General features: G+C 46.3%; 1 protein-coding gene across 5 annotated transcripts; it reads left to right on the forward strand.

Moving 5' to 3' along the window:
- The first annotated feature begins 48,393 nt into the window (after window positions 1-48,393).
- LOC135914509 (uncharacterized) lies at window positions 48,394-89,887 on the forward strand. 5 transcript variants are annotated; one of them, XM_065447398.1, is made up of 7 exons: window positions 48,394-48,762; window positions 50,637-50,858; window positions 61,532-61,837; window positions 72,065-72,370; window positions 80,619-80,698; window positions 82,388-82,769; window positions 89,775-89,887. In XM_065447398.1, exons 2-7 carry the CDS (start codon window positions 50,679-50,681, stop codon window positions 89,811-89,813), a joined length of 1,293 nt encoding a protein of 430 aa, XP_065303470.1. In that variant the 5' UTR covers window positions 48,394-48,762; window positions 50,637-50,678; the 3' UTR covers window positions 89,814-89,887. The 5 variants fall into 5 exon arrangements, with proteins under 5 accessions (XP_065303470.1, XP_065303469.1, XP_065303467.1 ...); XM_065447397.1 differs by lacking the exon at window positions 89,775-89,887 and adding an exon at window positions 85,070-86,089; XM_065447395.2 differs by lacking the exon at window positions 89,775-89,887 and having other exon boundaries at window positions 82,388-83,432.
- The last annotated feature ends 48,748 nt before the right edge of the window (window positions 89,888-138,635 follow it).

A 138,635-nucleotide genomic window follows, 5' to 3' on the forward strand; every position in this document is an offset into this window, starting at 1 on the left:
ATTGGCGTTTGAAAAAAAGACTAATTACAAAGCATTGCATAGACTATTGTGTGAATTGCATGAGCTTGAATGCCTACATCCAGGTCAATATATTGATGATATTCATAAGGTCAAGGTGCAGTTACAAGCTTTGAACGCAGAAAAATACAGAGGTGCGCTTGTGCGTGCGCGAGAGCAGCGTTTCCTGGAAGAACAGCCTTGCAGTAGGGCCCTTGGTGATGAGCGCCGGCACGCGCTGTCTAAACAAATACTGGAGATAGAGTATGGTGGAATCATTGTTAATGAGCCTACTATAATAACTAAAGCGTTTTTTGAACATTATTAAAAACTATTTCGAGACCATAAGCCATTGGATACAGATGCTGCCAAAAAATTGTATCGTTGCTGCCCCAGTTAAATCAGGATGATTACGATTATACAAATGAAAACATTGATATTAATGAGGTAACTGCATGCATCGATTCGTTAGCGAAGGGCAAGACGCCCGGCCCGGATGGCCTTACTGCCGAATTTTATCAGTGTTTTCGTTCCCTCTTATCGCCATTACTACTTAAGGTGTACCGAGAGGCCTTGGAAGCAGGGTACTTAACCGCCACAATGTATGAAGGACACACCGTTTTTATAGCCAAAAGCGATGATGAGACTAAATTGCAAAAAGTGGACGGATATCGGCCTATCTCCTTATGCAATGTGGATTATAAAATTTTTGCTAAGGTATTAGCTAACCGTTTGCAAGTTGTAATAAGATCTGTGGTCGGTGATCATCAAACATGTGGCATCAGGGGCCGGTCCATTCAGACGAACATTCATGTTGCGAGATCGGTGCTAGAGTGCGTAGCTGAGGGGATTGGACAGGTGGCAATGGTACAGCTAGATCTGGCTAAGGCGTTCGACAGGGTGAATCACGCATTCCTGTTTACTGTACTAGAGCACACAAATATAATAATAATAATAATAATATTTGGGGTTTTACGTGCCAAAACCACTTTCTGATTATGAGGCACGCCGTAGTGGAGGACTCCGGAAATTTTGACCACCTGGGGTTCTTTAACGTGCACCTAAATCTAAGCACACGGGTGTTTTCGCATTTCGCCCCCATCGAAATGCGGCCGCCGTGGCCGGGATTCGATCCCGCGACCTCGTGCTCAGCAGCCCAACACCATAGCCACTGAGCAACCACGGCGGGTCACATAAATATCGGATCTCTGCTCGTTAGAGGTATCAGGACATGTTATGCTAATGGATCAACCAGATTAATAGTGAATAGCTCTCTCTCCGATCCAATTAGGCTTTTATCATCAGTACGACAAGGATGCCCTTTGTCACCGCTTCTGTTCTGTTTGTATTTAGAGCCACTTTGTATGAGCATTCTTAAAGAACAAAATTTCCAGGGGTTTAAATTACTGACTAATGAGGTTCGGGTTCTTGCGTATGCAGACGACGTGGCCTTTTTTTGTACCGATAAAAAGAGTGTTGAGACTGCTCTTGCAATTACAGAAGAATTTTGTGCGGCGTCTGGTGCAAACGTTAATTTTGACAAAAGTTCAGGTTTTTGGTTTGGATTATGGGCCACAGTGCCATCACATTACGCAGGCATTCAATGGAAAGAGGATCTTCGTTATTTAGGTGTGCCTCTCTCACAGTATAGAAATAGCAACGCTCATTGGTCGGGAGAAGTTGGCAAAATTCAACGTAAAGTGAACTCATGGCGAGGGCGGAATTTGTCAATGTTCATTCGTGCTGAGGTGTGCAACGTGTTCTTAGCTTCCCGTCTGATGTATGTGCTGCAAGTACTGCACTGCTCACGACTTCGCCTTCAGGCACTGCATCGCGTATTTGCAACATTTATTTGGAGTTCGAGCTGTGAATCGATGCGGCGCGACAATCTGTTCCTCCCCCTTGAACGTGGTGGCCTAGGATTAGTACACCTCTTTGTCAGACAAATTGTGTCTCGCCTGTTTTTCTTTCGAGACAGTGACCATCCGTTTTTGCGTGAAATGTTGCAACTCCGTTTAGTTCAGTATGTTCCTAATATAGTAGTGTCATCAAATGTAATGGATGTCCCACAGGCTCCTTGGGGCTTTCTCAAAGAGGTTGTTGACACATTTCTTTTCTTGAAAGTTAGATTCAGCCTGGAGTATGTGTTCACTGCCAGTCGAAAAGCAATTTCTGCGGCACTGGTGGACTCTATTTTCCCAGATCCTTTGTATCGTGCACCTTATTTAAGCCGACCTTATCAGGATGTACTTAAGCGCGTCCGAAAAATGTGTGTCCCTCCTGGAGTAAAAACATTTTTCTTTAAATTACATTCAGAAACACTTCCTGTGAAAACTTGGTTAAATTCGAGGGGTTGCTTTGTGCCATGGACAACAAACTGTCGGCTCTGTCCACGTGCCGAAACCATAGATCATTGCTTCATAGACTGTAGGGACGCTGTATTTTTTTGGGACATTCTCCAACGGACGCTTAAAAAGGACATTGACATAACTCCATATTCAATTAGGTTTCTGCCGTTTAACGTTCCGGGTGGTCCTCCCTATGACATGTTCATTACACTTGGCTTATATAGCCTGTGGAGAAGTAGACTGTGTGATCGCCATGCCGAAAGCCCGCGATCTACAAAGTCCTTCTTTCGTGAAAGTGCTGCCTATGTAAGAAGTGTGTACGCCGCGCAGGAATCTCCACCAGACTGGATGCACTTGTTGGACGCATGTGTGTGTTTGTCCGAGTTTTAAGTGTGTAGTTGTGTCAACATCGTAATACACTTTAAGTTTTGTTTTCCATGTAATAAAGAAAAAAAAAGAGCCATGACCGAGTGGGACAACCACCGCAAGGGCTCGGTAGGTGGCGGGTTAGAGTAAAGCAATGCCCGCTACCGGTGGCATCTGTGGCCCAGGTTGGCTCCGATCCCGGGGGTCAAGGCAAGCACCCTACTCACTGGCCGAGCCGTAATTGGTTGGCTGGTGGGCTCGGTTCGGAACAGTGCCACTTTATTTCTTTCGCTTGAACACCTTTTCTTTCCCCTCAATATTTGAGATTGCTTATAACTTGCTTATAGATTGTTTATGCTTATATTTTTTCAGCGCTGATATTTTTTTACATCGTGTTTAATGTGTTTAATGAACCCTACTCACTGGCCGAGCCGTGATTGGTTGGCTGGTGGGCTTGGTTCGGAACAGTGCCACTTTTTTTCTTTCGCTTGAACACCTTTTCTTTCCCCTCGATATTTGAGATTGCTTATAACTTGCTTATAGATTGTTTATGCTTATATTTTTTCAGCGCTGATATTTTTTTTACATCGTGTTTAATGTGTTGGGTTTTAAAGAAGTTTATTGGTGCTTCCTTTGTGAGAGCCTAGCCATTTTGACCATCCGTCCGTTGCCCTCACCCCACTCGCATTTCGGGAATCTGCCACAACCTGCGAGAAAACTTAAAAGGGAGCAAGCGCCATCTTCCGTAGTGGGTGTGTGCTGTAATTCACGTTCAACAGCAACCTCGGGTTCGGGTGTACGGCCTTTGCGCTGCCTTGTGCTGCTGGTCGCCATTGGCCTAAGCTTGATCCTCAGCAGTGGATCGCTGGTGGCATATAGCTTTGCTACAGCCTGTACGCCAAGCTTCGAAACGCTGCTATGTGCCCCGCATTCTTCTGCAACATTCTTTCCGTGAACATAAGAATGCCTTCTGCAAGAACGCAAGTTCGCACTTCTGGACAAACCATCGTCACCACGCATACAGCAGGGCAGTGGAGACCACACGCGGCTCGGACACATCAGTTGGCACGCCACGCCGGTCAAATCTTTCCGACCAATGGGAGCGCGCGCGTACTTGACGTGAAGCCGTATTTTCTGGTGAGCGCAGCGTTTTTGAACTTGTACAAAATGCAGTCGTCGTGTCCCTATTTGGATTCTTGCTGCACTCGTGTTATAACTGATCTTCCCTAAAGTATAGTATAAACTTCTTGTTATAAGTGTGCGTTCGATCGCGTTCATTTTTCCCTGGTCCTGCTACTTTAGATTGCAACGACCACAGGTGCGTGGTTCAATATATGTAATTACGTCGAAGAGTGCTGTAGGTTGTTCTGGGTTATTGACCATGCAACCGCATGAGGACGAATGACGATATCAACTGAAGAACAGACAAGGACTTCAACTGACATTGAAAATGTTGCATGTTGAAGTAAGGAAACAAAAGTCCAGAAACACGCAAGATGAGTAGCACAAGCTAAATTCCATTAGAAATTGAGACTTGCTATCGCGTATACTGCATGCCCATGCGTCATGAACAACGACAGATTTGTACGATAAATTCAGACTTACACGTGTTATGCTTTCCCGCTTCATCTCAGCTCCTTAGGGTGGCATGGGCAAGCTTGCGCATTTTTTTTTTTCGTTTCGCTGAGATCGCGCTTCCAGAGGAGGTGATTTTCAAGATCTCGCCTCTAGTAACGTTTGCCATAATCAAAAAAGACAACTTCACCTGATTACTCTTGAGATAAAGTTCTTGCACCTGGCCCATGCCTGCCTGGCCTGGCAAATCCTCTTTCGTTAGCGAATGCTTATTTCCTTCTGCGTTAAAGGATGCAGAACTTTTACAGATGCCATCTATGAGATCTGTGGAAAACGTTGTACTGATTGCATGGTTACTTGAGTTCGAGCTACGTATCATGAGACTCACCAAATAAAGCTAGCCCACCACGAAAAAGGAGTGAGCACTATTGCGAAATTAGACCGTCAAACCTTTACTAGCGGTCGCATAAGTTTTGCAGGCCAGCCGTGGTGGCGTAGTGGCTTTGGGGTTTCGCCCCAAAGCCCGAGGGCGCCGGTTCGCATCCTATCCGCATCTCGACGGGAGCGAAATGCAAGAACACCCATCTACAGTGTGATTGCTGCACGTTCAAAATATCCGACACAGCCAAACTTAGCCCGGAGTCCTCCGCTATATGGAGCGCTTCATAATCGTGTCGTCATTTCTGCACGTAGGGCCCCAATATTCATTCACCATGAATTAGCTAATCCATAAATAAATAAAACTTGTGTGCTTGGTTATGTCATTTCTGTACCTTAGGGCCCATCCAGACCCCGTCTGTCCGGAGCCAGGTATTCTTAGCACCCTCTGCAGCGTCACCGATCTGACCGCCGCCGTGGTCAGTTGCTTCGCGGCTGCTGTGGACTGAGGGCGGGGGTTTGGTTGTTGTATTCATATAGGAGGTTATGGCCAAGTACTGCACCAGGGTGGCCAATCCTGCTCTGGTGAGAGAGTGCGTTACCGGTTCTGGTCACTGGGATCAGGCCGCAATCCAGGCCTGTTTGTGCAATTTTCTCAACACACGGTTCTTTTTTTGTATTTTCCGGTGGAGAATTGCGCGGCACCGGGATTTGAATAACGGTCCCCTTGCACGGAAGACGGATACTCTACCGTCCCCGCAGGAGTTAAATTAAAAACTAAATTATGGGGTTTTACGTGACAAAACCACTTTCTGATTATGAGGCACGCCGTAGTGGAGGACTCCGAAAATTTCGACCACCTGGCATCTTTAGCGTGCACCTAATTCTAAGTACACGGGTGTTTTCGCATTTCGCCCCCATAGAAATGCGGCCGCCGTGGCCAGGATTCGATCCCGCGACCTTGTGCTCAGCAGCCTAACACCATTGCCACTGAGCAACCACGGCGGGTCCCGCAGGAGTTGTACGCCTCATTTAACCTACAGTGGTGCCCTATTTGATCAGTCAAGATGGACCAATCTGAGCTCGGTTATACCGCACGGATGGCACTCGGCTAGAGAACCTGGTATTTATGACCGGTACAAGGGTGGCGATACATAATACAGGCCGCCATTGGAACCTGAACCTGTCAACGTTTAACGTTAGAACGCTATCTAGTGAGGCGAGTCTAGCAGTGGTATTGGAGGAATTAGAGGGTAGTAAATGGGATCTAATAGGGCTCAGTGAGATAAGGAGGACGAAAGAAGCATATACAGTGCTAAAAAGCGGGCACGTACTGTGCTCATTTCGGCGAATGAGAAGTATTTACAAATATGTTTTATTGTTTTGATAATCACGTGTATCTCTTCTGTAACAAAATAGGCTTCAGTCAGTATAGCACAAGGTAATATTGCAAGCAGAAGTGCCTACGTCTAGTGTAGCACTGATTCCATGGCCTTAATTCTTGTCATGTATTCTTCATTACACTCGATGATCTTTTTATGGCGCAGCTTCAGTGTGCTCGTAAAAGTAACATGATTCGAGTAATGGTGAGGCCATGAAGCGAAAAAATCACGAACAGTTCGAGAACCTAGAATCCAACCTGGCAACCATGGCTAGACAAGTAATATAAGCTATAAGTGTAACGCTTCAAAAACGTGATTAAAAAGTAAATCCTTACAAAATCAACACCTCACGGATGCAACTACACAACTGTCGTCTGACTGTGATGACTTCGGTGCATTGCAGCGTACAAGTGACTCAAGCAACCCAGTTGTCACAAAAATAAAAGTTGAGCTGCTTCCTTCAGTGCCCATTGTGTGTTTATTAATTTTTTAACTATTCGAATTCTGTGCTTTGTGCACTAATAATATGCATCTTCGGAACCTTAGAATAAGGCAGTTGTTAAGGTGTTTATTTGATCGGACTAGGAGCAGCGCAGCGGCGATAGTCTAGGCGTATAGCACGGACTCCGAGCGCGAGCGGTGTTCACGAGCAAAAGCGCTGAGGAGGATCTACTATACCATTCCAATCCTTCTCTACATAGTTTACACAAATGTAAATTAGTTAATACTTATAGTGTGCGTCGCTCTCATAAGTTCTGTTGTTTGATTTCTACAAGACTGCCTGCATTTCTGTAGATATATCTGTAGTTATTGCATTATGCGAAAAAGAAGTGAGACGCGCAGACAGGACACAAGAATAGAAGAGTGGGCAACTCTGCTCTTGTGTCCTTTCTGCACGCCTCACTTCTTGTTTTGCATAATGAATCCTTACCAACTAGCTCAGCTGCCTCTCGTTCTAGATATTGAAATCACTTCTTCCATGTTTTCCTCATTCAATCGATTTTTGCGTAAAGTTATATCGCAGCACCAATTACACGGTGACTATATTTATATTGGGTTCTCAGAAAACAACTGGGCTTCATTTACACTGTTAGTTGCCATATCCGAAGGCTCAGTTATTCCCGCCGGTCGGACGCATGCAGCCGCAGTTTATATATATGTAGTTATCCTGGGCATGGAATTTCTGCAAACGCGCGGGGCAGCTGTCGATTGCAGTAGCAGTGAGCTTTCTCTCAACACCCTCTTTTTCTGAGGAATCGTTGATGGATGACGACGACAACATACATTTCCTGTTGTTGACGGGGTGACACTGCCTCCGTGGTCGCTAGCCATCGCTGTACTTGATACCAGCGTCTCATTGGACGCCATAGTTCAAACACGCACCGATTTCTGTGCTAAGAAGGACACATTGGTGCCTAGTAGCATTGGGTCCGTGATCAATCAAACCATGTCATTGTAGGCACTAAACTGTTCTGCCGTACCCGTGCTACTTCCCAAACGCACGAACTCGCGGTCTTCGACGACAACGTGTACAGTTTCGTTATAGTCGTCAGTGACAAAACGAATTTCCCAAATTAAAACAAATGTGCCCACTTGAACCAAGAATTAAAGAGTATGGTCAGCAAGCCTCTGTCTCGGCGTCAACTCGGCGACTTGGTACAAATGCTATCCCGACATTCTTCTGTGTTTGAACTCTTCTAACGTGAGAATTGTACCACTCTTCCATCTTCGTACGCTCGCCATCGGATTCATACCGCCTGAGCTCACTCTATCCTACAGAAACCTTATCGAGTCGCTTCATCGGAACGCAACATTATTGCTGAGAAACCGCAAGAGATGTAAACGAAAAATGCATTCCAACGTTCCCCGAGTCTGTGGGCAGCGCTAGTTTTACTGGTGAAGAAAAAAAAATGGCTGTGGCTTAGGTAAGGTTAAGCCCAGGATGCGAAGCATACTAGCCTTTATTTTAGTTGTTGAACCACTGTTTAGCCTGGTGAAGTGCTGTTGCTTGGCTATATTTGGTTCGGCTAGACGAAGAAACAACTCATGCATTACTGCTTCGCCTTCAAGAGTGGAACGCGACAGCGTTCCCGTCGACCCGCCAAGGAGTGTAAGACAATGGGCTACAGGGCAGCGACTACGCGCCCCGCATTGGACGCGGTGAGCGTCGAGCAAAGCAGCGTTCGGCGCGGCAACGAAATGTGCGCCTGAGCAAGAGACGCACGCCTTCGAAACAGCTCCTTTCTAAGGCAACACCGCATTCACTAGAGGCGCTTTTGTACCGCTTTGAAGCATCGTACTCGTGGCTCAGTGGTAGCGTCTCCGTCCCACACTCCGGATACCCTGGTTCGATTCCCACCCAGCCCGTCTTGCAAGAGTTGAGCCAAAGCCACTTCTCCTCTGTCGTGACGTCACGGTGTCACGTGGTTTCAAGGCGACACCGCCGCGCCTGAGGAGCTGGGTTGAGCTCTCGTAATATGCTTCGCATAAAAACGTGGCGCTTGAATGTTTGGCATTGACTACAGGAAGCTAAACGCAGTCAAAAAAATGTCTACTGGCTCCCGCAAATCGAAGACCTAATAGGCTGTCTGCGTTCTGCCCCTACTTTTCGTCGCTCGATATACGATCATGGGTATCTATTGGTAGATACCTATGCAACGCGCCGACAAAGAGAGGACCGCGTTTGTGAGACAGGAGAGTTTGTTAGAATTTATTCACAGTGTATTTTTAATCTCGGATTACATATTTATTTTACCTTTTTTGTGTTATTTATTTAGAGGTTTCATCATCATCGTCGTCGTCGTCGTCGTCGTCATCATCTAGCGTTATTTCGTTCGAGCTTCGTTCGTAACGCGCCCTCCACCTTTAAAACATTCAGGGACGCAATTCTTCGCAAACTCAAGTGGGAGATATGCCTGTGCTACCTGGATGATGTCATTTTCAGCCGTACGTTTCTGAAGCCCAGCACCCGCTTTAGCCTGCTTTTGGATTGTGTGGGGAAAGTTGGCTTGATTCCGAACTCTAAAAAGTGCCGATTTCTTAACTGCCAGACTTTGGAAATCAAAGGAAATGTAAGCACCAAGTTTCCCAAGAAGTTCTTGAGCAAGAAAGTCTTGCGGCTCTTTTCCTGTTCATAAATTCGGCTTTTATATTTACGGTCACGCATTCATCACCGACCAGCATTCTTTATGCTCCCTTGTAAGACTTTGAGATCCGTGTTGTCGTTTGGCAAGATCAGCTTTACGACTTCAAGAATGACTTTCCTGTAACGTACAGGAGTGACCGCCTTCGAGCTGATGCCGATTGCCTTTGTCGCGTATCATTGGCGACGACACACTCCGACTAAAACAGCTTCGATGGCTTTCTTACTCTCGTGCACGCTGGGATGGCTTGAAGGTCGTTCGTGACGTTGGCTTTATTCCAAGCTCAGCAAGAATCGCTTTCTTGTGTGACTCATCTGCGGCCAGTAAAAGTGCTCCTGGACCTGCTGCAGCGCGCGGGCAAATCCCAAATATCCGTGGCGTCATCATGCATGGCTGGTAGCACATAACTTCGAAATCTTTTTTGGCCAACACTAAGGAAGCGAGCCCCACTCGCTTAGTAGTTGGTTTTTTAAAGTAAGTCATCGCGTATAAAAAACCGGCCACTGGCTTTGGTAATGTAATGCACGACCAAAAGAGGTTCCAAGCTTATGTCATTACGATGTTCCTGTCGGAAAGCGGTAACAATATTAAGCTGCACAGATTCTGTCATTGCATTTTCCACTGCGTATTCGATAACCTGAGACGAGTTAGTTTAATTTATTGCACCCTGCTTCGCAGTGCCGTCAGAATATGCAAATGACCTACCCTTGACAACTGCAAAAGCTTCTCTCCGTGAATATCCTCGCCTCTGCAATAACTTTGGTATAGAATTATTTCTGAAGCTATTGCCGAGCGCCAAAAAGACAGGACCTTTGCAGCGACGTTGTGCCCTCATTAGGGGGATGACATTCGCCATGGGCGTGACAGCATGAACTTAAGTTACAACCCCCTGTACTATAGCCAGAATGCGAGCAGCTACGTCACAGAACAGAATTGGAAACGAAAGGTACAAGCGTAGTAACGAGCAGCCACACTATCATTCCGATAGGCAGAAGGTACCAGCAAACCTAGTGATAACCGCACATTGGTACTTTTTTCACCGTCTTCGAAGGGGTATGTCAGTATATAGCTAAGACGCCAAAAGCAGACACTTTATAAGAAGCCTGTGTCGGGCTTTACATGCCACGGTCGAAGCGATGCCTTTCGTACATGCTAAATGTGGCGGGACAAAAGCGCTCTTCGGAACAGATGCGAATGGCGCACATTCCAAGGTCTGCTACAAAGGTTCGATCTTTTGATGACATATGCACCAATCCACATCTTCTAAATTCACGCACATCGCTAACTATCTGAAAGTTGAATGCCAATAACTTTAGCTCCGCCTGGAAAACGTCCGTGTTGTTCAGCAGCAAAAATCCGCCGCTCGACGACACCAGTGCCACAGGAATATTGCTAATGCTGCTACAGAAGAACGATGCCAAGGTCAAACCGTCAGGCCGGTAGGAGGGCTAACCAAGAGCTGGGCCCACGAGAGAATTTACATGTCAGCGCTGACTTAATTGCCTCAAGAAGAATTAACGATTCAAGCTAACTGAGTTACACAAGAGGCCTAATCAACCAAAACTCACGCAAGCAATCGTCGAAGAGGTTGCTTTAGCTTAGGCTTTCTATGTTATTGTTGCTGTTGTATTGACAAAGCTGTGGTTATTGTCGCAGAAAAATGGCTCATACCCACAAACTAATCGACCAAATAGAAGAATTTGAAAACGATTCACGGTAAGTAAAAAAAAAACAAGAAACAACAGATAAAATCGTTAGAGATTGTTGTGAGGCACATTAAAGAAATATTTGCTCAGTGATCATGTCACCGCTTATTTTCAACTCTCTTCTTTCTCCTCTTTGGTTGATCAAGCTAAACACTGGGATCGATAAGCATATATATTACTGCAACATCAACTCTCTCACCAGAGCCATGACCGAGTTTGGACAACCACCGCAGGGCTCGGTAGGGGGCGGGTTAGAGTAAAGCAATGCCCGCCACCGGTGGCACCTGTGGCCCAGGTTGGCTCCGATCCCGGGAGTCAAGGCGAAAACGCTACTCACTGGCCGAGCCATGATTGGTTGGCTGGTGGGCTCGGTTCGGAACAGTGCCACTTTTTTTTTTCCCTCAATATTTGAGATTGCTCATAGCTTAGCATTCTCGCAGTGCCTTTTTTTTACACCGTGTTTGACTTGTTGGGTTTTAAAGGAGTTTAATGGTGCTTCCTTTGCGAGAGCATAGCCAATTTGATCATGCGTCCGTCGCCCTCACCCCACCTGCAATTCGCGAATCTGTCACAATTTGCCAGAAAATGTTGAAGAGAGCAATCGCGATCTTCCGTAGTTGGTGTGTGCTGTATTTGAGGTCCGACAGCAACCTCGGAGGTGTGGTCTTTGCGCTGCGTTGTGCTGCTGGCCTCCGTAGGCGTAAGCTTGAGCCTCAGCAGTTGATCGCTGTTGGCATATAGCTTTCTTACAGCCTGTACACCAAGCTTCTAAACAATGCGGTGTGCCCCCATCTTTGAGCAGCATGCCTTCCGAAAGAAAGCAAAGTCACGCTTCTGGACAAACCAGTTATCGTCACCGTGCATGCTGCAGGGCAGTGGAGACCACCCGTGGCTTGGACACATCAGTTGGCACGCCGCGCCGTCAAACCTTTCCGACAAAATGGGAGTGCGTGCATACTTCATGTGAAGCCTAATTTTCTGGTTAGTGCAGCGTGTTTGCACTTGTACAAAATACAGCCAGTCGTGTCCCGATTTTGATTCTTCCAGCACTCGTGATCTTCGCTGAACTCTACTATAAACTTCTTGGTATAAGTGTGCGTTCGACCACGTTCTTCCTTCCCTGCTCTTCCTAATTTAGATTGCAAGCGACCCCAGACGCATGCTTCAATCTATATACCTATATTGCGTCGAAGATGGCGCTAGGTTGTCCTGTGTGATTGAACGTGCAACCGCTTGACAACGAATGACGACATTAACTGAAGAACAGACAAGGACCAGAACTGATATTGAGGATGTATACACGTTGAAGTAAAGAAACAAAAGTGCAGAAATACGCAAGAAGTGTAGCACAAGTTAAATACCAATAAAAATCATGACTCGCTATTACGTATACTGCATGCCCAGGCCTCCCAAACAACGGCAGATTTGTTCGATAAATTCATGCTTCCTCGTGTTGTCCCTTCCCGTCATCCGAGCTTCTTAGGTGGCACGGGCAAGCTGGCGGAATTTTTATCCGTTTTCCTGAGCTTGCCCTTCCAGAGGAGATGATTGCCAAACTCTCGCCTCCAGTAACTTTTACAATATTTAAAGAACAGAACTTAAAATATTACCCTTGAGATCAAGTTCTTACAGCTGGCCCATGCTTTCATGGGGTGGCCAATCATGTTTCGTTAGCGAATGGTTATTTCCTTCTCTGTTAAAGGGTGCACGTCCTTTACAGATTCCATCCATAAAATCTGTAAAAAACATCGTACTGATTGCATGGTTACATGAGTTACCGCTACGTATCACAAGACTCTCGAAACGAAGCGGACCGACCACGAAAAAGAAGCGAGCATGATCGCTAAATTAGACCGTAAGATCTTTACTAGCTGTCGCAAAAGCGTGGCAGACCAGCCGTGGTGGCTTAGTGGCTTTGTCGTTGGGCTCCAAAGCCCGAGAGCGCCGGTTCGAATCCTGGCCGCGGCGGCCGCATTTAGACGGAAGCGAAATGCAAAAACGCCCGTCCACCGTGCGATTGCTGCACGCTAAAAATATGCGAGATGGTCAAAATTAGCCCGGTCTCCCCCGCTATGGAGTGATTCATTATCGTACCCCGGTTTTGGCACGTAAGACCTCGCATGTATGAAATAGATAATGCGTAAATAAATAAAACTAGCTCTTGCTCGACTTCCCCATTATCAAGGTAGAGAGAGGCCAACACGATACACCCGCCGTGGTTGCTCAGTGGTTATGGTGTTGGCTGCTGCACGAGGTCGCGGGACCAAATCCCGGCCATGGTGGTCGCATTTCGATGGGGGTGAAAACATCCGTGTGCTTAGATTTAGGTGCATCTTAAGTAACCCCAGGTGGTCGAAATTTCCGGAGTCCTCCACTACGGCGCGCCTCATAATCATAAAGTGGTTTTAGCACGTAAATACCACAGTTTTTTAACACGGCTCGTTTACTTGCAGACGCTGCCAGCTTCTTGAGATGCTCATACAACTGGTTTGATTCATGCAGAACGGTGACGCTGTCACCCGAAAAAGGAGAACCGGGGCCGAAGTTCCATAGCCCGTGAAAGTTATTCATGGATGGTCCTCGACGACTCCATCGATGGCTAGCTGCATTCCCGGCTCGAGCGCATGTCATGGCTGACATGCCATGATGCAGATCAGATGCAGCTCCTGAGGCACCTGAGCGCTCGCTGCACTGCGAACGACTTGCTCATGGTCGTCAGGCTCATCAAGCACAACATCCGCATACGCTCATGACCCAAGCACATCCTGGAGGCGCTGCACCCGGACGCATACACGGCGTTCCATGTGTCTCGGACCCTGGCGGACGTCGTGAAGTGGCACGGCCAAGCGTGAACAACTTGTGTTCGTTTGACTGAGATCGCGCTTGCAGAGGAGATGATTTTCAAACTCTCGCTATGGTTACTTTTGACATAATTAAAAAAGACAACTTCAGTTGATTACCTTTGAGATCAAGTTCTTGCAGATGGTCCATCCTTGCCTGGCGTGGCAACGTGGCAAATCCTGTTTCGTTAGCGAATGCTTATTTCCTTCTCTGTTAAAGGATGCACGTCATTTTCAGATTCCATCCACAGGATCTGTGGAAAACGTCGTACTGACTGCATGGTTACTTGAGTCCTTGGTAACTTCCGCTCCTGAGTCGACCTTCGAACTTGAGTGGGACTCCATTCACGTGTACCCATACAAACTCAGCCTTTGCCTCATGACTGCTCTTGAAAGCATGCATCTCGATGGTATGTGACTGTCGCCTTAGCGAGCGTTGTTTGGCTAAGCAAACTGCTTCGAGGTGTCCTTTTTTTTATGGAACTTGCAAACAGCTCTGTTGGCAGGACAAAATTTCCGCTGATGCTCTTCTCGTCCGCAGAAGTGACACGACCTGTGCACGCCGGTGAGGAGCATTTCTCTTGATCCCACTACGCGCCATGCGTCCTGTATATATATATGCTGTTGTCCAATAAAGGTCTGGGCATTCGTTCAGTCATCTCGGCTCCGAGTCACTTGGGTACACGCCGCTAGCGTCTTTCAGCACCCTACATCGTACATGCTGTCAAAGGTGGCCACCATTCGCTCTCTCTAATGGCGAGCAAGCCGGACGCTGCGTTTGCCCGTCTACCTGGACTCCAACAGCGATCGACATTCGACTTCGGCGACCCAAGTGCATTATCTACCTGGATTGAGCAGTTCAAGTACTACGCCTACCCTAGAGGATTGCACGAAGCTACCGGCGAGGTTGAGGTACGAACGCTTCTTTATTGCATGGGTGTTCAAGCTCGACACGTGCTGGCGTCTTTCAAATTGTCGGCCGAAGAAGTTCAGTCGTACAGTGTTGTTGAAAGCAAATTCACCTCGTATTTCGTGCACCCGCTAAACGATGTTCACGAAAGAGATTGTTTTCACAAGTGCACGCATCAAGGAGACGAAACCGTCGATTCCTTTTTATTCCACCTTGGGATACATCGTGAAAAGATGCAAACACGGCTCAGCGTCCATCGAAGACAGGCTCGTTCGAGACCGATATATCGTTGGTTTGTTGGACAGCAGTTCATTGAGACAACTGTGCCGCACTTCCGGCTTGCTGCTTGATAAAGCGCCTCTGCATGCACGGCTGCACGAAGATGCCCAACGAGAAAAACGTGAAAGAGAAAGCCAGTTATCTGGGCCAGTCACCGTTTATATAGCGAAACACTGGCCAACGAGAAGGCAGTCACGTAATCAAGCGTCCGGATCAAGGGAAACGATCCTTGCCGGCGCGCACAGGTCGTGTCACTAATACGGACGAGAAGAGCATCAGCGGAAATTTTGTCCTGCCAAATAACTGTTCGCAAGTTTTGCAAATACAAAGGACACGTCAAAGCAGTTCGCTTAGCCAAACAACGCACGCAAAGCCGACAGTCACACGCCATTGAGATGCATGCAATCAAAAGCAGTCATGTGGCAAAACCTAAGTGTGTTAGGATCCATGTTCCCAATCAAGTTCAAGGTCGACACAGGAGCGGAAGTTATCGTTGTTGCAAACACTTTTTAAGTAGTACCGTAGCGGATCATAAAACCGGAGGGCCATCTCACCGGTTCCGGAAATTGTCCTTTGAAAGTAACAGCTAGGCTATAGTTCACAGCTACGTTGAAGTGGAAGACGCAACTGTGTACAATAAGTGTACGTCATGACTCCGCAGTCTGCACCTCTGCTAGACTACCCTGCTATCCTCGCATTAGGAGTCGTGAAGTTCATCGACGCCGCACAGCGACCCGAAAAGCAAGCCAGCTCTGCAAGCGACGCAACCCCTGGCCAGGACATCTTCGAAGGGCTTGGTACTGAGGGGAGGAGTACACTATTCGACTCAAGCCAAATTCCAGGCCATTTGCTCTCAGTGTAGCTCTCACAATTCCCACTCCTTTGTACAACTAGGTAAAGCAGGAGCTGGACCATATGGGAAAACTACGTGTCATCAGGGGCAGTACGAAGCCGACGCCATCGTGTGTCGGTCTGGTCGCAGTACCGAAGGCGTGAGGCGACATCCGAATATGAGTGGGCTTAACGAATCTCAACAAAGATGTTCTCCGTGAAATACATATGCTTCCAGCAGTCGAATGGGTGCTCGGGAAACTGGGCGACGCCAAAGTGTTCTCGAAGCTGGACGCGACTGCAGAATTTCACAAAGAGCAGTGGCCCCAAGAATGCCAAGAATGACATTCATCCCACCATTTGGACGCTGCTGCTACTGTCGTCTACATTTTGGCTTGACTTCAGCACCGGGATATTTTCAGAAATAAATGGCTCGAATTCTGGAGGGGCAATTGAACGTCATCAACCTAATACACGACATCCTGGTTTTTTGGCGAATATCGAGGAGAGCATGGCTAGCGACTTCTGGAGGTTCTTGAACGTCAAAACACAGCCGGAGTTAGATTCAACAAGTCAAAATGATGCTTCGGTCGAGACATAGTAGAGTTTCTGGCTGTGGTGATCGACGCCAACAATATCTCGCCAGGTCCCAGCAAACACGAAGCACTGCCCAACTTGGAGCCACCCAAGAACGTTGCCGGGGTTAGGCGATTCCTCGGTATGGCTAATAATATTCGTCGCCTTCTGCCCAACCTTGTGCAGGCAACCGCCGCTATTCACGCCTTGCTATGCGAGAAAAATGCATGGCAATGGGGACCGCTTCTAGAGGCCGCTTTTAGTCGGGTAAAAGCGGTGCTAACATCGGACGTGTGCGTCGCTAAGTTTCATCCCGGTCGTAATAACATTGTCTCAAGCGATGCGAGCTCATATGGATGGGAGATGGTTCTTCTGCAGGAACAACCATCGGGCGGGCGACGCGCGGTAGCGTTCGCAGGTCGCTTAGTGAAGCGGAACAGCGCTACAGCCAAACAGAGAAATAGGCGCTGGCGGTAGCATGGGCAGTGTACCTTTTGACCAAGACGTGCTTGGCCTAAACTTCACTGTAGAAACCAATCACCAGCCGCTGGTAACACTACTTGGAAACGCTGATTTGGACACGATGCCCCCAATTATTCAAAGGTTTCGCATCGAACTTATGCGCTACCAATTGAGTGTATACTACGTTCCTGGCAAACAGCTAGCCACTGCGGATACTCTTTCCAGGGCTTCGGATGAGAAGTCGTAGATCAGTATGGTGGATGGTGGTAGAGGAGTTTCTGGAATTTCAAGTTGCTATGGCCACAGACACGAAGCTGGTTACTGAAGATGATGATCGCAGGGACCAAAAACTGGACTGGGAATACAATCAGTTCGTCAAATACTGCACTCAAGGCTGGCCTCGTCGAGAGAGGCTTCGGGAAGACGTCAAGAAATAGTGGTGCCATCGAGGTGATCTTTGTGCAACGGCGTTCTGCTAAAAGGTAATCGCTTTGTCGTTCCGGCTTTTCTGCAAATGGATACGCTCGAACTTATCCAAGCAGGCCACCAGGGGTTAACCGATGCCGCCTAGGGGCCCAGGATTCCGTATGGTGGTACGAACTTTCGCAGCAAATACCGGACAGAGTACCTCGCTGCAGACAGTGTGCAGTCAAACGAGCGCAAAGAAGTAACGAAGACTCCAGAGCAACCGTGGCAAGACGTAGGAATGGACTTGTTTAGTTACAAGGGACACAATTACCTACTAGTTGTTGATCATCGTTCTCGCTACCCTGAAGTCATCTACATGCGAAGCACGAACTCTGAGGCGGTCATCAATCCAGTCAAAAGCATTCTTGCTCGTTTTGGCATTCCCGCAGTAGTACGAAGTGATAACGGACCGCAATTTCCTTCACATGCCTTTGCAGTTTTCGCGAAATGATATGACTTTCAACACATCCCCTCAAGTCCAAAATACCAGCAGTAAAACAGGTAAGTTGAATGGACGGTGCGTACGATCAAATAATCGTTGGCGAAAGCAGACAATCTTTTTCTGGCTTTTCTGTCGTACCGAGAAACTGCTGGCGTCGCAGGGTTCAGCCCAGCGCAGCTACTGTTGGGTCGCAGCTTGCGAACCAGGCTTCCTAGGAGAGTGCACCACCTGGAACTGAAGTGGCCTGCGCCCGACAATGTCAAGTGCCAAGACGAAGAAGTTAGAAGGTGGCAGGAGAAATACTTCGATCACCGTCATGCCGCGACCATCCTTCCTCCGCTGCAGCCGGCAGATGCGGTGTGGATTCGAGACATCAAGGATAAGGCGTGTGTCCTCAGCCCAACCTCCAAGCCCCGCTCGTACATCGTGGAAACACCCAACGTGGTGCCTTTGCGTAATAGGATGCATCTAGTGCGCTACTCAGACCCAACGATGAGCCAGCTCAACGAGCCAACTCGGAGTAAAATCCTCGAGCAGCTCGAAGGTCAGACCACAGTAACAGACGTCACGGCAACAGAAACGCCCCAAATCTCCAATGATTGGCGATTGAGAGTCACCAGGTTTGGGTGCCGAGTCAAGACTCCGAGAAGACTTGCGAAGGGTTTGATGTTTCTTGTGAGGATATCTCGGGAGAGAGATGCAGGTGGTGCTACGTGCCATGCGTTCTTTATATGGTGTTGTGCAATAAAATTTGGGCATCCGTTTGGTCAACTCGGCTCCGAGTCATTCGGAAAGACGCGGCTAGTGTCTCCCAGCACTCTGCATTGTACACTCTGAGTTTACCGCTCGACGGCCCCATTGCGACATGAGTGTTGCTACCCCTGCTACAGAACAACGATGCCAAGGTCAAACAATCAAGCCGGTAGGAGGGCTAGCGAAGAAGTGGGATCTTGCCCACGAGAGAATTTATACGTTAGTGCTGACTTGATTGCCTCCAGAAGTACTACAGATTCAAGCTAAATACATTACATGAGAGGCCTAGTCAACCAGAACTCACGCGAACAATCGTTGAACGGGTTGCCTCAGCTGACGCTTTCTATGTTGTTGCTGTCGTATTGTCAAAGCTGTTGCTCTTGTAGTCGCAGAAAATGGCTCATGCCCACAAATGTACTCACCAAATAGAAGGATTTGAAAACGACGCACGGTAAGTAAAAAACAAAAACTAGAGATAAAATGACTACAGATGGTTCTGGGTCATAATAAACAAAAATAAAATATGCTCAGCGATTACTTCGTTTATTTTCCACCCTCTTCTTCGTCCTCTTCTACTTGGCAAAGCTAAAGACTGGGACAGATAAGTATATATAGTCCTAAAACATCAACTCTCTCACCAGAGCCATGACCGAGTGGGACAACCACCGCAGGGGCTCGGTAGGTGGCGGGTTAGAGTAAAGCAATGCCCGCTACCGGTGGCATCTGTAGCCCAGGTTGTCTCCGATCCCGGGGGTCAAGGCAAGAACCCTACTCACTGGCCGAGCCGTAATTGGTTGGCTGGTGGGCTCGGTTCGGAACAGTGTCACTTTTTTTCTTTCGCTTGAACACCTTTCCTCTCCCCTCAATATTTGAGATTGCTTATAACTTGCTTATATATTGTTTATGCTTATATTTTTTCAGCGCTGATATTTTTTTACATCGTGTTTAATGTATTGGGTTTTAAAGGAGTTTATTGGTGCTTCCTTTGTGAGAGCCTAGCCATTTTGACCATCCGTCCGTTGCTCTCAACCCACTCGCATTTCGGGAATCTGCCACAACCTGCGAGAAAATTTTAAAGGGAGCAAACGCCATCTTCCGCAGTGGGTGTGTGCTGTAATTCACGTTCAACAGCAACCTCGGGTTCGTGTGTACGGCCTTTGCGCTGCCTTGTGCTGCTGGTCGCCATTGGCCCCAGCTTGATCCTCAGCAGTGGATAGCTGGTGGCATATAGCTTTGCTACAGCCTGTACACCAAACTACGAAACGCTGCTGTGTGCCCCCAATCGTTGTGCAACATTCTTACCGTGAACATCATACAGCCTCCTGCAAGAACGCAAGTTCGCACTTCTGGACCAACCGGTTATCGTCACCACGCATGCTGCAGGGAAGTGGAGACCACACGCGGCTCGGACACAGCAGTTGGCACGCCACGCCGGTCAAACTTTTCCGATCAATGGGAGCGCGTGTGTACTTGACGTGAAGCCTAATTTTCTGGTGAGTGAAGCGTGTTTGAACTTGTACGAAATGCAGTCGTCGAGTCCCTATTTGGACTCTTGCTGCACTCGTGCTATAACTGATCTTCCCTTAAGTCTAGTATAAACTTCTTGGTATAAGTGTGCGTTCGATCGCGTTCTTCTTTCCCTGGTCCTGCTACTTTAGATTGCAACGACCCCAGACGCCTGGTCCAATATATGTAATTACGTCGATGATTGCGCTAGGTTGTTCTGGGTTATTTACCATGCAACCGCATGACGACGAATGACGATATCAACTGAAGAACAGACAAGGACTTCAACTGACATTGAAAATGTATGCATGTTGAAGTAAGGAAACAAAAGTCCAGAAACACGCAAGAAGTGTGGCACAAACTAAATACCATTAGAAATCGAGACTTGCTATCGCGTATACTGCATGCCCATGCGTCCTGAACAACGACAGATTTGTGCGATAAATTCAGGCTTACACATGTGCTTTCCCGCTTCATCTCAGCTCCTTAAGGTGGCACGGGCAAGCTTGCGCATCTTTTTTCTTTCGTTTCGCTGTGATCGCGCTTCCAGAGGGGATGATTTTCAAACTCTCGCTATGGTAACTTTTGCCATAATCAAAAAAGGCAACTTCACCTGATTACTCTTGAGATAAAGTTCTTGCACCTGACCCATGCCTGCCTGGCCTGGCAAATCCTCTTTCGTTAGCGAATGCCTATTTCCTTCTGCGTTAAAAGATGCAGATCCTTTACAGATGCCATCCATGAGACCTGTGGAAAACGTCGTACTGACTGCATGGTTACTTGAGTTAGAGCTACGTATCATGGGACTCACCAAATAAAGCTAGTCCACCACGAAAAAGGCTCGAGCGCTATTGCGAAATTAGACCGTCAAACCTTTACTAGCGGTCGCATAAGTTTGGCAGACCAGCCGTGGTGGCGTAGTGGCTTTGGGGTTACGCCCCAAAGCTCGAGGGCGCCGGTTCGAATCCCTGCCCCGGCGGCCGCATCCCGACGGGAGCGAAATGCAAGAACCCCCGGCTACCGTGTCATTACTGCACGTTTAAAATGTCCGAGACGGTCAAACTTAACCCGGAGTCCATAGCGCTTCATGATCGTGTCGCGATTTCGGCACGTAAGACCCCAGTATCTATTCACCATGAATGAGTTAATCCGTAAATAAATAAAACTTGTGTGCTTGGTTATGTCATTTCTGTACCTAAGGGTCCATCCATACTCCATCTCCGGCATGCACTCGACATTTCATGCACCTCATTACGGCTACGATCGCGATAGAGCCTGCCCACTTTTCTTCTTTAAGTTTTTTTTTTCACATTAGAACTGATAGTTCGTGTATCTTTGGTTAACGCATGCTGCAAAAAAAATGTTCCGTACGAAACTGTCCCGCTTGGCGTCCGCACAATATGAGCACGCTGAACTTCTCTCCCAAACGTCCAAAACGTGGTTTCGGTTCCAACTGTATAACGGAACCAGTCATTGCAAAAGCAGGCACAAATTTTCAGCGGGCTTTACCGGCCCCACCGACACTGGAAGTGCCTGCTCAAAGCAACGACAGACGTTCATTCTAACACAACTATCTAACCAGAACTGAAGACCAGAACTTGGAGCTAAAGTGATATTTGGGACTTTCTAACGTCTGCTGGTTTTTTTTTTCTTCTCACATTCAGGAACAGAGTAATAGCAGTCAGCATTGAGCGCGTTTTTACGTTTAGCCAGTGAAGTGCAACTTTCTGCTAGCCACCGGCAAAGACATGCGCTCTGGGAATATTTATTTATTTATTTTATTTACCTATGTACCTACGTACCTACGTACCTTACTTTACCTCACTCACTCACTCACTCACTAACTCACTCACTTACTTACTTTTACTTACTTACTTACTTTTACTTACTTACTTACTTACTTTTACTGACTTACTTACTTACTTTTACTTACTTACTTACTTTTACTTACTTACTTACTTACTTACTTTTACCTACTTGCTTACTTACTTACTTACTTACTTTTACTTACTTACTTACTTACTTACTTACTTTTACTTACTTACTTACTTTTACTTACTTACTTACTTACTTACTTACTTTTACTTACTTACTTACTTTTACTTACTTACTTACTTACTTACTTACTTACTTTTACTTACTTACTTACTTACTTACTTACTTACTTACTTACTTTTACTTACTTACTTACTTACTTACTTTTACTTACTTACTTACTTACTTACTTACTTTTACTTACTTACTTACTTACTTACTTACTTACTTACTTACTTACTTACTTACTTACTTACTTTTACTTACTTACTTACTTAGTTTTACTTACTTACTTACTTACTTACTTACTTACTTACTTACTTACTTACTTACTTACTTACTTACTTACTTACTTTTACTTATGCTATGTTCACACTACGGTCGTAACGCGCGTAACAGCTCTTTTGGCGTATCGAACGTAACGGCTGCAAAAAACGTTACGGCAGTTAAGCCGGCACCTTTGTTCACATTTACTGCTGCTTAAATTACGGCTTTTACAACAGGCCAATCAAATTTGGAGCTGCAGAATTGACGTCACCAGCGGCCCAATATGGCTCCTGCCAACATGCGAGCGCTAGCCGAGATCGAAGAAATTCACGCTCAAAACAAACTTATAGTCATGTAGTCAATCGCCCAAAGACGACGAAGGCGGCGCAGAAGGGTTTGGGTGCGGCAAGTATTTCTCGACAGGGCCGTGGACGGCGATTTTCACAACCTTTTCGCCAAGCTCCGAGTTGGTGACGCTGCGATATTTCATAACATCATGCGCATGTCGCCCCAGCAGTTCCGCTTCCTCGAAAACCCAATGAGACCACTCATCGAAGTTCGCAGCACGCATCTGCGGCCATCGATTTCCTCGGCGCATAAACCAGATGAACTGAAAACAGTCTCGCAAGGCGCACTGCAAACATTTTCACGAACACAGCCAATCGTGCGCACGGAATGGCGGAATGGCACTTCCCGCGCCCGGAGCTGTCTGCAGACGGGAAGACGGAAGTGTCGTCACCGGTTGTTGAAAGCCGAAAGCTTATCGGTCATTGGCTGTGTCGCAACGGTCGTAGCATAACAGTCGTAAATGTTGCCGACCCTTTAACACTCTCACCCACGATTTTTGCGAGAATTGCGCACGTTGGTACCTTTACGTTCGCAGTCTGAACTAGACGCATACGCTTGTTGCGCTTCCGCTTACGTATGTTACGAAAAATCGGCGCCTTACGAACGTAGTCTGAACATAGCATTACTTACTTACTAACTTACTTACTTACTTTTACTTACTTACTTACTTTTACTTACTTACTTACTTACTTTTAATTACTTACTTACTTTTACTTAGTTACATACTTACTTACTTTTACTTACTTACTTACTTACTTACTTACTTTTACTTACTTACTTTTACTTACTTACTTACTTACTTACTTTTACTTACTTACTTACTTACTTACTTACTTACTTTTACTTACTTACTTACTTTTACTTACTTACTTTTACTTACTTTTTCTTACTTACTTTTACTTACTTACTTTTACTTACTTTTACTTACTTACTTTTACTTACCTATTTTTACTTACTTTTACTTACTTACTTTTACTTACTTTTACTTACATTTACTTACTTACTTTTACTTACTTTTACTTACTTACTTTTACTTACTTTTACTTATTTTTACTTACTTTTACTTACTTTTACTTACTTTTACTTATTTTTACTTACTTACTTTTACTTACTTTTACTTAGTTACTTTTACTTACTTTTACTTACTTACTTTTACTTACTTTTACTTACTTTTACTTACTTTTACCTACTTTTACCTACTTTTACTTACTTACTTTTACTTACTTTTACCTACTTACTTACTTATTTTTACTTACTTTTACCTACTTACTTACTTTTACTTACTTTTACTTACTTTTACCTACTTTTACTTACTTTTACTTAGTTTTACCTACTTTTACTTACTTTTACTTACTTTTACCTACTTTTACTTACTTTTACTTACTTTTACCTACTTTTACCTACTTTTACTTACTTTTACTTACTTTTACCTACTTTTACACACTTTTACTTACTTTTACCTACTTTTACTTACTTTTACTTACTTTTACCTACTTTTACTTACTTGTACCTACTTTTACTTACTTTTACTTACTTTTAAATACTTTTACTTACTTTTACTTACTTTTACCTACTTTTACTTACTTTTACTTACTTTTACCTACTTTTACTTACTTTTACTTACTTTTACCTACTTTTACTTACTTTTACTTACTTTTACCTACTTTTACTTACTTTTACCTACTTTTACCTACTTTTACTTACTTTTACTTACTTTTACTTACTTTTACCTACTTTTACACACTTTTACTTACTTTTACCTACTTTTACTTACTTTTACTTACTTTTACCTACTTTTACTTACTTTTACCTACTTTTACTTACTTTTACTTACTTTTACGTACTTTTACTTACTTTTACTTACTTTTACCTACTTTTACTTACTTTTCCCTACTTTTACTTACTTTTACTTACATATACCTACTTTTCACACTTATCCTCTCTTAGAATATTTCCTTAAATATATAGATCTCGCTGCGGAGAAAATTTGTGAAGCACACACGCGACCGAAAAAAAAGAAAGAAAACAACGTATCGTACCTCTGGAACAATTAAACCCCTTACACACTGCAATAACACACAAGAGACATGATTACACTTTCGTTACCGGCCGTAAAGACAGAAGAAATGTGTACGTAAAATTTTCTCGACTAACAACGACGCCAACAAACTTAGCTGGCACACATCATTTATAAAACTGCAGTGCCCTGCAAACCTGCAGAAATACTGACAAGCTCCCACTGGCTTCCTTTTTCTTTTCGGCGAATGAAAAGTATTTACAAATATGTTTTATTGCTCTTATAATCACGTGTATCTCTTCTGTAACAAAATAGGCTTCAGTCATTTTAGCACAAGGTAATAATGCAAGCAGAACTGCCTGCTTCTAGTGTAGTACTGATTCCATGGCCTTAATTCTTGTCAAGTATTCTTCATTACCCTCGATGATCTTATTATGGTTCAGCTTTAGTGTACTCGTAAAAGTAGCATGATTCGAGTAATGGTGAGGCCATGAAGCCAAAAAATCACGAACAATTCGAGAACGTAGAATCCAACCTGGCAACCATGGCTAGACAAGTAGAGTAAGCCTTAAGTTTAATGCTTCTAAAACTTGATGAATTGTTAAATTCTTCCAAGATCAACCCCTCACGGACGCGCCTGCGTAACTGTCGTCTGACTGTGATGCCTTAGAGGCACTGCGACGTACAAGTGGCTCAAACAACCCAGTTATTTGCACAAAAATAAGAGTTGCGCTGCTGCCTTCAGTGCTGATTGTATGTTTATTATTTGGTAACTATTCGTATTCAGTGCTCTGTGCTCTAATAGTATGCATGTTCGGAACTTTAGAATAAGGCAGTTAAGGTGTTTATTTGATCGGAATAGGAGCAGAGCAGCGGCGATAGTCTAGGCGTATAGCACGGACTCCGAGCGCGAGCGGTGTTCACGGGCAAAAGCGCTGAAGAGGAGGACCCAGTATACCGTTCCGATCCTTCTCTACATAGTTTACACAAATGCAGATTAGTTAATACTTATAGTGTGCGTCGTTCTCATAAGTTCTGTTGTTTGATTTCTACAGGAATGTCTGCATTTTTGTAGATATCTGTAGTTATTGCATTATGCGAAAAAGAAGTGAGGCGTGCAGACAGGACACAAGAATAGAGGAGTGGATACCTCTGCTCTTGTGTCCTGTCTGCACGCCTCACTTCTTTTTTGCATAATGAATCCTTACCAACTAGCTCAGCTGTCTGTCGTTCAAGCAATTGCAATCGCTTCTTCCATGTTCGATTTTTGCGTAAAGTTATGTTGCAGCACCAATTACACGGTGAATATATTTATCTTAGTTTCTCAGAAAACAACTGGGCTTCATTTACACTGTAAGTTGCCATATCCGAAGGTTCAGGTATTCCCGGCAGTCGGACGCATGCAGCCGCTGTTTATATATGTAGTTATCCTGGGCATGAAATTTCTGCAGACGCGCGGGGCAGCTGTCGATTGCGGTAGCACTGAGTTTTCTCTCAAGAGCGTCTTTGTCTGAGGAATCGTTGATGAACGACCGCGACAACATACATTTCCTCTTGTTGGCGGGGTGACACTGCCTCCGTGGTCGCTAGCCATCGCTCAACTTGATACCGGCGGCTCATTTGACGCCATGGTTCAAACACTCACCGATTTCTGCGCTAAGAAGGATACATTGGTGCCTAGTAGTGTTGCGTCCATGATCAATCAAACCATGTCGTTGTAGGCACTAAACTGTTCTGCCGTACCCGTGCTACTTCCCAAACGCACGAACTCGCGGTCTTCGACGATTACGTGTACAGTTTCGTTATAGTCGTCAGTGACAAAACGAATTTCCTAAATAAACAACCAATGTGCCCACTTGAATCAAGAATTATTAGCATAGTCAGCAAGTCTCTGTCTCAGCGTCAACTCGGCGACTTGGTACAAATGCTATCCCGACCTTCTTCGGTGTTTGAACTCTTCTAAGGTGAGAATTGTACCACTCTACCATCTTCCCACGCTCGCCATCAGATTCATACCGCCTGAGCTAACTCTATCCCACACAAACCTTATCGAGTCGCTTCTTCGGAACGTAACATTATCGCTGAGAAACCGCAAGAGATGTAAACGAAAAATGCCATCCAAAGTTCCACGAGTCTATGGGCAGCGCTAGTTTTACTGGTGAAAAAAAAAAGATGGCCCTTGAAGGTTTGGCATTGACTACAGGAAGCTAAACGCAGTCACAAAGATGTCTACCCGCTCCCGCAAATCGATGATCTAATAGGGTGCCTGCGTTCTGCCCCTACTTTTCGTCGCTCGATATACGATCAGGCTATTTGTAGATACCTATGCAACGCACCGACAAAGAAAGGACCGCGTTTGTGAGACAGGAGAGTCTGTTAGCATGTATTCAGTTTATTTTTCATCTCGTATTACGTATTTCTTGTATCTTTCTTGTGTTAATTATTTATTAACCAATTTCTTTTATTTATTCAATCATATTAACACCCCATTTGTGGCCTATTCACCATATTGGGTTTGTGCCATTGATTGAGGTTTCATAATAATAATAATAATAATAATAATAATAATAATAATAATTATAATAATAATAATAATAATAATAATAATAATAATAATAATAATAATAATAATAATAATATTAATCGTTATCATCATCATCATCTAGCGTTATTTCGTTCGAGCTTCGTTCGTAAGGCGCCCTCCACCTTCGAAACATACACGGACGCAATTCTTCGCGAACTCAAGTGGGAGATATGCCTGTGCTACCTGGATGATGTCATTTTCAGCCGTACGTTTGAAGAGCATAACATCCGCTTTAGCCTGCTTTTGGATTGTGTGGGGAAAGTTGGCTTGATTCCGAACTCTAAAAAGTGCCGATTTCTTAAGCGTCAGACTTGGGAAATCTGAGGAAATCTAAGCACCAAGTTGCCCAAGAAGAAGACCTTGAGCAAGAAAGCCTTGCGGGTCTTTTCCTGTTCATAAATTCGGCTTCTATAGTTACGGTCGCGCATTCATCACAGACCAGCATTCTTTATGCTCCTTTGTAAGACTTTGAGATCCGTCTTGTCGCTTGGCAAGGTCAGCTTTACGACTTCAAGAATGATAGGATAGGATAGGAATAAACTTTATTTGTCCAACGGTTGTCGAAGTTGGAATGACTTTCTTGTAACTTACAGGAGTGACCGCCTTCGAGCTGATGCCGATTGCCTTTGTCGCGTATCATTGGCGACAACACACCCCGACTAAAACAGCTTCGATGGCTTTCTTACTCTCGTGCACTCTGGGATGGCTTGAAGGTCGTTCGTGACGTTGGCTTTAATCAAAGCTCAGCAACACAGACAGACAGACAAGAAACTTTAATTGGTCCGAAGGGACTACGTTGTCAAGAATCGCTTTCTTGTGTGACGCATCTGCGGCCAGTAAAAGTGCTCCTGGACATGCTACAGCGTGTGGGCGAATCCCAAATATTGGTGTCGTCATCATACATGGCCGGTAGCACATCAGTTCGAAATCTTTTTTGGCCAACAATAAGGAAGCGAGCTCCACACGCTGAGTAGTTTGTTTTATAAAGTAAGCCATCGCGTATAAAAAACCGGCCACTGGCTTTGGTAATGTAATCCGCGACAAAAAGAGGTTCCAAGCTTAGGTCATTACGATGTTCCTGTCGGAAAGCGGTAACAATATTACGCTGCACAGATGTTGCCATTGCATTTTCCGCTGCTGACTCGACAACCTGAGACGATTTAGCTTAATTTATTGCGCCCTGCTTCGCAGTACCGTCAGAACATGCAAATGACGTACCCTTGACTACTGCAACAGCTTCTCTCCGTGAATATCCTCGCCTCTACAATAACTTTAGTGCACAATGATTTCATGAGCTATTACCGAGCGTTTCGAAAAAGCGGCTGGATAGCTTGATCCAAAAAGACAGGACTTTTGCAGCGACGTTGTGCCCTCATTAGGGGGATGACATTCGCCATGGGCGTAACAGCATGAATTTAAGTTACAACCCCCTGCACTATAGCCAGAATGCGAACAGCTACGTCACAGAAGAGAATTGGAAACGAAAGGTACAAGCGTAATAACAAGCGGCCACACTATCTTTCCGACAGGCAGAAGGTATCAGCAAACCTAGCGATAACCGCACAGTGGTACCTTTTTTCACCGTCTTCCAAGGGTTATGTCAGTATATAGCTAAGACGCCAAAAACAGACACTTTATAAAAAGCCTGTGTTCGGCTTTACATGCCACGGTCCAAGTAATGCCTTTCGTACAGGCTAAATGTGGCGGGACAAAAGCGCTCACCGGAACAGATGCAAATGGCGCACATTCCAAGGTCTGCTACAAAGGTTCGATCTCCTGATGACATACGCACCATTCCACATCTTCTAAATTCACGGACATCGCTCACTATCTGAAAGTTAAATGTCAATAACTTTAGCTCCGTCTGGAAAACGTCCGAGTTGTTCAGCAGGAAAAGTCTCCCGTTCGACGACATCAGTGCCACAGGAATATTGCTAATGCTGCTACAGAAGGACGATGCCAAGGTCAAACCGTCAGGCCGGTAGGAGGGCTAACCAAGACCTGTGCCCACGAGAGAATTTACATGTCAGCGCTGACTTAATTGCCTCAACAAGAATTAATGATTCAAACTAAATGAGTTCCACAAGAGGCCTAATCAACCAAAAGTCACGCAAGCAATCGTTGAAAAGTTTGCCTTAGCTTGGGCTTTCTATGTTATTGTTGTTGTTGTATTGACAAAGCTGTTCTTATTGTAGTCGCAGAAAAATGTCTCATACCCACAAATGAATCCACCAAATAGAATGATTTGACAACGACTCACGGTAAGCAAAAAAACAAAAGTAACAGATAATATCACTAGAGATTGTTGTGAGCCATAATAACGAAACATTTGCTCAGTGATCATGTCACCGCTTATTTTCAACTCTCTTCTTTGTCCTCTTTGGTGGATCAAGCTAAACACTGGGATCGATAAGCATATATATCACTGCAACATCAACTCTCTCACCAGAGCCATGACCGAGTTTGGACAACCACCGCAGGGGCTCGGTAGGGGGCGGGTTAGAGTAAAGCAATGCCCGCCACCGGTGGCACCTGTCGCCCAGGTTGGCTCCGATCCCGGGGGTCAAGGCGAGAACCCTACTCACTGGCCGAGCCGTGATTGGTTGGCTGGTGGGCTCGGTTCGGAACAGTGCCACTTTTTTTTTCGCTTGAACAACTTTTATTCGCTCTCAATATTTGAGATTGCTCATAGTTTAGCATTCTTCCAGTGCCCATTTTTACACCGTGTTTAACTTGCTGGGTTTTAAAGGAGTTTAATGGTGCTTCCTTTGCGAGAGCATAGCCAATTTGATCATCCGTCCGTCGCCCTCACCCCACCTGCATTTCGCGAATCTGTCACAACTTGCGAGAAAACGTTGAAGAGAGCAATCGCGAACTTCCGTAGTGGGTGTGTGCTTTAATTGAAGTCCGACAGCAACCTCGGGGGTATGGTCTTTGCGCTGCCTTGGGCTGCTGGTCGCCATTGGCCTAAGCTTGATCATCAGCAGTTGATCGCTGGTGGCATATAGGTTTCCTACAACCTGTACACCATGCTTCGAAACTCTGCGGTGTGCCCCCCATCTCTGAGCAGCATGCCTTCCTTAAACATAAGACTACCTTCCGAAAGAAAGGAAATTCACGTTTCTGGACAAACCAGTTATCGTCACCGCGCATGCTGCAGGGCAGTGGAGACCACACACGGCTCGGACACATCAGTTGGCACGCCACGCCGTCAAACCTTTCCGACCAAATGGGAGCGCGTGCGTACTTCATGTGAAGCCTAATTTTCTGGTTAGTGCAACGTGCTTGCACTTGTACAAAATGCAGCCAGTCGTGTCCCGATTTTGATTCTTCCTGCACTCGTGATCTTCTCTGAAGTCCGGTGTAAACTTCTTGGTATAGGCGTGCGTTCGACCACGTTCTTCTTTTACTGCTCCTCCTACTTTAGATTGCAAGCGACCCCAGACGCATGCTTCAATGTATATACTGAAATACCACGGTTGAGACGACGCTTTATTCCAAGAAGGAGAAATGGCGCCGACGCAAAAACGAACACGAGCCGATGATTGATGATGACTTTGTACAGATGAAGATGAAGTCCGCATAAATGCTTACACTAATTTCCCCCGTGGACGGAAGCGGCCAGCCTGGCCGCACATTAGACAGTGGAACGGATATGAAAGGGCTTCAGGCGAGAAACGTGCACGATCTCTGTTCCGCGGCAGCGTCGGTCGGTTGGGGCCTCAACAGGTGTAACGCGATAGTTCACCGGCGAGGTCTGCTCGATGACTTTGTAGGGGCCAAGATATCGAGACTCAAGCTTCTCACATAAACCGGGTGTTCGCGCAGGGGTCCATAGAAGCACATCGTCACCAGGGCGGTAGGAAACGGCGCGATGAGAGGCATCGTACCGATGTTTGCGATCGTCTTGGCTGGCTGCAGTGTTCATACGGGCGCGACGACGACATTGGGCAAGACGAGACACAAACTGGTCGCAAATGAATGGTGAAGCGTTGACGGGGCCAGAGAAGAAAGAAACGTCGAGTGATGAGGTTGGGTGGCGGCCGTATACTAAGAAAAACGGAGAGTATCCGGTGGTCCGTTGAACAGACGTGTTGTACGCAAATGTTACAAATGGGAGAATCGCATCCCAGTTACGATGATCAGGTTGAATATACATGGATAGCATGTCACACAGCGTGCGATGAAATCGCTCTGTTAGGCCGTTGGTTTGAGGGTGGTAGCTAGACGTTGTCTTGTGCACGGTGTTGGACGCTTGCAGAACTTGATGAAGAGTGCTTGAAAGAAATGTCTTGCCTCGGTCACTCAAAAGAACGTGAGGCGCCCCATGACGTAAGTAGATAGCCTGCAAGAAGAAGGCCGCTACTTCTGAGGCAGCTCCTGAGCGTATTGAGGCTGTTTCAGCGTACCGGGTCAAATGGTCAACAGCAGTGACGATCCATCGGTTGCCGTCTGGAGTAGGTTGGAGTGGCCCGAAAAGGTCAATGCCGACGACAGAGAAGGGTTGTGCTGGACAAGGAAGTGGTTGTAGGGTCCCGACCGGAGCAGTAGTAGGTCGCTTACGGTGTTGGCAAAGCGTGCACGAGGCAACATATCGAGCTATGCTCGTGGAAAGGCCTGGCCAATAGAATCGGCTGCGTATGCGCTCGTGTGTTTTGTTGTAACCCAAGTGGCCTGACGTCGGGTCATCGTGTGAGGCCTGCAGAACTGCAGCGCGAAGAGAGCGCGGTAGAACGGGAACCCATCGATGGCCTTCTGGGTGAAAAATGTACCGGTAGAGCACGTCGTCTTCAAACTTGAACAGTTTGAGTTGTTTCCGTAGCCTGGCATTGGGTGGAGATGAAACACCGCTAAGGCGATTGATGATACTATGGCAATAGGAATCGGCGCGCTGGTGAGTGGAAAGCACTGAAAGGCGGTTTGGTGAAGTCAAGGAAGAAATCGGTGTAAGAGACGAAGCGTCCTCCGTGCGGCCAATTTGACAAGGTGATGTGATGTGCTCCGATGATGGTGGTAATGGGCATCGTGAAAGAGCATCGGCATCTTGGTGCTTCCGTCCGGACTTATATATTACATTGAAATCATATGCTTGCAATCGGAGTATCCAGCGGCCAAGGCGCCCGGACAAGTTTTTGATCGTCGACAACCAACATAGGGCATGGTGGTCGGTCACAACCGTGAAATGTCGACCGTGGAGCTATGGACGAAATTTACGGATGGACCAGACAACAGCCAAACACTCTTGTTCGGTTATCGAGTACTTCTTTTCCGCGGAAGTGAGAGTGCGGCTTGCATATGCAACAACTTTTTCGCGAAATTCGTGGTCGCGCTGCAGCAGTACGGCACCAATTCCGTGACCGCTGGCGTCAGTATGCACTAATGTGGGCGCCTTGTCATCAAAATGACAAAGAACAGGTGGGGATGTTAGTGCGCGCTTGAGTTCTTGGAACGCGGTTTCACACTGATCGTTCCAATCGAAGGAACTGGAACTAGCAAGGAGCTTGTGGAGGGGCAATGCTGGCAAAGTTCCGGATAAAACGTCGAAAGTATGAGGCGAGTCCAATGAAGCTGCGCAGTTCTTTTGCACGAAGTGGACGTGGAAAGTTGAGCACCGCGGAAATTTTATCCGGATCGGGCTGGATGCCGTCTTTGCTAACGAGATGACCCAGGACTTTAATCGTTGTGCTAGCGAAACGGCACTTCCTCGTGTTTAGTTGAAGTCCGGCATTAGAAAGGCATGTCAGCACTTCATCTAAGCGTCGCAGATGGTCAGTGAAAGTCGAGGAAAACACGACGATGTCGTCGAGGTAACATAGACAGGTTTTCCACTTGAGGCCGCGAAGAACCGTGTCGATCATTCTTTCAAATGTGGCGGGAGCATTGCATAGACCGAAAGGCATTACATTAAACTCATAAAGACCATCCGGAGTAGAAAAGGCGGTCTTTTCTTTGTCCGCTTCGTGCATTGGGATTTGCCAATATCCGGAGCGAAGATCAAGGCTGGAGAAATATTGCGCGCCTTGCAACGAATCAAGGGCGTCATCGATACGGGGCATCGGATATACATCCTTACGGGTGATCTTGTTTAGCGCACGGTAGTCAACACAAAATCGTACCGATCCATCCTTCTTCTGCACCAAAACGACGGGTGATGACCAAGCACTGGCGGAGGGACGTATGACGTTTCTTTTCAGCATATCGGCGACGTTCTCCTCGATGATTTTGCGTTCGGCCAAAGAGACTCGGTAGGGACGACGGCGTACAATAGTCTGGCCATCGGTGTGGATACGATGGAAGGCAACGGAAGTCTGTCCGAGGGACGAAGTATCCATATCGAAGGAGGCCTGGTGCTTCGTAAGCAATTTTAGCAACGCTTCATGTTGAGCAGCAGTAAGGTCAGGGCTTATCACGGAAGTAAGGGCAGATGAAGCAGATTTGTCCTCTTGAGGAAGAGCTGGCGAGGCGGCAAGAGGAAGCAGGGAGACTGGTCGAAGTGGCAAAACAGAACGTCGGAGCGGCGATGGGGAGCGGCGTCTCGAGGCACGTGTGTTGAGTGCGGTTTGGGAGAAGTCGGCTGGAGATGGAGATCGGCGAACAGGAGGATTATCGTCATAAGTGCGGTAAACGCGAGGAGGTGGCTCATCGCGTTCAAAGGCCGCGTAACCACGACGTTCGTCTTGCTGGCGGCGTCGGCAAAACCGGGAGATATGTCCTCGAAAGCCGCAGTAGTAGCAGATAGGCCTCGACGAACGCCAGGCAGAGTAGTAAGACGGGTTCGGAGCTCGGGTGACTAAAGGTGCCAGGTGATCGTGAACAGGCGCAGATGGTGTAAGTGGAGACGGCGCGGCTGGCATTGCAGCAATCTGGGCGTAAGAAGCCGGTTGTGGGCAAGGAGAAGCGTTGGTAAGCTGGGCGGTCTGCAGGGAGGCCAATTCCTCCTTAATAATACCGCGCAGGTCAGTAGAAGCAGGTTGGACGTGAGCGCTGCTGCAAGCGGTTGAGCCATGCGCTTGCAATTCCTCACGAATTATGGCTCGAATGATAGACCGGAGCTCAATACTGTTTGCTAGGGGGTTGTCGGAAAAGTCCGGTTGCAAGCGGATTGACTGCAGGGCGTCGAGGCGCTGACAGACGGAGACGACGTCCGACACTGTCGAAGGGTTTTGAGCGGCGAGTGCGTTGAAGGCAGTAGACCCGATACCCTTAAGAAGGTGTCGCACGCGATCAGGTTCTGGCATGGCACTGTCGACACGGCGGCAGAGCGCGAGGATGTCCTCAATGTACGAGGTATACGATTCGCCATAATGCTGGACGCGCTCAGACAGCCTCTTTTTCGCAACTTCTGAACGAACCGTGGGCGTGCCGAAAATCCGCCGTAGGTGCTCCCTGAAAGACGACCAATCCCGGACGTCTCTCTCATGATTCAGGAACCATGTCTTGGCTACTTGAGAGACGTAAAATGTCACGTTGTTTAACCGCGATGTCTCGTTCCAGTTGTTGTATTCGCTGACACGATCGTAGTTGTCGAGCCAGTCTTCAACGTCCTCACCAGGCAAGCCAGAGAAGATTTCAGGGTCGCGATACCTGTTGTTGGTAGGGCTGGGATTGGGGGTGGCTGGCGCTTGAACCGAGCTGGTGGATGCTGCGCTCTGGTCTTGCGACATGGCGGCCTCTTGCCGTAAGCGGCGTCCCGAACGTAGCTCCAGGGGAGATCTTGAAGTGGATTGAGGTCGAAGGGATCTTAAAGCGCCTCCACCACTTGAAATACCACGGTTGAGACGACGCTTTATTCCAAGAAGGAGAAATGGCGCCGACGCAAAAACGAACACGAGCCGATGATTGATGATGACTTTGTACAGATGAAGATGAAGTCCGCATAAATGCTTACAATACCTATATTGCGTCGAAGATGGCGCTAGGTTGTCCTGTGTGATTGAACGTGCAACCGCTTGACAACGAATGACGATAATACCTGAAGAACAGACAAGGACCAGAACTGATATTGAAGATGTATACATGTTGAAGTAAGGAAACAAAAGTGCAGAAATACGCAAGAAGTGTAGCACAAGTTGAATACCAATAAAAATCGTGACTTGCTATTACGTATACTGCATGCCCAGGCCTCTCAAACAACGGCAGACTTGTGCTATAAATTCGTGCTTCCACGTGTTGTCCCTTCCCGTCATCCGAGCTTTTTAGGTGGCCCGGGCAAGCTGGCGGAATTTTGATCCGTTTCGCTGAGCTCATGCCTCTAGAGGAGATGATTTTCAAGCTCTCGCCTCCACTAACTTTTACAATAATTAAAGAACAGAACCTAAAATATTACCCTTGAGATCAAGTTATTACAGCTGGCGCATGCTTGCATAGAGTGGCAAATCCTGTTTCGTTAGCGAATGCTTATTTCCTTCTCTGTTAAAGGGTGCACGTCCTTTACAGATTCCATCCATGGAATCTCTAAACAAAGTCGTACTGATTGCATGGTTACATGAGTTCGCGCTACGTATCACAGGACTCTCGAAACCAAGCGGACCGACCACGAAAAAGGAGCGAGCACGATTGCTAAATTAGACCGTAAGATCTTCACTAGCTGTCGCAAAAACGTGGCAGACCAGCCGTGGTGGCTTAGTGGCTTTGTCGTTGGGCTCCAAAGACCGAGAGCGCCGGTTCGAATCCCGGCCGCGGCGGCCGCATTTCGACGGGAGCGAAATGCACAAACACCCGTCTACCGTGCCATTGCTGCAAGTTAAAAATATCCGAGACGGTCAATATTAGCCCGGTTTCCCCCGCTATGGAGTGCTTCATAATCGTACCATGGTTTTTGCACGTAATAGCTCGTATGTATGAATTAGATAATCGTAAATAAATAAAACTAGCTCTTGCTCGAGTTCCCCATTATCAAGGTAGAGAGAGGCCAACACGATACACCCGCCGTGGTTGCTCAGTGGTTATGGTGTCGGCTGCTGCACGAGGTCGCGGTATCGAATCCCGGCCACGGTGGCGGAATTTCGATGGGGGCGAAAACATCCGGGTGCTTAGAATTAGGTGCACCTTAAGTAACCCCAGGTGGTCGAAATTTCCGGGGTCCTCCACTACGGCATGCCTCATAAACATAAAGTGGTTTTAGCACGTAAATACCATAGTTCTTTAATACGACTCATTTACTTGCAGACGCTGCCAGCTTCTTGAGATGCTCATACAACTGGTTTGGTTCATGCAGAACGGTGACGCTGTCACCCGAAATAGGAGAACCGGGGCCGAACTTCCATAGCCTATGGAAGTTACTCATGGATGCTCCTCGACGACTCCATCGATGGCTAGCTGCATTCCCGGCTGGAGCGCATGTCATGGCTGACCTGCGAAGACGATCAGATGCAGCTCCTGAGGCACCTGAGCGCTCGCTGCACTGCGAACGACTTGGTCATGGTCGTCAGGCTCATCAAGCACAACATCCGCATACGTTCATGACCCAAGCACACCCTGGAAGCGCTGCACCCGGACGCATACACGGCGTTCCATGTCTCTCGGAACCTGGGGGACGACGGGAGGTCGCACGGCCAAGCTCGAGCAATTTTTGTTCGTTTCGCTGAGGTCGCTCTTGCAGAGATGATTTTCAAACTCTCGCCTCTGGTAACTTTTGCCATAATTAAAGAAGACAACTTCAGTTGATTACCTTTGAGATCACGTTCTTTCAGATGGTCCATGCCTGCCTGGCATGGCAAATCCTGTTTCGTTAGCGAAAGCTTATTTCCTTCTCTGTTAAAGGATGCACGTCCTTTTCAGATTCCATCCATAGGATCTGTGTAAAAAGGCCGTACTGACTGCATGGTTACTTGAGTCCTTGGTAACTTCCGCTCCTGTGTCGACCTTGGAACTTGAGGGGGACTCCATTCACGTGGACCCATACAAACTCAGCCTTTGCCTCATGACTGCTCTTGAAAGCATGCATCTCGATGGTATGTGACTGTCGCCTTAGCGAGCGCTGTTTGGCTAAGCAAACTGCTTCGAGGCCATTTGCTCTCAGTGTAGCTCTCACAATTCCCACTCCTTTGTACAACTAGCTAAAGCAGGAGCTGGGTCATATGGGAAAACTACGTGTCATCAGGGGTAGTACGAAGCCGACGCCATCGTGTGTTGGTCTGGTCGCAGTATCTAAGGCGTCAGGCGGCATCCGAATATGAATGGGCTTAACGAAGCTCAACAACAAAGTTCTCCGTTGATCGAGAAGAGCATGACTAGCGACTTGTGGAGGTTCTTGAACGTCTAAACAGAGCCGGAGTTAAATTCAACAAGTCAAAATGATGCTTCGGTCGAGACAATGTAGAGTTTCTGGCTGTGGTGATCGACACCAACAATATCTCGCCAGGTCCCAGCAAACTCTAAGCACTGCCCAACTTGGAGCCACCGAAGGACGTTGCCATGGTCAGGTGGTTCCTCGGCATGGCTAATAATATTGGTCGCTTCCTGCCCAACCTTCCGCAGGCAACCGCCCCTATTCGCGCCTTGCTAAGCGAGAAAAATGCATGGCAAAATGGACCGCTTCAAGAGGCCGCTTTTAGTCGGGTAAAAGCGATACTCACCTCGGACCTATGCGTCGCCAAGTTTCATCCCGGTTGTAATGCCATTGTTTCATGCGACGTGAGCTCATTTGGATGGGAGATGGTTCTTCTGCAGGAACAACCATCGGGCGGGCGACGCGTGGTAGCGTTCACATTCAGGTCGCTTACTGAAGCGGAACAGCGCTACAGCCAAACAGAGAAAGAGGCGCTGGCGGTTGCATGGGCAGTGTACCTTTTGACCAAGACGTGCTTAGCCTAAACTTCACGGTAGAAACCAAGCACCAGCCGCTGGTAACACTACTTGGAAACGCTGACTTGGACATATGTCCCCACGTATTCAAAGGTTTCGCATCGAACTTATGCGCTACCAATTTAGTGTAGTCTACGTTTCTGGCAAACAGCTAGCCACTGCGGATACTCTTTCCAGGGCTTCGGATGAGAAGTCGTCGATCAGTATGGTGGATGTGGTAGAGGAGTTTCTGGAATTTCAAGTAGCTACGGTCACAGACACGAAGCTGGTTGCTGAAGATGATGTTCACAGGGACCAAAAACTGGACTGGGAATGCAATCAGTTCTTCAAATACTGCACTCAAGGCTGGCCTCGTCGAGAGAGGCTTCCAGAGGACCTCAAGAAATAGTGGAGCCATCGAGGTTATTTTTGTGCAACGGCGTCCTGCTAAAAGGTAATCGCTTTGTCGTTCCGGCTTTGCTGCAAATGGATACGCTCGAACTTATCCAAGAAGGCCACCATGGAATTAACCGATGCCGCCTGAGAGCCCAGGATTCCGTATGGTGGTACGGACTTTCGCAGCAAATACGGGACAGAGTACCTCGCTGCAGACAGTGTGCAGTCAAACGAGCGCAAGGAAGTAACGAAGACTCCAGAGCAACCGTGGCAAGACGTAGGAATGGACTTGTTTAGTTACAAGGGACACAATTACCTACTAGTTGTTGATCATCGTTCTCGCTACCCTGAAGTCATCTACATGCGAAGCACGAACTCTGAGGCGGTCATCAATCCAGTCAAAAGCATCCTTGCTCGTTTTGGCATTCCCGCAGTAGTACGAAGTGATAACGGACTGCAATTTCCTTCACATGCCTTTGCAGTTTTCGCGAAATGATATGACTTCCAACACATCCCCTCAAGTCCAAAATACCCGCAGTCAAACAGGTAAGTTGAACGGACGGTGCGTACGATCAAATAATCGTTTGCGAAAGCAGACAATCTTTTTCTGGCTTTTCTGTCGCACCGAGAAACTGCTGGCGTCACAGGGTTCAGCCCAGCGCAGCTACTGTTGGGTCGCAGCTTGCGAACCAGGCTTCCTAGGACAGTGGACCACCTGGAACTGAAGTGGCCTGCGCCCGACAATGTCAAGTGCCAAGACGAAGTTAGGAGGCGGCAGGAGAAATACTTCGATCACCATCATGCCGCGACCATCCTTCCTCTGCTGCAGCCGGCAGATGCGGTGTGGATTCGAGACATCAAGGATACGGCGTGTGTCCTCAGCCCAACTTGCAAGCCCAGCTCGTACATCGTGGAAACACCCAACGCAGTGCCTGTGCGTAATAGCATGCATCTAGTGCGCTATTCAGACCCAACGATGAGCCAGCTCAACGAGCCAACTCGGAGTTAAAACCTCGAGCAGCTCGAAGGTCAGACCACAGTAACAGACGTCACGGCAACAGAAACGCCCCAAATCTTCAATGATTGGCGATTGAGAGTCACCAGGTTTGGGTGCCGAGTCAAGACTCCGAGAAGACTTGCAAAGGGTTTGATGTTTCTTGTGAGGATATCTCGGGGGAGAGATGCAGATGGTGCTACGTGCCATGCGTTCTTTATATGGTGTTGTGCAATAAAATTTGGGCATCCGTTTGGTCAACTCGGCTCCGAGTCATTCGGAAAGACGCGGCTAGCGTCTCCCAGCACTCTGCATTGTACACTCTGAGTTTACCGCTCGACGGCCCCACTGCGACATGAGTGTTGCTACCACTGCTACAGAACAACGATGCCAAGGTCAAACCATCAAGCCGGTAGGAGGGCTAGCGAAGAAGTGGGATCTTGCCCACGAGAGAATTTATACGTTAGTGCTGACTTGATTGCCTCCAGAAGTACTACAGATTCAAGCTAAATAAGTTACATGAGAGGCCTAGTCAACCAAAACTCACGCAAACAATCGTTGAACGGGTTGCCTCAGCTGGCGCTTTCTATGTTGTTGCTGTCGTATTGTCAAAGCTGTTGCTCTTGTAGTCGCAGAAAATGGCTCATGCCCACAAATGTACTGACCAAATAGAAGGATTTGAAAACGACGCACGGTAAGTAAAAAACAAAAACTAGAGATAAAATGACTACAGATGGTTGTAGGGCATAATAAACAAAAAAAATATGCTCAGCGATTACTTCGTTTATTTTCAACCCTCTTCTCCGTCCTCTTCTACTTGGCAAAGCTAAAGACTGGGATGATAAGTATATATAGTCCTAAAGCATCAGCTCTCTCACCAGAGCCATGACCGAGTGGGACAACCACCGCAGGGGCTCGGTAGGTGGCGGGTTAGAGTAAAGCAATGCCCGCCACCGGTGGCATCTGTGGCCCAGGTTGGCCCCGATCCCGGGGGTCAAGGAGAGAACCCTACTCACTGGCCGAGCCGTAATTGGTTGGCTGGTGGGCTCGGTTCGGAACAGTGCCACTTTTTTTCTTTCGCTTGAACACCTTTTCTTTCCCCTCAATATTTGAGATTGCTTATAATTTGCTTATAGATTGTTTATGCTTATATTTTTTCAGCGCTGATATTTTTTTACATCGTGTTTAATGTATTGGGTTTTAAAGGAGTTTATTGGTGATTCCTTTGTGAGCGCCTAGCCATTTTGATCATCCGTCCGTTGCTCTCACCCCACTCGCATTTCGGGAATCTGCCACAACCTGCGACAAAAAGGTAAATGGAGCAAGCGCCATCTTCCGTAGTGGGTGTGTGCTGTGATTCTCGTTCGACAGCAACCTCGGGTTCGGGTGTACGGCCTTTGCGCTGCCTTGTGCTGCTGGTCGCCATTGGCCCAAGCTTGAGCCTCAGCAGTGGATCGCTGGTGGCATATAGCTTTGCTTCAGCCTGTACACCAAGCTACGAAACGCTGCTGTGTGCCCCCCATCCTTGTGCTACATTCTTTCCGTCAACATAAGAATGCCTTCTGCAAGAACGCAAGTTCGCACTTCTGGACAAACCATCGTCACCACGCATACTGCAGGGCAGTGGAGACCACACGCACCTCGGACACATCAGTTGGCACGCCACGGCGGTCAAACTTTTCCGATCAATGGGAGCGCGTGCGTACTTTACGTGAAGCCTAATTTTCTGGTGAGCGCAGCGTGCTTGAACTTGTACAAAATGCAGTAGTCGTGTCCCGATTTTGATTCTTGCAGCACTCATGTTATAACTGATCTTCGCTGAAGTCTAGTATAAACTCCTTGGCATAAGTGTGCGTTCGATCACGTTCTTCTTTCCCTGGTCCTGCTGCTTTAGATTGCAACGGCCCCAGACGCCTGGTTCAATATATGTAATTACGTCGATGATTGCGCTAGGTTGTTCTGGGTTATTTACCATGCAACCGCATGGCGACGAATGACGATATCAACTGAAGAACAGACAATGACTTGATCTGGCATTGAAAATGTATGCATGTTGAAGTAAGGAAACAAAAGTCCAGAAATACGCAAGAAGTGTAGCACAAACTAAATACCAATAAAAATCGAGACTTGCTATCGCGTATACTGCATGCCCATGCATGCTGAACAACGACAGATTTGTGCGATAAAGTCATGCTTACACGTGTTGTGCTTTCCCACTTCATCTGAGCTCCTTAAGGTGGCACGGGCAAGCTTGCGCATTTTTTTTTTCGTTTTGCTGAGATCGCGCTTCCTGAGGAGATGATTTTCAAACTCTCGCCTCTAGTAACTTTTCCCATAATCAAAAAAGACAACTTCACCTGATTACTCTTGAGATAAAGTTCTTGCACCTGGCCCATGCCTGCCTGGCCTGGCAAATCCTCTTTCGTTAGCGAATGCTTATTTCCTTCTGCGTTAAAGGATGCAGATCCTTTACAGATGCCATCCATGAGACCTGTGGGAAACGTTGCACTGACTGCATGGTTACTTGAGTTCTAGCTAGGTATCATGGGACTCACCAAATAAAGCTAGCCCACCACGAAAAAGGAGCGAGCACTATTGCGAAATTAGACCGTGAAACCTTTACTAGCGGTCGCATAAGTTTTGCAGGCCAGCCGTGGTGGCGTAGTGGCTTTGGGGTTTCGCCCCAAAGCCCGAGGGCGCCGGTTCGAATCCCGGCCGCATCTCTACGGGAGCGAAATGCAAGAACACCCATCTACCGTGTGATTGCTGCACGTTCAATATATCTGAGACTGTCAAACTTAGCCCGGAGTCCTCCGCTATGATGCGCTTCATAATCGTGTCGTCATTTCTGCACGTAAAGCCCCAGTTCACCATGAATTAGCTAATCCATAAATAAGTAAAACTTGTGTGCTTGGTTATGTCATTTCTGTACCTTAGGGCCCATCCATACCCCGTCTGTACGGAGCCAGGTATTCTTACCACCCTCTGCAGCGTCACAGATCTGAGCGCCGCCGTGGTCAGTTGCTTCGCGGCTTCTGGGGACTGAGGGCCGGGGTTTGATTGTTGTATTCATATAGGAGGTTGTGGCCAAGTACTGCACCAGGGTGGCTAATCCTGCTCTGGTGAGAGAGTGCGTTACCGGTTCTGGTCACCGGGATGAGGCCGCACTCCAGGCCTGTTTGTGCAATTTTCTCAACACACGGTTCTTTTTTTGTATTTTCCGGTGAAGAATTGCGCGGCACCGGGATTTGAATAACGGTCCCCTTGCACAGAAGACGGATACTCTACCGTCTCCGCAGGAGTTTAATTACAAATAAATTTTGGGGTTTTACGTGACAAAACCACTTTCTGATTATGAGGCACGCCGTAGTGGAGGACTCCGAAAATTTCGACCACCTGGGGTTATTTAACGTGCCCCTAATTCTAAGTACACGGGTATTTTCGCATTTCGCCCCCATAGAAATTCGGCCGCCGTGGCCGGGATTCGATCCTGCGACCTTGTGCTCAGCAGCCTAACACCATAGCCACTGAGCAACCACGGCGGGTCCCGCAGGAGTTGTACGCCTCATTTAACCTACAGTGGTGCCCTATTTGATCAGTCAAGGTGGACCAATCTGAGCTCGGTTATACCGCACGGATGGCACTCGGCTAGAGAACCTGGTATTTATGACCTGCACATGGGTGGCAATACATAATACAGGCCGCCATTGGAATCTGAACCTGGCAACGTTTAACGTTAGAACGCTATCTAGTGAGGTGAGTCTAGCAATGGTATTGGACGAATTAGAGGGTAGTAAATGGGATATAATAGGGCTCAGTGAGATAAGGAGGACGAAAGAAGCATATACAGTGCTAAAAAGCGGGCACGTACTGTGCTCATTTCGGCGAATGAGAAGTATTTACAAATATGTTTTATTGTTTTGATAATCACGTGTATCTCTTCTGTAACAAAATAGGCTTCAGTCAGTATAGCACAAGGTAATATTGCAAGCAGAACTGCCTACGTCTAGTGTAGCACTGATTCCATGGCCTTAATTCTTGTCATGTATTCTTCATTACCCTCGATGATCTTTTTATGGTGCAGCTTCAGTGTACTCGTAAAAGTAACATGATTCGAGTAATGGTGAGGCCATGAAGCGAAAAAATCACGAACAGTTCGAGAACCTAGAATCCAACCTGGCAACCATGGCTAGACAAGTAATATAAGCTATAAGTGTAACGCTTCAAAAACATGATTAAAAAGTAAATCCTTACAAAATCAACACCTCACGGATGCAACTACACAACTGTCGTCTGACTGTGATGACTTCGGTGCATTTCAACGTACATGTGACTCAAGCAACCCAGTTTTCACAAAAATAAAAGTTGAGCTGCTTCCTTCGGTGCCCATTGTGTGTTTATTAATTTTTTAACTATTCGAATTCTGTGCTTTGTGCACTAATAATATGCATCTTCGGAACCTTAGAATAAGGCAGTTGTTAAGGTGTTTATTTGATCGGACTAGGAGCAGCGCAGCGGCGATAGTCTAGGCGTATAGCACGGACTCCGAGCGCGAGCGGTGTTCACGAGCAAAAGCGCTGAGGAGGATCTACTATACCATTCCAATCCTTCTCTACATAGTTTACACAAATGTAAATTAGTTAATACTTATAGTGTGCGTCGCTCTCATAAGTTCTGTTGTTTAATTTCTACAAGACTGCCTGCATTTCTGTAGATATATCTGTAGTTATTGCATTATGCGAAAAAGAAGTGAGACGTGCAGACAGGACACAAGAATAGAGGAGTGGGCAACTCTGCTCTTGTGTCCTGTCTGCACGCCTCACTTCTTTTTTGCATAATGAATCCTTACCAACTAGCTCAGCTGCCTGTCGCTCTAGATATTGAAATCACTTCTTCCATGTTTTCCTCAGTCAATCGATTTTTGCGTAAAGTTATGTCGCAGCACCAATTACACGGTGACTATATTTATATTGGGGTTCTCAGAAAACAACTGGGCTTCATTTACACTGTTAGTTGCCATATTCGAAGGCTCAGTTATTCCCGCCGGTCGGACGCATGCTGCCGCAGTTTATATATGTAGTTATCCTGGGCATGGAATTTTTGCAAACGCGCGGGGCAGCTGTCGAATGCGGTAGCAGTGAGCTTTCTCTCAACACCGTCTTTTTGTGAGGAATCGTTGATGGATGACCACGACAACATACATTTCCTGTGGTTGACGGGGTAACACTGCCTCCGTGGTCGCTAGCCATCGCTGCACTTGATACCAGCGTCTCATTGGACGCCACGGTTCAAACACGCACCGATTTCTGTGCTAAGAAGGACACATTGGTGCCTAGTAGCGTTGTGTCCGTGATCAATCAAACCATGTCATTGTAGGCACTAAACTGTTCTGCCGTATCCGTGCTACTTCCCAAACGCACGAACTCGGGGTCTTCGACAACAACGTGTACAGTTTCGTTATAGTCGTCAGTGACAAAACGAATTTCCCAAATTAAAACAAATGTGCCCACTTGAACCAAGAATTAAAGAGTATGGTCAGCAAGTCTCTGTCTCGGCGTCAACTCGGCGACTTGGTACAAATGCTGTCCCGACATTCTGTGTTTGAACTCTTCTAACGTGAGAATCGTACCACTCTTCCATCTTCGTACGCTCGCAATCGGATTCATACCGCCTGAGCTCACTCTATCCTACAGAAACCTTATCGAGTCGCTTCTTCGGAACGTAACATTATTGCTGAGAAACCGCAAGAGATGTAAACAAAAAATGCCATCCAACGTTCCCCGAGTCTCTGGCCAGCGCTAGTTTTACTGGTGAAGAAAAAACGTGGCGCTTGAATGTTTGGCATTGACTACAGGAAGCTAAACGCCGTCACAAAAATGTCTACTGGCTCCCGCAAATCGAAGACCTAATAGGCTGCTTGCGTTCTGCCCCTACTTTTCGTCGCTCGATATACGATCATAGGTATCTATTGGTAGATACCTATGCAACGCGCCGACAAAGAGAGGACCGCGTTTGTGAGACCGGAGAGTTTGTTAGAATTTATTCAGAGTTTATTTTTAATCTTGGATTACATATTTACTTTACCTTTTTTGTGTTAATTATTTAGATGTTTCATCATCTTGACGGGGGCCCGAACCCCCGTCAAGTGGACTAGCTTCCACTTTTTGTTCGGGCCTCCTTCCAAAGTTCTTTAGAAAAATAAACATGATTTTGATTTTGATTTTGATCATCATCATCATCATCATCATCATCATCATCATCGTCGTCGTCGTCGTCGTCATCGTCATCATGTAGCGTTATTTCATTCGAGCTTCGTTCGTAACGCGCCCTCCACCTTTAAAACATTCACGGACGCAATTCTGCGCGAACTCAAGTGGGAGATATGCCTGTGCTACCTGGATGATGTCATTTTCAGCCGTACGTTTCTAGAGCCCAGCACCCGCTTTAGCCTGCTTTTGGATTGTGTGGGGAAAGTTGGCTTGATTGCGAACTCTAAAAAGTGCCGATTTCTTAAGTGCCAAACTTTGGAAATCAAAGGAAATCTAAGCACCAAGTTTCCCAAGAAGTTCTTGAGCAAGAAAGTCTTGCGGCTCTTTTCCTGTTCATAAATTCGGCATTTATATTTACGGTCGCGCATTCATCACCGACCAGCATTCTTTATGCTCCCTTGTAAGACTTTGAGATCCGTGTTGTCGTTTGGCAAGATCAGCTTTACGACTTCAAGAAAGACTTTCCTGTAACTTACAGGAGTGACCGCCTTCGAGCTGATGCCGATTGCCTTTGTCACGTATCATTGGCGACGACACACTCCGACTAAAACAGCTTCGATGGCTTTCTTACTCTCGTGCACGCTGGGATGGCTTGAAGGTCGTTCGTGACGTTAGCTTTATTCCAAGCTCAGCAAGAATCGCTTTCTTGTGTGACTCATCTGCGGGCAGTAAAAGCTCTCCTGGACCTGCTACAGCGTGCGGGCGAATCCCAAATAACCGTGTCGTCATCATGCATGGCTGGTAGCACATCAGTTCGAAATCTTTTTTGGCCAACAATAAGGAAGCGAGCTCCACACGCTGAGTAGTTGGTTTTATAAAGTAAGCCATCGCGTATAAAAAACCGGCCACTGGCTTTGGTAATGTAATCCGCGACAAAAAGAGGTTCCAAGCTTATGTCATTACGATGTTCCCGTCGGAAAGCGGTAACAATATTAGGCTGCACAGATGTTGCCATTGCATTTTCCGCTGCTGACTCGACAACCTGAGACGATTTAGCTTAATTTATTGCGCCCTGCTTCGCAGTACTGTCAGAATATGCAAATGACCTACCCTTGACAACTGCAACAGCTTCTCTCCGTGAATATCCTCGCCTCTGCAATAACTTTGGTGTACAATGATTTCATAAGCTATTACCGAGCGTTTCGAGAAAGCGGCTGGATAGCTTGATCCAAAAAGACAGGACTTTTGCAGCGACGTTGTGCCCTAATTATGGGGATGACATTCGCCATGGGCGTAACATCTTGAATTTAAGTTACAACCCCCTGCACTATAGCCAGAATTCCGACAGCTACGTCACAGAACAGAATTGGAAACGAAAGGTACAATCGTATTAAAGAGCGGCCACACTATCATTCCGATAGGCAGAAGGTACCAGCAAACCTAGTGATAACCGCACAGTGGTAGCTTTTTTCACCGTCTTCGAAGGGGTATGTCAGTATATAGCTAAGACGCCAAAAGCAGACACTTTATAAAAAGCCTGTGCTGGGCTTTACATGCCACGGTCCAAGTGATGCCTTTCGTACATGCTAAATGTGGCGGGACAAAAGCGCTCACCGGAACACATGCAAATCGCACACATTCCAAGGTCTGCTACAAAGGTTCGATCTTTTGATGACATATGCACCAATCCACATCTTCTAAATTCACGCACATCGCTAACTATCTGAAAGTTAAATGTCAATAACTTTAGCTCCGTCTGGAAAACGTCCGAGTTGTTCCGCAGGAAAAATCCGCCGCTCGACGACACTAGTGCCACAGGAATATTGCTAATGCTGCTAAAGAAGAACGATGCAAGGTCAAACCGTCAGGCCGGTAGGAGGGCTAACCAAGAGCTGGGCCCACGAGAGAATTTACATGTCAGAGCTGACCTAATCGCCTCAACAAGAATTAACGGTCCAAGCTAAATGAGTTACACAAGAGGCCTAATCAACCAAAACTTACGCAAGCAATCGTTGAAGAGGTTGCCTTAGCTTAGGCTTTCTATGTTATTGTTGCTGTTGTATTGCCAAAGCTGTTGTTATTGTAGTCGCAGAAAATGGATCATACCCACAAATGAATTAACCAAATAGACGGACTTGAAAATGACGTCATGTAATTAAGTATCAATAAACAAGCAATAGAATCACAGCCTATTGTTGTGGGGCATAAAAAACAAAGAAACAAATATGCTCAGCGATTGCATCTCCATTTATTTTCAGCTCTTTTCTTTGTCCTCTTCTACTTGGCAAAGCTAAAGACTAGAACAGATAGGCATATATATTACTGCAAGATCAACTCTCTCACCAGAGCCATGACCGAGTGGAACAACCACCGCAGGGGCTCGGTAGGGGGCGGGTTAGAGTAAAGCAATGCCCGCTACCGGTGGCATCTGTGGCCCAGGTTGGCTCCGATCCCGGGGGTCAAGGCGAGAACCCTACTCACTGGCCGAGCCGTGATTGGTTGGCTGGTGGGCTCGGTTGGAAACAGTGCCACTTTTTTTTCGCTTGAACAACTTTTATTTGCCCTAAATATTTGAGATTGCTCATAGCTTAGCATTCTTGCAATGCCTATTTTTTTACACCGTGTTTAACTTGCTGGGTTTTAAAGGAGTTTAATGGGGCTTCTTTTGCGATAGCATAGCCAATTGGATCATCCGTCCATCGCTCTCATCCCACCTGCATTTCGCGAATCTGTCACAACTTGCCAGAAAACGTTGAAAAATGCAATTGCGATCTTCCGTAGTGGGTGTGTGCTGTATTTGAAGCCCAACAGCAACATCGGGAGTGTGGTTTTTGCGCTGTCTTGTCCTGCTGGTCGCCATTGGCCCAAGCTTGATCCTCAGCAGTGGATCGCTGGTGGCATATAGCTTTGCTACAGCCTGAACACCAAGCTTGGAAACGCTGCTGTGTGCCCCCAATCTTTGTGCAACATTCTTTCCTCAACATAAGACTGCCTTCTGCAGGAAAGCAAGTTCACACTTCTGGACCAACCGGTTATCAACACCACGCATGCTGTAGGGCAGTGGAGACCAGACGCGGCTCGGACACATCAATTGGACGCCACGCCGGTCAAAACTTTCCGACCAAATGGGAGAGGGTGCGTACTTGACGAGAAGCCCGATTTTCTGGTGAGTGCAGCGTGTTTGAAGCTGTACAAAATGCAGTAGCCCTGTCCCGATTTTTATTCTTGTTGCACTCGTGTTATAAGTGATCTTCCCTGAAGTCCAGTATAAACTGATTGGTATAAGTGTGTGTTGGATCACCGTTCCTCTTTCCCTGGTCCTCCTACTTTAGATTGCAAACCACCCCGGAAAGATGGTTCAATGTATATAGCTGCATTGCGACGAACATTGCGGTAGGTTGTTCTGGTTGATTGAACATCCAACCGCAAGACAACGAATGAACATATAATCTGAAGAATAGACAAGGACCAGAACTGACATTGAAAATGTATACATGCTGAAGTAAGGTAACAAACGTGCAGAAACACGAAAGAAGTGTAACAAAAATTAAATACCAATAAAAAAACATGACTTGCTATCATGTATACTACATGCCCATGCATCCTGAACGTCATATTTGTGCGATGCACTCGAGCTGTCACGTTTTATGCCTTCCTGCTTCATCTGAGTTCCTTATGATTGCAGGGTTAAACTGCCGCAACCTTTGTTCGTTTCGGTGAGACCGCGCTTCTAGAGGAGATGATTTTCAAATTCTCGCCTCTAGTACCTTTTGCCATGAATAAGAAAAACACCTTAGGTTCATTACTCTCGAGATCAAATTCTTGTAGTTGACCCATGCTTGCCTGGCCTGGCAAATCCGGTTTTGTTTGCGAATACTCGCTTCCTTCTGTGTTAATGAATACACGTCCTTTACAGATTTCATTCATGCGGTCTCTTCAAAACATCCTACTGATTGTAAGGTTACTTGAGTTCGCGTTACGTATCTTAGACTCTCCAAAGTAAGCGGGCCCGCCACTAAAAAGTAACGTGCACGATGACTGCGAAATTAGACCGCAAGACCTCTACTAGCTGTCGCTTAAGTTCGGCAGACCAGTCGTGGTGGCTTAGTGGTTCTGGCGTTTCGCTAGAAATACCCAGGGCACCGGTTTGAATCCCGACAGCCGCGTTCGCATTTCGAAGGGATCGAAATGGGAAAACGCCCGTTTACCGTGAGAATGCTGCACGCAATATCTGTAATAGTCACAATTAGCTCAGACTCCCCCTGCAATGGAAGAAAAAGTATGGGGTTTTACGTGCCAAAACAACTTTCTGATTATGAGGCAGGCCGTAGTGGAGGAGTCCCGAAATATCGACCACCTGGGGTTCATTAACGTGCACCTAAATCTAAGCACACGGGTGTTTTAGCATTTCACCCTCATCGAAATGCGGCCGCCGTGGCCTGGGCCCTCCAATGGAGTGCTTCATGATCGTGTCGTGGTTTCAGTACGTGCGACCCCGAATTTATTCACCATGAATTAGCTGATCCGTAAATAAATCAAACTTTTGTGCTTGGTTAGGTTACTTCTGTACCTCAGGGCCTATCCATACTCCATCTCCTACATGCATGTGACATTTGACTCACCTCATTGCGGCTGCAATCCCGATTGAGCCTACCCGAATTTTAAATATTAGAACTGATAGTTCGTGTACCTATGGTTAACGTATTTAAGAAAGTGTGCGTCCAACAGCTGTGCAATACTCTCCCATGTTGGCGTCCGCACACTATGAAAAAGCTGAACTTCTTTTCCAAACGTGCCAAACATGATTTCGTTACCCATTGTAGAAACGGAACCAGCATTGCAAAAGCAGGCGCAAATTTTCATCGTAAATTACTCTCCCCACCGACATTGGATGAGCGTGCTCGATAACATAACAGACGTTCATTCTAACAGAACTATGTAACCAGAACCAAAGAGCAGAACTGGAAACTAAAATTGGTGGGGCCTGGCAGCAAGCTAGCGATGGCCCGTGCTAACGTTACACGCTTATACCTGGTGCAGTTCCTCGGACTTTGGAGATTGCAGCTTCTGCAGCCTTGCAGCATGGGCCGTCCTGGGCTTGAGATCACCGGCTCACTGACAGGAGCACATCGTGGTCCACGCGATGTGCTTTGTACACGGCCGCCGACTATATCTCCAAGCATCGTTGCATTCACTCACTCAGGGCCCAGCAGCAAGCTACCGATGGCCCGTGCTAACGTTCCGCGCTTCCTCCTGGTGCAGGTAACGAACTCTTATCGCTTTTACGCAAAGCCTAGTAGCCACCGTGTACTGCCGGGCCCACGGCGCTATTGTTCCATGGCGTGTCAGTGTGCGCCAATGCTGTTAAAACTTCTCATGCTAGCTGGTGATATCGAATCTTAACTCCGGCCCCGACAAAGACATTCTTTTTGTTTTGAAGGAACTGCAATCTGGCCACACGGTAAAGCTTTAACAACTAAAGTCTATTAAAAAAACTTGCTGATCATGATAAAACGTTCAGTGAAATTAAAGCATGGCTAGACATAATTGAGACAGTCTGTGCTGGTATCGACGACATGCAGATTGAATCGGGCTAACTTCATGAGATAAGCACTGAAAATACGGCACTGATAGGCGCACTATCTTCCCGGATAAACGATGCTAAAAATAAATCTAGAAGAAATAACCTTGTTTTTTACAGCATCGCTGATAAAACAAAAGAATCATGGTCTGATCTTCAGAAAATCGTTTTTGCACATTGTAAACAATATTTAGATGTGCAAATTTAACCGCGTGATATTGAGCGTGCACATTGCATTGCGTCATTGCAAATCGGAAAGTGAAGGCCTATAATTGTGAGGTTCGCTCTCTTTTAAAGCAAAGATCTTGTCCTTTCTTCGGCTCGGAAGTTTAAAGATACGTGCTATGCTGTTGCACAAGATCTCGCCCCAAGCACGCACCTCATCGAACTTCATTTACGCCTCAACGAGTTTGCAAGCGACCGTTAAGTGCGATATAATTTGCGACATGAAAAGCTTATCGTAGTTGAAAAAACCTACTACTTCAACCACACTTCTAACCAGATCATTGAGGAACGCCTTTAGCCATCATTGAGACCAAATTGTACACCGCATCCAGGCAACTGTCAGCGTTTATCATTCCTGCTCGCTAACATTCGCAGTGTTGTTCCCAAGCGTGATGCACTGTGCAGTCTAACAGGCTCATCTTCTTGAGATGTTTTACTACTAACAGAAACATGGCTTAATAGATCAATCGATGATACCGAAATTCTCCCTTACCTCTCGTATTTTGACATTTTCCGGAAAGATAGATCCGATAACTAACGCGATGGGGGTGTATTATCATCATCATCATCAGCCTGGTTACGCCCCCTGCAGGGCAAAGGTCTCTCCCATACTTCTCCAACAACCCCGGTCATGTACTAATTGTGGCCATGTCGTCCCTGCAAACTTCTTAATCACATCCGCCCACCTAACTTTCTGCCGCCCCCTGCTACGCTTCCCTTGCCTTGCAATCCAGTCCCTCCTCATTACATGTCCTGCCCATGCCCATTTCTTTTTCTTGATTTCAACTAAGATGTCATTAACTCGCGTTTTTTCTCTCACCGAATCTCCTCTTTTCTTATCCCTTAACGTTACACCCATCATTCTTCTTTCGATAGCTCGTTGCGTCGTCCTCAATTAGAGTAGAACCCTTTTCGTAAGCCTCCAGGTTTCTGCCCCGTAGGTGAGTACTGGTAAGAAACAGCTATTATACACTTTTCTCTTGAGGGATAATGGCAACCTGCTGTTCATGATCTGAGAATGCCTGCCAAACGCACCCCAGCCCATTCTTCTGATTATTTCCGTCTCATGATCCGGATCCGCCATTACTACCTGCCCTAATAGATGTATTCCCTTACCACTTCCAGTGCCTCGCTACCTATTATAAATTGCTGTTCTTTACCGAGACTGTTAAACATTACTTTAGTTTTCTGCAGATTAATTTTTAGACCCACTCTTCTGCTTTGCCTCTCCAGGTCAGTGAGCGTGTATTGCAGTTGGTCCCCTCAGTTACTAAGCAAGGCAATATCATCAGCGAATCGCAAGTTCCTAAGGTATTCTCCATTAACTTTTATCCGCAATTCTTCCCAATCCAGGTCTCTGAATACCTCCTGTAAACATGTTTTGAATAGCATTGGAGAGATCGTATATCCTTGCCTGACGCCTTTCTTTATTGGGATTTGGTTGCTGTGCTTACGGAGGACTATGGTGGCTGTGGAGCCGCTATCGATATCTTTCAGTATTTTTACATACGGCTCGCCTACACCGTGATTCCGTAATGCCTCCATGACTGCTGAGGTTTCGACAGAATCAAACGCTTTCTCGTAATCAATAATATAAGGGTTGGTTATATTCACATTGTTCACTTGTAAGCCTCTCTTCACAACTGGAAATGATTTTGATTCGATGCATTGCTACATAGCCGCACACTCTGATTGGTATTTGCTAACGGTCCCCCAGTACCGACAGTCCTGTCACGCCTTTACTTCATGAAGCCTTAAATACGTTAACAAAAACATATCCTAACATTCCTGTCCTTCTGTCTGGCGATATTAATTTTCCAAGTAATGATTGGTCCTATCCTGCCTCCACATTAACTAAAAGTAGCACCGCTAGCGATTTCCTAAACATGTGTATAACATTCGGCTTAATGCAACTCGTCACTGACTCAACACGTGTTACTGATCACTCGTCCAACATTTTAGATTTTTTAGTAACAATTCACCCTGATAACTTTACCCCTGTCTTCTTATTGCGCGGTATGAGCGACCACCCAACAGTGCATATTACTTTTCATTGCAACGTACTGAAGAAACAAAAAAAAATCGAAAAACACTGACACTCTATGGTAACGGGGACTATGTCAACATGAACCGAGAATAATCTGAGTACATCGATAGGTTCGTTGCTAACTTTCCACTAAATTATCTCGAGTCGAGCGGGCTGCTTTTCAAAGCAGAGATGCATCGCCTTATACGTCTTTACATCCCCACCATTACAATAACAGAAAGAACAACATCACCATGGTTTAATGTATCCCTCAAAGAGGGTAAATAATAAAAAAAACGGCTCGTTCGATCAGCCCAACGTTCCAATTCTTCGTCCACATGGCGGAAGTATTATGCAGTGAAAAAAAAATATGACAAGTTAACCTGTCAAACTCAACACAACTTTCTTTCTACGACTTTACCAGCTATGCTACAAACTAACCCGAAGCGATTTTGGAAAACTATTTATCATAGTCAACGGAATGAGATATCACTTATCAATAGCTCCGGACTTCCTATCCCTGAGATTGCAGATCTTCTTAACACAACATTTAGTTCGGTTCTTTTTAATGAATTGCCTGACGGCTTGCCCCATCCACCATACTTCGCATATCCGCTCATGCAAAATATCACATTCGAATCTATTCGCATTGTCAAAGTAATTGAACCACTGAAGAACTCGTCCTCAACAGCAGTAGACGGTATCAATGCCAAAGTTCTAAAAAATACTAAACATGTGCGTATCCTGTTTTTACCACTCATATTCCAGGCATCGCTTAGCAGCGCTTCAATTCCACATGACTGGCAGGTGGGTAAGGCCATCACAGTCTTCAAGAACAGAAGCCGATCATCACCGAGTAACTACCGCCAAATTTCCATAAAAAGCATGCCTTGTAAAACAATGGAACATGTTTTATACTCGCCTATTGCTAACTTCCTAACATCCGTCAATTTGTTTCACCCAAGTCAACCCGCTTTCCGCAAAAATTATTACTGTGACACTCAACTTCCTCTCATCTTGCACGACTTACATTTAAACCTAGATCGTGATATGACGACTAACACAATATTTTTATATTTTGAAAAAAGCGTTCGATAAGGTCACACATGGTCACCTCTTAATGAAGTTATCCCATCTTGACATTGATTCTTGTGTTCTAAGCTTGGTTTCGAGGGTTTTAACTAACGGTCAGCAGTTCGTATGCGCTTACTCACACTCTTCATCCTTAACACCCGTGCTTTCAGGCGTTCCTGAGGGTACCGTACTTGGTCCCCTCCTTTTCCTAATATACATCAATTACCTGCCTTGTAATATTTCTTCTCATACCCGACCCTTTGCAGATGATTGTGTGGTTTACCGAGCAGTTACTAACCCCATCGACCACTTGATGTTACAAAACGACCTATCGCGCTTACAAAACTGGTTTAAAACTTGGCTCATGTCATTAAATGTAGCTAAAGCCGTGTTAATGTCTATTCATCGTCGTCATAATTACGATTTGCCTAAATATAGCATCAATAACACGGAGATTGAAACAACTGATTCATTCAAACATCTTCGTCTGCATATCTCGCATGACTAAACTTGGACCTGTCATGTTAGCCACATAATAAGTTCTGCTAATCGTACTCTAGGTTATCTACAACGTATCCTTTCCCTCGCTCCTCCCTCTAATAAACAACTTGCTTTTCTTACCTTTGTGTGGCCCAAGCTGGGGTTTGCCGATGCTATTTTTTACTCCCACCACAAAATAACCTTAGTAACACCCTCGAGTCGGTTCACCACCACGCGGCACGATTTATACTGTCAACTTGTTCGTTTATTTCAAGCATCTCAGCACTAAAAGCCCAAATAAACTCAAATTTTCTAGCCTCACGCCATAGAATAGCAAGTCTTAACCTTTTTCATAATTAGAGCAAATCGCATTGCCCGTACCAGTCACCCTAACACAGTATATCCCCCACAAGCTCTTGCCGTGACTTTTCAGCAATCATTGTTTCTGCGCACAACAGGCGACTTGAATGGCCTGCCCACCGAAGTTGCCAGTATCACGGACCCACTTGCATTCATGCGATTTATGGAGAATATCCGTTTGCAATTTTTGGTATCTATCTTTGTCACTAACCCCCCACTCCTTCATGTAATGTCTGAACAAGAGCCCTTTAGGAAATTAAGAAATAAATGAAGAAATTCATATTTGAGACTTTTTCACGTCCACTGGTTTTTTTCTTCGTACGTTCAGAAACTGGGCAATAGTAGCCAGCGCTCAGCGCGGTTTTCTGTTTAGCCAGTGAGATGTTGCTCTCGGCTAAGCACCGGCGAAGACATGCGCCTTCGGAATATTTATTTGCATACATTTGTGGGTTGTGGGTTCGGTTCCCACCTGCGGCAAGTTGTTTTTTCATCCACTTTACTTTCCATTAATTTATCGTTTCTTTATTTCATTTATTAGGCACAAGTAATTTCCCCTATGTTGTCCTTGGTGTCAGTGTTTGTTGGCTTCTTATAATATGACAAAGAAAAATCGGGACCCTTGGTTAACCCCCTCTCTTCTCGGTTATCACATAACGAGGGTCTCGAATCCGGCAACATTGATGCCTTCAGGTAGCATGTGTGGGTTTATTCACCAGTTGCCTTCACCCAAAAAGATCACGTTCTCGTGACGCCTGCGGCATGAATGACGTTCCACATCCGCCGCCAAGGTCTCTGACAGGCGGCGCTGGCTAACACTGCCGGGTTCTACTAGTACACGTAAATACCCAAGAAAGTGGATGGGGAAACAGCGCCGCGGTGCCTCACTTGGTAGAGCATCGGACGCGAAATTCGAAGGTGTGGGTTCGGTCCCCACCTGCGGCAAGTTGTTTCTTCATCCACTTTAATTTCCATTATTTTTTCGTTTCTTGATTTCATTTATTAAGCACAAGTAATTTCCCCTATTTTGTCCTTGGTGTCAGTGTTTGTTGGCTTTTTATGTTATGTCATGGAGCAAGAATGTCCTAGGTATAGTGACGCGGAATACATTTGAGGAAAAGGGAAAGAAGAAAGAAGACATACCGAAGCGCGAAATGTACTTTTCGCTAAATGTACTTCGTGCAACAGTCAAGTATACCTAGGAAATCTAAGCATCAACTTCCTATTCTGAAATTCTGAACAGTATTCCTGTTCAGAATTCGGGCTTTGATAATCACGGTCGCGCATTCAAGATCATGACCTACCAGCATTCTTTATACTTCCTTGTAAGTCCTTGAGATGCGTCTTTTGGCTTGGCAAGATCAGATTTATGACTTCAAGAATGACTTCCTTAAAACTTACAGGAGTGACCACCGTCGAGCCGACGCCGATTGCCTTTATCGCGTGCCACTGGCGATGACACACTGCGATGAAAACCGCTTCGATGGCTGCATGTAACTCTCCTGCAGACTGGGATGGCTTGAAGGTCGCTTGCGACGTGGCCTTTATTCAAAGCTCAACACAAATTTCTCTGTTGTGTGATGCATCTGCGGCAAGTAAAAGGGCCCCTTGACACGCTGCAGTGTGCGGTCGAATCAGAACGTATGTCGCTTCGTCATGCATGCCTGGTAGCACGTCACTTCGAAGACTTTCTACAACAACGAGACGGAAGCGAGTCCCAATGGCGAAGTAGTCGGTTTTACATAGTGAGCCATCGCGTATAGAGAACTGGCCACTAACTTTGGTAGTGTGATGCGCGACAAAAAGAGGTTGCAAGCTCAGGTCATTACGCAGTTGCTGTTGAAAAACGGTAGCAATATTAGGCTGCATAGACTCTTTCATCGCATTTTCCGCTACTGACTCGATAAGTCGGGACTATTTAGCTTAATTTATTGCACGCTGCTTCGCAGTAACGTCAGAATATGCAAAGGACCTAACCTTGACAACTGCAACAGCCTCTCTCCGTGAATATCCTGGCCTCTGCAATAAGTTGGGTATACAATAATTTCATGAGCTCTTGCCGAGCATTTCGATAAAGCTGCTGGATAGCTTAATTCAAAAAGACAGGACTTTTACAGCGACGTTGTGACCTCATTAGAGGGATCACATTCGCCATGGGCGTAACAGCATGAATTTAGGTTCCAACCTCCTGCACTATAGCCAGAACGCGAACAGCTACGACAAAGAACAGAACTGGTAACGAAAGGTCTAAGTCTTAAAATGAGCGGCTACACTATCTTTCCGATAGGCAGAAGGTACCAGCAAACCTAGCGATAACGACACAGTGGTACCTTTTTTAACCGCCTTCGAGGTGGTTATGTCAGCATAAAGCTAAGACGCAAAAACGGACATGTTATAAAAAGCCTTTGTTGGGCTTGGCACAACTCGGCGCAAATGTTGCTTTCGTACGTGATAAATGTGGCGGGACAAAACGCTCACCGGAACACATGCAAATGGCGCACATTCCAAGGCCTGCTATAAAGTTTCGATCTTCCGATGACATACGCACCTTACCACACCTTCCGAAATTAACGGACATTGCTTACCATCTGGAGTTTAAATGTCATTAACTTGAGCTCCGCCTGGAAAACGCCCGAGTTGTTCATCACAAAAATTCCCGCTCGATGGCACCAGTGCGACAGGAATGTCGCTAACTCTGCTACAAAATAACGATGCCAAGGTCAAACCATCAGGCTGCTAGGAGGACTAACCAAGAACTGGGCCCTTGCTCATGAAAGAATTTATAGGTCAGCGCCGACGTGATTGCCTTAAGAGGTATGACAGGTTCAAGCTAAATAATTTACATAAGAGGCCTAATCAACCAACACTCACGCAAACATTCGTTGAACGGGTTCTCTCAGCTGAGGCTTTCTATGTTGGTGCTGTTGTATTGCCAAAGCCGTTGTTATTGTAGTCGCGGAAAATGGATCATACCCACAAATGAATTGACCAAATAGAAGGATTTGAAAATGCCGTAAAGTAATTACAAATCAATAAACAAGCGATAAAATCGCAGCATATAGTTTTGGGGCATAAAAACCAAAGAAAAAATATGCTCAGCGATTACATCTTCATTTATTTTCAACTCTTTCCTTTGTCCTCTTCTACTTGGCAAAGCTAAAGACTGGAACAGAAAGGCCATGTCACCGCTTATTTTCAACTCTCTTCATTGTCCTCTTTGGTTGATCAAGCTAAACACTGGGATCGATAAGCATATATATTACTGCAACATCAACTCTCTCACCAGAGCCATGACCGAGTTTGGACAACCACCGCAGGGGCTCGGTAGGAGGCGGGTTAGAGTAAAGCAATGCCCGCCACCGGTGGCACCTGTGGCCCAGGTTGGCTCCGATCCCGGGGGTCAAGGCTTGAACCCTACTCACTGGCCGAGCCGTGATTGGTTGGCTGGTGGGCTCGGTTCGGAACAGTGCCACTTTTTTTTTCGCTTGAACAATTTTATTTGCCCTCAATATTTGAGATTGCTCATAGCTTAGCATTCTCGCAGTGCCTTTTTTTACACCGTGTTTGTCTTGTTTGGTTTTAAAGGAGTTTAATGGTGCTTCCTTAGCGAGGGCATAGCCAATTTGATCATCCGTCCGTTGCCCTCACCCCACCTGCATTTCGCGAATCTGTTTTACAACTTGCCAAAAACCGTTGAAGAATGCAATCGCGATCTTCCCTAGTGGGTGTGTGCTGTAATTGAGGCTCGACAGCAATTATTCTTATTCTTACTATTATTGTCTGATACCGGTTTTCTTCTCACTATTTTCTTTTTCTCCAAACACAAAACATTCACTTTTAAACTCCGATGCTCAAATTGTTTACTCCCTTGTTGTTATTATTATTTTTAGGCACCTAATTGAACCACCCGATTCTCGGCCAATCCCCCACTGTGGGTATGTGCCACGGCCACTCAGGACAACAACAACCACAACATCGGTCGTGTGGCCTTTGCGCTGTCTGGTCCTGCTAGTCGCCATTGGCCCAAGCTTGATCCTCAGCAGTGGATCGCTGGTGGCATATAGCTTTGCTACAGCCTGTACACCAGGCTTCGAAACGCTGCTGTGTGCCCCCAATCTTTGTGAAACATTTTTTCCGTCAACATAAGACTGCCTTCTGCAAGAAAGCAAGTTCACACTTTTTAAGAAACCGGTTATCGTCACCACACATGCTGTAGGGCAGTGGAGACCACACGCGGCTCGGACACATCAGTTGGCAAGCCACGTCGGTCAAAACTTTCCGACCAAATGGGAGCGGGTGCGTAATCCACGTGAAGCCCGATTTTCCGGTGACTGCAGCGCGTTTGAAGCTGTACAAAATGCAGTAGTCGTGTCCTGATTTTGATTCTTGCTGCACTCTTGTTATAACTGATCTTCCCTAAAGTATAGTATAAACGTCTCGGTATAAGTGTGCGTTGCATCGCCGTTCCTCTTTCTCTGGTCCTCCTACTTTAGATTGCAAACGACTCCGGACACATGGTTGAATGTACATAGCTACATTGCGTTGAAGATTGGGCTAGGTTGTTCGGGTTCATAGAACATCCAGCCGCGAGACAATGAATGACGATACAATTTAAAGAACAGACAAGGACCAGAACTGACATTGAAAATGTATACAAGTTGAAGTAAGGAAACAAAAGTGCAGAAACACGAAAGAATTGTAACAAAACTAAATACCAATAAGAAACATAACTTGCTATCGTGTATACTACATGCCCATGCATCCTGAACAACGACACATTCATGCTTTCAAGTATTACGCCTTCCCGCTTCATCTGAGCTCCTTATGGTGGCAAGGTTAAACTTGCGCAATTTTTGTTCGTTTCGCTGAGATCGCGCTTCTAGAGGAGATGATTTTCAAACTCCCGCCTCTAGCAACATTTGCCATAAATAAGAAAAACAACTTCAATTCATTACCCTCCAGATGAAATTCTGGTAGTTGGCCCATGCCTGCCTGGCGTGGCAAATCCTGTTTCGTTAGCGTATACTTACTTGCTTCTGTGTTAAAAATGCACGTCCTTTACATATTTCATTCACGCAGTCTCTTGAAAACATCGTACTGATTGTAATGTTATTTGAGTTCGCGTTACGTATCGTAAGACTCTCCAAAGTAAGCGGGCCGGCCACTAAAAAGGAGCGTGCGCGATGATTGCGAAATTAGACCGCAAGACCTCTACTAGCTGTCGCTTAAGTACGGCCGACCAGTCATGGTGGCTTAGTGGTTTTGGCGTTTCGCTAGAAAGACCCAGGGCACCGGTTCGAATCCCGACAGCGGCGGTCGCATTTCGAAGGGATCGAAATGGCAAAACGTCCGTTTACCGTGAGAATGCTGCACGCAATAATATCTGTAATGGTCAGAATTAGCTCGGACTCCCCCTGCAATGGAAGGAAAAGTATGGGGTTTTTCGTGCCAAAACAACTTTCTGATTATGAGGCACGCCGTAGTGGAGGAGTCCTGAAATTTCGACCACCTGGGGTTCTTTAACGTGCACCTAAATCTAAGCACACGGGTGTTTTCGCATTTCACCCCCATCGAAATGTGGCCGCCGTGGCCGGGGCCCTGCAATGGAGTGCTTCATGATCGTGTCGTGTTTTCAGTACGTGCGACCCCGAATTTATTCACCATTAATTAGCTGATCCGTAAATAAATCAAACGTTTCTGCTTGGTTAGGTTAATTCTGTACCTCAGGGCCTACCCATACTCCACCTCCTGCATGCATGTGACATTTCACTCACCTCATTGCGGCTGCAATCCCGATTGAGTCTACCCGAATTTTAAATATTAGAACTGATAGTTCGTGTACATATGGTTAACGTATGTAAAACAAGTGTGCGCCCAACAGCTGTGCAATACTCTCCCATGTTGGCGTCCGCACACCATGAACAAGTTGAACTTCTTTCCCAAACGTCCAAAACATGATTTCGTTACCAATTGTAGAAACGGAACCAGCATTGCAAAAGCATGCGCAAATTTTCATCGTACATTACTGTCCCCACCGACACTGGAAGGGCCTGCTCGATAACACAACAGACGTTCATTCTAACAGAACCATCTAACCAGAACCAAAGAGCAGAACTGGAAACTAAAATGGGTGGGCCAGGCAGCAAGCTAGCGATGGCCCATGCTAACGTTCCACGCTTATTCCTGGTGCAGTTCCTGGGACTTTGGAGATCGCAGCTTCTGCAGCCTTGCAGCATTCGCGCCCCGTGCCCCGAATCTGTCGCCAGGTTAACTACAGGCGCAAAACATCCGGTATGCGGGCGTATTGCGGTGGAGCCAATGGGCCGTCCTGGGCTTCAGATCACCGGCTCACTGACAGGAGCACATCGCGGTCCGCGCGATGTGCTTTGTACACGGCCGCCGACTATTTCTGCAAGCATCGTGGCATTCACTCACTCAGGGCCCAGCAGCAAGCTACCGATGCCCCGTGCTAACGTTGCACGCTTCCTCCTGGTGCAGGTAAGGAACTCTTATTTCTTTTACGCAAAGCCTAGTAGCCAGCGTGCAAGCTTTGTACTGCCGGGTCAACGGCGCTATTGTTCCATTGCGAGTGAGTGTGCGCCAATGCTGTTAAAGCTTCTCATGCTAACTGGTGATATCGCATCTAACTCCGTCCCTGACAAAGAGATTCTTAATGTTTTCAAAGAACTGCAAACTGGTCAGAAGGTAAAGCTTGAACAACTAAAGTCTATTGAAAAAAGACTAGTTGATCATGATAAAACGTTCAGTGAAATTAAGGCACGGCTAGACAAAATTCAGACAGCCTTTGCTGGTATCGACGACATGCAGATTGAATCGGGCGAAGTTCATGAGATAAGCTCTGAAAATTCGGCACAGGTAGGTGCACTGTCTGCCCGGATAAACGATGCTGAAAATTGGTCTAGAAGAAATAACGTTCTTTTTTTCAACATCACTGATAAACCAAAATAATCATTGTCTGATTCTAAGAAAATAATTTTTTCACATTGTAAACAATATTTAGATGTACAAATAGAACCACCTGATAATGAGCGTGCACATCGCGTTGGGTCTTTCCAAATTGGGAAAGTGAAGGCCTATAATTGCGAGGTTCGCATACTTTAAAAGCAGAGATCTTGTCCTTCCTTCCGCTCAAAAGGTCTAAGATATTTGCAATGCCATTGCATAAGATCTCGCCCCAAGCCCGCGCCTTGTCCAGAAACACCTCATCGAGTTAGGAAGGGCCCGTAAGCTGATGTACGAGTTGCGACATAAAAAGCTTAACGCAGGTGAAAAAACCTACTACTTCAACCACACTTCTAACCAGGTGATTGAGTAAGGCCTTTAGCCATCATTGAGGCCAAATTGTAGACCACATTCATGGAACAGTCAGCGTTTATCATTCCTGCTCGCTAACATTCGAAGTGTTGCTCACAAGCGTGATGCACTGTGCAGTCTGATAGGCTCAACTTATTGTGATGTTTTACTACTAACAGAAACATGGCTCAAGAGATAAATCGATGATACCGAAATTCTCCCTTACCTCTCGCATTTTGACATTTTTCGGAAAAATAGATCCGATAACTAACGCGGTGGGGGTGTATTAATCGCCATTCAAGTTGTTCACTTGTAAACCTCTCTTCACAACTGGAAATGATTTGCATTTGATGCATTGCTACACACCCGCACGTTTTGATTGGTATTTGCCATCGGTCTCCCCGTACCGACAGTTCTTTCACACCTTTACTTCATGAAGCCTTAAATACGTTAACAAAAACATATCCTAACAGTCCTGTCCTTCTGATTGACGATATTATTTTCCAACTATTGATTGCTCCGATCCTGCCTCTACGTTATCTATAAGCAGCCCCGCTAGCGATATCATAAACACGTGTATAGCATTCGGCTTAACGCAGCTCGTCACTGACTCATCACGTGTTACTGCTCTCTCGTACAACGTTTTAGATCTTGTATTAGCAACTCACCCTGATAACTTTACCCCTGTCACCTTATTGCGCGGTTTGAGCGACCACCTGACAGTACACATTTCGTTTCATTGCGATGTGCTGAAGAAACAAAGGAAAATCGAGAAACACTTACACTGTATGATAAAGTGGACTATGTCAGCATGAACCGAGAATTATCTGAGTACTGCGATGCGTTCGTCGCTAACTTTCCACTAAATTTTCTCTAGTCGAACTGGCTGCTTTTCAAAGCAGAGATGCAACGCCTTACACGTCTTTACATCCCCACCATTACAATAGCAGAAAGAACAGCATCACCATGGTTTAATCTATACCTCAAACAGCTAAATAATAAGAAAAAACGGCTTGTTCGATCAGCCCAACGATCCAATTCTTCTTCCACATGGCAGAAGTATTATGCAGTGGAAAAAAAATATGACAAGTTAAGCTGTCAAACTCAACACAACTTTCTTTCTACCACTTTACCAGCTATGCTACAAACTAACCCGAAGCGACTTTGGAAAACTATTTATCATAATCAACGGAATGAGATATCACTTATCAATAGCTCCGGACTTCCGCTCCCTGAGATTGCAGATCTTCTTAACACAACATTTAGTTCAATTCTTTCTAATGGATTGCCTGACGGCTTGCCCCATCCACCATACTTCGCATATCCGTCCGTATTTGGGTCCTTTTCGAAGCACGCCGCTGTCATCCGGGATCTGGGCGTCGTCCAAAACGTGTAGCCGTGAACGTGAACTGTGAGAGGCTTACGAAATCCAAATCACTGGTCTAGCCAGCGTGGGTCAAACTAGCTGTTACGCTTTATGATTCATAATTGAGATTCCTAAGCAATAAGAAGTCATAACAATGCCTTCGGCTGACTCGAGTCCTTTGCGTGTTTTATGCGTTTGCGCATATGTATATTTGTGTATGTATAGAGTGCTCTGTTTCCAGAATAAACAGTTATAAATGTAGCGAGCGCTCGTGTTTCCTTTCCTTTCGACTTTCGTTGTTTTCTTATTTTTTCGAGTTTCTTGCGATAAAAAGCATCGCGTCAAGTAAACACCAACTCGCCCCAAAAATGGTTATCCTCTCTTACAATAGGTTCTTAAATACACAGATTTCTGCGGAGAAAATGTATGTAGCAGACACCTAACCAAAAGAAAGAAAACAGAGCATCGAACATCTGGAACGATAACACGCCTCACACGCTGCAACAATGTGCGAGAGACATGAATACATTTTCGTTGCGTGCCGCCAAAACAGAAGAAAGAAGTATGTAAAATTTTGTCGACTAGCAACGACGCCACCAAACTTAGCTGGAAGACAACAGTTATAGAACTGCAGGGCTCGGCAAACCTGCAGAAATACTGACAAGCTCCACAGCCTTCCTTTTTCTTATCAGCGCATGAGAAGTAATTGATGATAGGTTTTATTGTTTTGATAACCACGACTATCTCTTCTTTAACGAAATGAGCTTCAGTTATTATAGCACAAGGTAATATTGGAAACAGAAGTGCCTGCTTCTAGTCTAGCACTCATTCCATAGGCTTAATTGTTGTCATCTCTACTTCATAACCCTCGATCATCTTTCTTACGGTTTAGCTTCAGCGTACTCCTAAATGTAACACGATTCCAGTAATGGTGAGGGCATGAAGCCAGGAAACCACGAATAGTTCAAAAACGAAGAAGCCAACCTGCTAACCATGGTTAGACAAGTAAAATAAGTTTAAAGTGCAATGCTTCAAGACCGTGAATAAAAAGTAAATCCTTAATAAATAAACACCACTGGTGCGCCTACACAACTGCCGTCCGAGTGTGACATCTTCGGTGCATTGCAACGTACAAGTCACTCACGGGACTCGGTTATTGGCACAAAAACAAAAGTTGTGCTGCTTCCTTCAGTGCCCACTGTATGTTTATTAATGTTGTAACTATTCGAATTCAGTTCTTTGTGCGCTAATAATATGCATGCTCGGAGCTTTAGAATAACGCAGTTCTTAAGGCATTTATTTGATCGGACTAGGAGCACCGCAGCGGCGATAGTCTAGGCGTATAGCACGGACTCCGAGCGCGAGCGGCGTTCACCAGCAAAAGCACTGAAGAGGACGACCCACTATACCGTTCCAATCCTTGTGTGCACACAGTTTACACAAATACTAATTAGTTAATACTCATTGCATGCGTCGTTTTCACAAGTTCTGTTTTGTGATTTCTACGGGATTGTCTGTATTTCTGCAAGTATCTGTAGATATTCCAATCGCTTCTTCGATCGAGTTGTGCGTAAAGATAGGTCGCAGGACGAAGTACATGGTGAATAATTTTATCTTGTGTTCTCAGAAAACAATTGAGGCTTCATTTCCACTGTTCGTTGCTATATGCGAAGGTTCAGGTATACCCGGTACTTGGACGTACACAGACGCAGTTTATATACATATGCGAAGACGTGGGATCGTTCCCCACCCGCGGCAAATTGTTTTTTCATCCACTGTCATTTCCATTTCCAGGCAAGGTTCCACAAAAGTGTCGTCCCCACTGCTGCTTGAACCCACAACGGAAGTTGGGAACTAGCTGTTCTTGCTTTTCTTTTCTGCCAAATTAAGACAAGGACCCTGTGCTGGTGGTGTGAGGGTAGAGACGATGAAGGATCCAACCAAGAAGGGTATCACAGAAAGAACACAAAAAAGCACTAAAGAAATTTCCTGAACAAGAAGAAAGCTAACAGAGGGCCCGACTTTTATTAGTAATATCATAAGGAGTCAAGAGAGAGAAGGAAGTTTAATGACACGAAATGCCGAGAGGTCGGCCTGAGGTATATTCCTCTAGCCAGCTACTCGGCATTGGGGGAAGGGGAAGAGGGAAAGAAAGAGGGAAGAAAGAGGTGCATGATGCGTGACGATGACGATAGAAGGAAGATGTAGAACATATGGCAAGCAATTTGGCATGCTCAAAGTCTGCAATCCAGGCCCGTAAGTTTTATAAAGTTCAGTAATGCCTTGATGACCTTGAACCTCGACAGAGCATCTGGCCAAGGGCCTAAAATAACGTCCTCCGACAACGGTGCGCTGTCGAGACGCCTAAGGCCTTGACCAACCTATCACGCTCTTCCACGTACTTAGGGCAGACACAAAGCACATGACCTATAGTCTCAGTCACATTGCACACCTCACAGTGTGGAGACTCGGTGCGTCGCATGAGGTGCACGTATCCACGCGTAAACGCTACCCCCAGCCTTAGTCTGTGCAGAAGACTGGCACAGCTTCGTTGAATTTTCGGTGGTAGCCTAAAATTCATGGTAGGGTCCAATCTCTGGAGTCATCTAAGGCGATTATTCGGATTGTCCCAGTGCTTTGCTGGCTAACATTTCCAGGGTTCTACTAGTACACGTAAATACCCAAGAAAGTGGATGGGGAAACAGCGCCGCGATACCTCAATTGGTAGAGCATCGGACGCGAAATTCGAAGGTTGTATGTTCGGTTCCCACATGCGGCAAGTTATTTTTTCATCCACTTTAACTTCCATGAACTTATCGTTTCCTTATTCCATTTATTAAGCACAAGTAATTTTCCCTATGTTGTCCTTGGTGTCAGTATTTGTTGCCTTCTTATGTTATGTCATGAAGCAAGAATGTCCTAGGAATACTGGCGCGAAATACATTTCAGGAAAAGGGAAAGAAGAAAGAAGACATACTGCAGCGCGATATGTACTTTTCGCTAAATGTACTTCGTGCAACAGTCAAGTATACCTAGGAAATCTAAGCACCAACTTACCGTTAGAACAAGTCCTTGAGCAAGTATATCTTGCGGCAGTTTTCCTGTTCAGAAATTGGGCTTTGATAATCACGGTCGCGCATTCAAGATCATGACCTACCAGCATTCTTTATACTTCCTTGTAAGTCCTTGAGATGCGTCTTTTGGCTTGGCAAGATCAGATTTATGACTTCAAGAATGACTTCCTTAAAACTTACAGGAGTGACCACCGTCGAGCCGACGCCGATTGCCTTTATCGCGTGCCACTGGCGATGACACACTGCGATGAAAACCGCTTCGATGGCTGCATGTAACTCTCCTGCAGACTGGGATGGCTTGAAGGTCGCTTGCGACGTGGCCTTTATTCAAAGCTCAACACAAATTTCTCTGTTGTGTGATGCATCTGCGGCAAGTAAAAGGGCCCCTTGACACGCTGCAGTGTGCGGTCGAATCAGAACGTATGTCGCTTCGTCATGCATGCCTGGTAGCACGTCACTTCGAAGACTTTCTACAACAACGAGACGGAAGCGAGTCCCAATGACGAAGTAGTCGGTTTTACATAGTGAGCCATCGCGTATAGAGAACTGGCCACTAACTTTGGTAGTGTGATGCGCGACAAAAAGAGGTTGCAAGCTCAGGTCATTACGCAGTTGCTGTTGAAAAACGGTAGCAATATTAGGCTGCATAGACTCTTTCATCGCATTTTCCGCTACTGACTCGATAAGTCGGGACTATTTAGCTTAATTTATTGCACGCTGCTTCGCAGTAACGTCAGAATATGCAAAGGACCTAACCTTGACAACTGCAACAGCCTCTCTCCGTGAATATCCTGGCCTCTGCAATAAGTTGGGTATACAATAATTTCATGAGCTCTTGCCGAGCATTTCGATAAAGCTGCTGGATAGCTTAATTCAAAAAGACAGGACTTTTACAGCGACGTTGTGACCTCATTAGAGGGATCACATTCGCCATGGGCGTAACAGCATGAATTTAGGTTCCAACCTCCTGCACTATAGCCAGAACGCGAACAGCTACGACAAAGAACAGAACTGGTAACGAAAGGTCTAAGTCTTAAAATGAGCGGCTACACTATCTTTCCGATAGGCAGAAGGTACCAGCAAACCTAGCGATAACGACACAGTGGTACCTTTTTTAACCGCCTTCGAGGTGGTTATGTCAGCATAAAGCTAAGACGCAAAAACGGACATGTTATAAAAAGCCTTTGTTGGGCTTGGCACAACTCGGCGCAAATGTTGCTTTCGTACGTGATAAATGTGGCGGGACAAAACGCTCACCGGAACACATGCAAATGGCGCACATTCCAAGGCCTGCTATAAAGTTTCGATCTTCTGATGACATACGCACCTTACCACACCTTCCGAAATTAACGGACATTGCTTACCATCTGGAGTTTAAATGTCATTAACTTGAGCTCCGCCTGGAAAACGCCCGAGTTGTTCATCACAAAAATTCCCGCTCGATGGCACCAGTGCGACAGGAATGTCGCTAACTCTGCTACAAAATAACGATGCCAAGGTCAAACCATCAGGCTGCTAGGAGGACTAACCAAGAACTGGGCCCTTGCTCATGAAAGAATTTATAGGTCAGCGCCGACGTGATTGCCTTAAGAGGTATGACAGGTTCAAGCTAAATAATTTACATAAGAGGCCTAATCAACCAACACTCACGCAAACATTCGTTGAACGGGTTCTCTCAGCTGAGGCTTTCTATGTTGGTGCTGTTGTATTGCCAAAGCCGTTGTTATTGTAGTCGCGGAAAATGGATCATACCCACAAATGAATTGACCAAATAGAAGGATTTGAAAATGCCGTAAAGTAATTACAAATCAATAAACAAGCGATAAAATCGCAGCATATAGTTTTGGGGCATAAAAACCAAAGAAAAAATATGCTCAGCGATTACATCTTCATTTATTTTCAACTCTTTCCTTTGTCCTCTTCTACTTGGCAAAGCTAAAGACTGGAACAGAAAGGCCATGTCACCGCTTATTTTCAACTCTCTTCATTGTCCTCTTTGGTTGATCAAGCTAAACACTGGGATCGATAAGCATATATATTACTGCAACATCAACTCTCTCACCAGAGCCATGACCGAGTTTGGACAACCACCGCAGGGGCTCGGTAGGAGGCGGGTTAGAGTAAAGCAATGCCCGCCACCGGTGGCACCTGTGGCCCAGGTTGGCTCCGATCCCGGGGGTCAAGGCTTGAACCCTACTCACTGGCCGAGCCGTGATTGGTTGGCTGGTGGGCTCGGTTCGGAACAGTGCCACTTTTTTTTTCGCTTGAACAATTTTATTTGCCCTCAATATTTGAGATTGCTCATAGCTTAGCATTCTCGCAGTGCCTTTTTTTACACCGTGTTTGTCTTGTTTGGTTTTAAAGGAGTTTAATGGTGCTTCCTTAGCGAGGGCATAGCCAATTTGATCATCCGTCCGTTGCCCTCACCCCACCTGCATTTCGCGAATCTGTTTTACAACTTGCCAAAAACCGTTGAAGAATGCAATCGCGATCTTCCCTAGTGGGTGTGTGCTGTAATTGAGGCTCGACAGCAATTATTCTTATTCTTACTATTATTGTCTGATACCGGTTTTCTTCTCACTATTTTCTTTTTCTCCAAACACAAAACATTCACTTTTAAACTCCGATGCTCAAATTGTTTACTCCCTTGTTGTTATTATTATTTTTAGGCACCTAATTGAACCACCCGATTCTCGGCCAATCCCCCACTGTGGGTATGTGCCACGGCCACTCAGGACAACAACAACCACAACATCGGTCGTGTGGCCTTTGCGCTGTCTGGTCCTGCTAGTCGCCATTGGCCCAAGCTTGATCCTCAGCAGTGGATCGCTGGTGGCATATAGCTTTGCTACAGCCTGTACACCAGGCTTCGAAACGCTGCTGTGTGCCCCCAATCTTTGTGAAACATTTTTTCCGTCAACATAAGACTGCCTTCTGCAAGAAAGCAAGTTCACACTTTTTAAGAAACCGGTTATCGTCACCACACATGCTGTAGGGCAGTGGAGACCACACGCGGCTCGGACACATCAGTTGGCAAGCCACGTCGGTCAAAACTTTCCGACCAAATGGGAGCGGGTGCGTAATCCACGTGAAGCCCGATTTTCCGGTGACTGCAGCGCGTTTGAAGCTGTACAAAATGCAGTAGTCGTGTCCTGATTTTGATTCTTGCTGCACTCTTGTTATAACTGATCTTCCCTAAAGTATAGTATAAACGTCTCGGTATAAGTGTGCGTTGCATCGCCGTTCCTCTTTCTCTGGTCCTCCTACTTTAGATTGCAAACGACTCCGGACACATGGTTGAATGTACATAGCTACATTGCGTTGAAGATTGGGCTAGGTTGTTCGGGTTCATAGAACATCCAGCCGCGAGACAATGAATGACGATACAATTTAAAGAACAGACAAGGACCAGAACTGACATTGAAAATGTATACAAGTTGAAGTAAGGAAACAAAAGTGCAGAAACACGAAAGAATTGTAACAAAACTAAATACCAATAAGAAACATAACTTGCTATCGTGTATACTACATGCCCATGCATCCTGAACAACGACACATTCATGCTTTCAAGTATTACGCCTTCCCGCTTCATCTGAGCTCCTTATGGTGGCAAGGTTAAACTTGCGCAATTTTTGTTCGTTTCGCTGAGATCGCGCTTCTAGAGGAGATGATTTTCAAACTCCCGCCTCTAGCAACATTTGCCATAAATAAGAAAAACAACTTCAATTCATTACCCTCCAGATGAAATTCTGGTAGTTGGCCCATGCCTGCCTGGCGTGGCAAATCCTGTTTCGTTAGCGTATACTTACTTGCTTCTGTGTTAAAAATGCACGTCCTTTACATATTTCATTCACGCAGTCTCTTGAAAACATCGTACTGATTGTAATGTTATTTGAGTTCGCGTTACGTATCGTAAGACTCTCCAAAGTAAGCGGGCCGGCCACTAAAAAGGAGCGTGCGCGATGATTGCGAAATTAGACCGCAAGACCTCTACTAGCTGTCGCTTAAGTACGGCCGACCAGTCATGGTGGCTTAGTGGTTTTGGCGTTTCGCTAGAAAGACCCAGGGCACCGGTTCGAATCCCGACAGCGGCGGTCGCATTTCGAAGGGATCGAAATGGCAAAACGTCCGTTTACCGTGAGAATGCTGCACGCAATAATATCTGTAATGGTCAGAATTAGCTCGGACTCCCCCTGCAATGGAAGGAAAAGTATGGGGTTTTTCGTGCCAAAACAACTTTCTGATTATGAGGCACGCCGTAGTGGAGGAGTCCTGAAATTTCGACCACCTGGGGTTCTTTAACGTGCACCTAAATCTAAGCACACGGGTGTTTTCGCATTTCACCCCCATCGAAATGTGGCCGCCGTGGCCGGGGCCCTGCAATGGAGTGCTTCATGATCGTGTCGTGTTTTCAGTACGTGCGACCCCGAATTTATTCACCATTAATTAGCTGATCCGTAAATAAATCAAACGTTTCTGCTTGGTTAGGTTAATTCTGTACCTCAGGGCCTACCCATACTCCACCTCCTGCATGCATGTGACATTTCACTCACCTCATTGCGGCTGCAATCCCGATTGAGTCTACCCGAATTTTAAATATTAGAACTGATAGTTCGTGTACATATGGTTAACGTATGTAAAACAAGTGTGCGCCCAACAGCTGTGCAATACTCTCCCATGTTGGCGTCCGCACACCATGAACAAGTTGAACTTCTTTCCCAAACGTCCAAAACATGATTTCGTTACCAATTGTAGAAACGGAACCAGCATTGCAAAAGCATGCGCAAATTTTCATCGTACATTACTGTCCCCACCGACACTGGAAGGGCCTGCTCGATAACACAACAGACGTTCATTCTAACAGAACCATCTAACCAGAACCAAAGAGCAGAACTGGAAACTAAAATGGGTGGGCCAGGCAGCAAGCTAGCGATGGCCCATGCTAACGTTCCACGCTTATTCCTGGTGCAGTTCCTGGGACTTTGGAGATCGCAGCTTCTGCAGCCTTGCAGCATTCGCGCCCCGTGCCCCGAATCTGTCGCCAGGTTAACTACAGGCGCAAAACATCCGGTATGCGGGCGTATTGCGGTGGAGCCAATGGGCCGTCCTGGGCTTCAGATCACCGGCTCACTGACAGGAGCACATCGCGGTCCGCGCGATGTGCTTTGTACACGGCCGCCGACTATTTCTGCAAGCATCGTGGCATTCACTCACTCAGGGCCCAGCAGCAAGCTACCGATGCCCCGTGCTAACGTTGCACGCTTCCTCCTGGTGCAGGTAAGGAACTCTTATTTCTTTTACGCAAAGCCTAGTAGCCAGCGTGCAAGCTTTGTACTGCCGGGTCAACGGCGCTATTGTTCCATTGCGAGTGAGTGTGCGCCAATGCTGTTAAAGCTTCTCATGCTAACTGGTGATATCGCATCTAACTCCGTCCCTGACAAAGAGATTCTTAATGTTTTCAAAGAACTGCAAACTGGTCAGAAGGTAAAGCTTGAACAACTAAAGTCTATTGAAAAAAGACTAGTTGATCATGATAAAACGTTCAGTGAAATTAAGGCACGGCTAGACAAAATTCAGACAGCCTTTGCTGGTATCGACGACATGCAGATTGAATCGGGCGAAGTTCATGAGATAAGCTCTGAAAATTCGGCACAGGTAGGTGCACTGTCTGCCCGGATAAACGATGCTGAAAATTGGTCTAGAAGAAATAACGTTCTTTTTTTCAACATCACTGATAAACCAAAATAATCATTGTCTGATTCTAAGAAAATAATTTTTTCACATTGTAAACAATATTTAGATGTACAAATAGAACCACCTGATAATGAGCGTGCACATCGCGTTGGGTCTTTCCAAATTGGGAAAGTGAAGGCCTATAATTGCGAGGTTCGCATACTTTAAAAGCAGAGATCTTGTCCTTCCTTCCGCTCAAAAGGTCTAAGATATTTGCAATGCCATTGCATAAGATCTCGCCCCAAGCCCGCGCCTTGTCCAGAAACACCTCATCGAGTTAGGAAGGGCCCGTAAGCTGATGTACGAGTTGCGACATAAAAAGCTTAACGCAGGTGAAAAAACCTACTACTTCAACCACACTTCTAACCAGGTGATTGAGTAAGGCCTTTAGCCATCATTGAGGCCAAATTGTAGACCACATTCATGGAACAGTCAGCGTTTATCATTCCTGCTCGCTAACATTCGAAGTGTTGCTCACAAGCGTGATGCACTGTGCAGTCTGATAGGCTCAACTTATTGTGATGTTTTACTACTAACAGAAACATGGCTCAAGAGATAAATCGATGATACCGAAATTCTCCCTTACCTCTCGCATTTTGACATTTTTCGGAAAAATAGATCCGATAACTAACGCGGTGGGGGTGTATTAATCGCCATTCAAGTTGTTCACTTGTAAACCTCTCTTCACAACTGGAAATGATTTGCATTTGATGCATTGCTACACACCCGCACGTTTTGATTGGTATTTGCCATCGGTCTCCCCGTACCGACAGTTCTTTCACACCTTTACTTCATGAAGCCTTAAATACGTTAACAAAAACATATCCTAACAGTCCTGTCCTTCTGATTGACGATATTATTTTCCAACTATTGATTGCTCCGATCCTGCCTCTACGTTATCTATAAGCAGCCCCGCTAGCGATATCATAAACACGTGTATAGCATTCGGCTTAACGCAGCTCGTCACTGACTCATCACGTGTTACTGCTCTCTCGTACAACGTTTTAGATCTTGTATTAGCAACTCACCCTGATAACTTTACCCCTGTCACCTTATTGCGCGGTTTGAGCGACCACCTGACAGTACACATTTCGTTTCATTGCGATGTGCTGAAGAAACAAAGGAAAATCGAGAAACACTTACACTGTATGATAAAGTGGACTATGTCAGCATGAACCGAGAATTATCTGAGTACTGCGATGCGTTCGTCGCTAACTTTCCACTAAATTTTCTCTAGTCGAACTGGCTGCTTTTCAAAGCAGAGATGCAACGCCTTACACGTCTTTACATCCCCACCATTACAATAGCAGAAAGAACAGCATCACCATGGTTTAATCTATACCTCAAACAGCTAAATAATAAGAAAAAACGGCTTGTTCGATCAGCCCAACGATCCAATTCTTCTTCCACATGGCAGAAGTATTATGCAGTGGAAAAAAAATATGACAAGTTAAGCTGTCAAACTCAACACAACTTTCTTTCTACCACTTTACCAGCTATGCTACAAACTAACCCGAAGCGACTTTGGAAAACTATTTATCATAATCAACGGAATGAGATATCACTTATCAATAGCTCCGGACTTCCGCTCCCTGAGATTGCAGATCTTCTTAACACAACATTTAGTTCAATTCTTTCTAATGGATTGCCTGACGGCTTGCCCCATCCACCATACTTCGCATATCCGTCCGTATTTGGGTCCTTTTCGAAGCACGCCGCTGTCATCCGGGATCTGGGCGTCGTCCAAAACGTGTAGCCGTGAACGTGAACTGTGAGAGGCTTACGAAATCCAAATCACTGGTCTAGCCAGCGTGGGTCAAACTAGCTGTTACGCTTTATGATTCATAATTGAGATTCCTAAGCAATAAGAAGTCATAACAATGCCTTCGGCTGACTCGAGTCCTTTGCGTGTTTTATGCGTTTGCGCATATGTATATTTGTGTATGTATAGAGTGCTCTGTTTCCAGAATAAACAGTTATAAATGTAGCGAGCGCTCGTGTTTCCTTTCCTTTCGACTTTCGTTGTTTTCTTATTTTTTCGAGTTTCTTGCGATAAAAAGCATCGCGTCAAGTAAACACCAACTCGCCCCAAAAATGGTTATCCTCTCTTACAATAGGTTCTTAAATACACAGATTTCTGCGGAGAAAATGTATGTAGCAGACACCTAACCAAAAGAAAGAAAACAGAGCATCGAACATCTGGAACGATAACACGCCTCACACGCTGCAACAATGTGCGAGAGACATGAATACATTTTCGTTGCGTGCCGCCAAAACAGAAGAAAGAAGTATGTAAAATTTTGTCGACTAGCAACGACGCCACCAAACTTAGCTGGAAGACAACAGTTATAGAACTGCAGGGCTCGGCAAACCTGCAGAAATACTGACAAGCTCCACAGCCTTCCTTTTTCTTATCAGCGCATGAGAAGTAATTGATGATAGGTTTTATTGTTTTGATAACCACGACTATCTCTTCTTTAACGAAATGAGCTTCAGTTATTATAGCACAAGGTAATATTGGAAACAGAAGTGCCTGCTTCTAGTCTAGCACTCATTCCATAGGCTTAATTGTTGTCATCTCTACTTCATAACCCTCGATCATCTTTCTTACGGTTTAGCTTCAGCGTACTCCTAAATGTAACACGATTCCAGTAATGGTGAGGGCATGAAGCCAGGAAACCACGAATAGTTCAAAAACGAAGAAGCCAACCTGCTAACCATGGTTAGACAAGTAAAATAAGTTTAAAGTGCAATGCTTCAAGACCGTGAATAAAAAGTAAATCCTTAATAAATAAACACCACTGGTGCGCCTACACAACTGCCGTCCGAGTGTGACATCTTCGGTGCATTGCAACGTACAAGTCACTCACGGGACTCGGTTATTGGCACAAAAACAAAAGTTGTGCTGCTTCCTTCAGTGCCCACTGTATGTTTATTAATGTTGTAACTATTCGAATTCAGTTCTTTGTGCGCTAATAATATGCATGCTCGGAGCTTTAGAATAACGCAGTTCTTAAGGCATTTATTTGATCGGACTAGGAGCACCGCAGCGGCGATAGTCTAGGCGTATAGCACGGACTCCGAGCGCGAGCGGCGTTCACCAGCAAAAGCACTGAAGAGGACGACCCACTATACCGTTCCAATCCTTGTGTGCACACAGTTTACACAAATACTAATTAGTTAATACTCATTGCATGCGTCGTTTTCACAAGTTCTGTTTTGTGATTTCTACGGGATTGTCTGTATTTCTGCAAGTATCTGTAGATATTCCAATCGCTTCTTCCATCGAGTTGTGCGTAAAGATAGGTCGCAGGACGAAGTACATGGTGAATAATTTTATCTTGTGTTCTCAGAAAACAATTGAGGCTTCATTTCCACTGTTCGTTGCTATATGCGAAGGTTCAGGTATACCCGGTACTTGGACGTACACAGACGCAGTTTATATACATATGCGAAGACGTGGGATCGTTCCCCACCCGCGGCAAATTGTTTTTTCATCCACTGTCATTTCCATTTCCAGGCAAGGTTCCACAAAAGTGTCGTCCCCACTGCTGCTTGAACCCACAACGGAAGTTGGGAACTAGCTGTTCTTGCTTTTCTTTTCTGCCAAATTAAGACAAGGACCCTGTGCTGGTGGTGTGAGGGTAGAGACGATGAAGGATCCAACCAAGAAGGGTATCACAGAAAGAACACAAAAAAGCACTAAAGAAATTTCCTGAACAAGAAGAAAGCTAACAGAGGGCCCGACTTTTATTAGTAATATCATAAGGAGTCAAGAGAGAGAAGGAAGTTTAATGACACGAAATGCCGAGAGGTCGGCCTGAGGTATATTCCTCTAGCCAGCTACTCGGCATTGGGGGAAGGGGAAGAGGGAAAGAAAGAGGGAAGAAAGAGGTGCATGATGCGTGACGATGACGATAGAAGGAAGATGTAGAACATATGGCAAGCAATTTGGCATGCTCAAAGTCTGCAATCCAGGCCCGTAAGTTTTATAAAGTTCAGTAATGCCTTGATGACCTTGAACCTCGACAGAGCATCTGGCCAAGGGCCTAAAATAACGTCCTCCGACAACGGTGCGCTGTCGAGACGCCTAAGGCCTTGACCAACCTATCACGCTCTTCCACGTACTTAGGGCAGACACAAAGCACATGACCTATAGTCTCAGTCACATTGCACACCTCACAGTGTGGAGACTCGGTGCGTCGCATGAGGTGCACGTATCCACGCGTAAACGCTACCCCCAGCCTTAGTCTGTGCAGAAGACTGGCACAGCTTCGTTGAATTTTCGGTGGTAGCCTAAAATTCATGGTAGGGTCCAATCTCTGGAGTCATCTAAGGCGATTATTCGGATTGTCCCAGTGCTTTGCTGGCTAACATTTCCAGGGTTCTACTAGTACACGTAAATACCCAAGAAAGTGGATGGGGAAACAGCGCCGCGATACCTCAATTGGTAGAGCATCGGACGCGAAATTCGAAGGTTGTATGTTCGGTTCCCACATGCGGCAAGTTATTTTTTCATCCACTTTAACTTCCATGAACTTATCGTTTCCTTATTCCATTTATTAAGCACAAGTAATTTTCCCTATGTTGTCCTTGGTGTCAGTATTTGTTGCCTTCTTATGTTATGTCATGAAGCAAGAATGTCCTAGGAATACTGGCGCGAAATACATTTCAGGAAAAGGGAAAGAAGAAAGAAGACATACTGCAGCGCGATATGTACTTTTCGCTAAATGTACTTCGTGCAACAGTCAAGTATACCTAGGAAATCTAAGCACCAACTTACCGTTAGAACAAGTCCTTGAGCAAGTATATCTTGCGGCAGTTTTCCTGTTCAGAAATTGGGCTTTGATAATCACGGTCGCGCATTCAAGATCATGACCTACCAGCATTCTTTATACTTCCTTGTAAGTCCTTGAGATGCGTCTTTTGGCTTGGCAAGATCAGATTTATGACTTCAAGAATGACTTCCTTAAAACTTACAGGAGTGACCACCGTCGAGCCGACGCCGATTGCCTTTATCGCGTGCCACTGGCGATGACACACTGCGATGAAAACCGCTTCGATGGCTGCATGTAACTCTCCTGCAGACTGGGATGGCTTGAAGGTCGCTTGCGACGTGGCCTTTATTCAAAGCTCAACACAAATTTCTCTGTTGTGTGATGCATCTGCGGCAAGTAAAAGGGCCCCTTGACACGCTGCAGTGTGCGGTCGAATCAGAACGTATGTCGCTTCGTCATGCATGCCTGGTAGCACGTCACTTCGAAGACTTTCTACAACAACGAGACGGAAGCGAGTCCCAATGGCGAAGTAGTCGGTTTTACATAGTGAGCCATCGCGTATAGAGAACTGGCCACTAACTTTGGTAGTGTGATGCGCGACAAAAAGAGGTTGCAAGCTCAGGTCATTACGCAGTTGCTGTTGAAAAACGGTAGCAATATTAGGCTGCATAGACTCTTTCATCGCATTTTCCGCTACTGACTCGATAAGTCGGGACTATTTAGCTTAATTTATTGCACGCTGCTTCGCAGTAACGTCAGAATATGCAAAGGACCTAACCTTGACAACTGCAACAGCCTCTCTCCGTGAATATCCTGGCCTCTGCAATAAGTTGGGTATACAATAATTTCATGAGCTCTTGCCGAGCATTTCGATAAAGCTGCTGGATAGCTTAATTCAAAAAGACAGGACTTTTACAGCGACGTTGTGACCTCATTAGAGGGATCACATTCGCCATGGGCGTAACAGCATGAATTTAGGTTCCAACCTCCTGCACTATAGCCAGAACGCGAACAGCTACGACAAAGAACAGAACTGGTAACGAAAGGTCTAAGTCTTAAAATGAGCGGCTACACTATCTTTCCGATAGGCAGAAGGTACCAGCAAACCTAGCGATAACGACACAGTGGTACCTTTTTTAACCGCCTTCGAGGTGGTTATGTCAGCATAAAGCTAAGACGCAAAAACGGACATGTTATAAAAAGCCTTTGTTGGGCTTGGCACAACTCGGCGCAAATGTTGCTTTCGTACGTGATAAATGTGGCGGGACAAAACGCTCACCGGAACACATGCAAATGGCGCACATTCCAAGGCCTGCTATAAAGTTTCGATCTTCTGATGACATACGCACCTTACCACACCTTCCGAAATTAACGGACATTGCTTACCATCTGGAGTTTAAATGTCATTAACTTGAGCTCCGCCTGGAAAACGCCCGAGTTGTTCATCACAAAAATTCCCGCTCGATGGCACCAGTGCGACAGGAATGTCGCTAACTCTGCTACAAAATAACGATGCCAAGGTCAAACCATCAGGCTGCTAGGAGGACTAACCAAGAACTGGGCCCTTGCTCATGAAAGAATTTATAGGTCAGCGCCGACGTGATTGCCTTAAGAGGTATGACAGGTTCAAGCTAAATAATTTACATAAGAGGCCTAATCAACCAACACTCACGCAAACATTCGTTGAACGGGTTCTCTCAGCTGAGGCTTTCTATGTTGGTGCTGTTGTATTGCCAAAGCCGTTGTTATTGTAGTCGCGGAAAATGGATCATACCCACAAATGAATTGACCAAATAGAAGGATTTGAAAATGCCGTAAAGTAATTACAAATCAATAAACAAGCGATAAAATCGCAGCATATAGTTTTGGGGCATAAAAACCAAAGAAAAAATATGCTCAGCGATTACATCTTCATTTATTTTCAACTCTTTCCTTTGTCCTCTTCTACTTGGCAAAGCTAAAGACTGGAACAGAAAGGCCATGTCACCGCTTATTTTCAACTCTCTTCATTGTCCTCTTTGGTTGATCAAGCTAAACACTGGGATCGATAAGCATATATATTACTGCAACATCAACTCTCTCACCAGAGCCATGACCGAGTTTGGACAACCACCGCAGGGGCTCGGTAGGAGGCGGGTTAGAGTAAAGCAATGCCCGCCACCGGTGGCACCTGTGGCCCAGGTTGGCTCCGATCCCGGGGGTCAAGGCTTGAACCCTACTCACTGGCCGAGCCGTGATTGGTTGGCTGGTGGGCTCGGTTCGGAACAGTGCCACTTTTTTTTTCGCTTGAACAATTTTATTTGCCCTCAATATTTGAGATTGCTCATAGCTTAGCATTCTCGCAGTGCCTTTTTTTACACCGTGTTTGTCTTGTTTGGTTTTAAAGGAGTTTAATGGTGCTTCCTTAGCGAGGGCATAGCCAATTTGATCATCCGTCCGTTGCCCTCACCCCACCTGCATTTCGCGAATCTGTTTTACAACTTGCCAAAAACCGTTGAAGAATGCAATCGCGATCTTCCCTAGTGGGTGTGTGCTGTAATTGAGGCTCGACAGCAATTATTCTTATTCTTACTATTATTGTCTGATACCGGTTTTCTTCTCACTATTTTCTTTTTCTCCAAACACAAAACATTCACTTTTAAACTCCGATGCTCAAATTGTTTACTCCCTTGTTGTTATTATTATTTTTAGGCACCTAATTGAACCACCCGATTCTCGGCCAATCCCCCACTGTGGGTATGTGCCACGGCCACTCAGGACAGCAACAACAACATAGGGGGTGTGGTCTTTGCGCTGTCTGGTCCTGATGGTCGCCATTGGCCTAAGCTTGATCCTCAGAAGTGTATCGCTGGTGGCATATAGCTTTGCAACAGCCTGTACACCAAGCTTTGAAACGCTGCTGCGTGCCCCCAATCTTTGTGAAACATTCGTTCCGTCAACATAAGACTGCCTTCTGCAAGAAAGCAAGTTCACACTTTTTAACAAACCGGTTATTGTCACCACGCATGCTGCAGGGCAGTGGAGACCAGACGCGGCTCGGACGCATCAGTTGGCACGCCACGCCGGTCAAAACTTTCCGACCAAATGGGAGAGGGTGCGTACTTGACGAGAAGCACGATTTTCCGGTGACTGCAGCGCGTTTGAAGATCTACAAAACGCAGTAGTCATGTCCCGATTTCCATTCTTGTTGCACTCGTGTTATAACTGATCTTCCCTAAAGTATAGTATAAACGTGTTGGTATAAGTGTGCGTTGCATCGCCATTCCTCTTTCTCTGGTCCTCCTACTTTAGATTGCAAACGACTCCGGACACATGGTTGAATGTATATAGCTACATTGCGTTAAAGATGGGGCTAGGTTGTTCGGGCTCATAGAACATCCAACCGCGAGACAATGAATGACGATACAATTTAAAGAACAGACAAGGACCAGAACTGACATTGAAAATGTATACATGTTGAAGCAAGGAAACAAAAGCGCAGAAACACGAAAGAATTGCAACGAAAACTAAATACCAATAAAAAACAAAACTTGCTATCGTGTATACTACATGCCCATGCATCATGAACGACAGATTTCTGCGATACATTCATGCTTTCAAGTGTTATGCCTTCCCGCTTCATCTGAGCTCCTTATGGTGGCAATGTTAAACTCGCGCAATTTTTGTTCGTTTCGCTGAGATCGCGCTTCTAGAGGAGATGATTTTCAAACTCCTGCCTCTAGTAACATTTGCCATAAATGGGAAAAACAACTTCACTTCATTACCCTCCAGATGAAATTCTTGAAGTTGGCCCATGCCTGCCCGGCGTGGCAAATCCTGTATCGTTACCGAATACCTATTTGCTTCTGTGTTAAAAAGTGACCTCTTTACAGATGCTATCCATGGAATTTATGAAAAACGTCGTACTGACAGCATGGTTACTTGAGTTCACGCTACGTATCATAACACTCTCCAAACGAAGCGGGCCCGCCACGAAACAGGAGCGAGCACAATTGCCAAATTAGACCTCAAGGCCTCTACTAGCTGTAGTATATATTCGGCAGACCAGACGTGGTGGCTTAGTGGTTTTGGCGTTTCGCTACAAAGCCCGAGGGCACCGGTTCGAAATGCGAAAAACTGGTCTACCATGCGAATGCTTCCCGCTAAAATATCCAGGATGGTCAGATTTAGCTCGGACTCCCCCCCGCTACGGAGTGCTTCACAATCGTGTCGTGGTTTTGGTGCGTGCGACCCAGATTTATTCACCATGAATTAGCTGATCCGTAAATAAATCAAACGTTTGTGCTTCTTAGGCCACTTCTCTACCTCAGTGCCCGTCCATACTCCATCTCCAGCACGCATGTGAAATTTGACGCACCTCATTGCGGCTGCGATCCCAATTGAGCCTGCCCGATTTTTTTTTATATTAGAACTGATAGTTCGTGTACGTATGGTTAACCTATCAAAAGAAAAAAACATGTGAGCCAAACATCCGTACAATACTCTCCCATGTTGGCGTTCGCACACTATGAACACGCTGAACTTCTTTCCCAAACGTCCAAAACGTGATTTTGTTAGCAGTTATACAAACGGAACCAGTCATTGCAAAAGCAGGCGCAAATTTTCAGCGGACTTTACTTTCCCCACCGACACTGGAAGGGCCTGCTCGAAACGACAACAAAAGTCAATTCTAACAGAAACATCTAACCAGCACCCAAGAGCAGAAATGGAAATTAAAATGGGTGAGCCCGGCAACAAGCTAGAGATGGACCGCGCTTACGTTCCACGCTTCGTCCTGGTGCAGTTTCCGGACATTGGAGCTAGCAGCTTCTGGAGCCTTGAGCTTTCGCGCCCCGTGCCCAGAATCTGTCGCCAGGTTAAGTCCAGGCGCAGAACTTCCGGTCTACGGGCGTATTGCGGTGGAGCCAGTGGGGCCGTCCTGGACTTCAGATCACCGGCTCACTGACAGCAGATCGCGGTCCGCGCACTTTGTACACGGCCGCCGACTATATCTACAAGTATCGTGGCATTCACTCAGTCTTCTGAACACCGGAGCCCCCCCTGTGCATTCTGCGCATGCGTGGAATTCTGTTAAAACGCAACGCCCCATCAGCGCGCCCCTCAGTGGGTACGGCAGCAAGCCAGCGATGACCCGTGCTAACGTTCCACGCTTCCTGCTGGTGAAGGTAACGAACTCTTATTGTCTTTACGCAAAGCCTAGTAGCCACCGTGCACTCTTTGGGCTGCCGGACCCACGGTGCTTTTCTTGCATTGTGTGTGATTGTGCACATATGCTGTTCAAACTCCTCATGCTACCTGGTGATATCGAAACTAACCACGGTCCTGACAAAGAAATTCTTAATGTTGTGAAGGAACTGCAGTCTGAACAGACGGTAATGCTTGAACAACTAAAGTCTATTAAAAAAACTAGTTGATCATGATAAAACGTTCAGTGAAATTAAATCACGGCTAGACATAACTGAGACAGTCTGTGTTGGTATCGACGACATGCAGATTGAATTGGGCAAACTCCATGAGATAAGCACTCAAAATGTGGCACAGATGGTTGTACTGTCTGCCCGGATAAACGATGCTGAAAGCAGATCTAGAATAAATACCCTCGTTTTACACAGCGTCCCTGATAAACCAAAAGAATCATGGTGTGTTTCTCAGAAAATCATTTTTGTGCATTGTAAACACTATTTACATGTACAAATAGAACCGCGTGATATTCAGCGTGCACATCGCATTGGGTCTTTCCAGATAGGAAAGTGCAGGGCTATAATTGTGAGGTTCGCCATCTTTAAAAGAACACATCTTGTCTTTTCTTCGGCTCGGAAGTTTATGGATACGTGGTATGCCGTTGCACCAGATCTCGCCCCAATCACGCGCCTTGCCTAGAAACGCCTCATCAAGTTTGAAAGGGCCCGTAAACTACGGCACAAGTTGCGGCATGAAAAACTTGTCGTAGGTGAAAAAACCTACTACTTCAACCACACTCATAACTAGATCATTGAGGAACGCCTTTAGCCATCATTGAGACCAAATGGTAGACCACATCCACGGAACTGTCAGCCTTGATCATTCCTGCTCGCTAACATTCGAAGTGTTGTTCCGAAGGGCGATGCACTGTGCAGTGTAATAGGCTCATCTTCTTGCGATGTTTTGCTACTAACAGAAACATGACTTAACAGATCAATCGATGATACCGAAATTTTCCCTTAGCTCTGGCATTTTGACATTTTTCGAAAAGATAGACCCGATAACTCACGCGGTGGGGGTGTATTAATCGCCACTAAGCGGCACCTGCATTGTTCGCTCGTAAACCTCTCTTCACAAATGGAAATGATTTGGATACGATGCATTGCTACACACCTGCACATTCTGACTGGTATTTGCTATCGGTCTCCTAGTACCGACAGTTCTTTCACACTTTTACTTCATGAAGCCTTAAATACGTTAACAAAAACATATCCTAACAGTCCTGTCCTCCTGTATGGAGATTTTATTTTTCCATCTATTGATAGGTCCGATCCTGCCTGTACATTATCTATAAGCAGCCTCGCTAGCGATTTCCTAAACACGTGTATAACATTCGCCTTAGCACAGCTCGTCACTGACTCAGCACGTTTTACAGCTCCCCCGTACAACGTTTTACATCTTGTATTAACAACTCACCCTGATAAATTTACCACTGTCACCTTATTGCGCAGTTTGAGCGACCACCTGACAGTAGATACGTCGTTTCATTGCAACGTACTGACGAAACAAAAAATCGAAAAACACTTACACACTATGATAGAGGCGACTATGTCAGCGTGAACCGAGAATTATCTGAGTAATTCGATACGTTCGTAACTTTCCACTAAATTCTGTCGAGTCGGACTGGCTGCTTTCAATACAGAGATGCATTGCCTTATACGTCTTTACAACACCACCATTACAATAAGAGAAAGAACAACATCACCATGGTTTAATGTATTCCTCAAACGGCTAAATAATGAGAAAACGGCCGTTTCCATCGGCAAAACGAGCCAATTCTTCTTCCACATGGCAGAAGTATTATCAAGTGGAGAAAGAATATGACAAGTTAACCTATCAAACTCAACACAACTTTCTTTCGACTACTTTACCAGCTATGCTACGAATTAACCATAAGCGATTTCGGAAAATTAATAATCCCAAATAACGGAATGAAATATCACTTATTAATAGCTCCGGACTTCTGATCCCTGCGAATGAGGTCGCTGATTTTCTTGACACAGCATTCAGTTCGGTTTTTACTAATGAATTACCTGACGCCTTGCCGGATCCACCATACTTCGCATATACGCTCATGCAAAATATGACATTCGATCCCATCGGCATCGTCAAAGTAATTGAATCATCGAAGAATTCGCTATCTACAGCAGTAGACGGTATCAATGACAAAGTGCACAAAAATGCTAAACATGTGCGTAGCCTGTTTTTATCACTTATATTCCAGGAATCACTTAACAGCGCTTCAATTCCACATGACTGGCAGGAGGGCAAGGTCATCACAGTCTTCAAGAAAGGAAGCCGTGGTCATCACCGAGTAACTGCCGCCCTATTGCCATAACAGCGTCTCTTGTAAAATAATGTAACACATTTTACACTCACCTATTGCTAACTTCTTAACATCCGTCAATTTTTTTTACCCAAGTCAACCCGGTTTCCGCAAAAATTATTACTGTGACACTCAACTTCCTCTCATCTTGCATGACTTACATTTAAACCTAGATCGTGACATGCCGACTAATACAATATTTTTATATTTTGAAAAAGCGTTCGACAAGGTCACACATGGTCATCTCTTAATGTAGTTATCCCATCTTGACATTCATTCCTGTGTTCTAAGCTTGGTTTCGAGGGCTTTTAACTAACCGTCACCAGTTCGTATACGCTTACTCACACCCTTCATCCTTAACACCCGTGCTTTCAGGCGTTCCTGAAGGTACCGCACTTGGTCCCCTTCTTTTCTTAATATACTTCAATTACCTGCCTTGTAATATTTCTTCTCATATCCGACTCTTCGCAGATGATTGTGTGGTTTACCGAGCAGTTACTAGCCCCATGCACCGACCAATTGGCGTTACAAAATGACCTATCGCGCATACTAAATGGGTGTAACACTTGGCTCATGTCATTAAATGTAGCTAAAGCCATTTTAATGTCTATTCATCGTCGTCCCAATTATGATTTGCCTAATTATAGCATCAATAACACGGAGATTGCAACAACTGACTCATTCAAACATCTTCCTCTGTATATCTCGCGTGACTAAACTTGAACCTGTCATGTTAGCCACATAATAAGTTCTGCTAAGCGTACTCTAGGTTATCTACAACGTAACCTTTTCCTCGCTCCTCCCTCTAATAAACAACTTGCTTTTCTAACCTTGTGTGGCCCAAGCTGGAGTATGCCGATGCTATTTTTGACTCCCACCACAAAATAACCTTAGTAACGCCCTCGAGTCGGTTCAGAACCACGCGACACGACTTGTACTGTCAACTCGTTTGTTTAATTCAAGCATCTCAGCACTAAAAGCCCAAATAAACTTAAGTTCTCTAGCCTCACGCCATAGAATAGCAAGTCTTAACCTCTTTCATATTTTTTTCATTCTTTGCCTTGCGACAACCCGCACATAAAAAGAACAAATCGCATTTCCCGTACCAGTAACCCTAACACAGTGTATATCCCCCATAAGCCCATACCGTGACTTTTCAGCAATCAATGTTTCTGCGTACAACAGGAGACTGGAATGGCCTGCCCACCAAAGTTGCCAGTATCACGGACCCACTTGCATTCATGCGATTTATGGAAAATATCAGTTTGTAATTTTTGGTATCTATCTTTGTCACTAACCCCCCACTCTTCATGTAATGTCTGAACAAGAGACCTTTGAGGAAATTAATAAATAAATGAGTAAGTTTATATTTGAGACTTTTTCACGTCTACTGATTTTTTCTTCGTACATTCAGAAACTGAGCAATAGTAGCCAGCGCTGAGCGCGGTTTTCTGTTTAGCCAGTGAAATGTTGCTCTCGGCTAAGCACCGGCGAAGACATGCGCCTTGGGAAGATTTATTTATTTATTTTATTTATTTTATTTTTATGTGTTATAATAGTACCGACAACGCCTTTACGGACAAGAGTGGTTGGAGACAAATAAAAGCAGGATGACAAGCAGATTCATCAATACAAAATATTTTGCCAGCAGTAATGGCAATAATAATTAGGGGACGCAAGCGGCTTGCGTGCACAAAGCTGGGGTCACGGCACTGCGCATGCGAAGACACAGACATAAGGTTCTGCGCAGGCGCCGTACCGTGGCCCCTAGTTCTTGCGTACGCAAGCCGCTTGTGTTCACTAGTTAAATGTTTTTACGGTTTGCGTTTTTAAGAACTAGGGGCCACGGTACTGCGCATATGCGCAGACACAGACTTATGTATCTGCGCATGCGCTGTACAGGGGCCCCTAGTTCTGGCGTACGCAAGCCGCATGCGTCCCCTAACAGTGGTGCTAAGCACGAACCAATACAGATGCCCTTCTTTTGTAAATTGGTCGGTCGTCAAAAATAACACTACTTTTGAGATAGCCTTGCAATAACGTCCAAAAATTGTCAGAGCTAAGACCAATGGCGTTTCGAAAATCCTATTCGCGACGTGCTTCAATGCGTGCTTTGATGGCAACAAACTATTGGCGATGCCAAAGAGCATAAAATAATTCTTATATATCCACAGAAAAGCCAGAAGCAATGTTATGGTTAACAAGAAAAAAAACTGATGATATCGTCAGAGTTAGTACCTAGAAAAGGGTCACCGAATTCCTTGAGGCAATTCAATAAACTTCGGCTAATCTCGAGTTGCCAAGTGCCAGGTTCACTAACAATAGCTCGTAAAAGGAGTATCTGGTTTGTGCGTTTTTCCACTAAAAAACATAGTGGGCGAGTCGTTTTTGCATTTTTCTATGCTTCATTGCAGTTTCTTGATGTTCTTGTCTTAGCAGAAACGAATAAAATATTTCCTCATGCGTGATGTCCGGACTTTTTTGCAGGCGAAATTCTATTGTTAACGGCAATGACCGCTTTTTCTTTAAAAGTACCTTTAGGCGAAACAATGAAGACACCATCTTTGTCTGCTTGGAGCAGGCACAGGCCTTTCTCCTTGAAGTAGGTTACAATACGCTGAACTCAGCACTATTTATCCCCACAATTGCGATTCGCAGAACTTTTGCGGAGAGAATTGGCGCCCTCAAGTAAACAGTTTTTAGCTGTTCCGCTTCCGCTTTTGCCGCCGTACTTCTATACAGTGCAGCTTGTTCATGCGCTGTTATTTTCGGTTCCAGTCCGTCTTTGGGTACTTTTCGAAGCACGCGGCTGTCATCCGGGATGGGGCGTCGTCCAAAACGTGTAGCCGTGAACGTGAACTGTTAGAGGCTTACGAAATCCAAATCACTGGCATAGCCAGCGTGGGTCAAACTAGCTGTTACGCTTTATGATTCGTAATTGAGATTGCTAAGCAATAACAAGTCATAACAATGCCTTTGGCTGACTCGAGTCCTTTGCGTGTTTTATGCGCTTGCGCATATGTATATTTGTGTATATATGGGATGCGCTGTTTCCAGACTAAATAGTTGTAAATGTAGCGAGCGCTCGTGTTTGCTTTTCTTTCGACTATCGCTGTTTTCTTTTTTTTCTAGTTTCTTGCGATAAAAAGCATCGCGTCAAGTAAACAGCAACTCGGCAAAAAAATGGTTATCCTCTCTTACAATAGTTCCTTAAATACACAGATTTCTGCGGAGAAAATGTATGTAGCAGACACCTAACCAAAAGAAAGAAAACAAAGCAACGAACATCTGGAACGATAAAACGCCTTACACGCTGCAACAATGTACGAGAGACATGAATACATGTTCGTTACGTCCCGACAAATCAGAAGAAAGATGTATGTAAAATTTTGGCGACTAACAACGACACCACCAAACCTAGCTGGAAGACTATAGAACTGCAGGGCTCGGCAAACCTGCAGATATACCGACAAGCTCCACAGCCTTCCTTTTTCTTATCAGCGCATGAGAAGTAATTGCAGATATGTTTTATTGTTTTGATAACCACGAGTATCTCTTCTTTAACGAAATAAGTTTCAGTTATTATAGCACAAGGTAATGTTGGAAGCAGAAGTGCCTACTTCTAGTCTAGCACTGATTGCATAGCCTTAATTGTTGTCATCTCTACTTCATACCCCCGATCATCTTTTTTGTGGTTTAGCTTCAGCCTACTCCTAAATCTAACACGATTCCAGTAATGGTGAGGGGATGAAGCGAAGAAACCACGAATAGTTCAAAAACGAAGAAGCCAACCTGCTAACCATGGTTAGGCAAGTAAAATAAGTTTAATGTGTAAGGCTTCAAGAACGTGAATAAAATGTAAATCCTTTATAAACCAACACATCACTGGTGCGCCTTCACAACTGCCGTCCGAGTGTGACACCTTCGGTGCAATGCAACGTACAAGTGACTCAAGGTACTCGGTTATTGGCAAAAAACAAAAGTTGTGCTGCTTCCTTCAGTGCCCATTGTATGTTTAATAATGTTGTAACTCTTCGAATTCAGTTCTTTGTACGCTAATAATATGCATGCTCGGAGCTTTAGAATAAGGCAGTTCTTAAGGCGTTTATTTCATCGGACTAGGAGCACCGCAGCGGCGATAGTCTAGGCGTATAGCACGGACTCCGAGCGCGAGCGGCGTTCACCAGCAAAAGCACTGAAGAGGACGACCCACTATACCGTTCCAATCCTTGTGTGTACACAGTTTACACAAATACTAATTAGTTAATACTCATTGCATGCGTCGTTTTCACAAGTTCTGTTTTGTGATTTCTACAGGATTGTCTGTATTTCTGCAAGTATCTGTAGATATTCCAATCGCTTCTTCCATCGAGTTGTGCGTAAAGATAGGTCGCAGGACGAAGTACATGGTGAATAATTTTATCTTGTGTTCTCAGAAAACAATTGAGGCTTCATTTCCACCGTTCGTTGCTATATGCGAAGGTTCAGGTATACCCGGTACTTGGACGTACACAGACGCAGTTTATATACATATGCGTAGACGTGGGATCGTTCCCCACCTGCGGCAAGTTGTTTTTTCATCCACTGTCATTTCCATTTCCAGGCAAGGTTCCACAAAAGTGTCGTCCCCACTGCTGCTTGAACCCACAACGGAAGTTGGGAACTACCTGTTTCTTGCTTTTCTTTTCTGCCAAATTAAGACAAGGACCCTGTGCTGGTGGTGTGAGGGTAGAGACCATAAAGGATCCAACCAAGAAATGTATCACAGAAAGAACACAAAAAGCACTAAAGAACTTTTCTGAACAGCAAGAAAGCTGACAGAGGGCCCGACTTTAATTAGTAATATCATAAGGATTCAAGGACACCAAGGGCAGCATAGGGGATATTACTTGTACTTATTAACTGAAATAAAGAAATGATAAACTATCGGAAATTAAGTGGTCGAAAATACAAATGCCAGGATCTGGGGCACGAATGCACGTCTTCGCATTGCACGTTTGGTGTTCTTACCAAGTGAGCCGTTTTCTCATCCTATTTCTGAAGTGCTTATGCTTATCTGCTAGTGGTAGCAGATAAAGTGGAAGTGTTAGCCAGCGTGCCACCACTCAAGTCCTCAACGGCGGATGTAAACATGCTTTCTGCTAACCTTGGTGTCTTTGTTGGCTTCCTATGATATGGCTTATAAAAATTGGGCGCTCGGTTCCTCTTCTACCCGTTCGTTAGATAGCGAGGCCTCGAATCCGACGCCATTAATGGCATCTTCTCCAGAGAGTCGATGCTTCGTGCTATCCGTGGTCCAAGGCATCAGTTGCAACAAGCTTCCCCAACGGCATTCTAAGACACAATCACCGCAGTGATGCCCCTGTTTCCGACCGCAGCTTGACTCCGCGGTCGTCGCGCCAGTCCCGCTCTCCCTCGCCGTGGCAACATTCATTGTCATCACCACCGCCTGGAAACTAGCCGGTGCTGCCAATGGAGGCGAGCTCGCCTGAAACAAAACGACACACAGGCCTCTGCCGCTTACAATGTTGCGAAAGACAGTGCAAACGTTACTCGACAGTGTATCTATAACGGTCTCGGTGAACTCTGGCGCAATAATGCATGATATGAGCCTTTCTTTCAAGAAGAGCTTTCGTCGTAAAGCAGTGTTTGGACAATCATGTTCGATATTGCGCTGTACCCGACGAGATGCTTCGTTTCGTTGCGGGTTTGGCTGCGGATGTTTTAATGGCTGAGAATGGTTTCTTAAATCACTTTGTGATTCTTGAGCGGTGCACGGGTAAAATTATCCTGGACATGGACTTGCTGCAAACACGCTGGGCAGCTGTTGATTGTGGTAGTAGTGAGCTTTCTCACAACAGCGTCTTTGTCTGAGGAATCGTTGATGAATGACCGCGACACCATACATTTCCTGTTGTTGACGGTGTGACCCTTCCTCCGTGGTCGCTAGCCATCGCTGCACTTAACGCTGGCGGCTCATTCGACGCCACGGTTCTACCACCCACCGATTTCTCCGCTTATAAGGACACATTGGCGCTTAGTAGCGTTGTGTCCGCGATCAATCAAAGCACGCCGTTGCAGGCACTAAACTGTTCTGTTGTACCTGTGCTACTCCCCCGACCACATGAAACTCCCATTCTTCGAAGACGACACCTACAGTTTTTATTGGTCGTCAGTAAGAAAATTAATTTCTCAAATTAACAATCTATATGCCCACTTGAACCAAGAATTAATGAACATGGTCAACAAGTCTCTGTCTCCACGTCAACGTGGCGACTTGGTACAAATGCTATCCCAACATTCTTCTCTGTTTGAACTCTTCGAAGGTGAAAACTGTAGCACTCGTCTACCTGCGCACGCTCGCAATCGGATTCATACCTCCTGAGCTCACCCTATCGTACAGAAACCTTATCGAGTCATTTCTTAGGAATGGAAGATTATTGCTGAGAAACCGCAAGAGATGTAAACGAAAAATGTCATCCAAGATTCGTCGTGCCTGATGGCAACGCCAGTTTTACTGGTGGAGAAAAAAGATGGCCCTTGAAGGTTTTGCATTGATTACGGGAACCTGAACGCAGTCACAAAAATATGTACCCGCTCTCGCGAATCTGCATTCTGCCGTTACACATTTACCACACACGCTCGATTTACGATCGGGAGATTCCAGATACCTATGCAACGTGCCGACAAAGAGAAGACCGCGTTTGCGACGCAGGACTGTTTGTCAGAATCTAGCGTTACGTCGTCCGAGCTTCGTTCGTAACGCGTCCTCCCCCTTTGAAAGATTCACGGACGCAATTCTTCGCGAACTAAAGTGGGAGATATGTCTGTGCTACCTCGAATGATGTTTTCATTTTCAGCCGTACATTTGTTGAGCATAACGCTCGCTTTATCCAGTGCCGCTTTCTTAAGTGCCATACATTCATTTTCGGTCACATAGCGAGCAAGGATGGCATCTGACTTGACCCAAGGAAGACTGAGGTAGTCAGCGTCTTTAAGCCACCGTACACTGCACGAGAGCTCCGTTGTTTTCTTGGGTTATGCTCGCATTTCCGCCGCTTTCTTTCTAGCTTCGCTATCATTGTGCGTACATTCAGGCGTCCGTTGCGAAAAGATGTACTCGTTCGGTCAACTCAAGATACTATTTACGTCGGATTCTATCCTGGCTCACTTCGACCCTTCTTCAACCCACCATCCATAGTAACGCCAGTTGGGTAGGCTTAGGACCAGTGCTCGTACAACGATTCAATTACGCAGAACGCGTTGTTGCTTATGCTAGTCGTTGTCTCAGCACTTCTGACCTAAAAACACTGTCATGGAACAAACGAGAAGAGAGGGGGTTAACCGAGGGTCCAGATTTTTATTAGTCATATCATAAGAAGCCAAGAAACACTGACACCAAGGACAACATAGGGGAAATTACTTGTGCTTAATAAATGAAATAAAGAAACGATAATTTAATGGAAATTAAAGTGGATGGAAAAACAACTTGCCGCAGGTGGGAACCGAACCCACAACCTTCGCATTTCGCTTGCGATGCTCTACCAATTGAGCTACCGCGGTGCGGTTTCCCCATCCACTTTCTTGGGTATTTATGTGTACTAGTAGAACCCTGGGAGTGTTAGCCAGCGCCCCCACTCACAGACCTTGGCGGCGGAGGTTATGGGTTTGGCTCCCAGCTGCGGCAAGTTGGTTTTCATCCACTTTACTTTCCATTTATTTATCGTTTCTTTATTTCATTTATTAAGCACAAGTAATTTCCCCTATGTTCTCCTTGGTGTCAGTGTTTGTTGGCTTCTTATAGTGTGACTAAGAAAAATCTGGACCCTTGGTTAACCACCTCTCTTCTCGTTTATTACATAACGAGGGTCCCGAATCCGGCAACATTGATGCCTTCAGGTAGCATGTGTGGGTTTATTCACCAGTTGCCTTCACCCAAAAAGATCATGTTCTCGTGACGCCTGCGGCATGAAGGACGTTCCACGTCCGCCGCCAAGGTCTCTGAGTGGCGGCGCTGGCTAGCACTCCCAAGGCTCTACTAGTACACGTAAATACCCAAGAAAGTGAGTGGGGAAACAGCGCTGTGGTACCTCAATTGGAAGCCTGTATTTTTTACAGACCACTGTTTAGTAGCTGTTTCATGGGGTCCGCGAAAATTTCGCAGATTTGCTCCAAACTGGGAACTGTGGAAACTTAATACACAACTTTTGCGAGAGGAAAGTTTTGTAAACAAAGTGAAAGAATTATGGCTAGAAATAACACAATGTCAACAGCTTTCTTTGTTCGCTCAATGGGAAATGTTCAAAAATAGAGTAAAAAAATGAGGCGATTGCCATTTCATGTGAGCTGTCTCAAAGAAAAAAAGCTGAAAAGCATTACCTTCATGATCTACTTCACAAGCTGAACGCTTTCGAAAGCCAGGAACCAGGGTTGTATAGCGATGAAATAAACACAGTTCGCGCACAAATACAGACATATGAGACGGAAGTGTACAAAGGAGCAATGGTGCGTTCACGCACAACTCGCTTCACAGAGGAACAGCCCACAAAAAGGGCTCTCGGTGATGAGAAGCGATACGCGCTTTCCAAGAAATATTAGAAATTGAGTCTGGCGGGTCTATATATACACAGACACGTCCCAAATAATAAGCCTATTTGAAGCTCACTATAAAGATCTTTTCGCTGCAGTTAAGCCTCATAATGGATACGAAGAAAACGCTGATCAGTTTATTTCTCTTATGCCACACTTAGAAGAAGGCGATCGACTCAGCGTTGATGGGCCAATAACTCGAGAATAAATTAATTTTGCCGTCGAAAGGCTGCAGAAGAACAAGACGCCAGGTCCTGATGGCCTTAGTGCTGAATTTTATATAAAATTTCAGAAATTCCTGTGTCCTTTTCTGGAGCAGCTTTTCGAAGAAACCTATCAACATGGGGAGCTTCCTCCATCCTTCTATCAGGGCCACACAACCTTAATACCAAAAAGCACTGATGATGAAACAATAAAGAGAGTAAACGGATATAGGCCGATATCGTTATGTAACGTGGATTACAAAATATTTGCAAAAATACTGACAAATAGATTGCAGACAGTCATTACTAAATTAGTAGGTGATCACCAAACATGCGGAATTCGAGGCCGCTCTATACAGACAAATGTTCATATCGCACGTTCAGTCCTTGAATGCATAGAGGGTAGTACGGATCAAGTAGCTCTTCTCCAGATTGACCTCGCCAAGGCCTTTGATAAGGTTCAACACGAATTTTTGTTCCAACTACTGCGACATCTTCAATTAGGGGATGTATTATACAATGGTGTAACACTTTGTTATAAACATTTCACCACAAAGTTAATTGTGAACCGTACCCTCTCAGATATAATACAAGTACAGTCATCCGTTCGTCAAGGTTGTCCGCTCTCGCCTTTACTCTTCGCCATATACTTAGAACCGCTTTGCTTAAGCGTGCTTTGCGACTCTAGCATTAAAGGATACATATATGCCGATGAGGAAATTAAAGTGCTAGCTTATGCATATGACATTGCCTTCTTTTGCGTCGATGAGCCAAGCATTACCAAGGCAATAAACGCTACCCTGCGTTTCTGTGAGACTACAGGAGCTACTGTAAATTTTGACAAAAGTAGAGGCTTTTGGCTAGGCATGTGGGTGCTCACTCCCTCTGTATTCGCAAATATTCATTGGAATCAGTCTCCGTTGCGATATCTTGGAGTACCTCTCGATAACTTCCGTAATAGTGGACCTCATTAGACGTCCACGATAACCACTATCCGTCGAAAGGTGACAACCTGGCAAGCACGTGATCTCTCCATTTTTGCGAGAGCTAAGGCATGCAATACATTTCTCGCTACTAGGCTTCTTTATGTTCTGCAGGTCTTGCACTGCTCACGTGTCCATGTCCACGCATTCCATAGAATATTTGCATGTTTTATTTGGCATTCATCATGGGAAGCCATCGGAAGAGACAACCTTTTTCTCCCGCTTGAAAAGGGAGGCCTGGGTCTTGTGCATTTATTTGTGCGACAATTGGTCATGCGCTAATTTTACCTTAAAAATGTCCGTCATCCATTCCTTCTCGCAGTTAATCGAGCACGTCTTGCGTCCCACCTCCCTTTTCTTTTTGTCACGACAAACGTTGCTCAAGAACTACCATTATGGGGCTTCTTAAAGGAACTTGTCGACGCTATTTCATTCCTAAAAACCAGATTCGACCTGGAATATTTGTTTACCGTTAATCGCACGTCGCTAAATGTAGCACTTATAGATAACCTTTTCCCTGAACCTCTGTACCGAAAGCCGTATCTGTCTCTATTTGGTCAAGATGTTCTTTGCCATGTCCGTAGAATGTGCATTGCGCCAGCAGCGAAAACGTTTTTCTTCAAGCTGCACACTTCCACACTGCCAGTTAAAACGTGGCTTCAGGAAAAAGGACTGTGTGTACCCTGGAATACAAACTGTAGGCTTTGCAATCAACCCGAGACAATAGAACATTGCTTTATACTTTGTCGTGACGCATTTCTTTTTTGGGACATTTTACAAAGAACTATCAAAGAAGACTTTCCTCTCACATGTTATGGTATCCGGTTCCTTCCTTTCAAAAATACAGCCAGTAATACACCATATGATTTGTTTATGTTATTAGGACTTTATTCATTATGGAGGAGTCGAATGATCGACAGACATGCCGAGCCACCTCGCTCGACAAGGTCTATCTTCCGTGAAGAGACTGCTCAAGTCCGAAGTGTGGTGGCTACATATGACCCCGTCCCTGAATGGATTTCACGTCTGGACGCTTGTGTTTGTTTGCCAGAATTTTGAACTGACATTGGACTGTATACTATCTGTGAATTTGTTTCTCTTGTATGTTGATATGTAATGTAACTGCGTTGGTCTGACAGTACCGATAATTCCATGCAATAAAGAAAAAAAAAGCCGTGGTACCTCAATTGGTAGAGCATCGGACGCGAAATTCGAAGGTTGTGGGTTCGGTTCCCACCTGCGGCAAGTTGTTGTGTCATTGTGATGTGTGGTGCGCGACATAGTGCGGTGTCCGGGACGGTTCGAAGCAGACGACGCTGAGTGCACGCGCGCCGAGGTGGAAGAAGGAAGACAACGACGCCGAAGAGCGTCCGGCACGAGAACGCGCGGCGCATGAAACTACAAAAAGAAGAAAAACAGCCAATCAGAAAAGACCACGGGGCGTTAGGCAGCCAATCCAAGAATGCCAAATCGGCCAGACGAGAAGAAAAAGCGTGGTGCGCTGGCAGAGGAGGGGCGACACGCAAGAGCACACGCTAGAGGACACGCAGGGAGACGCCGGGGAGACGCCAGGAGAGTCCCAGGAAACGACGGCAGGAGGAGGTCAACCACCGGAGCGGGCGTTGAAGACGGGCCGTCGGGTTCCGGACCCGAGCCCACCAGGACTTCACCCGCCCGGGGCCTCCTGCCAACCTGTTCCTGGGCGTCGCCCGTCTACCTGAGCGTGCCGTCAGCTCCTCGAGGCCGGCGGTGAGCTTCTGCGCCAGTGGGCAGGACGAGAACAGTCGGGCTACGGGCCCGAGTTCTACGCCAGCTGCCCGGCCAGGACGCCACCCCCGTCGGCCGTGCCGTCCGCTGCCCGAGGCCAGCGTTCGAGCTTCCGCGCCGTGGGCGAGAGGGGAGCAGTCGGGCTACGGGCCCGAGCTCTCTGCCCGGCCAGACCGCCGCCCTCGTCCACTCCTGCCACCCAGCCGCCAGCGTTACCTTGCCCAGCCAGAGCTAGCGCGCTCCCGGCGCCCGGTCGGTCAGCTAACGCCGCAACCTTTGGTGAGACCGGCGCCACTCCTTTCGCCAGCTTGTCGCCGCGTCGCCGCGTCGAGACTCTGACGCGTCCCCGCCTTCGTGGCAAGCCCGGACTCTCGCACTCGTTAACCTCATGCTAGCCCTAGGTGTGTTCCTTACCGCAATGTCCGCATGAGTGTTTATTTTATGCATGCTTTCTGCTTCCTTCCATCTACTTTATGCCTCTTTTTAGTGTGATTAAAAGTCTGTGTGTGCGTCCAAACCAACGGCTTTGTCCTCATTTGGGTTCTCGGAGGCTCCGCCTAAGAGAACCGACCGAACCATTGAGAACACGAACCTTTGCCCCCATAAGTGGGTCATCACAAAGTGGGTCATCACATCATCGCGGTAAGGAGCACACGTAGGGCTAGCATGAGGTTAACGAGTGCGAGAGTCCGGGCTTGCCACGAGGGCGGGGACGCGTCAGAGTCTCGACGCGGCGACGCGGCGACAAGCTGGCGAAAGAAGTGGCGCCGGTCTCACCAAAGGTTGCGGCGTTAGCTGACCGACCGGGCGCCGGGAGCGCGCTAGCTCTGGCTAGGCGAGGTAACGCTGGCGTCTGGGTGACAGGAGTGGACGAGGGCGGCGTTCTGGCCGGGCAGAGAGCTCGGGCCCGTAGCCCGACTGCTCCCCTCTCGCCCACGGCGCGGAAGCTCGAACGCCGGCCTCGGGCAGCGGACGGCACGGCCGACGGGGGTGGCGTCCTGGCCGGGCAGCTGGCGTAGAACTCGGGCCCGTAGCCCGACTGTTCTCGTCCTGCCCACTGGCGCAGAAGCTCACCGCCGGCCTCGAGGAGCTGACGGCACGCTCAGGTAGACGGGCGACGCCCAGGAACAGGTTGGCAGGAGGCCCCGGGCGGGTGAAGTCCTGGTGGGCTCGGGTCCGGAACCCGACGGCCCGTCTTCAACGCCCGCTCCGGTGGTTGACCTCCTCCTGCCGTCGTTTCCTGGGACTCTCCTGGCGTCTCCCCGGCGTCTCCCTGCGTGTCCTCTAGCGTGTGCTCTTGCGTGTCGCCCCTCCTCTGCCAGCGGCGAAAACCCGTTGACCACGATCATGGATGTGGAAGCTACCAACGGCGATGATCCAGCAACAGAAGGATATCCAGAAGACCCGGCGGATGGATCATGGCTCACTGCTCGCGGCCGGCGGAGACGCCGCGCCGACGATACGTCTGACCCAGCAGCCCGCCGCCAAGAGACGCAGCATTCGAACCAAACTGTACCACGACGACCCCAGAGACCACCACCTCTGCCCATTGACGATTTTAAAGTCATCCTGCGCCCGAGAAACGGTCTCACATTCGGTGAGTGGCCTCGTCACACTCTGACTCGCGCCGTCGGCATCGAGGCGCGCCTCAAGGAACAAGAGGTCGACGAACTTCACCTACGTGTTCAACGTGCCCAAAACATCGCCCTCATCAGCACGCCAAGTGAAAGAATAGCGACCAGCCTTAACAAGATGACATCGCTTGCACTTGGCCCGCGTCGCTACCCCATCTCAACATACATCGCCTCCCCCGATAATTCCTGCAAAGGAGTCATCACGGGTCCCGACACAGGGACTACATCAACCGAACTTTTAGACCACCTGTTGGCACCTGGGGTGGAAATCCTCCATGCTCGCATGATGGGGCGAACAACCACGGCCATCATAACATTTGCTGGCCTCAGGGTACCGCGCTACGTTAGGTATTATGGGGCCGAGTACCGATGCTACATACACACCCCGAGGGCCCAGGTATGCAGCGTATGCCTCACAGTGGGCCACCGTGCGGACGTCTGCCCCACGCCAAGCATCAAGCGCTGCACCACATGTGGGACTGAAAACCCATCCACCACCGAACCTCACCAGTGCCTTGCACGTCAGCCCCGGTGCCTGACGTGCAAAGGGGATCATCCGACAACCGATCCCAGCTGTCCGGGCCGGGCACGAAAGCCACCCAACAAGCAACGAGTGCGCCAGGAACTCGAGAAACAAAAACGGCAACAGCATCGTCCTATGGCCCAATCTGGAGAGCGACGAAGCCGATCGCGTTCCCGTTCCCGATCTCGGTCCCGATCCCGGTCACGATCTCGGAGCCGAGGCCCCTGCGAGTGTTCTAAGAACCGCGAGCGGGTACCGCCACCATCGTCATCATCATCCTCATCACCACCGTCGTCACCACCACCAGTGGCACCACCACCGGCCAAGAAGAAGCCGCCACCACTACCGCAACAGCTACCATTAGTAGCGCCCGAAGGGCCAGCCGGACCTAAAGGGGTAAGTTGGGCGGAGGGCCCGCCACCTTCACTGCGCAAATCTCCCTCACACTCATCCGAACCTCAGACCCTACCACAAACTCAATCCCAATCCCAGGCGCCTCGCGCGAAGATCCCTCCCCAGTCCACAACTTCATTGTGCCGCGACCTCCAGCAGGAGCTTCGAAGAGAATTACACCGAGCTATACAGGAGATGCGAGAAAGCATTCTCACGGAGGTTAAGGAAATGATCCGAGCCGCCTTTGTAGACTTCCAAACCACCGTGCTGAAACCAATGCTGCATGAAATTACTAACGAACTCAAGCAGAGCGTGAGAGAGCTCACGGCACAACCCCTTCCCCCTAAATCATCCTCCTCCTCCTCATCTTCACTAGTCGCACGCGCTACACCAACCTCAGCGCCGTCACTAGCGACAAGCGAGCGCGCTCACCCGTACGTTCGCCCAGCCCAGCTACAGAATGATGGCGCCTGCAATGCAAATGCAAAATAGAACGGCGGGACTGACGATGTGGCAGTGGAATTGCAGGGGGTACCGTTCTAAACGGGGCTCGCTGCAACAGTACGTTGCCGCATCGTCAGAACCGCCGGACATCATACTTCTCCAAGAGCCGGGCGCCACCCTTGTAACTATCAGTGGCTACGAGGCCATTAGGGGCTCGGACGAGGCGAAAGTGTGCGCGCTTGTGTCCAGGAAACCCACATATACCCATAGTACTCTCACGTCAGATATCCCTCATCAAATCATCGAGGTTGTCCCCGCGGACACGAGACAAAATAGCCTGTACATCTTAAATGTATACAGTGCACCTCGGGCTCGGTGGGACAATTTTCAGTATCTACTCTTGGAACTCATCAAGTTGGGCCCGGTTTCCGTAGTGTGCGGTGACTTCAATGCCGCACACGTGGCCTGGGGCTATCGCAGTAACACACCAAAGGGCACCCGGCTTTGGGACCTCACACATAATCACCGATTCACCCTCATAACAGATCATACCCAGCCTAGTCGCCAGGGAAATAGCGTCGAGAGAGACACTTGCCCGGATCTCACTTTCACCAGGGGGGTCCAGGGCGAGTGGCTGAACACTGGCGAGACGCTGGGTAGCGATCACCATATTCTCATCATCCGCATCAATCACACAAGTTACAAACGCCCTGAAAAGAAAATTTGCATCACAAATTGGACCAAACTTCGCGTAATCCGTAAGGATCGAGCCTCAGGAGATGACAGCCCCAAAACTTATGCCAGTTGGCTCAGTGATTTACGCAATGATCTAAACAAAACGACTAGCCGCATAACCACGACGACAGAGACCCCCGAGGTTGACCCGCATCTCCTACATCTGTGGGACGCGCGCCGAGGTCTCACGAAGCGATGGAAGCGGCAAAAGTTAAATCGAAAATTGCGCTGCAGAATATCCCAAATTACGAGAGCAGCTCAGGAATACGCAGACCAGCTAACCAGTGCTAACTGGCAAACGTTTTGTGGTAAGCTAAGTGGTACGCTGGGCACCGCGAGAACGTGGGCAATCCTTCGGTCACTAATAAATCCGACAAACACGACATCCCATAAAAACCGGCAGCTTCAAATTTTCCTCCACCAGTACGGAGGAGACGGAGACCAGCTCCTGAAGGACCTTGAACAAAGGTATCTCTCCCGTGGCTCTAAGCCAAGCTATCCGGACTATCCGTATAGAGAAGAAAGTGACCCGCTAGGCACTGACCTAACTGTCCAAGAAATCAAAGCCGCACTCGCAGACATTCATAGGAACACCGCACCCGGAGAGGACGGGATACGCTATACTCTACTGCGAAATCTCCCGGATGAGGACCTGGAAACGCTCTGTGCTATGTACAATCAGCACTGGCACGCCGGCACTCTTCCTCTAGAATGGCGACGTGCCGAGATCACTTTCATGCTCAAGCCCGGAAAACCCCTGTCGATCCAAAATTTACGGCCGATTTCCCTCACATCGTGCATCGGAAAGCTGCTTGAGTATGTAATCCTAAAACGGCTTCAACCTTTCTTGGAGATGCATAATTTCTTTTCCCACACACAGTTTGGATTTCGCCCCCATTTGTCCGCTCACGATGTTCTTCTTCAGATAAAAGAGGACCTCGTTGACCCCCCCATCAGGGCTCAGACGAGAGCTCTTTTGGCGCTTGATGTCAAAGGAGCTTTCGATAACGTTTCCCGTGGTCTCATCCTTGAGAACCTGGCCCACTCCCACTGTGGCTCCCGTATGTACAATTACGTGCGAGCCTTTCTCAAGGACCGTGTAGCCACAGTGGGAATGGGCCCATATCGGTCAACAGACATTAAAGTTACCGGAGCGGGGACACCTCAGGGGTCGGTGCTCTCGCCGACGCTATTCAACATAGCTATGGCGAGACTACCCCAGTTACTGGAGAAGGTTGAGGGGCTATGCCACGCGATATATGCTGACGATCTGACTCTCTGGACGTGCACCGGCTCGGATGGAGACATTCAGGACCGCCTACAGACGGCGGTGGATATAGTGCAGGCATACCTCGCGACTGGAGACCTTGCATGTGCGCCAAATAAATCAGAACTATTACTAATCCGACCGCTAAGCAGCTATGAAACGCCAATTCCAGTGATTGAAGTGAGAATACAAGGCATACCAATTCCCACTGCACAAAGGGTCCGAATCCTTGGTTATCACCTACAATCCAACGCCAAAGCTCACTTCACGGTAGATCTCCTTGGTCGACAGTGCGAGCAAATCATCGGTATGATGAGGCGCGTTAGTAACCGCCGCTCAGGACTCAAGGAAGCCGATATGCTGCGGTTGGTCAAGGCATGCATTATCAGCCGGCTAACCTATCACCTCCCATACCACAACCTGACGCTCTCTCAGACCAACCGTATAAACAAAATTATTAGAAGAGCCGTCAAACAAGCACTCGGAATTCCTGTATATGCTTCCACGGAACGACTACTTGCTCTCGGGGTACACAATACCATCGAGGAACACATCGAAGCGCACAGAATGGCACAACTCGAGCGATTGAGACTGACCCCTACAGGCAGGCATTTGCTCGCACGGCTGGGCTACCCACAGCATTCACCCTCTACGCGAGAGCATGTCCCAGTCCCATCAAACATCCGAACCTTACTCACCATAGCGCCCATACCGCGCAATATGCATCCAGAGCATCATAATGGTCGCCGGGATGCACGTGTTAGATACCTTCGGAAACTCCTCAACGCCCAGCCGGAGGGCACCGTCTATTATACCGACGCTGCCCACTATGCTCTTGCGACCAGAAACAAAGAAAGACAAGTGTCGGTGGTGGCGGACGATCAAGGTAATATCGTCACCTCGTGTAGCGTCCAAACCAAAGCTACGCTCACAGGGGAAACGTTGGCCATAGCACTCGCTTTCAACCACATCGTCGGTCACATGGAAAGATCCCCAAACCACGACCACATCATCATTACAGACTCACAAGACGCATGTCGAGCCTACCTCAGGGGTCATATTCCTCAGGAAGCCAATCGCGCTCTCACCAGCACACGTAAGCTCCCCGCCATTCCAGATCCCTCAGTACCACGCATCAGGCTGATTTGGACACCTGCTCATGCCTCACTGTCGGGTAATGACCGCGCTCATGCGGCTGCCCGAGAGCTAACCTGCCGGGCACCTGGCAGTGAGGCGAGCAACCCATATCAAGCCTCCCATAATTTGCCCAACACATACCGGGACACTCTAGACTTTTACAGACTAGGGCGCTTGCAATATCACCCTCCTCCCAAATCTTTCTCCCGGGATGAAGCCGTATCACTGCGACGGCTTCAAACCAACTCGTATCCGAACCTCCTCTTTCTCAACAAACTCTCCCCAACCTTATATCCCACCACCTGCCCAGGGTGCGGTGCACCACCGACGACGTTCCACGTCACGATTGAGTGCCAAAAACCACCTAAGGATATCCCTCTTCTACAATCCCCCCAACCAACATATGCGCAGTGGGAGGCAATCCTCCGTCGCTCCGAGCCTCAGGTATGGCTGGCCCTGATACGACGAGCACGAGCGGTGGCGACAGCCATTGGGGCCCTGGACTGAGGGCCCCAACCACATAAATCCTTTCACTTTATAATAAAGTTTCTTCTCTCTCTCCTCTGCCAGCGCACCACGCTTTTTCTTCTCGTCTGGCCGATTTGGCATTCTTGGATTGGCTGCCTAACGCCCCGTGGTCTTTTCTGATTGGCTGTTTTTCTTCTTTTTGTTGTTTCATGCGCCGCGCGTTCTCGTGCCGGACGCTCTTCGGCGTCGTTGTCTTCCTTCTTCCACCTCGGCGCGCGTGCACTCAGCGTCGTCTGCTTCGAACCGTCCCGGACACCGCACTATGTCGCGCACCACACATCACAGTCATCCACTTATTTTTCAATTTATTTATCGTTTCTTTATTTCATTTATTAAGCACAATTAATCTGTCCTATGTTGTCATTGGTGTCAATGTTTGTTGGCTTCTTATGTTATGTCATGGAGCAAGAATGTCCTAGGTATACTGGCGCGAAATACATTTCAGGAAAAGGGAAAGAAGACATACTGAAGCGCGAAATGTACTTTTCGCTAAATGTACTTCGTGCAACAGTCAAGTATACCTAGGAAATCTAAGCACCAACTTACCGTAAGAAGAAGTCCTTGAGCAAGTATATCTTGCGGCAGTTTTTCTGTTCAGAAATTGGGCTTTGATAATTACCGTCGCGCATTCAAGATCATCACCGACCAGCATTCTTTATACTTCCTTGTAAGTCCTTGAGATGCGTCTTTTCGTTTGGCAAGATCAGAGTTACGACTTCAAGAATGACTTCCTTGTAACTTACAGGAGTGACCACCATCGAGCCGATGCCGATTGCCTTTTTCGCGTGCCACAGGCGATTACACACTGCGATGAAAACCACTTCGATGGCTGCATGTAACTCTCCTGCAGACTGGGATGGCTTGAAGGTCGCTTGCGGCGTGTCCTTTATTCAAAGCTCAGCACAAATTTCTCTGTTGTGTGATGCATCTGCGGCAAGTAAAAGGGCCCCTTGACGCGCTGCAGTGTGCGGTCGAATCACAAACGTATGTCGCTTCGTCATGCATGCCTGGTAGCACGTCACTTCGAAGGCTTTCCACCACAATGAGATGAAAGCGAGCCCCAATGGCGAAGTAGTTGGTTTTACAAAGTAAGCCATCGCGCATAGAGAACCAGCCTCTAACTTTGGTAGTGTGATACGCGACAAAAAAATGTTGCAAGCTCAGGTTGTTACGCAGTTGCTGTTAGAAAACGGTAACAATATTAGGCTGCATACACTCATCTCATTTCCCGCTGCTGACTCGATACGTTGGGACGATTTAGCTTACTTTATTGCACCCTGCTTCGCAGTAACGTCACAATATGCAAAGGACCTAACCTTGACAACTGCAACAGGTTCTCTCCGTGAATATACTCGCATCTGCAATAGGTTGGGTATACAATAATTTCATGAGCTATTGCCAAGCGTTTCGAGAATGCTGCTGGATAGCTTAATCCAGAAAGACAGGACTTTTACAGCGACGTTGTGACCTCATTAGAGGGATGACATTCGCCACGGGCGTAACAGCATGAATTTAGGTTCCAACCTCCTGCACTATAGCCAGAACGCGAACAGCTACGACAAGGAACAGAACTGGGAACGAAAGGTTTAATTCTTAAAATGAGCGGCTACACTATCTTCCCGATAGGCAGAAGGTGCCAGCAAACTTAGCGATAACGACACAGTGGTACCTTTTTTAACCGTCTTCGGGGTGGTTATGTCAGTATAAAGCTAAGACGCAAAAGCAGACACTTTATAAAAAGCCTTTGTTGGGCTTGGCACAACTCGGCGCAAATGTTGCTTTCGTACGCGATAAATGTGGCGGGAAAAAGCGCTCACCGGAAAAGATTCAAATGGCACACATAACAAGGCCTGCTATAAAGTTTCGATCTTCTGATGACATACGCATCATACCACACCTTCCGAAATTAACGGACATTGCGTACCATCTGAACTTTAAATGTCATTAACTTGAGCTCCCCCTTGAAAACGCCCGAGTTGTTCATCACAAAAAATCCCGCTCGATGGCACCAGTGCGACAGGAATGTCACTAACTCTGCTACAAAATAACGATGCCAAGGTCAATCCACCAGGCTGGTAGGAGGACTAACCAAGAACTGGGCCCTTGCTCATGAAAGAATTTAAAGGTCAGCTCTGACGTGATTGCCTTAAGAGGTATGACAGGTTCAAGCCAAACAATTTACATAGGAGGCCTAATCAAACAACACTCACGCAAACAATCGGTGAACGGGTTCTCTCAGCTGAGGCTTTCTATGTTGTTGCTGTTGTATTGCCAAAGCTGTTGTTATTGTAGTCGCAGAAAAAGGATCATACCCACAAATGAATTGACCAAATAAAAGGATTTGAGAATGACGTAAAGTAATTACAAAACAATGAACAAGCGATAAAATCGCAGCATATTCTTTGGGGCATAAAAAACCAAAGAAAAAATATGCTCAGCGATTACATCTTCATTTATTTTCAACTCTTTCCTTTGTCCTCTTCTACTTGGCAAAGCTAAAGACTGGAACAGAAAGGCCATGTCACCGCTTATTTTCAACTCTCTTCATTGTCCTCTTTGGTTGATCAAGCTAAACACTGGGATCGATAAGCATATATATTACTGCAACATCAACTCTCTCACCAGAGCCATGACCGAGTTTGGACAACCACCGCAGGGGCTCGGTAGGAGGCGGGTTAGAGTAAAGCAATGCCCGCCACCGGTGGCACCTGTGGCCCAGGTTGGCTCCGATCCCGGGGGTCAAGGCTAGAACCCATTCACTGGCCGAGCCGTGATTAGTTGGCTGGTGGGCTCGGTTCGGAACAGTGCCACTTTTTTTTTCGCTTGAACAATTTTATTTGCCCTCAATATTTGACATTGCTCATAGCTTAGCATTCTCGCAGTGCCTTTTTTTACACCGTGTTTGTCTTGTTGGGTTTTAAAGGAGTTTAATGGTGCTTCCTTTGCGAGGGCATAGTCAATTTAACCATCCGTCCGTTGCCCTCACCCCACCTGCATTTCGCGAATCTGTTTTACAACTTGCCAAAAAACGTTGAAGAATGCAATCGCGATCTTCCCTAGTGGGTGTGTGCTGTAATTGAGGCTCGACAGCAATTATTCTTATTCTTACTATTATTGTCTTATACCGGTTTTCTTCTCACTATTTTCTTTTTCTCCAAACACAAAACATTCACTTTTATACTCCAATGCTCAAATTGTTTACTCCCTTGTTGTTATTATTTTTATGCAACTAATTGAACCACCCGATTCTTGGCCAATCCCCCACTGTGGTTATGTGCCACAGCCACTCAGGACAACAACAACAACAACAACATCGGGGGTGTGGTCTTTGCGCTGTCTGGTCCTGATGGTCGCCATTGGCCCAAGCTTGATCCTCAGAAGTGGATCGCTGGTGGCATATAGCTTTGCTACAGCCTGTACACCAAGCTTCGAAACGCTGCTGTGTGCCCCCAATCTTTGTGCAATATTCTTTCAGTCAACATAAGACTGCCTTCTGCAAGGAAGGAAGTAAACTTTATTACTCTAGAAAGAGTAATTCAGCGGTCGTGCCGGATGTCTTGATCTTCGATTGGTTGATGAAGATCTCCGGCCTGCATGGTTGGCACCCCTATTCCAGGGCACCACTGAGCGTGGCTGCTCGTCGGGCATGATCCACCAGCTTCCGTTGGATGCTAGGGTCGCCGCTGGAGAGCACGCTCTCCCACTGCTCCGCACTCGGATTTTCTATTTTGTGGAATTCCTTATTTGTATTGCACTCCCATGTGATGTGATAAAGTGTGGGTATTGCACCACACCACGGGCATGTGTCCCTGTATTGACTTGGGAACATTTTGCATAGTATATGTAAATTTGGGAAAGCTCCTGTCTGCAGCTTTCGCCAGTAAACTGCCTGTTGTTGAGTGAGTGTATTGTGGGGCGGGGGATATCTGATTCTCGTCCCTCTATGGTAATTTAGTATGTCAGAGTACGTTGGGATCACTGTCATGAAATCCTCAGGATCTCTATTTAGGTCCGCTCGGTTTGCATGCTCGCGAGCGATCCTATCAACCCTTTGGTTGCCCTCAATCTCAGTGTGCCCAGGTACCCAAAGGATGGTGTGTCTGATGCGTTTATTCTGTTGGCCAGCGCGGAGGAAGATTTGGAGCGCTTTTTGACCGATTCTGCCATTAATGTAGTTTCGGCATGCTTCCTTGGAGTCGGTTAGAATTATAAGGGATCTATTTGCGCGGTAGCCCTCCACAGCTGCTAGAGCAACAGCCATTTCCTCTCCTTCGGTTGCCGTACAATCCCGTGCCGACGAGCAAGCGATTTCCCTATAGTCCGAGTCTATTACTGCCGCGACAACTCTTTGTTGTGTTTCCCCTCGTTCTCGACGATACACCGCGGCGTCCGTGTATACCGTGTTCGCTTTTGTTGCTAGGTATTTTTCCACATATTCTGCCCTAGCGTTCCGCCTGGCTGTGTGTAAATTTGGGTCCATGTTTCTTGGTAGGGACCCTACCTTGATGGTGCTGCGATACACATCGGGTAGGTTTGCCCTTCTTTGTTCTTGCCTTTCAATTTCTTTGTGCCCCAGTTTTTTTAGGAGCTTTCTGCCCGTGGTAGTCTGCTGGAGTCTGAGTAGCTGCGACCCTAATTGTGCTTCTCTGAGCTCCTCGAACGTGTTGTGGAGTCCGAGGGCCAGGAGCTTCTCTGTCGAGGTGTTGGCCGGCAGGTGAAGCGCTGTTTTGAACGCTTTCCTTATGATAGCGTCGGCCTGATCCCATTCGCCTTTGTTTGTGTTGTAATATGGGAGGGCGTACGTAATCCGGCTGATTATGAGGCTCTTAACCAGCTTGACTGTATCTTCCTCCTTCATGCCGCTTCTTTTTTGCGAGACGCGGGTGATCATACGTGCCACCTGCACCATAAACCTACTCAAGCAAGCGACGGCACAGAAAGCAAGTTCACACTTTTTAACAAACCGGTTATTGTCACCACGCATGCTGTAGGGCAGTGGAGACCACACGCGGCTCGGATACATCAGTAGGCACGCCACGCCGGTCAAAACTTTCCGACCAAATGGGAGCGGGTGCGTAATCCACGTGAAGCCCGATTTTCCGGTGACTGCAGCGCGTTTGAAGCTGTACAAAATGCAGCAGTCGTGTCCTGATTTTGATTCTTGCTGCACTCGTGTTATAACTGATCTTCCCTAAAGTATAGTATAAACGTCTTGGTATAAGTGTGCGTTGCATCGCCGTTCCTCTTTCTCTGGTCCTCCTACTTTAGAGTGCAAACGACTCCGGACACATGGTTGAGTGTATATAGCTACATTGCGTTAAAGATTGGGCTAGGTTGTTCGGGTTGATAGAACATCCAACCGCGAGACAATGAATGGCGATACAATTCAAAGAACAGACAAGGACCAGAACGGACATTGAAAACGTATACATGTTTAAGTAAGGAAACAAAAGTGCAGAAACACGAAAGAATTGTAACAAAAACTAAATACCAATAAAAAACATAACTTGCTATCGTGTATACTACATGCCCATGCATCCTGAACAACGACAGATTTGTGCGATACATTCATGCTTTCAAGTGTTATGCCTTCCCGCTTCATCTGAGCTCCTTATGGTGGCAAGGTTAAACTTGCGCAATTTTTGTTCGTTTCGCTGAGATCGCGCTTCTAGAGGAGATGATTTTCAAGCTCCCGCCTCTAGTAACATTTGCCATAAATGAGAAAAAGAACTTCAATTCATTACCCTGCAGATGAAATTCTTGTAGTTGGCCCATGCCTGCCCGGCGTGGCAAATCCTGTTTCGTTAGCGAATACTTACTTGCTTCTGTGTTAAAAAATGCACGTCCTTTACAGATGCTATCCATGGGATCTGTGAAAACGTAGTACTGACTGCATGGTTACTTGAGTTCGCGCTACGTATCATAACACTCTCCAAACGAAGCGGGCCCGCCACGAAAAAGGAGCGAGCACAATTGCGAAATTAAACCTCAAGACCTCTACTAGCTGTAGTATATATTCGGCAGACCAGTCGTGGTGGCTTAGTGGTTTTGGCGTTTCGCTACAAAGCCCGAGGGCACCGGTTCGAAATGCGAAAAACTGGTCTACCATGTGAATGCTGCCCGCTAAAATATCCAGGATGGTCAGAATTAGCTCGTACTCCCCCCCGTTACGGAGTGCTTCATAATCGTGTCGTGGTTTCGGTGCGTGCGACCGCAGATTTATTTACCGTGAATGAGCTGATCCGTAAACAAATCAAACGTTTGTGCTTCTTAGGCCACTTCTGTACCTCAGTGCCCGTCGATACTGCATCTCCAGCACGCATGTGAAATTTGACGCCCCTCATTGCGGCTGCAATCCCGATTGAGCCTGCCCGATTTTTTTATATTAGAACTGATAGTTTGTGTACGTACGGTTAACCTATCAAAAGAAAAAAACATGTGAGCCAAACATCCGTACAGTACTCTCCCATGTTGGCGTTCGCACACTATGAACACGCTGAACTTCTTTCCCAAACGTCCAAAACGTGATTTTGTTAGCATTTGTACAAACGGAACCGGTCTTTGCAAAAGCGGGCGCAAATTTTCAGCGGACTTTACTTTCCCCACCGACACTGGAAGGGCCTGCTCGAAACGACAACAAAAGTCTATTCAAACAGAACCATCTAACCAGAACCCAAGAGCAGAAATGGAAATTAAAATGGGTGGGCCCGGCAACAAGCTAGCGATGGACCGTGCTAACGTTCCACGCTTCTTCCTGGTTCAGTTTCCGGACATTGGAGCTTGCAGCTTCTGGAGCCTTGAGCTTTCGCGCCCCGTGCCCAGAATGTGTCGCCAGTTTAAGTCCAGGCGCAGAACTTCCGGTCTACGGGCGTATTGCGGTGGAGCCAGTGGAGCTGTCCAGGGCTTCAGATCACCGGCTCACTGACAGCAGATCGCGGTCCGCGCACTTTGCACACGGCCGCCGACTATATCTACAAGTATCGTGGCATTCACTCAGTCTTCTGAACACCGGAGCCCCCCCTGTGCATTCTGCGCATGCGTGGAATTCTGTTAAAACGCAACGCCCCAACAACGCGCCCCTCAGTGGGTCCGGCAGCTAGCTTGCTGACAATGGCTAGACTTTCTTGCTAACGTTCCACGCTTCTTGCTGGAGCAGGTAACGAACTGTTATTGCCTTTAGGCAAATCCTAGTAGCCACCGTGCACTCTTTGTGCTGCCGGACCCACGGTGCTTTTCTTTGATTGTCTGTGATTGTGCACATATGCTGTTAAAGCTCCTCATGCTACTTGGTGATATCGAATCTATCCCCGGTCCTGACAAAGAAATTCTTAATGTTTTGAAAGAACTGCAATCTGGACAGATGGTAATGCTTGAACAACTAAAGTCTATTAAAAAATTAGTTGATCATGATAAAACGTTCAGTGAAATTAAAGCATGGCTAGACATAATTGAGACAATCTGTGCTGGTATCGACGACATGCAGATTCAATTGGGCAAACTTCATGAGATAAGCACTAAAAATGCGGCACAGATGAGTGTACTGTCTGCCCGGATAAACGATGCTGAAAGTAGATCTAGAAGAAATACCCTCGTTTTACACAGCGTCAATGATAAACTAAAAGAATCATGGTGTGTTTCTCAGAAAATCATTATTGCACATTGTAAACACTATTTACATGTACAAATAGAACCACGTGATATTGAGCGTGCACATCGCATTGGGTCTTTCCAGATTGGAAAGTGCAGGGCTATAATTGTGAGGTTCGCCATCTTTAAAAGAAAACATCTTGTCCTCTCTTCGGCTCGGAAGTTTAAAGATACGTGGTATGCCGTTGCACCAGATCTCACCCCAAGCACGCGCCTTGCCTAGAAACGCCTCATCAAGTTTGGAGGGGCCCGTAAAGTACGGTACAAGTTGCGACATGAAAAGCTTATCGTAGGTGAAAAACCCTACTACTTCGACCACACTTCTAACCAGGTCATTGAGGAACGCTTTTAGCCATCATTGAGACCAAATTGTAGACCACCTCCACGGAACTGTCAGCTTTTATCATTCCTACTCGCAAACATTTGAAGTGTTGTTCCCAAGCGTGATGCACAGTGCAGTCTAATAGGCTCATCTTGCGATGTTTTACCACTAACACAAACATGGCTTAACAGATCAATCGATGATACCGAAATTCTCCCTTATACCTCTCGCATTTTGTCATTTTTCGGAAAGATAGAACCGATAACTCACGCGGTGGGGTGTGTAATAATCGCCACTAAGCGGCACCTACAAATTACACTTGTAAACCTCTCTTCACAACTGGAAATGATTTGGATACGATGCATTGCTGCGCATTCACACATTCTGATTGGTATTTGCTATCGGTCTCCTAGTACCGCCAGTTCTTTCACGCCTTTACTTCATGAAGCCTTAAATAGGTTAACAAAAACATATCCTAACATTGCTGTCCTTCTGTTTGGCGATTTTAATTTTCCAACTATTGATTGGTCCGATCCTGCCTCAACATTATCTAAAAGCAGCCCCACCAGCAATTTCCTAAACACGTCTATAACATTCGGCTTAACGCAGCTCGTCACTGACTCAACACATGTTACTGCTCCCTCGTACAACGTTTTAGATCTTGTATTAACAACCCACCCTGATAACTTTACCCTTGTCACCTTATTGCGCGTTTTGAGCGACCACCTGACAGTACATATGTCATTTCATTGCAACGTACTGAAGAAACAAAGAATCGAAAAACACTTACACTCTATGATAAAGGCGACTATGTCAGCGTGAACCGAGAATTATCTGAGTAATTCAATACGTTCGTAACTTTCCACTAAATTTTGCCGAGTCGGACTGGCTGCTTTTCAAAGCAGAGATGGATCGCCTTATACGTCTTCACATCCTCACCGGTACAATGAGATAAAGAACAACATCACCATGGTTTGATGTATTTCTCAAACGGCTAAAACGGCTAAAACCGCCGTTTCCATCAGCCAAACGATCCAATTATTCTTCCACATGGCAGAAGTATTATGCAGTGGAGAAAGAATATGACAAGTTAACCTCTCAAACTCAACACAACTTTCTTTGTACTACTTTACCAGCTATGCTACAAACTAACCCGAACCGACTTTGGAAAACTATTCATCCTAATCAACGGAATGAAATGTAACCTATCAATAGCTCCGGACTTCTGATCCCTGCAACTGAGCTTGCAGATTTTTTTTGATAAAACATTTATTTCGGTTTTTACTAATCAATTACCCGACCCCTTGCCCGATCCACCATACTTCGCGTATACGCTCATGCAAAATATCACATTCGATCCCATCGGCATCATCAAAGTTACTGAATCGCCGAAGAACTCGTCATCTACAGCAGTAGACGGTATCAATGACAAAGTGCTAAAAAATACTAAACATGTGTGTAGCCTGTTTTTATCACCTATATTCTAGGAATCACTTAGCATCGTTTCAATTCCACATGACTGGCAGGTGGGCAAGGTCATCCCAGTCTTCAAGAAAGGAAGTCAATCATCACCATAACAAGAGTTCCTTGTAAAATAATGGAACATATTTTATACTCGCATATTGTTAACTTCCTAACGTCCGTCAATTTTTTTCACCCAAATCAACACGGTTGACACATTCAACTTGATCTTTTCTTGCACGGCTTACATTTAAACCTAGATTGTAACATCCCGACTAACACAATATTTTTAGATTTTGCGAAAAGCGTTCTATAAGGTCCCTCAGGGACGTCTATTAATAAAGTTATCCCGTCTTAACATTCATCCTTGTGTTCTAAGCTGAATTCGAGGGTGTTTAACTAACCGTCAGCAGTTCATTTACGCTAACCTACACTCTTCATCCTTAACACCCGTGCTTTCAGACGTACCTCGAGGTACACTACTTGGTCCCCTTCTTTTCTTAATTTACATCAATGACCTGCCTTGTAATATTTCTTCTCATATCCGACTCTTCGCAGACGATTGTGGGGTTTACCGAGCAGTTACTAGCCCCACCGACCATTTCGCGTTACAAAATGACCTATCGCGCATACAAAACTGGTGTAACAGTTGGCTCATGTCATTATATATAGCTAAAACCGTGTTAATGTCTATTCATCGTCGTCGTAATTACGATATTATTTTATTTATTTTATTTTAATAATTATAGCATCTACTAATTTACAAATCTACAAATAGCGTTTTACTAATTATAGCTTCAATAACACGCAGATTGCAAGAACTGATTCATTGAAATATCTTGGTGTGCATATCTCGCGTGACTTAACTTGGACCTGTCATGTTAACCATATAATAAATTCTGCTAATCGTACTCTAGGTTATCTACGCCGTAACCTTTTCCTCGCTCCTCCCTCTATTAAAGAACTTGCTTTTCTTACCTTTCTGCGGCCCAAGCTGGAGTATGCCGATGCTAATTTTGACTCCCACCACAATAAACTTATTAACGCCCTCGAGTCGGTTCAGAACCGCGTGGCACTATTTATTCTGTCCACTTATTTGTACAATTCAAGCCTCTCAGCAGAAAAAGCCCAAATAAACTGACCCTCTCGAGCCTCATGTCGTAGAGTAGCGCGTTTCAACCTTTTTCATAAAATTTTTCATTCTTTGCCTTTTGACAACCCGTACATAAAGAGAGCACATCGCATTGCCCGCACCAGTCACTTTAAAACAGTATATCCCCCACAAGCCCATACCGCGACCTTTCAGCAATCATTTCTTCTGCGCACAACACGAGACTGGAATGGCCTGCCCACCGAAGTTGCCACTATCATCGACCCACTTGAATTCAAGCGGTTCATCGAAAATGTCCCTTTGTATTTTGTTGTAGCTGTCTTTTTCACTAACCCCCCCCCCCTCCCTGATGTTTTGTCTCAACAAGAGGCCTTTGAGGAAATAAATAAATAAAATTATATTTGACACTTTTTCACGTCTACAGTTTTTTTTTCTCAGATTCAGAAACAGAGCAATAGTCAGTAGCAATAGCAATAGCAGAAGCAATAGCCAGCGCTGAGCACGGTTTTCTGTTTAGCCAGTGAAATGTAGCTCTCTACTAACCACCGGCAAAGACATGCGCCATGGGAATACTAACTTATTTATTTGTTTTTATTTCTTATAAGAGTACCCGCAGCGCCTTTAAGGCCAAACAGTGGTTGGGAACAAATAAAAGCAGGATGACAAGCAGTTTCACCGATGCACAAAATATTGCCAGCATTAATAGGAATAATAATTATGGGATCCAAGCTGCTTGCGTCCGCAAGAGCAGGGGTCACGGCACTGCGCATGCACAGACCCTTACGTCTTTGTCTGCGCATGTGCCATACCATGGCCCCTAGTTCTTGCGTACGCAAGCTGCTTGTGCCGCTAGTTAAATGTTTTTGCGGTTTGCGTACGCAAGAACTAGGGTTTCCAATCGATGAAGCGCCAAAAGTGACGGCACACAAGAAGAAATACAGACAGGACCTGTCCTGTCCAGACAGACCTGTCCTGTGTGTATTTCTTCTTGTGTGCCGTCACTTTTGGCACTTCATCTATTGAAAGCTATGCACCAACTAGCCCCCCCCAACAACGTGTTTTACTGAAGAACTGGGGGCCACGGTACTGCGCATATGTGCAGACACAGACATATGGGGCTGCGCATGCGCCGTATCGTGACTCGTAGTTCTTGCGTACGCAAGCTGCTTGAGTTCCCTAGTTAAAGGTTCTTGCGGCTTGCGTACGCAAGAACTAGGGGCCACCGTACTGCGCATGCGCAGACACAGACATAAGTGTCTGCGCATGCGTTCTACAGTGGCCCCTAGTTGTGGCGTACGCAAGCCGCATGCGTCCCCTAGCAGTGGTGCTAAGCACAAAGAAATACAGATGCCCTTCTTTTGTAAGTATAGTCGGTCGTCAAAAAGAATAAAACTGCTTTTGAGATAACCTTGCAATAACGACAGAAAATTGTTAAAGCTAAGACCAATTGCATTTTGAAAATCGGGTTCACGACGTGTATCCATGCGTGCTTTGATGGCAACAAATTATTGGCGCTGCGATAGAGAATAAAATAGTTCCTATATATCCACAGAAAAGTCAGAACCAACGTTATGGTTGACAAGAAAAAATAACTGATCATATCGTCAGAGTTAGTAACTAGAAAAGGATCATCGAGTTGATTGAGGCAATTCGACAAAAGTCAGCTAATCTTGAGTTGCCAAGTGTCAGGTTCACTAACAATGGCTCTTAACCTTGTTTCTAAACTTAATACCGACTTAACCAACGTGTTAAATTGGTGCCATAATAACCAGCTCAATATAAACTCGTCTAAAACTAAATTTGTTTTATTCACGTCCCACCAACGCTCATCCACATTCATTCCTTCGCTCTACCTCGGTAATAATGTTATCCCGGGTAGTACTTCCTGTAACTACTTGGGTGTAGAACTTAATTCTAACCTTAAATTTCATCAACACATAGCCAACGTTAGGCGGAGGGCAACATATGGAATAAGGACACTTTTAAAAGCTCGGTATGTATTTAACCAGGCGGCACTACTCTCTTTATACTAGTCATTTATCCATTCACGTATAAAATATTGCGTTGCATGCCGGGTCAATACGTATCGTACCCACTTACAATCATTACAAGTACTACAAAACCAGGCTGTTAGAATAATTAGATTTAGTCCTAACCATTTCAAGTCCAAATACTTGTTATATAACTATGATATTCTTACTGTGGACGAGCTTATTAACTTTAGTCTTGGTACGTTTCTATATCGACAACTAGATAACGCTTACCGCAACAGTCTGATACCTCAGTCTTGTCTAATGAATACTAATCTTACGCGATTTGCACTAAACAATAACTTTATTCTTCCCATGGCACAAATTATAGTAAGCAAAGTGTTCACTTCTCGTCCGTTTCCTTCTCGAACACACTACCTCCTACTATCAAGTCATGTAAGTTATTTCAATTTAAACGACAACTAAAATAGCACATTTTATCACCTGCAACCACTTAGATAAATATTTCTCCGCTCCAAATGTACATTTGGTTACGCAACACAATTTAAAGTTCATTTGGTTAGGTCTCATTATCCATTTACTTTCATAATTGTGTTATAATTCTGTAATTAGTTGAATGTAAAAAATAATTATTATACTTCTTTACTAGCATGTCTGCAGCTGATTGGTTTAGTACTTCCAAACCTAAAACAATAATAAGTTTGTTATCTTTTGATCATTTTACACTATTTGTTGCAACTGTTGTTTATATTTTTACTTATACTCTGTACAGGAGTCCCATTACAGCCTTTGACCTCGGGACCTCCTCCTGCATATTATCGCCTTGTACTATATCTTGTCCATTAATAATAAAATAATAAAACCTCATTCAAAAGGGGTATCTGGTTTGTGCGTTTTTCCACTAAAAACATAGCAAGCGAGTCATTTTTGCTTTTCTATGATTTCTTGCGGTTTCTTTAGGTTGTTGTCTTAGCAGAAACGAATGAAATCTTTCCTCATGCGTGATGTCCGGATTTTTTTGGATTCGGAATTCTAGTTAATGGCAATGACTGCGTTTTCTTAAAAAGTACGCTTAGGCGAAACAACGAAGCGGCCATCATTGTTTGCAGCAGGCACAGCTCTTTCTGCTTGAAGTATTTTACGATATGCTGAATGGAGCACTTTTCATCGCCACAATTGCGAATCGCAGCACTGTTGTGGAAACAATCGGCGCCCGCTAGTAAACACTTTTCACGCTGTTCCACTTCCGCTTTTGCCGCCATACTTCTATTCACTGCGGCTAATTCATGCGCTGTTATTTTCGGTTCCAGTCCATATGTGGGTCTTTATCGAAGCACGCTGGCTGTCAACGGGATGTGGGCGACTTGCATACCGTAATGCCGCGAACGTGAACTGTTAGAGGCTTACCAAATACAAATCACTAGTACAGCCTACGTGAGTCAAAGTACTGTACCGCTCTCTGAGTCAGAATGGAGATTTCTAAGCAACAAAAAAAGTCATGCCAATGCCTTCGGCTGACTGGCGTCCTTTGCGTGTTTTATGCGTTTGCGCATATGTAGATTTGTGTATATATATAGGATGCTCTGTTTTCAGAATAAACAGTTGTATGTGTAGCGAGCATTCATTTTTCCTTTTCTTTAGTCTCTCAATGTTTTCCTTTTAGAGCGCAGCTCTTTGGCGTCCATTCCTGGGTTTCGCGTCGTCGTCGGCGTTGTCGTCGGCCTCGTAACCAGCTCCGCCCCCCTTTCATCCCCCCAGCGCTAGCAGCGACCGACTGATACCGCTGGATGCCACTGACGCCGCTAGAGAGTCAAGATAACGTGACTGCATAGAACACCGTCGCCGCCATGCAGAAAGAGGAGGAAAGGGTCCCCCCCCCCTGTTCTTGTGTGGCGGATAGGGTGCTCTTCAGTTGCCGACGCGCCGGTTATTTCACGTAGGCCCCGGCACGTCGACGAATACGTGACCACCTTCCCACGGCTAGACCTGGTTCTTAGCGCTGCGGAAGCGAGGGTATCATATTGTTTGTGTCGGCATCGGCGGCGTTGTCCCTGAAACCAACTCCGCAGCTGGGGTTCACTCACTATCGGCGTCAGCGGCATCAGTCAGTCGCTGCTATCTCTTCCCTCCTCCCTTTATCGTGTTGTCCGCATGCTGCGCGCGCTTCTGCCCCCATCGTTTGCCGCTGGGTGTACACGCCGCCCCCCTCTTCCTGCGAGTCTCCGGTTGTCAAAGCGCCGGCTCGAACTTAATTCCTTTCTTCGCTCCTCCTCCAATGCAACCCCTGTGCGGTGGCAATCAGAGAGCCAGATCGGTGGCGGCGGATCTGTATATGTGCACCGCCCGAGCCGAAATTGCCTCTGCCGTTCGCCCTGTGCGGTGGCAATCAGAGAGCCAGATCGGTGGCGGCGGATCTGTGTATGTGCACCGCCCGAGCCGAAATTGCCGCTGCCGTTCGCCACTGCGAAATTATCTGCCAGTTCTTTCTGAGCCATGAGCGAGACGACCGATGGAAGTCCTCCGTCTGCTGCTGCTGCTGCTGCTGCTGCTGCTGCTAAACGAGCTGCCAGAGCAGAGGCCCAGCGCCGTCGCCGTCAGAATCCAGAGGTGCGTGCCGCCGAAGCAGAAGCTTACCGTCGGCGCCGTCGAGATGATCCAGGAGTACGCGTCGCCGAAGCAGAGGCTAAGCGCCGCCGCCGAGAAGACCCTGCCGTTCGCGCCGCCGAAGCGGAGGCTCATCGCCGCCGTCGAGAGCAACCAGCAGTAAGCGAGGCTGAAGCAGAAGCAGAAGAAAATAAAAAAAAAATTATGTGATAGCGCATACATGTGTTGCTCGATTTCTTTGCCTCAATCTATCGAAAAGGTGAAACAGCTTATTTGCTGCGCTCAAATTTCGCATTAGGAAGTAACGTAATCGTCGGTAATTTTTTTCTTCAAGTTTCTTGCGCTAAAGAGCATCGTGTTAAGTAGGCACCAACTCGCCCCCCCCCCACCAAAAAAAAGAACTTATTAAAGCCAGAGAGCAGTGGGAGACCGCGTTGCTCAGCTGTGCACCGGAAGACCAACGCAAGGCAATCCAGCAGGCCGAAGATGCCGCCAGGGCCCAAGGGCTCGAGGCCGTCATTTAGGTAGAGGTCTAGGTCTCAAATCTGCTGTGCACAAATAAAGTTTATTCCTCCTCCTTATCTTCTCTTACAATATTTCCTTAAATATACAGATCTCGCTGGGGAGAAAATTTATGAAGCACACACGCGACCGAAAAAAAAGAAAGAAAACAAAGTATCGTACATCTGGAACAATAAAACCCCTTACACACTGCAATAATACACAAGAGACAAGATTACACTTTCGTTACCTGCCGTAAAGACAGAAGAAAGGTGTACGTAAAATTTTCTCGGCTAACAACGACGCCAACAAACTTAGCTCGCAGACATCATTTATAAAACTGCAGTGTCCTGAAAACCTGCAGAAATATTGACAAGCTCCCACTGGCTTCCTTTTTCATTTCGGCGAATGAGAAGTATTTACAAATATGTTTTATTGTTTTGATAATCACGTGTATCTCTTCTGTAACAAAATAGGCTTCAGTCAGTATAGCACAAAGTAATATTGCAAGCAGAAGTACCTACGTCTAGTGTAGCACTGATTGCATGGCCTTAATTCTTGTCATGTATTCTTTATTACCCTCGATGATCTTTTCATGGTTCAGCTTTAGTGTACTCGTAAAAGTGACAAGAGTCGAGTAATGGTGAGGCCATGACGCCGAAATATCACGAACAGTTCGACAACGTAGAATCCAACCTGGCAACCATGGTTAGACAAGCAGAGTAAGCCTTAAGTTTAACGCTTCTAAAGCTTGATTAAATGCTAAATTCTTCCAGGATCAACCCCTCACGGATGCGCCTGCGTAACTGTCGTCTGACTGTGATGCCTTAGAGGCATTCCGACGTACAAGTGGCTCAAGCAACCCAGTTATTTGCACAAAAATAAAAGTTGTGCTGCTGCCTTCAGTGTCCATTGTATGTTTATTATTTGGTAACTATTCGTATTCAGTGCTTTGTGCTCTAATAGTATGCATGTTTGGAGCTTTAGAATAAGGCAGTTGTTAAGGTGTTTATTTGATCGGAATAGGAGCAGCGCAGCGGCGATAGTCTAGGTATATAGCACGGACTCCGAACGCGAGCGGTGTTCACGAGCAAAAGCGCTGAAGAAGAGGACCCACTATACCGTTCCAATCCTTCTCTGCATAGTTTACACAAATGCAGATTTGTTAAGACTTATAGTGTCTGTCGTTCTCATAAGTTCTGTTGTTTGATTTCTACAGGAATGTCTGGATTTTATGCGAAGCATATTACGAGAGCTCAACCCAGCTCCTCAGGCGCGGCGGTGTCGCCTTGAAACCACGTGACACCGTGACGTCACGACAGAGGAGAAGTGGCTTTGGCTCAACTCTTGCAAGACGGGCTGGGTGGGAATCGAACCAGGGTCTCCGGAGTGTGGGACGGAGACGCTACCACTGAGCCACGAGTACGATGCTTCAAAGCGGTACAAAAGCGCCTCTAGTGAATGCGGTGTTGCCTTAGAAACGAGCTGTTTCTAAGGCGTGCGTCTCTTGCTCAGGCGCACATTTCGTTGCCGCGCCGAACGCTGCTTTGCTCGACGTTCACCGCGTCCAATGCGGGGCGCGTAGTCGCTGCCCTGTAGCCCATCGTCTTACACCCCTTGGCGGGTCGACGGGAACGCTGTCGCGTTCCACTCTTGAAGGCGAAGCAGTAATGCATGAGTTGTTTCTTCATCTAGCCGAACCAAATATAGCCAAGCAACAGCAGTTCACCAGGCTAAACAGTGGTTCAACAACTAAAATAAAGGCTAGTATGCTTCGCATCCTGGGCTTAACCTTACCTAAGCCACAGCCATTTTTTGTAGATATCTGTAGTTATTGCATTATGCGAGAAAGAAGTGAGGCGTCCAGACAGTACACAAGAATAGAGGAGTGGGCAATTCTGCTCTTGTGTCCTGTCTGCACGCCTCACTTTTTTTTTTGCATAATGAATCCTTACCAACTAGCTCAGCAGCCTGTCGTTCTAGATGTTGCAATCGCTTCGTCCATGTTTTCCTCATTCAATCGATTTTTGCGTAAAGTTATGTCGCAGCACCAACTACACGGTTAATATATCTATCTTGGGTTCTCGGAAAAAACTGGGCTTCATTTACACTGTTAGTTGCCATATCCGAAGGTTCCGGTATTCCCGCCAGTCGGACGCATGCAGCCGCAGTTTATATATGTAGTTATTCTGGGCATGGAATTTCTGCAAACGCACGGGGAAGCTGTGGATTGCGGTAGCAGTGAGCTTTCTCTCAACAGCGTCTTTGTCCCAGGAATCGTTGATGAATGACCACGACAGTATACATTTCCTGTTGTTGACAGGGTGACACTGCCTCTTTGGTCGCTAGCCATCGCTGCACTTGATACCGGCGGTTCATTTGACGCAATGGTTCAAACACGCACCTATGTCTGTGCTAAGGAGGACACATTGGTGCCTATAGTAGTGTCGTGTCCACTATCAATCAAACCACGTCATCGTAGGCACTAAACGGTTCTGCTGTAACCGCGCTATTCCCCAACCACATGAAACTCGTTGTCTTCGACGACACGTACAATTCCGTTGTGGTCATCAGTGACAAAACAAATTCACCAAATTAACAACTTATGCACCGACTTGAACTAAGAATTATAGAGTATGGTCAGCAAGTCTCTGTCACCGCATCAACTCATACAAATACTGCCTTGGTACAAATACTTGGTACAAATGCTATCCCGACATTCTTCTGTATGAACTGTTCTAAGGCGAGAATTGTACCACTCTTACATCTTCGCACGCTCGCCACCGGATTCATACCACCTGAGCTCACTCTATCCTACAGAAAGCTTATCGAGTCGCTTCTTCGGAACGTAACATTATTGCTGAAAAACCGCAAGAGATGTAAACGAGAAATGCCATCCAAAGTTCCTCGAGCATCTGGGCTGCGCTAGTTTTACTGGTGAAGAAAAAAGATGGCCCTGGAAGGTTTGGCATTGACTACAGGAAGTTAAAGGCAGCCACAAAGATGTCTGCCCGCTCCCGCAAATCGATGACCTAATAAGCTGCCTGCATTCTGCCCCTACTTTTCGTCGCTCGATATACGATCAGGCTATTGGTAGATACCTATGCAACGCGCCGACGAAGAGAGGACCGCGTTTGTGAGACAGGAGAGTTTGTTAGAATGTAGTCACAATTTATTTTTCATCTCGGATTACATATTTATTTTACCTTTCTTGTGTAAATTATTTATTAACCAATTTCGTTTATTTATTCAATCATATTACCACCCCATTCGTGGCATTTTCTGCAGAGTGGGTTTGTGCCCATGATTGAGGCTTCATCATCATCATCACCATCTAGCGTTATTTCGTTCGAGCTTCGTTCGTAACGTGCCCTCCACCTTTAAAACAGTCACGGACGCAATTCTTCGCTAACTCAAGTGGGAGATATGCCTGTGCTACCTGGATGATGTCACTTTCAGCCGTACGTTAGCAGAGTATACCACCCGCTTTAGCCTGCTTTTGGATTGTGTGGGGAAAGTTGGCTTGATTCCGAGCTCTAAAAAGTGCCGATTTCGTAAGCGCCAGACTTCGGAAATCTAAGGAAATCTAAGCACCAGGTTGCCCAAGAAGAAGACCTTGAGAAAAAAAGTCTTGCGGCTCTTTTCCTGTTCATAAATTCGGCTTTTTATTTGCGGTCGCGCATTCATCACCGACCAGCATTCTTTATGCTCTCTTGTAAGACTTTGAGATCCGTCTTGTCGTTTGGCAAGATCAGCTTTACGACTTCAAGAATGACTCTCTTGTAACTTACAGGAGTGACCGCCTTCGAGCTGATGCCAATTGCCTTTGTCGCGTATCATTGGCGACGACACACTACGACTAAAACAGCTTCGATGGCTTTCTTACTCTAGTGCACACTGGGATGGCTTGAAGGTCGCTCGTGACGTTGGCTTTAATCAAAGCTCAGCAAGAATCGCATTCTTGTGTGACGCATCTCCGGCCAGTAAAAGGGCTCCTGGACCTGCTACAGCGTGTGGGCGAATCCCAAATATCCGTGTCGTCATCATGCATGGCTGGTAACACAACAGTTCGAAATCTTTTTTGGCCAACAATAAGAAAGCGAGCTGCGCTCGCTGAGTAGTTGGTTTTATAAAGTAAGCCATCGCGTATAAAAAACCGGCCACTGGCTTTAATAATGTAATCCGCGACAAAAAGAGGTTCCAAGCTTATGTAGTTACGATGTTCCTGTCGGAAAGCGGTAACAATATTAGGCTGCACAGACTTTGCCATTGCATTTTCCGGTGCTGACTCGATAACCGGAGACGATTTAGCTTAATTTATTGCTCCCTGTTTCGCAGTACCGTCAGAATATGCAAATGACCTGCCCTTGACAACTGCAACAGCTTCTCTCCGTGATTATCCTCGCCTCTGCAATAACTTTGATGTACAATGATTTCATGAGCTATTGCCGAGCGTTTCGAGAAAGCGGCTGGATAGCTTGATCCAAAAAGACAGGACCTTTGCGGCGACGTTGTGCCCTCATTAAGGGGATGACATTCGCCATGGGCGTGACAGCATGAATTTAAGTTACAACCCCCTGCACTATAGCCAGAATGCGAACAGCTACGTCATAGAATAGAATTGGAAACGAAAGGTACAATCGTAATAACGAGCGGCCACACTATCATTTCGATAGGCAGAAGGTACCAGCAAATCTAGTGATGACCACACAGCGGTACCTTTTTTCACCGTCTTCCAAGGGGTATGTTAGTATATATATATATATATATATATATATATATATATATATATATATATATATATATATATATATATATATATATATATATATATATAAGACCCCAAAAGCAGACACTTTATAAAAAGCCTGTGTTGGCCTTTACATGCCACGGTTCAAGTGATGCCTTTCGTACATGCTAAATATGGCGGGACAAAAGCGCTCACCGGAACAGATGCAAGTGGCGCACATTCCAAGGTCTGCTACAAAGGTTTGATCTTCTGATGACATACGCGCGATTCCACATCTTCTAAATTCACGGACATCGCTAACTATCTGAAAGTTAAATGTCAATAACTTTAGCTCCGTCTGGAAAACGTCCGAGTTGTTCAACAGGAAAAATCCGCCGCGCGACGACACCGGTGACACAGGAATACAGCTAATGCTGCTAAAGAAGAACGATGCCATGGTCAAACCGTCAGGCTGGTAGGAGGGCTAACCAAGAGCTGGGCCCACGAGAGAATTTACATGTGAGCGCTGACTTAATTGCCTCAACAAGAATTAATGATTCAAACTAAATGAGTTCCACAAGAGGCCTAATCAACCAAAACTCACGCAAGCAATCGTTGAAAAGGTTGCCTTAGCTTGGGCTTTCTATGTTATTGTTGTTGTTGTATTGACAAAGCTGTTCTTATTGTAGTCTCAGAAAAATGTCTCATACCCACAAATGAATCCACCAAATAGAAGGATTTGAAAACGACTCACGGTAAGCAAAAAAACAAAAATAACAGATAATATCACTAGAGAGTGTTGTGAGCCATAATAACGAAACATTTGCTCAGTGATCATGTCACCGCTTATTTTCAACTCTCTTCTTTGTCCTCTTTGGTGGATCAAGCTAAACACTGGGATCGATAAGCACATATATTACTGCAACATCAGCTCTCTCACCAGAGCCATGACCGAGTTTGGACAACCACCGCAGGGGCTCGGTAGGGGGCGGGTTAGAGTAAAGCAATGCCCGCCACCGGTGGCACCTGTCGCCCAGGTTGGCTCCGATCCCGGGGGTCAAGGCGAGAACCCTACTCACTGGCCGAGCCATGATTGGTTGGCTGGTGGGCTCGGTTCGGAACAGTGCCACTTTTTTTTTCGCTTGAACAATTTTATTTGCCCTCAATATTTGAGATTGCTCATAGCTTAGCATTCTCGCAGTGCCTTTTTTTACACCGTGTTTGACTTGTTGGGTTTTAAAGGAGTTTAATGGTGCTTCCTTTGCGAGAGCATAGCCAATTTGATCATCCGTCCGTCGCCCTCACCCCACCTGCAATTCGCGAATCTGTCACAACTTGCCAGAAAATGTTGAAGAGAGCAATCGCGATCTTCCGTAGTGGGTGTGTGCTGTAATTGAGGTCCGACAGCAACCTCGGAGGTGTGGTCTTTGCGCTGCGTTGTGCTGCTGGCCTCCATAGGCCTAAGCTTGATCGTCAGCAGTTGATCGCTGTTGGCATATAGCTTTCCTACAGCCTATACACCAAGTTTCGAAACAATGCGGTGTGCCCCCATCTTTGAGCAGCATGCCTTCCGAAAGAAAGCAAAGTCACGCTTCTGGACAAACCAGTTATCGTCACCGTGCATGCTGCAGGGCAGTGGAGACCACCCGTGGCTTGGACACATCAGCCGGCATGCCACGCCGTCAAACCTTTCCGACGAAATGGGAGTGCGTGCATACTTCATGTGAAGCCTAATTTTTTGGTTAGTGCAGCGTGTTTGCACTTGTACAAAATGCAGCCAGTGGTGTCCCGATTTTGATTCTTTTCGCACTCGTCATCTTCGCTGAACTCTACTATAAACTTCTTGGTATAAGTGTGCGTTCGACCACGTTCTTCCTTCTCTGCTCCTCCTACTTTAGATTGCAAACGACCCCAGACGCATGCTTCAATGTACATACCTATATTGCGTCGAAGATGGCGCTAGGTTGCCCTGTGCGATTTAACGTGCAACCGCTTGACAACGAATGACCATATTAACTGAAGAACAGACGAGGACCAGAACTGATATTGAAGATGTATACATGTTGAAGTAAGGAAACAAAAGTGCAGAAATGCGCAAGAAGTGTAGCACAAGTTAAATACCAATAAAAATCGTGACTTGCTATTACGTATACTTCATGCCCAGGCCTCCCAAACAACGGCAGATTTGGGCGACAAATTCAAGCTTCCACGTGTTGTCTCTTCCCGTCATCCAAGCTATTAGGTAGCACGGGCAAGCTGGCGGAATTTTTATCCGTTTCGCTGAGCTCGCCCTTCCAGAGGAGATGATTTTCAAACTCTCGCCTCCAGTAACATTTACAATAATTAAAGAACAGAACTTAAAATATTACCCTTGAGATCAAGTTCTTACGGCAGGCCCATGGTTGCATGGGGTGGCAAATCCTGTTTTGTTAGCGAATGCTTATTTCTCTCTCTGTTAAAGGGTGCACATCCTTTACAGATTCCATCCATGGAATCTCTAAACAACGTCGTACTGATTGCATGGTTACAGGAGTTCGCGCCACGTATCACAGGACTCTCGAAACCAAGCTGACCGACCACGAAAAGGAGCGAGCACGACTGCGAAATTAGACCGCAATATCTTACTAGCTGTCGCAAAAGCTAAGCAGACCAGCCGTGGTGGCTTAGTGGCTTTGTCGTTGGGCTCCAAAGCCCGAGAGCGCCGGTTCGAATCCCGGCCGCGGCAGCCGCATTTCGATGGGAGCGAAATGCACAAACGCCCGTCTACCGTGCGATTGCTGCACGTTAAAAATATCCGAGACGGTCAATATTAGCCCTGTCTCCCCCGCTATGGAGTGCTTCATAGTCGTACCATGGTTTTGGCACGTAATAGCTCGTATTTATGAATTAGATAATCCGCAAATAAATAAAACTAGCTCTTGCTCGAGTTCCCCATTATCAAGGTAGAGAGAGGCCAACACGATACACTCGCCGTGGTTGCTCAGTGGTTATGGTGTCGGCTGCTGCACGAGGTCGCGGGATCGAATCCCGGCCACGGTGGCCGAATTTCGATGGGGGCGAAAACATCCGGGAGCTTAGAATTAGGTGCACCTTAAGTAACCCCAGGTGGTCGAAATTTCCGGAGTCCTCCACTACGGCGTGCCTCATAATCATCGTTGGTTTGTTAGACAGCAGTTTATTTAGACAACTCTGCCGCACTTCCGGCTTGCTGCTTGATAAAGAGCTTCTGCATGCACGGCTGCACGAAGATGCCCAACGAGAAAAACGTGAAAGAGAAAGCCAGTTATCTGGGTCAGTCGCCGTTGATATAGCGAAACACTGGCCAACGAGAAGGCAGTCACGTAATCAAGCGTCCGGATCAAGGGAAACGATCCTTGCCGGCACGCACAGGTCGTGTCACTTATACGGACGAGAAGAGCATCAGCGGAAATTTTGTCCTGCCAAAAAACTGTTTGCAAGTTTTTCAAATACAAAGGACACTTCAAAGCAGTTTCGTTAGCCAAACAACGCACGCAAAGCCGACATTCACATACCATCGAGATGCATGCTGTCAAAAGCTAAGTGTGTTAGGGTCCATGTGAATGGAGTCCCATTCAAGTTCAAGGTCTACACAGGAACGGAAGTTACCGTCGTTCGAAGCACTTTTTCAGTAGTACCGTCGCAGCTCGTAAAACCGGAGGGCCATCTCACCGGTCCAGGAAATTGTCCTTTGATAGTAACAGCTAGGCTATAGTTCACAGCTAAGTTAAAGCGGAAGAACCGCTGCTAGGGGGTGTACAGTCAGTATGCGCCATGACTCCGCAGTCTACACCTCTGCTAGACTACCCTGCTATCCTCGCATTAGGAGTCAAGTTCATCGACGCCGCACAGCGACCCGAAAAGCAAGCCAGCTCTGCAAGCGACGCAACCCCTGGCCAGGACATCTTCGAAGGTCTTGGTACTGAATGGAGGAGTACACTATTCGACTCAAGACAAATTCCAGGCCATTTGATCTCAGTGTAGCTGTCACAATTCCGACTCCTTTGTACAACTAGGTAAAGCAGGAGCAGGACCGTATGGGAAAACTACGTGTCATCAGGGGCAGTACGAAGCCGACGCCATCGTGTGTCGGTCTGGTCGCAGTACCGAAGGCGTCAGATGGCATCTGAATATAAATGGGCTTAACGAAGCTCAACAACAAAGTTCTCCGTGAAATACATGTCCTTCCTACTAGAGAATGCGTGCTCGGGAAACTGGGCGACGCCAAAGTGTTCTAGAAGCTGGACGCGACTGCAGAATTTCACCAAGAGTGATGGCCCCAAGAATGCCAAGGGTATACCACATTCATCACACCATTTGGACGCTGCTGCTACTGTCGTCTACATTTTGGCTTGACTTCAGCACCGGGATATTTTCAGAAAAAAATGGCTCAAATTCTGGAGGGGCAATTGAACGTCATCAACATAATACACGACATCCTGGTTTTTTTTGGCGAATATTGAGGAGAGCATGACTAGCGACTCGTGGAGGTTCTTGAACGTCTAAACACAGCCGGAGTTAAATTCAACAAGTCAAAATGATGCTTCGGTCGGGACAAAGTAGAGTTTCTGGCTGTGGTGATCGACGCCAACAATATCTCGCCAGGTCCCAGCCAACTCGAAGCACTGCCCAACTTGGAGCTACCCAAGAACGTTGCCGGGGTTAGGCGATTCCTCGGTATGGCTAATAATATTCGTCGCTTCCTGCCCAACCTTGTGCAGGCAACCGTCCCTATTCGCGCCTTGCTAGGCGAGAAAAATGCATGGCAATGGGGACCGCTTCTAGAGGCCGCTTTTAGTCGGGCAAAAGCGGTGCTAACATCGGACCTGTGCGTAGCTAAGTTTCATCCCGGTAGAAATAACATTGTCTCATGCGACGCGAGCTCATTTGGACGGGAGATGGTTCTTCTGCAGGAACAACCATCGGGCGGGCGACGCGCGGTAGCGTTCGCATCCAGGTCGCTTAGTGAAGGGGAACACCACTACAGCCAAAGAGAGAAATAGGCGCTGGCGGTAGCATGGGCAGTGTACCTTTTGATCAAGACGTGCTTAGCCTTAACTTCACGGTAGAAACCAATCACCAGCCGCTGGTAACACTACTTGGAAACGCTAACTTGGACACGATGCCCCCACGTATTCAAAGGTTTCGCATCGAACTTGTGCGCTACCAATTTAGCGTAGTCTACGTTCCTGGCAAATAGCTAGCCACTGCGGGTACTCTTTTCAGGGCTTCGGATGAGAAGCCGTCGATTAGTATGATGGATGTGGTAGAGGAGTTTCTGGAATTTCAAGTTGCTACGGTCACAGACACGAAGCTGGTTACTTTAGATGATGTTCGCAGGCACCAAAAACTGGACTGGGAATGCAATCAGTTCGTCAAATACTGCAGTCAAGGCTGGCCTCATCGAGAGAGGCTTGACGATCTCAAGAAATAGTGGAGCCATCGAGGTGATCTTTGTGCAACGGCGTCCTGCTAAAAGGTAATCGCTTTGTCGTTCCGGCTTAGCTGCAAACGGATACGCTCGAACTTATCCGAGAAGGCCACCAGGCAATTAGCCGGTGCCACCTAAGGGCCCAGGATTCCGTATGGTGGTACGGACTTTCGCAGCAAATACGGGACAGAGTACCTCGCTGCAGACAGTGTGCAGTCAAACGAGGGCAAAGAAGTAATGAAGACTCCAGAGCAACCGTGGCAAGACGTAGGAATGGACTTGTTTAGTTACAAGGGACACAATTACCTACTAGTTGTTGATCATCGTTCTCGCTACCCTGAAGTCATCTGCATGCGAAGCACGAACTCTGAGGCGGTCATCAATCCAGTCAAAAGCATTCTTGCTCGTTTTGGCGTTCCCGCAGTAGTACGAAGTGATAACGGAACGCAATTTCCTTCACATGCCTTTGCAGTTTTCGCGAAATGATATGACTTCCACCACATCCCCTCAAGTCCAAAATACCCGCTGTCAAACAGGTAAGTTGAACGGATGGTGCGTACGATCAAATAATCGTTTGCGAAAGCAGACAATCTTTTTCTGGCTTTTCTGTCGTACCGAGAAACTGCTGGCGTCATAGGGTTCAGCCCAGCGCAGCTACTGTTGGGTCGCAGCTTGCGAACCAGGCTTCCTAGGACAGTGGACCACCTGGAACTGAAGTGGCCTGCGCCCGACAATGTCAAGTGCCAAGACGAAGAAGTTAGGAGGCGGCAGGAGAAATACTTCGATCACCGTCATGCCGCGACCATCCTTCCTCCGCTGCAGCCGGCAGATGCGGTGTGGATTCGAGACATCAAGGATACGGCGTGTGTCCTCAGCCCAACCTCCAAGCCCCGCTCGTACGTCGTGGAAACACCCAACGCGGTGCCTGTGCGTAGTAGGATGCATCTAGTGCGCTATTCAGACCCAACGATGAGCCAGCTCAACGAGCCAACTCGGAGTAAAAACCTCGAGCAGCTCGAAGGTCAGACCACAGTAACAGACGTCACTGCAACAGAAACGCCCCAAATCTCCAATGATTGGCGATTGAGAGTCACCAGGTTTGGGTGCCGAGTCAAGACTCCGAGAAGACTTGCGAAGGGTTTGATGTTTCTTGTGAGGATATCTCGGGGGAGAGATGCAGATGGTGCTACGTTCCATGCGTTCTTTATATGGTGTTGTGCAATAAAATTTGGGCATCCGTTTGGTCAACTCGGCTCCGAGTCATTCGGAAAGACGCGGCTAGCTTCTCCCAGCACTCTGCATTGAACACTCTGAGTTTACCGCTCGACGGCCCCACTGCGACATGAGTGTTGCTACCACTGCTACAGAACAACGATGCCAAGGTCAAACCATCAAGCCGGTAGGAGGGCTAACGAAGTGGGATATTGCCCACGAGAGAATTTATACGTTAGTGCTGACTTGATTGCTTCCAGAAGTACTACAGATTCAAGCTAAATAAATTACATGAGAGGCCTAGTCAACCAAAACTCACGCAAACAATCGTTGAACGGGTTGCCTCAGCTGACGCTTTCTATGTTGTTGCTGTCGTATTGTCAAAGCTGTTGCTCTTGTAGTCGCAGAAAATGGCTCAAGCCCACAAATGCACTGACCAAATAGAAGGATTTGAAAACGACGCACGGTAAGTAAAAAACAAAAACTAGAGATAAAATGACTACAGATGGTTCTGGGGCATAATAAACAAAAAAAGATATGCTCAGCGATTACTTCGTTTATTTTCAACCCTCTTCTTCGTCCTCTTCTACTTGGCAAAGCTAAAGACTGGGACAGATAAGTATATATAGTCCTAAAACATCAACGCTCTCACCAGAGCCATGACCGAGTGGGACAACCACCGCAGGGGCTCGGTAGGTGGCGGGTTAGAGTAAAGCAATGCCCGCTACCGGTGGCATCTGTGGCCCAGGTTGGCTCCGATCCCGGGGGTCAAGGCAAGAACCCTACTCACTGGCCGAGCCGTAATTGGTTGGCTGGTGGGCTCGGTTCGGAACAGTGCCACTTTTTTTCTTTCGCTTGAACACCTTTTCTTTCCCCTCAATATTTGAGATTGCTTATAACTTGCTTATAAATTGTTTATGCTTATATTTTTTCAGCACTGATATTTTTTTTTTACATCGTGTTTAATGTGTTGGGTTTTAAAGGAGTTTATTGGTGCTTCCTTTGTGAGAGCCTAGCCATTTCGATCATTTGTCCATCGCTCTCGCCACACTCGCATTTCGGGAATGTGCCACAACTTGCGAGAAACCGTTAAAGGGAGGAAGCGCCATCTTCCGTAGTGGGTGTGTGCTGTAATTCACGTTCAACAGCAACCTCGGGTTCGGGTGTACGGCCTTTGCGCTGCCTTGTGCTGCTGGTCGCCATTGGCCTAAGCTTGAGCCTCAGCAGTGGATCGCTGGTGGCATATAGCTTTGCTACGGCCTGTACACCAAGCTACGAAACGCTGCTGTGGGCCCCCCATCCTTGTGCAACATTCTTTCCGTCAACATAAGAATGCCTTCTGCAAGAACGCAAGTTCGCACTTCTGGACAAACCGGTTATCGTCACCACGCATGCTGCAGGGAAGTGGAGACCACACGCGGCTCGGACACATCAGTTGGCACGCCACGGCGGTCGAAACTTTCCGACCAAATGGGAGCGGGTGCGTAATCCACGTGAAGCCCGATTTTCCGGTGACTGCAGCGCGTTTGAAGCTGTACAAAATGCAGTAGTCGTGTCCCTATTTTGAATCTTGCTGCACTCATGTTATAACTGATCTTCGCTGATGTCTAGTATAAACTTATTGGTATAAGTGTGCGTTCGATCGCGTTCTTCTTTCCCTGGTCCTTCTACTTTAGATTGCAACGACCCCAGGCGCATGGTTCAATATATGTAATTACGTCGAAGACTGCGTTAGGTTGTTCTGGATTATTGACCATGCAACCGCATGAGGACGAATGACGATATCAACTGAAGAACAGACAAAGACTTGAACTGGACATTGAAAATGTATGCATGTTGAAGTAAGGAAACAAAAGTGTAGCACAAACTAATTACCAGTAAAATCGAGACTTGCTATCGCGTATACTGCATGCCCATGCGTCCTGAACGACAGATTTGTGCGATAAATTATTGTTCGCACGTGTTTTGCTTTCCCGCGTCATCTGAGCTCCTTAAGGTGGCACGGCCAAGTTTGCGCAATTTTTGTTCGGTTCGCTGAAATCGCGCTTCCAGAGGAGATGATTTTCAAACTCTCGCCTCTAGTTACTTTTGCCATGATTAAAAAAAGACAACTTCACCTGATTACTCTTGAGATAAAGTTCTTGCACCTGGCCCATGCCTGCCTGGCCTGGCAAATCCTCTTTCGTTAGCGAATGCTTATTTCCTTCTGCGTTAAAGGATGCAGATCCTTTACAGTTGCCATCCATGAGACCTGTGGAAAACGTCGTACTGACGGCATGGTTACTTGAGTTCGAGCTACGTATCGTGGGACTCACCAAATAAAGCTAGCCCACCACGAAAAAGGAGCGAGTACTATTGCGACATTAGACCGTCAAACCTTTACCAGCGGTCGCATAAGTTTGGCAGACCAGCCGTGGTGGCGTAGTGGCTTTGGGGTTGCGCCCCAAAGCCCGAGGGCGCCGGTTCGAATCCCGCCCGGTGCGGCCGCATCCCGACGGGAGCGAAATGCAAGAGCAAATGTCTACCGTGTGAGTACTGCACGTTCGAAATATCCGAGACGGTCAAACTTGACCCGGAATCAATAACGCTTCATAATGGTGTCGTGATTTGGGCACGTAAGACCCCAGTATCTATTCACCATGAATGAGTTAATCCATAAATAAATAAAGTTTCTGTGCTTGGTTATGTCATTTCTGTACTTTAGGGCCCAACCATAACCCGTCGCCGGCATGCACGTGACATTTCACGCACCCCTTTGCGGCTGCGATCGCGATAGAGCCTGCCCACTTTTCTTCTTTAAGTTTTTTTTTCACGTTAGTACTGATAGTTCGTGTACCTTTGGTTAACGCATCGAAAAAAAGAGTTCCGTATAAAACTCTCCCGCTTGGCGTCCGCACAATATGAGCACGCTGAACTTCTCTCCCAAACGTCCAAAACGTGGTTTCGGTTCCAACTGTAGAAACGGAACCAATCATTGCAAAAGCAGGTACAAATTTTCAGCGGTCTTTACCGGCCCCATGGACCGACACTGGAAGTGCCTGCTCAAAGCAACGACAGACGTTCATTCTAACACAACTATCTAACCAGAACAGAAGACCAGAACTTGGAGCTAAAGTGATATTTCGGACTTTCTCACGTCTACTGATTTCTTTTTCTTCTCAGATTCGGGAACAGAGTAATAGTAGTCAGCGCTGAGCGCGTTTTTCTGTTTAGCCAGCGAAGTGCAACTTTCTAATATAGCCACCGGAAAAGACACGCGCTCTGGGAATATTTATTTATTTATTTATTTACTTAATTATTTACTTATACTTACTTACTTACGTATATATTTATTTATTTGATTATTTACTCATTTACTATATAGTGCCCACAGCGACTTTACCTCCAGACAGGGCTTGTCAACAAAGAAAAGCAAGATGATAAGCAGTTTCACCAATACACAAAGTATATCTAGCGTGCTGTGCACAACGTACGTAAAGAAAAAGATGGAGAACGCATTGCGAAGAACAACAAAGACTATGTATGCACGTCTACCGATATTTATGCAACGATGAAAAGAAAAAAAAAGCACTTGGTTCAAGGGGGTAACAACAACATCCCGCGCGGCTAATGATTAAGATCGTTGATGGTGCTGGGAAAACTGACATCTGAAGCATATTTGTTTTGCATCTTATCTCGTTAACTTTGAAAGTGTGATCCACACGCGAGGGTGCACAATCGGGCCTGAGTAAGTGCTTGTCGCGATGAATATCAGTCTTGGAATAAAATAATAATTGGAAAAAAGTAATCGGAGATATTTCCAGTGTTCATGCAATGTATCGAAGCCGATGCGTTCCATAGCGCTTGACGCGCTGAAATGTGCAGACTATTTAGCAATTATAAGCCTCAGAGCCTGATTGTACGTTATTTCCAACTTGACTACGTCAATTTTTAACCAGGCATCCCAGGCACTGTAAGAATACTCAAGTATAGGTCATGAGCTGACTCGTATACCAGCTCTTCTTTTTTTATTCAAAGGAAACTTTTCTGCATGTATACGCAAGAATCCTAGCGTGCGAGAAGCCTTTCGTGTTATGTAATCAATGTGACGGCGCCAGGAAAGTTTAGAAGTATACGCCAAGATATTTCCAGTCCGCCACTGACGAGAGAGTTGACATTTTAATGTCGTAGGCGTGACTGTCAGGGTCGCCTTCCCTTGAAAGCATAGGTGAACAGTTTTCGTCTAATTAATGGTCGTTCTCCAAGTATTGCACCAATACAACTCGCATATGCAACTCTCGGCGCGGAAAATTCCGTATTCAGCTGTCTAATCTTTTCTTTTTTGGTTGTCTCGTTCATTCTTTCTTGCTGTGTGCAGTTTCAAAATCATTCTGCATGGGCAATCGACTAGGTCGTACGAGCCATGCTCCTAGGCCACAGCAAAAGCTTTGCTTCGCGCCCCAGCCGAAACAAGTGCGCGGCGAACGAACATATAAGGGTATCACTGACACTACACTTCATGAATATTCACTGCTATAGGGCAAAGCAGCAAATCCCACTCGTGCACATGTCGTTGGCGTGAAAGTGAGAGAAAAAGTACCTTCAAACAGGTGGGCACAAGGGAAGGACGCTCTTCCCGCCTGCGTTGATTTTCATTCCGTCAGCTCCGAGAGTTTCCGAGCACGTTACCTGAGAGTACAGTCGCGATCAATTTGAAGATGATCGCTCGAGCGGCGACCAAAACTAGGAGCAGCGCCACGTTACGTCATCACCGTCGGTCGAGAGGGAAACATCAGATAGTTCCCCTCTCTCTCTTTTGGTGTTCCCTGAAAAGCTGTCACTCCCGTCACCATTCACGGCATAACCTGCGAATTCATTTCGATTGCGTTATGAGCTTCTGCACAGAGGCGTCATTGTTAGGCAAGACATGCATGAGGAAGCGACGCCCACAGATCATTGCCATGAAAGGGAAACAAACACAAAAATGTGGCGAGTTGGTCTTGGGGGTGATGGTTGCAGCCTGGAAGAGCATAATAGGGGAAGAAGGCAGCGCAATTTTTATCTTCGCAGTTCCGAAAGCGGCCGCTATGCTGCTTGGAAGGCCCGCCGGTCGATGCTCGCGCGATCACCTTCAAATTGATCGCGACTGTACGTCAGCAGTCCCGGTGGTACAACAGCGACTATGGCGTGGCACTCCTGAGCTCGAGGTCGCCGGTTCGATGCCGGCCGCGACGGCCGCATTTCGATGGGGGCGAAATGGAAAAAACAACAACGCCTGTGTACCACGTGCTTTGGGCACACGTTAAATAACTCCAGATAACCAAAATTAACCCGGAGTAACCATTACGGCGTCCATCAAAATAATATTATGGTTTTGGCACGTAAAGCCCCAGAATATTGTTTAGCCATACTTTTGAAGTGGGGTAACGCAGTATTGTTATTTTCTAAGCTCACTGCACAAAAAAAAGAAAAGAAACTCGGACTTGCTCAAGAGGACAGTGAACAATACTAGGTTGGTTGCATTCTCGTAAAGCACACGTACATGTTTTTTTAACGCTTCGCGTGAGTTAGCTGAAAAAATCACGTAGGCTGATTCTCGTTTCAGCATAAACAAAATTAATAGGCTAAAAAGAAAACGAGCTCACGGGTGAAAATAAATAGCGAAAGGGATGTCAATTTTTGTGAAAATAGAATCCGAAAATGCTACACCTTAACTATGGCTAATACTTCCTTTTTAAGCGATACCAGTTCATTTCTCTTTTACATGTTGAAGACCAATGTCCTCTATTTATGCGTTAGAATTAAGGCGGACATATGTTTTGACTCAAGCCATTTGTACCTAGTTGTATAGATCTAGTTCAATAAGCAGCTAAGAAATCAGCCTCTGTGCTTGAGAATATCCGTCGACATCGCCAACATGCGTCGTACTAATTAATTCATTTTTTGTACGTTCTTTCTTTCTTTCTTTCTTCCTTCCTTTCTTTCTTTCTTTCTTTCTTTCTTTCTTTCTTTCTTTCTTTCTTTCTTTCTTTCCGAGAGAGCTGACATGCAAACTTTGAAGTAGCTCGAATTGGATGCGCTGGCAAAAACGACACGCGCACAGTTCCTGGTGTGTCTATCTTATCGGTTAACGAATGCATAGCACAGCTTGCGTCAGCATCTCGCTTATGCAACGGGTCTATGCGAGCAGGGTTCGCAGATCAAGGGAGATGTAAAGGGTGGAAGGAGGGGAGGGGGGAGTAGAGAAGCAGTCCCCGCTGAGACAAGTTCTACGTCAACCCGGAAGATGCATGTATAATGAGACGACAGGGAACGGGACACTTGGTGATTAGACTCCTGAGAAGAGCACGAGGGATTACGCGCCGAGGCGCCGCTTTGAGTTTACTGACGGGCCCCCAACTGTCGGTTCCCATCACGCTATCAGTGCTCATGTTGGCAGCCCATAGAACCGCTTCCGTCAAGCGACGTGGGTGCTCCTATATAGTTACGCTGCACCTTGACTAACATAAGGCCTACTGGGCCGTGGCTTTCGGTGCCTTTTTTTATGCCGGTCTGAGGCTCCGACCCTGAAAAATGTAACGACCGAAACGAGGATTCTAACTTTGGCGCTTGGGTATAAAAACACTGTGTTCTACCTCTACTCCATGTCAGAGTAATACTAACTTCGTATGCTGAAGAGAAAGATGATGTGCAAAGGCATATCGATCGAACGAGAATTCGTCATTAATCGGCACTCAGCCTCTGAAATCTTTGCAACGTTACGTTGCAGACATCTCAATACGTTTTAGAATTTGCAAGATTATTTTGCAGACTTCTCATTTGCGTCACGGATGATGTGGATGATATCAGTTGTTGCTTCAGAAGCCACCCTCTTAGCTCTGTTGATTAAAGTGATGTATTAAGTCAAATCTTTCACTTATTTTAATAGAAATCGCCATAACGAATATTTTGTACAATACCTAAATCGAGCTAGGGGTCTAATAACTCATTACTTATTTAACGTCGTATGTCTAACTATAGTAACATTACCCCGTGTCCAAGTTTTCCACTTCGATATTCCTGTCATCGTTTATCATGTACACTATTATTCTATCTTCTCTTGCTACTTTTCCGGGGGACTTATACGGCAAAGCCTTTTGTAACGTCATTCCTTGCTTCACGCAGAGCCTCAATTTTTTCCTGACATCTATATATATCTAAATTGTGGTTCCGTGGCTGTTTTGGATGAGTACAACCATTCCTCTGCTGCCCTTACATATCGTGCAATTCAACTCGTTGATAACACCACCGTCCTTATCATTAAGATACTTGCACCTTGTTCCCACCAATTTGAAGCTTTCTGCCGACGCATATCCGATATATTTTGAAGCTTCCTATGTCTTTTAAATGCAGTTATTTGGAACGTCACCTATTTTCCTCTCTATCAGTTTAGACAGGTCAGCCACTTCGACTTAATCATGGATCATGGAGATGAAAGAGATGAAAGTCATGTACAGTAGCTTACCGTTTAAGTTCTTTGTTTCTTGGGAGAGCTTACCGGTTCACTAGCAGTCTTGGTGCCTCATCTATGACTTCGAGAGGAGCCTCTGAAGCTACTTTTGTTCAGGTCTGAATAACGTATGATATGCTTTCCCCCACTTGTACCAATACAGCTACTAAATTCACTTGGTTTTTCCTAACTATCTTTCCCATTTCTGTCTTCAAATTGAGGGCATTCCTGGAATATTTACATCCTGCATAAAAAATACCATGGTCGACATAGTGCGTGAAATATATATCACTTCTTGCTTCCCGTTCGGGCTTTACAGGTCCATTTCCCATAACTGTGTTTTTTGGAAGACGGTATTTATTATTCGCAATCCATTCCCTTGCGCGAAATATATTGACGCATATCATCTACTTTTCCTGACTCCAAGCCATAAAATTACCGCTTGTCTGTTCTCCGACCTTTGTTTTCCCCAGTTCATCATTGCAGTCACCCGTGACTACAGTATATATGCTGAGTCTTCACCTTTCTCAGCCTAAATTAAACGCCCTCACAGAAATAGTCTGCTTTTTCATCATGTCCGTAAATTGGTGCCATAGGATTGTACAGTTTTTAATTTATCCTCGTAGTCCTTTACCCTACTATCCCTCACCCCTGCACTTAGGCCGAGATGTCTCGCAATACGTTACCCTACTATCTCTTACCGCTGTATTTACGCCGAAGTGTCATCGTTTGGGGCACTAAAATTTATTCATTCATGGGGAGCGCG

Source organism: Dermacentor albipictus, chromosome 8 (assembly GCF_038994185.2).
Source record: "Dermacentor albipictus isolate Rhodes 1998 colony chromosome 8, USDA_Dalb.pri_finalv2, whole genome shotgun sequence".
NCBI lineage: Eukaryota > Metazoa > Arthropoda > Arachnida > Ixodida > Ixodidae > Dermacentor > Dermacentor albipictus.

Coding starts and splice junctions, on each gene's coding strand:
- LOC135914509 (XM_065447395.2), top strand. CDS start 50,679: ATGGGCCGTCCTGGGCTTGAGATCACCGGCTCACTGACAGGAGCACAT. Junction 50,859..61,531: donor CGCGCTTCCTCCTGGTGCAG/GTAACGAACTCT, acceptor TTCCTGGTGCAG/TTCCTGGGACTTTGGAGATC. Junction 72,371..80,618: donor CACGCTTCCTCCTGGTGCAG/GTAAGGAACTCT, acceptor CGCATGCTGCAG/GGCAGTGGAGACCAGACGCG.